We start from the raw sequence: 144,179 nt of genomic DNA on the forward strand, positions 1-144,179 counted from the left end.
CTGGCCAGGGACCTTCACCCCTTCTCAGCCCCTGGACACTGGGGCTAAATATGAGGAAAGTTCTTCAGCTCCCCATGATTCCCCTCTTTGGGAGTGTCTCGCCCCTGCCTGTGTGTCCAGAATGTTCCAGTGTCTGTGGAACAGCAGGCCACCGCACACAGCCCTGTCCCACCAGGTAACGTGGGGAGAGGAGGCTTCAAGTGGTCCAAGGCAGGGCCTTGGGAGCCACCTTGGGCTGGTGCATGTCACAGGCCCAGCCTGAGCCACTGGGAACAGCTGTGGGTTTGGGATTTGGGCTGCCTCCCTGCCACCAGACCCTTCCCACTGCCCACTGACAGCCCCAGTTCTGATGGATGCTGGGGGAGATCCTGAGGCTCTCACCTGCCAGGCAGAAATGGAGTCTGAAGGAGGAAAGGATATCTGATCCTCACGTGCACAAGCAGAGAGTGATATTTTCCTGGGTAAATATTGGCACTTAGTAACCCATGCCTTTTTAAAGCTCTGATCTCTGAAAAGAGGTGCTCAGCTGACCCACACATTCAGGTAACTTCTGCAAGGTGACAGGAGGGGCAGGTACTGACAGCAGTGTGTCTGTGGTCACAGGGAGAGCCAGCCATGGAAATCAGGGAGGAGGGAGTTGGAAGTGGGAGAGGAAGAAAACATGGGCCAGGGGATTCCAGGCAGGAAAAGCAGCAAGCTGCTGCAGACCAGAGGCAACAGGAAAAATGCTCTGCTCTAACATTTTACGTATAATATTAAGATTTATGTTTAATCTGCATAGCTGCTGAACTGCAATGGATTTAGTGGGTAATCTGGAAGTTATAGATGGACAAATATGATAACAGTGTGTGATCTACCTGTCCTTGTGCCCAATAGCAAGAACCTGGAAAAACTTTTGTTGTTGTGAAAACTGTCCCTCCCTCAGATGCTTTAGGCACTTACAAATTCAGTGTAAGAATTTTCCTATAACTTTGAGATTTCCTGTGATTCCTTATCAGACTATTTCTTGTCTTTTCTACCATGTTCTGGTACCAAAAGTTCATAGAGAACCCTACTCAGCTAACATACCCAGCTAATACCCATACTAATTTGCTGGGAACACACCCACTCACTGATAAAATCACCCATATTTGCCCCATCCTCACCTCCCCCCCAAAAAACAAATATTGTCAAGGTAAGGAATATTTTTTCCTTTTGTAGTCACACCCAGCATACTGTAACCATGACTCTGTGTTCATCCTATGTGGCAAAACTATCAGCCTCCTTTTGCAAGGGTTGGAATAAATAATCATATTTTTTCCAGCTGAAAGCATAACAACTATACATATTTCTTTCCAGAGGAAAACTGTATAAAAATAATTTGCCAAATATCCTACTCTTAAAAATTTCTGACTGTGACTAAAATGTGAAGCCAATCTCTACTCTTACTCGTAGCCATTTAAATATGGAATATATCCATTGACTTCAATAAAAAGATTCCAGATTTTTGGTTCTTTAGGCAGAACTTGGCTTGAGTCCTTATGGATGAATATTCTTCACAGGATTACAACTTTTAAAATTCATGTGACATCATAAATCCTGAAGCAAAACTTTTGCTTTTATTTTAAACTTTTCTAGAACAGCTATTACATATGCCAAAAGTACTATGAGACTATCAGGGGAATATAGGGCTATATTGCTTCTTTTATCTCCAAATCTCAAATAACTTTGAAATAATTCTCATTTATAGACTAGAAAACTATGACAGGTCACAGCTTTTTATTTGCCTCAGGGACAAAACCAAGGGATCTTCCTAATATACAGTTAGTATACAAAGCTATTCCTCTTAAAAAAGAAACCTTCTAAATATCAGATCTTGTCAATATTTAGACATGTGCTTAAACGTGTAGATAAGCAGCTTCAATTCAATGGAACCTGGTCATGTAATAATTGAAGTGCTTTGAGAATATAATATATATATATATATATATAATATATATATATGTATCCAAAGCCATTATTTGCATTCATTTTATTTGAGCACCCTTGTCATAAAGGTATGCTGATCTGTTGCTCATTTAGCCTTATGCATAATAATGATGTTAATGAAGAAAATACAGGAGCATGATCTAAACATCTACAGAATATGCAATGAGGCATAAACTGGTATGAAGTTAAAACATGGAGATGAACTTGCCAGGAAATATTTTGATATATACTACGAGGACAGAAAAGATTTCAAAAAAGAGATTAAAAAGCTATCAATTGTTATACAATTGCCTAGGTTAATTGATATAAGTAATTTTTCTTACAATTTGCAGTTCATTGTTACATAAGATTGAATTTCCTGTACATTTGATACATCAGAAGTAATTTACTGGATGTTGGAGTGGTCATGATCCTCCCAAAAAAGGTGACCATTGAAGTACCATTGGAGAAGAAATCTGTTGATCCCTGTTTATAATTTCTTGTTTATATGGGTTATAGAACTGACACCAACTAAATACAAACCAAATCAACGCATTTCTCTACTTTTCCTGAATATATTTTTTGAAACCTCAGTAAAGCCAATGTGGTGTTTGAGAGTTTTACCTCAAGGTAGACCTTCAGTTCACTTAAGTGGTTAAAAATATATTTATGTCTTGTGTTGTGATTTATGAAATTTGTGTCACTGAAGGAGAACTTTAGATGTACAAATAGTATGCTCTTATTCTATATGAATAATATGTGGAAATGGAGAGGAAATAGAACAATATGTAGGACAATAAAATAATGAGTATATTTATTATTTTAAATAGTTAACCTCAGATACAGATGCATGTTTCAATAAATATATAGCCCAACTATTCTTCTAACTTGTTTTTTATTTAGATTGTGTGTATATTTGTCTTTCAGTGTGTTTATTTAATTTTGTTATCTCCTATTAGTGTCTTAAAAGCAAATATTCTAGAAGCTCTGTTAATTCCTTAAAGTAACTGGACAGTCTCTTGCTTTAAAATAGAACTGTTTTGTTTAGTCTAAAACAGCTGCGACAGAATGAAAAAATGAAAACACAGCATAAATATTAGCATTCCACTCTGCCTCTTAGCTTACTAACAGAAAGTCATATGAATTTTTATGTCAGGAAGACTATCACATCTCATTTAAAATCCATATTATTTCTGTATATAATATATTTTAATGAAAATTCTAGCTAGTGCTACAATTTTGTCTGAGATGGAAAAATTAAACCTATTTCAGATGGGTGGACTCAGGTAAAATATACTACTTCATAAAGCACACAAATCACAAATTTTCTTTCAATGTTAGATAAAAAGGTGTTCTTTCGGCATGAAAAATTTCCAGATTTCAATAAGACCAAGGAAGCAGCTTGTTTCCTGAAATGGGAAACAGTGCTTATACCTCTTCTCTTCTTCCCTTTTCTTAAAGAAAGAAAAACATTAAAGGAATAAAGTACACCTATCTTCTTTCTCCCTAGTATGAGATCAATTACAAAGCAGCAATGTCAAATTTGTGTTTCCACAAAATAAACCCCAAATCATTGCAAACTAGAATACACAGCAAAGAAATCACATAGGATCATTAATTATGCTAATCTTATTTACACCACTGTCAGAAGAAATTGTGAAGAGAGGACATTACTAATTTATCACTTTTCTGATCCTGACAGTCATGCATAGGAGCTGCTCTTCATTGTAATATCACTTTATATGTTAGCCTTGGATGAGTCTTGCTGTGGATTGCTTTTGATTTACACATCCTGCTCTTTCAGCTGTCATGAGTTCCTCCTTAGTCTGTCCTCTGGATTTTGTAATTCACCTTCATGAGACTCATCATCACATTAGGATGTGATCCATTGGTTTCTATACTTTCTGATTTCTCTTCCTAACTGTTGCACCACCAGGCAGGCAGTGAGGACAAAAACAGGACATTTCAGACTCTGTGACCTAATGAGATTGTGGTTGACAATGGCTTATGTTGATATGTGAGACTCACAGGTTTGGAGCCTCACATAAGAGACCTCTTGCTAATAGAAGTTTTCTGATAATTATTTGTGACTAATTTGGAAAGTTAGTATCACAATACACTCCCTGCCATTTCCCATTAAAAATGCCTCAGACAAATAATGTCCTCATCATTAGGCCTGAGGCACACTTGTGATAATCTGCTGATAAAACCAGTGTAGGTTAGAGATTGCTAACACTTAACTCATCTGAGCTCAGTCTTTATCACCAGCTCAGTCTGGTTGTGAATACCTGCCCAAGACTGTCATGCAGGTCTTTGTATTGTATGGTCTAAACAATTTGACTGCTTCTTTTGGCATAGTACCTTCTTTGTATCCTTGAATATTCTACTGCAAATTTACTGAGACCTTGTGAATCACAGCAGTGTATGTTACATAGAAAAAGTCATTCTTCATGTCCTACTTGCGAATAGATTTTCAGAAAAACAGTACATAATTTCCAGTTATGCAGACCTCTCCAAAACCATCTGTATTGTGCATCCATCTCAAGAAGCATTGGATTTTCTCATCTGACCAGTTTTTGTTGAGTTATTATCATGATTTTAACATCCTGTACAGTACTCCTTTAGATGTGACTCATGGTAGTGTAACAACAAAACACCACCGTGTCTCACCTGTTCAGTATTCTGCTGTTGAAACTTAGTGTGCTGTAGTTCCTACTGGAAAATATGGCAGCCAGGTTTCCCTTCTCAGTTTCTATGAAATTTCATTCAGCTTCAATCAGAATTCACTTTACTCTTACTGTAGAAATTTCCAAGCTAACTTGCATACTGAAATGGTGTTTGGGTTAGAGAGATTAGTCTAGAAAGGTATAGAGTGCCTGAAAAGCAATGTGATGTTTGGAAACTCAGACAATAGGAGAGTTAAAACTGTGAATTTATGTCCATTTGTTGGACAGCAAGGACTCATATAATAGAACACTCTATCTAGTTGCTCTAGAGCTTCATCACATTTCTCCAGCCACTGCCAAGTTATCCTGTTTACTTCCCTTGGGTACCCTCTGTGGTTACTCTAATCATCTGCAGAATCTTTTGCACAGCTTCCTGTACTATAAAATTTTCATTTTTGCTTCTGCTGAAGTCTTCATCTTTTCTGTCATCTGTCTAAATTCCTTTTGTATTTACCATCTTTTAGTCTTCACTTGAATTAAATTAATATTTTCTACTTGGATCTTTGCCTTCCCTTTCATCTGTTTCTGATCATGTTCCACCTTGATTGACATTGTAATTATCATGTCCCAGCCATTACATGGATGTCTGTAATAACTCCATATGTTTCACTGTTGCTTTGTTGAAACAATTTCCTCATTGCCCTTGTTCCAAAAGCTAGATGTTATCTATCTTGTAGCTGCCTTAGGAGTTCCACAGTCTAGAGGATTCCTCCTTTAAACAGACTTGCCAATATTGGTCTTTTTTGTGTGTCAAGTAGAGTAAATATGTTTTCACCAAGTAGTCTATGCTGAACATCTGTTCATGAGCAAATGGAATGATGCCTAGCAAAGACCTGTTAAACTGTCTGGGATTAAGATAAATTATGACTTTTAGCTGTGACAAAATTATAAACCTTTTTTATTATGCTCATTTCAGCTTTGGCTGTAGTTTATGAGATACTTGGGTACAATTTTGAATCTGTCTCATGCAGAGAGTGATGATAGTGACTGACTGATATATGATAATGATAATAGTGACTGTCTGATATATGTACTCTGCTGGCAAATTTGCGCACCTACAAGGGCTTCAAAAGTTCAATTTGGGTTTGTTTGTGTGTGTATGTATATGTGCTGGATGCCTTAAATTTCAACATTCGTTTTAAGATAATGTGGTTTCTCAGTCGTAAGAGAGAAAGAGCTGAAGACTTGACCTTAAATGGTGTTCAGGTGACTCAGTTTGGAACTGCCATGTCCTACAGGTGTAACACCAAAGTAGATGGTATTTATTACCGCCAGGCATCCAATTCCAAAGTTGAACTGAGGAAAACTCAACTTCAGGCCAAGTATCACTCTTGATTACCAAAATATGGAAAACACATCTGCTGCACATACTCAGCTATTTTTCCTGCTCAGCATTAATCTGTTTTGGGTTTAAGCAGAGTAAATTCCATGCATACTTTTTAAGTATTACCATAAACTAAACTTAATTCCTGTCTGCACATGGAATCATAGCAATTCAATTTTATAAATTTTGCAACGTTCTACTCTGAAGGCTAAGCAGAATTTTGCTTGGGTGCTATAGCACACATGCATTATTTGTTCCACTGAGCTATTGATGTCTCTCTTTTTCTGGCTGTATCTGCCTTAGCTGGTAGCAATCTGTTGAGGACATCCATGCAATGCCTTTGCAGTGGTAGAGATCACTTCAGGCTAGCTCTTGGCTTACATGAAGGGAATGTCTGTTATCAGCTGAAGTGTGATGTGGAAGTGAGGTCCTGCACTGTGAAACAGTCTCACCCAAAAGTGCATCAATTCATGCACTCTGATTCTGCCCTGCAATGCAAACCAGTAGTGATTGGAGCCAACTGAGGGACTTCCTTCATGAAGCCGTTTCTGGTCTGAAATAAAAAGCTGCTTTGGAGGTAACTGCTGACTCTAAAATCTTGTGAAATTTTCTAAGATCCTTTGAAATGACAGAATTGTACAAATGGGACAAGATTTCTATTTCTGTGCCTATGTCTTGGAAGATACTGTCTTTTCTAAAGCCTCCTATTCCTTTATACAGCTCCACCCTGACTACATATCTTTTGGTATTTCCAAATACATAATTTCTTGCCTCTCACCTCAGCTATATTAAAAAAATCTTAGTGCTTTTTTTTTTTTTTTTGTATGTGTAAAAATTGATAGTCTGTAAGTACTTTTAGGACTTTATCAGAATTAAAGCATATTCATAACCATTACACACAATGAAAGGCTATTATGAACTTTGAGAATCCTTGCTTCTATGAATATTGAAGCAAAGCTTTTAAATCACTTAATACTATATTGTTTCCTGGAGCCTTGAACTGTTTGAAGAATGGTCCAAACATCTCTACTTCTCTGCAAAATTGCCAAGAAGAAGTTAGACTGAGAATCACCAACAGTTCTCTAGTGTGATTTATTAATATTGCTTTTAAGTTTGTTTATCTTTTGTTTTGTCTTGTGTCTTTAATTTTTGTTGGTCATCTATCTATCTATCTATCTATCTATCTATCTATCTATTTATCTATCTATCTATCTATCTATCTATCTATCTATCTATCTATCTATCTGTCTGTCTGTCTGTCTGTCTCTGTCTGTCTATCTATCTATCTGTCTAGTTTATGATAAACTGATCTCTTATTGCTTTAACCCAAATGGTGTCATTTTAATACAAGGTTCCCTTGCTGTTGGCTACTCAGAAATTTGGAATGAGCCAAAAGGATGATGAAAAATTCTCTTGCCAAACACCATGCTTTAGTTCTCCAGACTAAGTATCTGTTTGTATGAGAGCTACTTTCAATTTCTAACAGAATCTAAGCTATTAGGAATGAATCACTGTAATTCATCAGCACTACAGTATAGCATTTTGTGATGGCTTGGGAGCTGGGGGTTGCACTTATACCCCTCTATTTCACGTAGTTGTAAAAGAACCAGATAGCCTGTCCACACTAGAGCACAGGGCATTCTTCAAAAAGAGGTAGCACTTCATCCATTTAGATATCTTCATGCTGTTTAAAAGGTGACTCAAGTAGGCAAAATAGTTCAACATTTCATTTTTTAAGGGATCATAATCTTAATGTGGATTAAATTAATTGAGGGTAGAAACATGGGTAACTGCAATCCTTTGGGAAGGTTCAGTATAGCTTTACTAAAGGGAAGTCCTGCATTGTAAACCTCTTGAAGATTTTCAAAGGGCTCATCAGAGATGTGGCTAAAGGTAATCTGACTGCTAGCTTACCTCTCCAAAGACTTGTTGGGTATTTGTCCAAAGACTTTTAAGGGGACTATATTATGATGGAATTAGAGAGGAGGTCACGTTGATAAAACTCTGGTTAACAAAGATAACCAAACCAGAATTTATATGTTTTCATTACAAGAGAGAGAGAGGTTACCACTGTAGTTCCGCTGCATTCCACAGCACCTTGGATAAGAATCTTAGTTTATCAACATATTTCTGAATTATTAGAAAATTATATTCTCAGTGGGTGAAACAGTTTTCAGCTATTATTTATGAGAGCACTTAAAGACAGCTAAAGGACCTTAGAAATCAATGTGACTATGTAATGAAGGGGCAGCTAACATTCATTTTTGATATATACACCAAGATACACATGAGGAAAGAAAATCCTAGCTTTACATGAGACCTGGCTATCTGCAACTTTGCTCCTCATAAGTGAACCAGTGCAATGATAAATAGCTCTCTCAAAACACTGAATTAACTTTCAGCAGTGGACAAAAAGGAATGTTAAGAATTGTTACAGAAGGAAGCAAGAGCAAATGCCAAATAAATGTTTATGCCACTTTGTAAATACACACTTCATCTTATCCTAGACTTCTTGATTTTTTTCCTTATCTCACTTCAGCAGAATATAGGCCTACAGCAGAAATCAAAAAAGTTCAAGGAACAACAGGGATGATCAAAGACAAAAAACATCTTCAGAATGAATAATGATTAAAATGAAGGATGCTCAACTGAGAGATTACTGGGTAGGCATATGGTAAAGCTCTTCAGAATCATAACTATCTGGAGGTAGTTGAGTAGAAGCTACAGAGACCTCTTCACTGTCTTTTACAGGACAGGAACTGGGAGCTAATGAATGAAGAGTAGTTTAAAACAGAAAGAGGTGGTTGATCATACAGTGGCATTGTATATATTTTGAAGTTTTTGCTAAATAATATTTTATATTAAAAAATGAACACCTACTCAAGCAAATAACTGGAAAGAAACTTGGAAATGTGATGCAAGTACTTGGGAGGGGTTATTAAATAGATAAACTACATGAGGTTCAAGAAATTTGATAAACTGAAAACCACTGAGACCAGGAAAGTATTAGAGAAAATATAATCCGTGCTTGTCCTGCACTAACTTTTTCCTAGTCTTTTTCCTTTGTCTTTTAGAATCAGGATGCTGGGATACCAATTTTACTCAGAACCCATGGTCTCATAGTTTTATTTACTTCAGTTCTGGTTCATTATTTATTTACATTTTTTATTTATTACCTTTTTATATTTATTCTTGTATATTAAATCGGCATTAGTGAATTTCAGCAATCACTTCATTGAAACGGATTGATTTGCACTGATATTCTTAACAAATTTGTCCGAATTTGCTCCTCTGTTAAATACAAGCAGGCTGCCAGCCCCTGCAATAAACACATTCAAAGAATAAAACTGTCAAAGAAAGATATTCATGTGATTAATGAGGAGGGTGAACAAGAACATGTATGTATTTACTGGAAATTACTGGATGAACTTTGCCTTTTAACTAAGTTAATTAAATTTGTATTAACTCAATTTAATAATTATTGTATATGAGTTTCTAGGTGTAGTTTTTTCTTCCAGGTTTATACTGACGTTGCTTGCTCTGTTCAGGAGCCATGGTACAGGATAAAGTGCAGAGTTTCCTTTAAACTTTTCCTCAGAATGTACCTAGAGATATTATTTTAGAAAAATTTTATCTGAGAGCGAGACAGGAATAAGCTTGGTTCCCTGTAGATTCTCTTGGAAGGGAAAAGTAAACTTCCTAATATTTAATAAACACTAGTAATTTCAGAGTACTACCAAGCAGGCATCAGGCTTCACACTCTGACCAACTGCATGCAACCAACCTTCCAAACCCCACAATTAAAAAACCTCACTCTGTCTTTGATTATTAAGCAAGCCTTTACCTCAGGGTAATTACTACAAGCAAAATGCATGCAGTGACAAGGAACCTCAGCTTTTCTACCAGGTAAATAAATATGAAACAAAAAGAGACACCTGAAGGCATACTGCTAACCCAATCTATTTTACCTAAAAGCAAAACTGAAGAACCTTGGCTCTACTAAGCTTTTTATTCAGCATAGGTCTGCAACTGAATGTAAAAATGAAGCAAAGCAAAACAACAATAAAAAACAAGTCCTCTCAAATTACCATTTTCTAAAGCAATAAAGCAGGTAATTATCTCCACTAAAAAACCCCAAAGCATAACAAACAAGATTCTAGAAACATTACATGTGTATGTTTCATTTGGAAAATCAGGCAAACCACCAGAACCCTGGCTTTTAAAAGAATGTTAACCTTATGATTGCTTGCCAAGAAAAAAAAAATATTTTATTTAAAACCTTCTAAATGGTTGAGTCTAATTAGCAAATTTTGCCAAGAAGGCCCTTAACAAGGGACCAATATCTGTCCCAACACATAGTCAACTCCCCTCCTCCCTGTAGTCCTTATGAGTTATTTTGCATCCTAATAGTTGAAGAAACTTCCTTCTTTTGTAACACCAAGATGATAAAGATCACCAGACTATTCTCAGTGTATTCATTAGACTTTGTTTTCAGATGAGTTGTAATTTAGATCTCAAGTAAACAGATGAATTTTCACACGTTTTGTTTTCTCCAAAAAATCATTACTCAGTTTAGCTAGCACATGATAAATAAGATTATTAGTATGAGGTAAAGTCTTTATGAAGACAAATCTGCTCAGAATTTCTACATGAATTTAGAGATCAAGCTGGACATTTGCTGCAGCAGAGTCTGCTGTGGTGAATTGCTACTCTATGAAAGCCACACATTGCCTGTATTCATTAGGAATTTATTAAGCACTTGTTACCTTAGGTGACAGCACACCTGGTTTCCTACTGGAGACACATCTCCATGAGGATGGCTTCCATGCTTGGAAAAGATTTTGCTAGCTGCAGGCAGGTAAGTAAGTAAACAAGCAGACACAGGCACACAGAGCTTACAGTCATTTGGAATACTTGTCTGCTTCAAATTAAGCAGCAGTTAAATGTTTTGTGGCTCATAGCCTAAATTTTGGAATTTGAGGCCCTTCCCATTCCCCCATCGGTTTGAGAGAGCCTGCTGTCAAGACCTTTGAAGACAGTCTTATGCAGGCTTTTAAAGTTTTTGCTTTGAGAACTCTGTAGGGTAAGGTTTTGTTAAATGTTTTTCTTTTCAGCAAGAAGTTTCTTATTTTTGTTTGTTTCAGTGTTTTTTCCTTTTTTTGTGTATGTTTGTTTACTTGAGAATGCATTCATGTTGAGGTAGGAAGGTTGTGGATCCTAAATAAAAAATACTGATGATGCTATATGGATAAATAGCAGCTAAGATAGATGAGAAAAATGATAGTAACAAGTATCTAAACAAAACGAGTGGACTTCTACTTTCTTGTTTCCAAGAAAGTTAACAGAAAATAAATTTGGCAAATGGCAAGACTCCAAAAGCTGTAGCTAGAACATGCCATAATTAATTTCACATTTTTTTTCTGATGCATGTCAGATAATGATTCATTTTGCAATAACTGTTTAATACAATGCATGACTTCTCTCTCTTTGTTTTTGTTATGGAGGACTGAAAACAAAACAAAGTAGGAAAACATTGTCTCTCTATGCCAGTTATGGCTACAAGAAGGCAGGGGATGCAGGAATGGACTGATGATGTAGAGAGGTTCTTTTGCAGAGAGTCTTACTGAAATTCTTCTTTCAAGTGAACCTTTTGTGTATCAGTCATATACTGGTAATTTGCCCATAGCACCACATATGTTTCCAGTCTCCTATTAATACAGAGTAAAATTCTTGGCTTCCTGCTAAGTAATTGCTGTCTTCTGCAGGCTTGCAGGAGTAACAAATATTTCAAGTAGCTAATATACAAAGTACTGTTCACATACATTATATAGGCACACATATATAAACTTACATGCACATAGGTGTATGTAAGCAATACAATTCAAAATAATCAGGTGATATTCAGCCATGCCACATGCTCCTACCTATTTTCACCTAAGTGATCTACCTACTGGGCCTAGTGGAAAATAAATGACACGCTTGTGAGTGAAAGCTCCTACAGTAAATGTCAGAGACAGTTTTGCTGTGATACCTGTACATCTGGTGACACAGGACTTTTGCAGGAAAATGATGAGTACATCCAAAATCAGAGTACTGTAAATTGAGCTGATCTTGTATCTGGCTCAAAGATTTTATTGTCTTACATACCTCTCTTTAGGCAAGACACACTTGGTTATGCATATCAGTAATTCATCAGTTTCATGTGTGTTTTAACTAGAACACACTGAATTGAAACACATGGTCACTATCATTGTGTGTACGTAAAGCCTGTTCAGGGAAGGCTTCTCTCCTCAATTTTTTTTCCAGAGGAAACAAAATTATCAACAAGCATTTTAATATCCTCTTTTCCAAGGCAACAGCTTGACATTTTTATAAGTCAACTGGAAACACTCTTGGCAGGTTTGCTGAGCACAAATTTAACATGTAACAGTGAACTTCTTGTTTTTCATAATGTCTGCAAGAATATGTACACAACGGAGAGTTCTAAATTTAGGAGATTGCTTTAGGCTTAAAAGATGTTTATTTTAACTGAGCAGAAGACCACAAGAAACAAGTCTATTTTGTACAACATAGATTGTACAACATTTTCCTCCTCCATCACCTCATCAGGTGGATTTTCAGGGTGAAAGAATTCTCCATCTTCTTTTTCCTAGACTATGTGAAATGAGCTATTGACAGGTACAAAACCCCTCAGTGGCACCAAACCCTTTCTTTTATGTATTTTTTTAGTTAACGGGATCAAGTGAGAGACAGTACTACATCAACATTCTCATTACAAGCTGACATTCAAATGAGTGGATGAAACTGGTGAGAAAATGATAAAACAGAAGGAAACCATTCAGGATAAGTGATCTCACTCTGGTTTGATTTCATTATTCTTAAATGCACAACAACCATCCCCCACCCTCCTCTGAAGACATAAAGTCAAATTCTTTTACACTAACTTCCTGGACTATGTATTGCCTTAAAAAATGCTCATCAAGGAAAATCATTCAGACTTTTTCAGGGAAAAATGAAAAGCAAGCAACACAAAAAAGGGAAACAACAAATGAATGAAATCTTTCTCAATTTTCAAGAATAAATTCTGAATTACTCAACAAGAATAGCTTATTTCAGGTTTCAAAAACCTCTGCATTGAGAGGGCATTTAGCCATAAGTTGGGTGTCCAATTTTTCTCACCTTTCACAGCAGTCCCCTCTCCAATACTATTTTTTCTTAGGAGCAATTGTCATGATTGTGCAAAAGCAAGGTTTAAAGTTCTGTGTCATACAAAACCTGGCTTTCTAAAACTGTGCAGGAACTTTCATTCAGCCTTTTTTTGTGAAGTGAATTTCATCATATTCTTTTTGTCATAAAACACTCCAAAACATCTCCTATCATGCAGATATGAAAAGGGATGGTATTCTTGGGACAAATTCACATTTGAGTGTAGAAGTTTGAGGAAGTTGCATCAAGTGGAGGGTGAAAATAAAGATACCAGAAGAGAAAGAAGAGCACATGTCAGTGGCTTTAATTACAGTGACAGTGAAGCTCTTGTCCATAATGATTTTTGGACTTTGTGTGGTGTGAGATAAAGCTTTTAGAAGTTTCATGAAGACATGAAACTTACCACTGACACTGTGGGAAAGAGGAACCCAAAGAAAGCATTCTGACTAAGCATCATAATTTTTACAGAGAAATTAGTTCCCAGATTTTTCTATAAAATCTCTAAGGGTTAAAAATCATAGATTCGTAGTTTAGAGTAGATTCAACAAAGAAAAGAGAATATTTATTACTTTCAATTGGATGATGGAAGACTTTCAGTCCAGATGTTATATACTCTATAAAAGCAGATGTATATCTGTGATTTTGATTATTTTTCAGCCAGTGTTTCTTAAGACCAACTAATAGGTTTTGACTCCATCCAGTCTGACTCACAACAAAGCAAAACAATATTTCCTCAGTACAACTGCAGCACTTGTGCTTTTCATGCAATTCCCTTCACAATGGGGAACCTTTTAACAAAAATAACTAGGGAATTGAAAAAGAGTTTAAGGGAAATGGAAAGGTATGATACTTATAAAAATTTGATTGCAATCTGTTTTCTGCTGAGGCACAAACCCATAGCTTAATCTGTAATCTGTGGGTCTGATGGTAACTAGCTATTTTAGCATTTCAGTGAAAGAAAGCATTTTTTTTTTTGACAAAGAACTCTTACTAATGCAAGAAATACAAAGGGACTAAAAAGGAAAGCAGAAGAAAGAAACCATTGGAATTGCTTTTGCATAAAATCTTTCAGAGCTATATATGCATAAGGTGTTGTGTTCTATCAGTTAGACAGAAAAAAACTGCAAATAAATCAGCACAACCTTACCACGTTTTATTGAAAAACAATGTTATTCAAATGCACAGTTAGTGGATGCTGAGTCTTTAGGAAGAGAAAGAAAGGTTGTCCCAACTGCCTCAGTAGTGTCTGGGTTTTTCTGTTGGGAGTGGCTGAGAGCATGCTGCACTGCTTCTGCTAATAACACTGAGCATAAAAAAGATGGATGAAGGCAGTAAAATAAAAATATTAAGTGTATCTGATATTTCTTTTGTTAAAGTTACTTCACTAAAGAACTTAAGGACAGGACATGATGCTGCTGTTGGCTTAGTATTAAGTAATTTGGTGAATTGCTTTTGTTTAAATTTAAATTTTAAAAATAATTTCTCATGGTATTTATTCATAATTTCTGTATTCATATATAGAAAAAAAAAAAAAATTTTCCACCCAAAGAGGAAGTGTAAAAATACAAATGGAGCTGTTAGATAACATGGTGATCAGTATTGTAGAAAAGACACTGTATCTGTAAAAGAATAAGATACAATTAAAAATGGTGGAATTTAGTGCAGAAAAACTTTAGCTTTTTCAGTGATGATTTCCAGATTCTGCCTTGCATTAGTAGTGATTAAATGGCTCAGGTTTAACAAGCTGGGTGTGCTGGAGATAGCAGGCCACGGGTCTTTTTTCCTGTGTCTCATGAGGGGCTTAAGGCATTGCTCTACAACATAAAAGGAGTAAGCTGGCTGGAATTGTTCCAAGCTGGAAGCATATTATGCAGTTTTGCCAAGGACCACAGTTCCATCAGCTCTGTTAGCTGAACTACTCATGTTTTAGTTCCTGGGGTCGTTTCAGTCACAGTGGGCCAGTCAAGCCCAGTTGCTCAAACTAATCCTGCTCAATGTGAGGACTGCTCAGGACTTCAGTAACTGAGCCCAGCAAGCCTGAGAAGGGCTTGGGTAGGGCCTTTGCCAGCTCGTTCAAGAAATACTACACTTTCTTTTCCTCCTTTAGAACTATCCAAGACACCCTCCAGTACTATGGAACAAATATTGTTGCTTCTTTAGACAGTTTGGGTTGCTATCCTGCAAAATATTCTAATCACCAATGCCACAGGTATTTTTGGCTATAAATGTTAATAATGAGTTTTTAAACATGATATGGGTAACTGACTTATTCTTTCTTTATATACATACAGTACACTCACAAATACATGCAAATTTTTACCCATCCAGAAGTAATTTAGAGTTGAAGATTAATGCTAAATGCAAATGACCATATTTTTTGGTGTATTTCTTGAAAAATTACTTCTCCTTCTGGTTCCTCAATGTTTTGGTAGAATGATTGCCAAGAAGGCATTTGTGGAAATGGCATTATTGGTCTTGAGAAATAGGTTTTTTCATCCCTTTTGTGAATGCAGTTTCACACAACCCAATCAACTGAAGAATATTTTATACCAAAAAGCACAGCCTTGTCTCCCACGATCCTGACTTAGAGCACCTAGAACTAACTCTCCCTTCCCTGTTGTTATAAATAAAAACATAATAAGTAGTGAGCTTAGTGACCTGGATTAGATTTCTGAAGGGCAGCCACAGAGCTGGTATGAGGAGAGGGCAGGGCTGTGTATCTGGGTATCAGGGAGGAGGCTGGGAGGGATGACATCACCTCTTTCACTGTCAGTGGGTTGCTGGACTGCCTTAATTTTTAATCACACCTTCTTGAAGACTGTGCTGCACTCAATACAGTGAGTGAGTTAGTACCAATTTCAGTAATTCCATCAACACTGTGGTTGAACTAACAATAGTAGAAATAGGCCCCACTTGGCTTTCTTCTGACTAATTGTAAGTCCATGATAGAGCAGGAATTGAACAATCCTCCAAAGCTGGTGCCCAAGTGAGTCACTCTTAAATTATACAGTGTTTTTTCAGGGTACACTAAGGTACACTCGATCCTAAATAGTTCCTGGAAAAATGTGTTTGTTCTTGCTTTGTAGTTGTGTTTATCTAAAATAAAAAATATTGTATAACAATTTAATGTCTAAAAACACTGACTCAGGGCTATACACCCAAAGTACATAGTTTGCTTTTCAGTGGCAAAAGGTTATGACATTTAATTCCTAGCCAGCCTTTCACATATCTCTATTTACTCTTCACATGCATACAGTCAGATCAAATACTGCCTTGGCTAAAAACATACTGCCATGGATAAAAACACACTGCCATGAGTAAAATGCACTGTACAATAACATATAGTTTCTACACACTGCAAATTTTATCTGCATACACATGGATGTGTATGTATGTGCACAAGCACATATTCACACAGTAATGGAAACAATGACCTAGAAGGAAATAAGTCAGGGAGAGAAATCCAATTCTTTTGTAGGAAAGCACATTATGTTCCTGCAAAGTTCTTTATTTGAAGGCTTTTACTTCTACTGATTTCACTAGAACTGTATTCCAAATACTGAAAGCTCTAAAGGTTAGGACTCTTCTATAAGAAAAATGTCTAAAATACTAATGACCTCTCTTTTTTCCCCCGGCATCCTTTCTTAGCTTAAAAGAGTTCTTTTTTTTGTTCTTGGTGTTTATCTCTCCTCAGCATTACAAGGATATGTTCACTTTCTGCAAATCAGTCTTATATGCTTGCTGTTTCTAATTCCAGATTAAGAAAATTAAGTTTATGTGAAAGATATTGAATATGAAATATGAAATTTCATATTCATTTTGTAATCTAAATAGTCCTCCTCTGGATCTGCCTTAGGTGTTTGAACATATTCATTCAGAACAGTTCCAGGATTGTTGAAAGGATCTGATTATGCTTCCTATGATTCCTTTTGCCTTTTTCTCTCCTGCAATGCATGACAGTTTAGTGCTATTCTGTAGTCATCTCTAAATCCTTTTCTCTGGACATTTCAAGCAGACCAGATTCTTGTTGACTGAATAATTTGAAGACTTTCTCTTTTATACTATTGAATGAAAGTTGGCTCCTCCTTTCTTCTCTAGCATCCAAGGTCATTGAGAAGTTTATGGAAACTGTTTTACTCATTTCCAAACAGTTGTGTTTGGAAGTTGTGAAACTGAATTTCAAGTCACACGTTGTTGGAGAGTTACAGAACTTGCTGTGATGATGGATCATGTGTGCTGTTAATGTTGATCTGGCATTGTACCCTGTGCTTCTAAATAGTCACAGGATTGACCAAGCAGCAGCTATTAAATGTAACTTAATCAACTGCATCTAGTTCTTGGAAGGAGTTTTTGTGACCATGAAAAATATATGCCTATGACTTCATGTTGGCCCAGGTGTGACAGGAGTGCAGAGCCACCCAGGGAATTTCCATGTTCAATGTCATGTGTTTTACTGAAGCTTCATACTTACATGGAAATGTTATTCAGTTTTCCGTTTTTCTCTTCCATCGTTGTATTTCTTTTATGGCTTTAAAAAAAAAAAAGTGAAGGGAGTGACTGTAAGGTTGCAATTAATTTTCAGTTAGCTATTTTGTTTCCTTAACTGTGGTCACAACCAGCTGTTCTTCTCTGTTAACCTGTATTTTTGTAGTAATTTACCCTGTTGCAAGCTTGGAAAAGAGCAAAGTCAAAGTTATAGAACATCCTGGATGAGCTATGAGTAAAAACAACAATTCTAGGGTCTTAGAGAAAGAAAGCAAAAAAATAAAAAAACGAGCAGAAAAATGGTATGGGAATTCTTCCTACCATGCTGCATAATGAATTCTGATTTCATTCCTGTTTCAACAGAACCCCTTTCTCTGCATCACAGATAGAGCACCACTGAAATAACATTCTGTCACTTATTTTAATATATTTAGTAAAGCATGACAGCCATTAAGTATGAACCACAAGATAAGGACCTTATTAGAAGAATAAATTAAGGTGAAGAAAAAAGGGACTCTTTTTGGAACATTGGAATTCTCAGTGTCTTATTACTCCTTGCTACTTGCTTTGGTTCCCAGGGGGCACATAAACTCATGCTCGCTTTCTCAAGAAGAGATTTAACTGATATGGAAGAGGGAAGCACAAGGACAGTTCACCATCCCCAATTAATGGGTATTGTCTTTTCTTCAGAAAGTGCTTAAGAGGACAAATATTCCACAGTGGATCTGACACACCTGATATAAAATCAGTTTACAGTTTACATCAAAAAGCTTACTTTTGATAGAGGAAATGCTTCACTGCCTTCCCTCTCAATTTTAAAATTAGTGTCTTCTTCTGTACATGTTTTGCACAGATAATAACTATATGAGACAAAATGTACTGAGAATTAGGTCTCTTTTCTTGTTTCTTTAGTAACTCAGGACAAATCCTTAACAGTGGGTTACTAATGTTTTTTCCGATGTTTGAAATTACATCAAGGGAAGCATTTGGATTTGCTGACATTTCTGGATTTTGGAAGAGGACCTAGGTCTTCTTTCCCCCATGTTCTATCTGAAATAACTGGCAGTCCCATTTAATAATCTTTGACATGCAGAAAAGTTTGGCCGGTTCAGAGAAAAATTAAAAATAAGTATTGATTCAAGACACATTGCCCTTAGCAACGGGAAGGAGGGAAGAGAGGTGTGGATGTATTCTTGGAAATACTGGAAACCTAAATGTATGAATATTTAACTGTTTTGCCATATCTTATTGCAATATAGATCATTGCAATTATGTAAAAACTCAAAATATAGAATTACATCCTCTCTAGGTGGGAAAGACAACTTTAAAAACAGTTTTCCATAGAGATATTACAGATTTCTGAATGCACCTTCTTCAAAGGCTTTTCTTCTCACTACATCCAGATATCTTTCTGTAAATGACACTGTGATGACCTAAATGTGTCAATCCTTTAATCAGCAATTTCAGATTTTTCTTTTCTCTCTCTAAAAAGGTACTATCATGCATCCAACAAACTTTGAGGAATTACACCTAAGATGTTGTTCTAACATTTATCACAAAAAATTTCCATTCAATGACACCTCTTTAGGTGCCAGCTGTATGCTGAGAACATTTTAATAGATCTCTAACACTGACAGAATCCTCCATAAGAAATTGCTTTGCGCCTGTGAGCATACATGTACGAAAAGGGAAGGATGGAAAATCTGGTTTTTATTTTCTGAAAGCAAGAAATGGCATGAGATGAATATTTGCTCAAAATTTCATGCTTTCTTCCTTAAAAGCACTCTTATTACAGCATGTGAATAATATGTATCTTGGCTATGATAGGGAAACTTTGTTATAATTGAGTGATGGGGACAGCTCCACCAACACAGTCTAAAAACCTTTGAAGACTTTTGAAGCTGGGGAAGGAATTTTAAAAGGAAGGCTCACAAGAAGTGAGAAAAATATTTTGCTCAAGTAAGTGAAGCAGGAGGCTTACCAGTATTTGTGCACAAAAGAAAACCAATGGATTAGTATGGCTCAGCATGAATCAGTAGAGGCATGCAGCTGTGAAAAGGGAAACGTATAAACAGAACTGTATAACCAAAGCAGGCAAAGCAATCCCTCTCCTCTGCACCTCACTAGCAAGGCTTTCATTAGAATACTTTGTTCAGTTCTGTTTTTCCCTCTCCAAAACAGGTGGAGGGTTGGCTGAAATGCATGTAGGAGAGAGAAGCAACAGTGATTTCAGCTCTGGAAACCACGTCCTGCGAGGAAAGAATAAGCGATTTTGATTTTTTTTTTCTCTTGAAAAACAAAAGAGAAGAATAAAGGAATATTGTGTGGAGAAGGAATGTAATAAATAAGCCATTAGCAAAGAGGAAGAGAGTAATGCTTTCCCTGTTTGTTGTAGATAAAATGAGAAATAATCCAAATTACAAAAAAGAAGGAGTTATGTAAGATATTTAGAAATAAACAGCTTTTAAGAGTAAGAATAATGAGCTGCTGAGAAGCTGGGAAGTTCTTTTAAAGCAGGTTTAACAAGTGTCTGTCCACACTTGTATCTGATTCTACATTAACTCAAAAATCTCTTTTACTTCTATGATTTTAGGTTCACTCACAACACACATTTTAGGTACACTGAACACATACACTTGCATCACATAACTGGAACTAGACCTTTTTTCCTTAACCAAAACATTTTGTTATGGAATATTTCAAGTGCATCCCTCAGTCTGGGGGGAGGGATTCATGTTGGAGAAGTTGATGGAGAACTGTCTCCCATGGGAGGGGCCCCACATGGGAGAAGATGAAGAGTTTAAGGAGTCTTCCTCCTGAGGAGGAAGGAGTGGCAGAGACAGTGTGAGATGAGCTGATTGCAACCCCCTGTTCCCCACCCTCTTGTTCCACTGAGAGGCAGGAGGCAGAGAAAATCAGAGTGAAGCTGAGCTTGGGGAGAAGGGAGGAGTAGTGGGGAGGTATTTTCAAGATCTGGGCTTGTTTTTCACTATCCTACTTTGGTTTGATTGGTAATAAATTCAGTTTATTTCTCCAAGTTAGCTCCAAGATTTGCCTGTTATGGTGACAGTGGAGTGACCTTTCTGTCCTTATATTGAACCATGAATCTTTCTTTATATTTTCTCTCCCCAGTCCAGCTGAGGAGAAAAGTGCCAGAGTGGCATTGGTGGGCATCTGGCATTCAGAATGGGCCAGCCCACTACAAAATATCTAAAAATAATTGTGTTATAATTTTGAATTTTACTCAATACATTTTATTTATCACCTACTTATGTCTCCAATAAAATTGCTGATTTCACATAAAAACGAAATTTACTTTGATTAAAAATAAACAAACATGGGGCTGGATTTTATTTCAAATTTTTATTTGTGCAGTAATAGGAAAACTATGATCTATTTAGACAGATCTATTTCATAAGGAATTTTTACTCTCTCCAATATCCAGGGATGATTCCTCTGCAGGTAAAATATTGGTAAAATCTGTTCCATCACCTGTGCATGACCCTGCTTCTGATAACCAAAGGGAAGTTCTTATCAGCACAGAAAGCCCAAGGAGGCAGTTCATATGTTGGGACTTTGAGCAGTGTCTAAAATATTTCTGTTCAATGGTGTATCTGTCTGGAGGGTACATGCAGAGTCTGAAGTCCACTTCCTTCCACAAAGGATTTGCTCTGTTTTAATAAGATTACTGTCTGGGGAAAGACAAGAGTTGTTATTGTTGAAGGGATTTAAAATGTTGATAAATAAGATTTCAATTTGGTTTTCAAGTGGGAAAGGAATAAAGCATGAATATTCTCTAAAATTTGAAATATAATGGGAAAAGCAATCTTTTTCTAAATCTGAACACAAATATGTTGTTTAGAGATGGATGATTTAAGTGTTTCTTTCCTTCTTTTGACCTCTGCCGACTATTTACTGTCTAGATATAAACAGCACAAACAAAAATATTTACTTTGTTTCCATAGGTTTTTATTTCTAGAATTAAAAAAAATAAACAGCAAACCAAACAATAACAACAAAAAATAGATTGGAGGATAAAAGAAGTGCCAAAAGTGGTATGATGAAAATAATTTTTTTGGTGGTGTTTCTGGATGTTGCATGATTATTATGTTACCATCTCTGACAATATTTTCCATGTTTATTTTACTAGTTAAAATATTATAGTATAATTGAAACCAGCCACTCTTGAGCTCTGTAGAAATATTTTTGCTTAAGGCAGAGCTAGAATTGATGGCAATAGAATTAAGAGAGGCATGATGGCAAGCATAATTTACAGATGTTCAACTTTGGTTCAGATGCTCGAGTTCAATTTAGATTCTGCTGCACTTCATTTTTATGGGGAGAATAAATAGCTCATTAACTTGGAGACACACAGCAATTAAGCACTGGAAAGAAGTCACAGTTTGCCTTACTCCCTGAGTTCAAAACATCTGTTTCGGGTCTGAAGTGAAGTTTTCAGAAAGATTATGTCAAAGATGGTGATTCAATTTCCTTTGAAAAAATGATGATTAAAATTCCAGCTCAATGAGATCTATAACCACTGCCTTTTGTAAGCAGGTAGACCATCCTGATCCAATTTCTCAGACATTTTTGCATTTGCCTCAGACCCACAAAGCAGAGCTATTGGTAACGTCCCACACAGGCTTGACAGTAAATTCCATTTCAAAATAGATTCACAGAAATTCCAGCCACTAAACTTCTGTCAAGGATATTAAGCTCAGAGAATTACAACCACAGAATTACCTGACTCACCCCCTGATTTAAAATATTGACTATGCAATTTGAATTCCCTTTTCAATGGAGGCTTGTATCAGGCAACAAGAATGGGTGTGCATAATTTGTAACATTCCCACAGAGGTGATATTATTTTTCCCCAGGTAGAGAGCTCAGAGTGGTCTGGTAGCCTGGTTAGATACTATGCAAAAAAATTTGTTTTGGGTGGTTTTGCACATGCCCCAAAAGGCTTGCAGGTTATGTTGCTCTTGTGCTTGCAAGTAAAATATTCTGCCTTAATTTGAAAAAAGTGAAGTAACCTTGCAAAATTCACAGATCAGCTAATGCTGGCTGTACCCTGAAATGACCCTATAGGCATCTCCTAAGTATTGGAGAGTGGGATGAGAGCTCGTACAGGCTCAGAAGAGATTATGAGGGTAGACAGGAAAAGTGTATGGGATTTTCTGTGTATTTACAGTAATTATCCTGTCCAAAGTCCCTTTGGGCACCCCAAAAGAATTGTGCCCCCGAGGTGAAAGCAAGGAAGGACAAAAAAATTATAAGTTATGATACAATTTAGACATAGGTTTGATACTTTGAAAATGCATAGTGAAAAAGATACTTACAGAAGACTTAAGACAACTTGAACTTGCTAATAGTGAAAAACTTTTCCAGGATTAGGTAGTAAATGAAGAGGTGAGGAAGGGATCTAAGTACCTAAATTTACTAGTAACACTTATGCCAAGAGAATGCTTGGGGTTTTCATGTTAATCTGAGTCCATACTTTCCCTTGCAGGGAGTGCCAGAGTAGGACCCTAAGCATGAGTATTATAGGTAAGAATAAAATATTAGAGGTTTAATAAACTGAAAGACAATGTAACAGTTCTACAAGTGGAGTAGCTGTGTGAAATATTGGTGCCAGTCTCAGGGCAGAAGTAATTAGAAGGTGAGCAGGGATAACAAAGCAGTTTAATACACTTGCCCTGTGTCACAGGGTGGTGTTGGAATGTACTGCCTTTTAAATGACAGCACTGTTCTGGAGGTGTCATTAAGAAATAAAAGAATTAACTCAGGGGTGAAGTGAGTATGTAAGAATGCCTCAGAAAGGGGCCTGTTTATATCAAGACTTTGCCTGAGTGCAGAACTGCTGCCTACAACCAGTAGTAACTTCTCCCTGCTCCCTCCTCTAGCAGCTGCTTTGATAATGCTTCAGAACTATTCAGAAATTTGCTTGGCCTCATATATTTGCAATAAAAAAATTCAAGGGGTTTTTTTTTTTGTACTTATAAACCTTAATTAAATCTGAGGCTACTGGAAAGGGGACAGATTATTTTTGAAAGTGCTTTTAAATTTATTTTCTCAAAATTGTGTGTAGTGTAAAATTGTTTCTGTATTATGTCTGACCACAGTCAAACACAATTCAAAAGCTTCCTATCAAAGTGAGTTATGCCCTTCTTGACTTATTTTTACTGATCTTCTTCTATTGTCAATGAAGTTAAATACAAAGTGTAAACTATTTCTGTTGAATGATCATTGAGGAGAGCCTGCAAAGCCTATGGGGAAAAGAAACAACCTCAATATTCATTGATTTTAAGTTGCAAATACTTCTGTGAACTTTAAACATAGAATTCATCAATTTTGGAGAGATATTTTATTGACTACTACTAAATTCAAAATTAGTAATGTTCATAGTGGTCCTATTTAATTACCTTCTAAATAATGAAAGAAGCTGTATGTTGTACTCCCTTGAGAAATGAAGGACAAACAATAAAAGGGTGTTAAAAGTACAGTTTGGTATCTATTCTGGTCTGCAACTATTCTGTATTACCTATCTATAATAACATTCTCAGTATCATTTTAGATCAAAGTTCAGGGTGTTCTTACAGCTCTCTCCATATTTGTTCAGTGAATGTGTGAAGTCTGCTAGGAAAGCAAGAGGGTGATGATACAGCAAGCTATTGCTAGACAAACTGAGTTACAGATTTACATCATTAATGTTGCCAAAATGCATGGGCTCTCCTCATCTTAGCTAGGAGATGATATGAAGTTATCTATTCCTCAACGAAACATATAAATCATAAAATCATAGAATAGCTTAGGTTGGAAGGGTCTTTAAAGATTGTCTAGTTCCAACCCCTCTGCTGTGGGCAGGGACCATTTCCAGTAGACCAGATTGCCCAGAGCTCCATCCAACTGCTCTTGAACACTTCCATGGGTGGGGCATCCACAGCTTCTTTGTGAAACCTGTTCCAGTGCCTCACCACCCTCACAGGGAAGAATTTCTTCCTAATATCTCATGGAGACCTAATGTCTTTTAGTTTCTAGTTTCTATCCACTTCCCCTTGACCTATGTAAAAAGTTTTCATACCCCTGCAAAAAGTCTCCATCTTTCTGGAAGGTTCCCTTCAGCTACTGGAAAGCCTCAATTAAGTCACCCTGGAACTTTCTTATACTTCCTTCTTTGTGTTTATGACAGCATGACCGCCCATGTGTTGGAATGAATGGAGTGGCTGTTTTGCATATCTAATTAGTGATGCATTTGTACTCGTAGCTGCACCTGTACTCTGAAGGCATCCTTACCCTGAGGAATGTTCTCCAAAGAACTTCAATGTTTAATTTAGTTTCTAAGACCACTGCCTCAAAATGTTTCTATCACTTTCAAAATGAATAATGATTTGCAGCATGAATAGTTATTATATTTTATAAATTTCTTTCTCAATAATGACTGTCGGGGGACGGAATTTCTTCGGGAAGAACGCATTTTGCTAAGACTGTTGTCCTTGAGCAAAAAGCGCGCTCCCAAAAGGCGCCGCAATCCGTCTGCGGAGCGCCATCTCGTGGTGTGATTTATACTGTCCTGAGAAACCGCCCTGCCTCGGCTGCCCTAAAACCAGGAATGGATGGGCAGGGACACCTGGCTCGTGGATGAGTAGCTGAGGCCCGTAAAAATGTCCGATAACCTATTTCAAACATGTTAAGCCGAACTCGAGTAACTTGTGGACTTATTCTGATCCCTACATGAGGTTTACTCTTCATACAGAATCAGACAATGGGTCAGGTTGGAAGGGACTACAGTGGCTCATCTGGTCTAATCCCTCTGCTTAAACAGGGTCATCCTAAAGAAATAGCACAGGATTGTGTCCAGGCAGCTCTTGAATATCTCTGGGAGAGAGATTCCACAGCCTCCCTAGAAAATCTGTTACTGTGCACACTCACCCACACAGTAAATTCTTCCTCATGTGCAGGTGGAAAACCAGCTCTATCCTGCACTTTTAAAAACAACTGGCTAATGTCTCCTGTAGCTGCTGAACATGCCTAATGAGGATAACCAAACACATCTGAAGTAACACTGAGAAGTTTTCAAGGCAGGTCAGTGTGTTGTTTGGCTTGTTATGAGAGGAGATAAAACATAAGGGGGTTTGAGGCTGAACTCAAAACCTCAGGAGAGGCTTTAAATGCAGATTACTGAAATGGGGACTAATACTACAAGAAAAGTATTTTTAGCCTTGTTAGGGAAAGTGCAAAGCCCTGTCCCCGGGCAGTGACAACCCCCAGGCCCCAGTGTGTGCTGAGGGATGGGCAGCTGGACAGGGGGTGCTCAGAACAGGACCATGAGCCAGAAACCTGTGACAAGGACTCCTAATGCCAGGCTTGGCTGCCCTAACAGTGTTGCCAGCAGCTTGAGGAAGGTGATTGCTCCCTTCTGCTCAGCACTGGTGGAGCCACACCTGCACTACAGTGTCCAGTTTTGGGGGATTCCATCAACTTGTGGAAAAATTTGTGTGCAGTATGTAAAGATGATGGAGTCAGGCTCTTTTAAACAGCGCTCAGTGGCAGGATCAGAGGCCATGAACACAACCCAAAACACAGGATGTTCCCTTTGAATATCAGAAAACACTTTTTACTCTGAGGGGGACGGAGCACTGGCACAGGTTGCCTGCAGAGGCCATGGAGTTGTCACTGTTGGAGACATTCAAAAGCCCTCTGAGCACGGCCCTGGGCAACTGGCTGTAAGTGGCCCTTCTTGAGCAGGGCTTTGCACAAGAGGCCCCCTACAACCTCAGCCAATCTGTGACTTTGTAACTCTGGAAAATAAATATCTAAATATTTCATTTTTGTTAATGAGAAAATATTAAATATGAAATATGTATTTCTTTACTAACATTTTCAAAATATTAATACAATTTCGAGAAAGTATGATTCATTTCCAAAAGGAAAATTGCTTTGTAATTCTAGGTCTGTGACTTTTGAGGATTGTTGTCCTGGGTTTTAAATTCACAAGCTGTGTCTTATTCAGAAAAAAAAAATAAATTAGGTTTTCAGATCTGATAATGTATAGATAATACAAAAAAATCCACTGTATGGATTATGTGAAATTAAAAATTTTTAAAATATTTTAAAATATCTAGGTATTTCTAAAATTAATAGGTCGCTATATATGCAATAGTGAAAAGAGAATATTTGATATGATTTTCCAGAACACTGTCTTGAAAGGGCCATATAGTTTATGCCATAAATCACATATTCTCTTTCAGATCCGTTACTTCTTTTTCCTATGATTCTCAGGTCACATTGCCTGGCTGTTACTTTCCTTTTTAATTGCTTGCTGCACACCTGCTATGGTGCATTTGCAGTTTTCATGCTCTGGGAAATGCGTACCTCAGTATGGAAACGTTTGCTTCTGCAGCAGTTTCATGACACTGTTGCTTGTGAAAATATCTGAACAAGGGCAGAGGTACCAGCTGTGCTTTGCTTTAGGGAAGACAAGATGGTGTAGATCTGCTGGAGCAGCAGCTGTCACAAATAGCAAAGATCTGAGAGTGCTGCAGGTTCTGTGAAGGCTTGCTCAAGATTTCTGCTTCTCTGGTGCTCTTGTTTCTTTGACTGCTCCTTTGAGAAATTTCCATTTTATAAAGCTCCAAGCTACAGGTGTGCTGCACTGAACCACTTGCAACTGATAATGGAAGCACTTCATTTGTGAGTATGTCAGAGTTGCTGTTTTGTGTCCCATGGACAAGATAAGTAAATTGGGAGGTGTGAGCTGATGTCGCCTTTTGTGGGCAGGGAGTGACAAACAGCTGGGTTGTCTCCTGAAGACAGGGCTGTTACTGACTGTGCTCTTTATAAGAGCATTAACTGTTGTAATCAGATTAGAAGAACTCAGACTGTTCTCAAATAACTTCTTATCTGCTAACTTCAAGTTTTCTATCAAGGAGTACACAGGAGGTGCTCAGACACCTATAAAATTTTCATAAGGCTATTTTGCTGCAAGTGAAACTCTTTGCCTTTTTGGTAATAAGTTCAGCAAGACTATTTTGGAGTGGCTGTACTTATTTCAATAGGCATTTATCAAGATAACATTCCCTGAGTTTCAGAACAAGGGGTTTTTTCAGAGCTAGAGCCCATATAACAATCAAAGGCACTCTACTCAAAGGCACCCTACTCAAAGGCACTCTACTCCTCTCTCTTGCTTTCATTCCTGAAATACTGAATGGTAGTGCACAGCAACTACTGCTTTGGGTTTAATCCTTTTTTCCAGTGGTGTTGTCTGTTCCTCTTTTGGCTTTAAATTAATTTAAATTCAAAAAATATATTAAAAATTACTTCATGGTTTCTGAAAAAAGATAAATTTATTTTCTTTTTTGAACAAAATATCTACAATGACATGGGTGACACCATAAATTTCACATTTTTAACACTTCTGACTGCAGAGAATGTCAGTTTAAGTGCAGTATGATACTGTAATACAATAAAAAGGAATCTAATAAAATCCATGCACAACACATTTATAGATTTTTACCAAAAAAGGAACTACTTTGAGATGAAATTGCTGTCAGAGAGAACTCACAGGAGAATATTTTGAAAACTCACAGACAAGTTATTAATACACTATCATACAAATTTTTATTTTTTTCTTGCTGTAGCCTTTAAAAAGCCAAGATCACTAACACACAAAATACCATATATTATGTTAAACCTTTATGTCAAAATCTTATGGCACAATTTCTTTTTATACAGCTCACAATTCCACATTCAAGAACATCAGCAGCTACTTGAGTCCATTTCATCTGTTAATATCACTCTGACGTACATTAAAATACAAACATAAGAAATGTTTCTTGCATATTTCACAAAGATGAAAGTGAAGAAGTGCAGTAATATTTGAGAATGTCAAGAAGACAGGATGAGCCAACACTTTTTCTGGCATTAATCTACTGCTTCTAGCAATCTAACCTGCTTCCACAAGCCTTCCAAACTGATAGTACTTCAGTAATTACTGTAGGTTATTGTTGCCTGAAGACACCTTTTCTGTAACCACTCCAAACCAGAACACCCATTCTATTACTAACAGGTAGTCTGGTTTGAGATTTATGTTCCTCTTCTTAGTTGTCTCAAAAAGGAAAAAAGCTGTGAAATCTGATATTGTACTCATCTGAATAACCACATGATTGTGCAGTAAGATGTGGATAAAGTTGTTTTACTATCTCACAGGGGTACTGTATGCATTACTAGCTCATTCAGCAGTTTCACATTTTAAGGCCAAATTCACTTCTGTTGCATTAGTTTAATTTCTATGATAGCTCAGATGAGAGCAGAAGCTGGACAAAAAGTGTATCTTTTGCAACCAATCATGTCAGCTTGGGCTGGGAATGGTATAAATAAATTCATTTCTTTCTACTATAAAATTATTGCTGAAAATAATACTTTTTCTTTTTCTAAGGTTAAGGAAGACTTTTTATCTTTCCCTACTGTTAAAAATATAAGGTTTTGTACAGTTTATTATAGTCTATCTTTATCTACATTATCAGTCTACAGATTATACACAAAGTGGAAGCAATATCTCACCCTTTAAATGTAAAGTGCACATTTAATCACCTAAAGATTTCTGTCTAGTGAGTAAACAGAATCATCTCTCACACATCACAAATGATTCTTTATAAAGCAGATTTTGGGATGAACGATAAGAAAAGGAATCCAAAGAAACCTAATGTATGAGTGAGCTGAAAAAATAATCAAATCTTAAGTAAATGCTCTATTCCTCCTGAATTACACTTACCTGTTTAAACAATACTGCTTGCTCTCAAAAGTCCTTCAAAGTAAAACGTTCTTTATTTTGGTGTTAGAATAGCTGAGTTCTAAGTAGCACAGTATTAGTATTCCTTATTCCCTTATATCTTCACATAGTTTATCAGCATTATAGAGAAAAAAGCCATCCCTCTAACCATGCAAGCCTATTGTGTTGATATCTGAATCTAGTTTTAAAAATAAAATGCATGTTGCTGTTTGGAATTTAAGTAGAATTTTGGCACAGTGATAGTTGAATATTTCTGCTGCATCTCTAAAGGGGCTTTTCTTCTCCTCTCTTAAGGTACTGAAGTTTTTTGCCTTATGAGGGGTGACACGGATTCAGCCACATGTCTCTTTAGAGAAGAGTGAAAAGAGTCATGTAAGGCTCTGCTTTGGGCTTTCTCACTCCCTGTGCCTCCTGTTCTGCTATGCACAGCCCAAACTTTTCATCCTGTACCTTCCTATTTTGCTTCTCTTTCTATCAAGAAAGAGGATGGTGTGGAAGTCAATCTGCACAGGGAGAAACCACTGTCACAAAAGAATATAAACTTTGCAGCAGATGATGTAAATTGTTTCCCCCTGTAGTTACTGCTTCCACTTGAGCAAGTGTACCTCAAGAGACACAGCAGGACTGGGTAAAATACTGAGGGTGCTTGATCCTTTTTTTCCCTTCATGGTGACTGTGTTGGCTCCTCAGCAGCTCTGTTACTGGGGTATTCCTCCAGATCCTACAGTGTCTCTGTTCTCATTGTCTTACAGTGTCCTTCTAGTAGCAGTATTTGATTTTTGAAGCATAGGGCTGGTCCACAAAAACACGACCTGAGAAGTCCAGGGTCTGCACCTGTGTTGAATGACAACTTGGGACAAAGCTGCACTATCCTGTCACACAGGGATTGTGCTTATGAGAAGCTTTTTGTGTGGCTTTGCCAAGGACTTGTTCTCTGCAGAGCCCAGCTCCAGTGATAGTTAAGTGAGGTAGCTATTACTTCTTCCTAATGAATGGGGTCTTTTTTATATGTAGGAGGAACCCTGCTAGGTACCATTTGCCTCAAGCATTATCTCCCTGATGAAATTTCTCTGCATTTTCACTGTCTCTTTGACAGGAGTGCAACAAAAATACTGCAGTCTGGTAAGTACTGCAGAGTACCTTTCAATTCTTGCATCTTAACATCATTTCCTGCTGCAAAAATATCATCTCTTAGAGTAATCTTAGCTGATGTCAGTAGCTGTTGATTCCAGCTTTGCACAGAGGGCTGGCATGCCTGCTGGCAGTTTTGGACTGTTCCTGTTGTCAGTGGTGAATAGCAGGCATTTGTGCCTTGAAGGTTCTCATCATCTTAAATGACATTTCTCTTTCTCTACCATGTGAATTTATGCAAAGCAATTTAGGAATAATCTAAATGAAGCTTGACCTTAAAGTTGTTATTTCTTCTGAAAAACACATTAGTGGACTACAGAGGCTTATGTTACCTTAGTGAATGTTATGGTTCCATTAAAAAAGTCCACAAAACCATCAGCTCCAGAGAGATCTCGGTTCCATTGTATCATAGTAGGATCACCAAATGTTATGTGCATTTGAAAACAGCCTTAAACAAAATACAGTTTATTTTGCTGATAACAGAAACATGTTAACAACCTTTCCATACAATTTAACTAACCCTAACTTTGAGAGAGGCGAATATCAGCTATAAATTCGTGATACGCCCTCACACCTTCATAAGTGAATGAGATTTTTTGGAACATGCACATAAAGAAATCAATAAAAAAGCAGACAAAAAACAGCAGGAAAAAAAAAGCAAAAGTGGATTGAATTAATTTTAGATTATAAATTAAGCAAAACTATAAAATAATAATGCTTTTAAAATAAAGGTGGATTATACATGTTCTTTCTGACACAATTTAACAAAATGCGTGAGCTACTATTATAGAATCTCTCTGAAGTAATCCTGGGAGGAAAACAATAACAAACCAAACCAAACCGAAGGTTGCTATGTTACAAGCCCCAGAACAGAGTTGCATTGCTTCTGTTACTTCACATGCACCATGCCTTTGGCGGTGCACCAGATGTTTGCCTCCAGCCCATTTGATGATCAGAATGTGTATGCAAAAGCCCCCTCCAGCTTTTGCATACACATTCTGATCATCAACAAAGCACAGATTTTAAACATGTCCAAAATAAAAATATTTTGCAATGAAAAGCAGCCTCACTGACTGGACTTAGAGTATCTAATAACTCAATATTATATTTCTACATCATAGCATGATTTTTTTTTTGCCAATGGATTGACAAAAATAAATACTCTTTCCTGGACTCTGTGCCATAAAAGTGTTCCATGGTGTTACAATTCAAAGAAGCAACTAATATGGCTTATTTAAACCTAAACAGGAAAGATCTAAGAGTTTTTTTAGTTGTTCTCTTATTTATTAATGTGAAATCCAGAAAAGTAAAAGACATTCCAGGTCTTTTTTTGGTTTGTTTTAGAAGAGCTGCGTGCTTTTCCAAAGTTGTGAAGTGCTTCTTAACCAGTATCTAAGTCACATTAACAAACTTCAAGGAATGAGTCAGAAAATTGGACACATTCATAAATTAAACTTCCTGGAATTATGCAATGTATAGGAGATGAATGTGCATAAGCATAACTGTATTCATCCTCCAAAAGCTTCAGTGAAACAGTTGACTCTTTGCTTTCAATTTTGGTCCAAGATCTCTTTGCATTGAATCAAAATGAAGCATTGCAACATTTTGATGTAATTTGTCTATTTCACAAGCTGTATGAGTTTTATGAATTGAGAAAAAAAAACCCCTTAAAATATAAAAAGGTTAAAGAACATGCTTCAATTAACAAAGTACAGGTAATTTAAAGAAAAAAAAATCCTTTGCAGGAATCAATACTTTAGAAATCTTAGTTTATTTCTCACATGAAATGTAGATTGTTAGGCTGTATACCTTGTGCTGAGATTATTTCAATGTACAACTTCCAGGGGAACAGTAATATGAAGCACATTGAATAAATTAAATTACTTAAAACTGTTAAATATGTTCACTGTAAAACCACCAGTACTGTCCTTAAGACTAGATCAAGTCCTTCAAGCTGTCTTCTCCAATCAGTAATTTGTCATTATATTGTAAAATTGAACAAAAACTTACAAGCACTAGTCTATTCTGTAATACTGTGGGATTCACCTAGGGTATTCTGGAAACATTTTCAAAATTAAAAATACACCAGAATTAAAAAAATTTAAGGACCATCAAAGAGTACTGTACAATTATACCACTATGTAACAGTATGTATAAATACTTGGCAGTAAAGCTTCAGTAGAGAGTGATTTTCAATGAAAATTTGTTAATTTCTTTGACAAGGAAAGTTTGCAATAGCAGATGTATCTTCTCTGGGTTTCATTCTTCCATCCCACTACAGCTGGTCATGGCAGGCCATGCAGGATCCTTTTTCTCCCCCTCATTGTTTTTAACTCTTCCAGTCACTCCTCTGATGTGCATTCCTAACAAAAAGCCTCCTGCTGAGTGTGACAGCCCGATTTTTACGTACTGCAAGCCTGAATCTTGTTACTGGTGAATGTCTTCATGCCTGATGATTTTGTAGATTACCCAATAAAAAATGTTGAAAATCAGAAAGGCTAATGGGAAACAAGCTCTGGATATTGTGTCTATCTTCTTGGCCCGGTCAATGAATACCTTTCTCATCTCATCAGGGCTTTTTGGTGCAGGTTGAACAGGATTATTTGGCCCCTTTTGCGTTATTCCGTCCTTTGCTTGCACACACGGGCCCACTCCGTATGCTGTAATGCTAAACTGACTGTCACGTGTGTCATCATCCTGTTGGGAAAAAATAACAGAAGAAAGAAAAAGAGCAAGAAGTGTTGCTAGTTTTTTTTTTTTTTAATTATTGTTTACAGAAATCTTACCTGTTGCTAAATACCAGTTGGACCATTACCTCATTGACTTCCTGAATCCACACCTTATCTAAACTGGTTGAAATTTCATCCCTAGCAGTCTGCCAAAAAATATTGCTGGATTGTTAACAAGCACAGAATTTTCCTATTTGTTTATAGATTCTGTAATCAATTTAGAGAAATGAGAAAGCCTGGTAAACTAGTGGCAGCTGGGCACACAACTTGTGATTTGGTTTAAGTTTCCCCATTTACAGTAAATATGTGCTGTCTTCAAAAGGACAAATTTCACCCTGCTCTTTTAGAAAACAGCTGTGAAGTCTGTACATTGCCTTACAGCCCAGGATCCTGGCCTCTAGAGATGCTCATCATGAAATCACTAATGATATGCACTTTCATATATTAGTGAGAATGCTGCCTATTTGGCCACTGTATATTTAATTAATCTTATCTGTATGGCTAATTTCTGCCGTTCCCTGTGAATGCATCAGATAAAAATAATAGTAGGCAAAGTGTCTCAGTTGAAAATAAAGGAAATGGAAGCTAAAGGCCAGATTTTTCTTCTGACTCATTCTTTTGTCAATTCAGGGGAAAACTGGCAAAGACATTCAGGATTAAGGAACTATAAAAGAAAGTCATTCTTAATCACACGGCACAGAAAAGGTAGATGTTTTAAAGATACACATATTTTCATAGCACACAATTTAAAAATGTAGCTCTTGTCTGGAGACATCTTTTTACTTCTCTTTACCTAGGTATCCTCAAGAAATAAAAAAGGCACATATGCAGACAAATAAATGATGCATAATCTGTGAAGTCTGGGCTAGATTTGGTTCTGAAATATATTCCAGCGTGATCCTTTTTTTCATAGACTACTCAAGAATAATTATGTAATTTTTATGGCATTCACCATTTTTCAATACTAATTTTAAATTCAGGAATGTAAATTTTTCATGTCTTATATAGCCTAGTTGCTTTAGGATTTTACACTTTTGTGAAATACAGGATTTATGACATTAATTCTTGAATAAATATTGTAAAAACTGATTTTTATGGGTATTATAAAAACAGTTGAGCAGATGTCAATTTTTCTTTTGTAGGAGAATTTTTGATATTTTAAAGCTCTTCCTAGCTGAAATTAAAATAAGTCTAAAAAATATTTATTTGCCAAAGCAAGTCAAATAATTACTATTTCAATTCAATAGTTAGAAGCATTTTTTGTTGTACTTTACCCTCTTTATAAGAATGCAATTTCTCGATGAGCACAAATTAAATCCAGAGTTGCAAATTTTTCATTTTTAAAATATCTGACATTTTGAAAATCTGAAACCACTTTTCAATGAAGAGTAATTTAAAAAATTTAAAACTTTCATCAAATAATTGTTAATTACTTTCTTTTAAAAAGTCTCAGTTTTATTATCAATATTAATTGACTATGTTAGCTACAAAAGAATGCAGATAAATTACTATATTTAAAATGAACTATTTGGTCATCAGCATGAGAATCCAGTAGAGCTGTAAATATCAACCTACTGAAAAACTTCTTCATATATGTAAATTGAATAAATAGTGAGACTGATAAAGTTCACTGAAACTGCTATATCTAAAATCTACATTAGAATTTGCCTTTAAAAACAAAATAAAGAAAAATTAACATGAAAGTAAAGGAGGTGGAAAAATCACTGACTGACTTTACTATGGAAATGAAAAACAGAAATACAAAATGATAGGATCATTGTTTGATGACGTGATAAAACAGGGATTTAATTACTGCAATAGTGTTCCTCTCCTGTCAGCTAAGACTGGAAAATAACATATTTAATATAGTAGTATTCTAGAATAGTTGTAGTCTTGTGTTGCAGATAAGAGAAATATTAAGTTAGAAATGCATGTACTGTGAGAATTTACTATAAACTTGCCATTTAAATACCTTCATATGTACTGCACAGGCAGAGTAAGATAATAAAATTATTATTTTGAGTAGCAGATTTCAGCTGTGCATGTTTTCAGGATCAGGCACTATATAATAAGACTTTACTGTCTTTGTTTCAAGTTTCCCTGAATGGAATGATCCCCTAGAATGTTTTAAAGGCCAAGTCTCTCCTTATTTTTGTGCTCACAGACCTCCTGTATTTCATCTGCAAGCAGAGTCCTTGGAAATGCTCTCTGTATTGAACTGATGTGAAGCTCCTTGTAGGAGTCCAGCATTTCTGCCCAGTGTCTGTTGGATGGTGTCTCCACGAGGGCAGGCAGGATGGCTGGAGCCAGCCAAGTGACACCCAAGTGCTAGGGCTGATGGATATGCAGGAAAGGACCTTCTGGAGGATAGCAAGAGCCACCAGAATTCCTTTCGGGGGCAGCAGCTTGAATATTCAAAATAGGGTTCTGCAAGTTTTCCAGCAGATTCATAATGCAGAAAGATCACTAGGTTGGCTTCAGATTCATATCTGAGGGTGCTTGTGCACAGGAGGAAAGATGCAGTCACTGTTGTTATCAATACTAGCTTTGAGCGCCTTTTTGAAGGCATTTCTGTCAGTGACTGACTGGCTAAAATCCCTCTTTTTGACTAGAAATATGTCTCAGAATGCATGTGCCTGAGTCTACAGATGTAGAAATCATCTGAAGGACAATACCCTATATGACCCAGTTGAGAGCCTTTACAGTGAATCTTCCTGAAAAAGTCCTGCATATTGGCTGAATGAATAGAATTATTTTTTTAAGTGATAAGGAAGCTTTTGTTTCTTTTGTGACCTTTTTCGTGCATTATCACTACAGAAAGCTATTTATTACAGATTTTTGATAAAACTTTAAAAATCTTATGAATGAACTTTAGTAAGAGTTTGATTTGAATACATTTTTTACCCATTCAGGTTTAGAATTAACAACTTGAAAGTTGTTCTGCATGCAGTTACATTTAAATATTTTATCATTTCTATTAAAATGCATGCAATTAAGGAATGGAAAAAATTTAGATAAGAAGTTTTATTTGGAAAGTTAGAATTCTTTGGTGGTCCGACGAAAATAATTTCAATTCATTTACTTCTGTATCAGTCTTGTTGTACAAAATACTTAGCTATAAATGAATAGAAAACTGTGAGTTTGGTGACTATGGTGTTTTCAGTTAGTGTGCTTAGTAACAAATTTATCTTGAGAAATAACACGTACCTAAGGGCTGAAAAGAACTCCACAGCCATTTGATTGTAAGGGGTTGTAACAACTTGAAAACTTATTTGAAGCCTTGACTTTGGTAATTTGAACACTCTCTTTTTTGTTGCTCAGTTTTGAGAAGGAAAGTAGTATTGAGTACTTTTGCACTACAAACAGTGCAGAATTTTAGTAGTGTGTTTTAATCCAGATTTAGACAGATCGAAATGGATTATGAAATTGACAAGACAGTACCTTTAATAACATTTCACGTCATCACATACAGGTAGCAATGAAGGTATATGAAGTTCACATGGGAAGATGTTATTGTAGACAGAAGGACAGGGCCTCTGTAAATGATTGGATAGCACATTATGACAAATGGGACATCTTCTCAATAGTTTACCCTTAAATTTGTACTGTAGATTTGAGGCAAAGTCCCGTCTATACGTCCTGCACATCTCAAGCCATTGCTATGCTGTAATGATTCACTGATTTCATTTCCATCAAGAACTCCCTCAAAATACTTTCATCAAAATGGATGGTTGACCAAAAAGAAAACAAAAGAAAAAAGGTGCGATTACCATTAAAGACAATTTAGTTTTCATGTCTATTTTCCTCTCTAAAGATATGGTGATCTTTAGATATTGAAAATAGAACTAATAGACTGAATATTCCCAAAACCTAAATATTTTAACAGCTAACCTAAAATGAAATTGTTATTATTCAGTATATGTACACAGTTAATATTTTTCCCATAGAATGTAAGTGCAACTAAGAAAAAAACAAAGATCATAGGTATGTTTCAGTATCCCTGTATGACTTCTTTTTCTGCCTTTTTTTGTTTTGTTTTGTCTTTTAGGAAGGAAATGAATAATTCACATTCATTCTGAAGGAATGGTAACATAATATTTCTGAATTGCTCTTTTCACTGGCCAGTTTTCTTTTTTTGTCAAAGAACTGTGGCTCATATACTAAGTATCAAATAAAGTCTCAAATTGGGAACAAAATTCTCCCATTCTCAGGATTGGTTATGCCATTTGTGTAATCATATTAGACCCTTTAAAAAAAATCTCCTATACCTACTGTGATGCTTATTGGAAAAAAACATTGAGTAGGTTGCACATTATGTTGCAACAAAAGCTTTCATTTGTAAATGAATTTATAAGACAATCGCAGATACTTCCAAATTTTTGCTTCCTCTTTGCAAACTGGGTTGGGCCTCTGAAAAGAAATTTGCCTTTAAGTAATTTGGAATCACTGAGTGAAGTCCATACTTACAATCATAAAAATGGTAGCCAGAGGGTGCAGTGGTACCTAAGAATTGCCTTTGATGCTGATGTTGTTGTCTGGGAAGGGAGGCCACAAATGAACCAGATGGTGTGTAAAAAAGGCAGTGACTATAAGTGGAAAAAGCATAAGGAAAATGGCAAAGATAGATGAACTCTGGATGCCAAAATGTCTTATTGCAGTTCTGTACAGAACTGTAATTTGTATAACAATAGAAATTACTGCAGGGGGTCTTATCCGAGTTCAAACATATGGTTCTTAAAAGAGAGATTCCAGTTCCTCTGTGTTTTCAGAAGGATATAAGCCATAGTTTACATTAATTTTTAAAATATTCAAAACTATGAAAACCTGAAAATTTGTTTGAAGATATGTTTAGAAATAAAATTGAATTCAATGATTTGAACAAAGCATCTGAAAAATACAGGAGAATCAATAAATATGACATTTAGCCAGAAATAATCATCTTTTTATTAGATGGAAAGCCATTGTCACTGCAGGGTGTTTCTCTGGAAAAAGACCCAAAAGATATGGAAGATCACAATCATGGTATGGGTCAGTAACATGATGTTGTTTAAAAGGCAAATGGTAAACTGGTTCAGATAAACAGCTGTATTACTTGCATCACTTGGTCCTTTGGCTGCTTTCAACTGTTACTGTATAGGTTTCATGTTGTTCATGTTGCAAACATAGTTTTGAGGAATTATATGGACTTATTAGGAGAATTTCCAGGGAAGGTGAATGAGAAAAACACCAAAACAAAACAAAAACCCCCAAACCCAAAGCAAACCAAACCAAAAATTTTGTCCACTGGGAATATTTATAGAAAAGACTGAATGGAAATGTGCAAATGGTGACATGAAGGAATGAAGCAATCTGGTTTCTGTGTCTTTTCTAGACAAGCTATGACAGGTAAAAAAACCACATCAATAAAAAAAACCTTTTTAAACAATTGGAATAGATTTCAGGGGACCTTCAGGAATTTTTTTTGGCTGGGATGAATTAGGTATGAATGACCTTTACTTAAGTCAGGAAAATGGATCCACTTACCTCCCAAAGACACTGAAATTCAATCATAGGACTATTGCCTTTGTTACTTGGTAAAAGTAAATATTTCTTGCAACAAGCATATCTTACTAATTACAAAGAAAATAGACTTTGGAAATTCTTCAGCTGCCCTAAGCATACCTGAAATGAAACATCTCCAAACTGAAACTGATCTATTTTTTGCATGTTTGCAACATGTCTAATCATTAGAAGTTTTCCTGTAACCTTGTAGATAAAATGTTAGTGCCAAAAAAATCTGTATTCAACACTTAGACTTCACCTGGTAAAAAAAGACTGATCTTAGGAAAATGTTCCAAGATGGTAAGCATACAGAATGAAAAAGTCTAATAATGTATCATATCTGCTTATTTCTCTAATAGTTTTGTACATAATACTGAATAGAATATTGTTTTTCTCTTTGGAAAGGAAGAAGATGTAATGTCCAAGGAAGCCCCTGAAGTTTACTTTAAATGCAGCCTTTTTACATAAACTCTTTTCACCTCTTGACTTTATGGTCAAATGAACATTTCTTAATACATGGCAGTTTTCAAAGTCAATAAAATCTAATCCCTGAGAGCCAGTGGCTGTTTGATCTAGTCCAAAGGAATAACAAACATGCAAAATTTTATAAGTTTGAGCTCTAGTAACTGACTTTGAAAAAGACAAAAGAAGAAGGAAAACCAAGTTAATCTGAGTTATGATCCTAGGCCTGCATTTCCTGTTATAAATTGTGGTGATAACATTTGTGGTAAGGAAGGCAAGTTATTAACTGCAGTTTTTAATCTCTAAGACTCATGTATTATTCATATAATAGAGGGTTTAAGATATGATCCAAATTTCTTTCTGAGAGATAGAATCTCAATGCTGTAATGTTTCAAGTCCTGTATACTTGTTGGGCAATGAAAGGTTTCATAAAACATTGAGAAAGAGAGAAACAATTAGCTGAGGTGTCTGTAGAGTTTGAGAAGCTGCATTCTCAATGGTTAACTCTGTCCAGGAGCTCTAACTCTACATGGAATTAGAGTGAGTTAAAAAACCTTTAATCATTTAAATTGATATTTTCTGAAAAAATTACTATTTTCCTAAAATGATAAACTTGTAGAGGAACAAAGAATTTTGTAGTAAATTTAGACTGAGAAGCTTGTCTCAAGGTGAAACATATAGGTACAGGGAGAAGGGAAAGCCCTATACCCCTGAATAGATTTAATACCCTCACCTGAAGTACATTATGAAGAAAAGCATTGCAGATCTCCATCCTTCAGAATCAAAGCAAAGTACTTCAAAAGTGCTTTTTAAAAGTGCACTCTAAAGTCTCTAACTCTAACTCTGTAATTTTATGAGAATTTAGCAGGCAATCTACTTGAAGCCAAAGACTGTCTAACAAAGTGTAAAATTAGAATAAAGACTTTTAAGTGTGAATTCAAAAATACCATAATCCAGAAAAACACTAAAGTCAAAGTGGTTATTCATGCACAAACCTTTTTTCTGTAAAAGTTCTTTTATTCTTAGAAGTCCTTTTTATATTGTGGTTCCTCTCTCACATACCTCTAGGCTGAAATTTAATTGACTGCAATTGCTGAACAAGTGTCTTTGGTGAATTTGAAGTCTTGCTAAGAGGGAGCTGAAAAGAAATTTAGTTTGATTCTGAGGAAGGAAGATACTTTCTGCCACTTCCTAATCCTGTGGTCATAATAATTGACCTGCATTTAAAAGTGATATCACTAAAGTTGAATCTGGTAAATTTGCTTGAGATCCAGAAGAAACAATAATACATGGTGAGAAAGATGAATGGACTAAATATATTACTTACCATGGCTGTTTGTTACACAATTCACTTGTTGTGACTTACCTAGACCCTATCCAGTAATTCCTGTCTGCCCCACCCCATTCTTCCCATTCCAAACATTAGGACAGCTTTCAGAGAGCTGCCATATTCCAAGAACTAACACCTTGTAACAAAAGTGCTGTTTTTTCTGCTACTGTCAGCAGGAAGAAAGAAGATTTTTCACAGGGTCAAACATTGAACACAGGTACTTGCAGTCAGACTCATCCTCTAGTCTACAGTATGTGAGTTTCTCTGAGCAGCAGAAAAAGTCCGGGAATCACCACACAGACAGGCAAATGTATGAAAATGTCATTTTCACCTGGCTGGCTGGCCTGCCTTTTAACACTAACAGAGACTGCTTAGGTAGGCTTTACAGCAGTGCAGATCTTCTAAGTAAGAGGAAAACTTGTAAAATATCTTCTTCTGCTGATGTATGCAGCAGACTAAGTCTTCAGCAATGAAAGATGGTTGAACTGAATCATTTAGCTATGGTCAGACTTGCATCCACTAGTAATATTCTAGATAGTGACTGATAGTGACAGGCTCTGCATTATATTGGTGGCTGGGGGGTTGCTCATTTAATAAGTAGACTGGAGAACTACTTACGATTTGTAAAATCTGAAGTAGGAGTTACACATTGTAAGAAATGTTCCTTATTGCTCGACTTAACTACAGTTTTCAAAATTCAAACTTGTAACCTTAGCTATTTGGCTTTGCACACTGGTAGTGAGTTATCTTACTGGTAGTCTCTATAGCTCCAGCTCTCATATAAATACTAATAACCATTACTATAATTAAGTTTCTTACCAATAATATGAGCACCTAAACAAAATTGTTGGACAGAAGAAGAAAACCCCAAACTTACCGGCATTTTAAAGTAAAATGTTTGTTCTTCTACCAATAACGTTATTTGAATAAGCACCTTGTGTATTAAAAAATATTTACATGAAACATGGCTGTTAAGGCTTTGAACTGAGTATTAGAATAAAATGGGGAAACAACATGTGTTGAATCTCACAGTAGTAAAAACTGCCTTAAATGCCAGTAACATTCATTCACGGAAGTATAATCTAACTCTTCCAACAGAGTGAAATTCATGGTGTGCAGATAGCTTCTGCATGGCCCATGCCTCATTTAAATCCCTCTTAATCCCTCTTTCAAGAATTCAAGTTGGATTCATGCAATTCATAGTCCTTGTAGTGACCCTCTGCCTAGAGTGAATTTGATGCTGTGCTGCCATTTTATTTCTATTGCCACTTCAAGCCACAGTGTGTTGACTAAATTAACTCTGTATCCCGGCACAACTCTGTCAGACCCTTCAAAAGCTGGGAACACCGTTACTTTTACCTTGCTCTTCTTCCTCTTGCGTCGGAAACGCAGGAGCTCTTTATGCTGCCTCGACACAAAGTTTACAGCTGCATACTCCAGAAGGGCAGAAAACACAAAGAGCAGACACACCGCCATCCAGATGTCAATGGCTTTGACGTATGACACCTAGGAGAGGAGGCAGAAGCAGCCTGAGTGTGTTAAAATGTTCCACAGATGTGAAGTTTAGTACTTCATGGCAGGAGGAAGTGCATTAATATTTCCATATCCCAACAATACTTTCATCAAAAAAAAACTTGCATGAAAGTTAGACAATAATAGGTAGAACAACTCAATTCATAAATGTAGAGTTTTTGTTAAAAAAATGTATTTTACAAAATGTGTTTAAATCATTAACAGATCCTTATAGTGTATTACATCACAAACAAAATAATCCTCAAAAAACACATGCTCTTTCTTCATTTGTCCCATTGAGATCTGTAAATGACACTAAGGAAGTGAAAAATAGCTTGTAGTGGGACCAGTTAGAACTCCTGTATTAAAGTGGATGTGGCTGAAAGTTTCTGGAATAAAAATTAAGTAGAAGAAATGAGATAGGTAAAGGAGATTGGCCTGATAGGTTCATTCTTTGCTAATATAGGCACAGGAAATCTAATGTATAATTTCAAATTAGTCGTGTAGTTTTGTCACAGTGAAAGTATTAAAAATCAGAAACAGGACAGAGCTCATTGCAATCCTGTTTTGCCAAGACCAGATATAGGACATGATCTGAACCTACTCTGTCTTTGCAGAGTTACAAGAGCTTTTCTGTACAAGCAAACATAGCTAACTTCAGGCCTCAAAATGTGACAAAATAATCTGCAGTTCACTGTTAGCCTCTTACATTGTTGTTTTTTTGAGGTTTTAGAACATTCCATTTTATCTGTTGATGCTAATTTCAAATACATTCAGTTCCATATATTTGGGACACAAAGCATGCTCAAATCTGTTAGGGCTATCTGTTTTACTTAAAAAAGAAGTTAATTAGATAAAAATATCATGTTAAAACTAATACAGAATTGAAATTTGTTTATTTTATTGTATACATTTTATTTCTATTAGCTGCAATGGCACATGAAGATGGTCAAAGAGTAAGCCTTAAAATGAAACGGAAAATGAAATTATTAATAGAATTAATCTTTAAGTGATTTTCACTGTGTTTAGAATAATTTTGTGCAATTGTTTGGATTTGTTAAGGTTCACATTTTTCTACATCTTAATGTAAATGTGTTTGTAACTAGTGAGCTAATTCACAATTTAGGCAGTTTTAGAAAGGAATACAATTGAGAATCTATGGTAAGAATCTATGGCCTTTAGAATTTCAGTCATACCTACTAGCATGTCACCAGATACTGGGATGTGAAAAAGGATGAGTCTGACACTTGATAAACAGGGTTTCTATAAAACTGAATAATGTTGTTTTCACTACTTGTTAAGGTTTATGGAATTAACTAGATACGTGGCTGGCTATATAGCAGAGACAGTTGAGAAATAGAATATTTTTGATTGGAGGATCCAAAAACCCCTAAATATTTCAAAATTATTTATCTGGTTCAGGAAATGATTGGATGCTAATAATTAAAACACATAAGGTTGACTGAAAGTGTTTGCCACATAGCATTATGATTAATATAGTACAAAAAAAAGAAATTTAGCCTACCTTTGGAAGAGACGCTCGTGAACCTGAGCTTTGTGTTGTCATGGTCAGTACAGTAGTTATGCCTAAAGCCACTCTGGCTGGAGCTGCATCCATATTGATCCAAAATGACACCCAGGAGAGAATCACGATCAAGAGGCTCGGTATGTACATCTGGATGAGATAGTAACCCATCTGCCTCTCCAGGTGGAATCGGACTTCAATACACGTAAACTTTCCTTTTTGCAACAAAGAAGAAATATTCAAGAGAAATAGAATGCTTTTACTGCTAACATCTAGTGCACACTCTTAAAGAATATATGCCATGTCAAATATATTTGTTCTCAAGAAAAAGATTTATGTTTTGAATTCTCCACAGTGACTTGTAATAAAGACAGCCCCCATTATAACAGGAGTATCTATTGGAAAGAAAAGGGGCAGAATATCTGAAAAATTAAGAATTTGATAAAATTTCAAATTCTTATTTTCTTATTAAAAAAACCCCACAATTCATTACAACAATAGGAAATTTCCTCTGTGAGATCACACTTTTTTTGCGACTTATGAGTTGGAAATCATTCTGCGTACAAGGAAAATGCTTGCTTCCCCATTGTAAAACATCTTTTTATTTGGTTCAATTTTAAACTTGATTTTATTTTTATTAAAAATTGGGAAAATATAGTGATATCAGCATGGGCATTAGGTTATCAATAGGAGAATCTGCTAAATCTTTCCCTGTGTCCCCATTTAAATGGTTTCAGCTCATAAGAGAAATGATCAAGATTCAAACACTGTCTGAAGACTAGAAAGGCCAGAGAAACTTTAGGAAGGACATTAAATGACCTAGTTTTTTCCAGGTACTAAACATTAGGCAACTTCTACTGACTTATTCAAACTAGAAAAAGAAAATCTACTGGTAGCTCACAAAAATTTCATAAACCCATATTTTTAGATTAACCAGATTGTTGTGAGGTTAGGTATTTTTTTCCCACCCTGCAAACTGTAGATTACTTCACAGATCTTGACCCGGCCTCATTAGATTTTCTAATTCTGCCCAATGGCCATATCAGTCACAGATGGATGGTGCTGAAGGCAATGCTGTTACTGCAAGTGGTGTATACATAAAACAGTTTCTCACAGCAACAAATACCCATAACTCAGTTTTCTTCCTTATTTTGAGTGAAATTTTTTCCTAATTCTGAATTTAACAAGGAAGGCTATATTCTTATATATTTCTTAAGTGGTATGAAGTTTTTCTGTTATATTTTCCACTCATTTTTGATAGATGTTCTCCTAATCAATTTCTAGTCGCCAAAATGCCATTTTATAAAACGTTTTTCCACGTTAATATAGGTTTGATACTTATCAGATTAAAAAATTATGTAATGGATTTTTAAGCTTATACTATACTAATATATTGTGTTTTATGCTGTGAAAATAGTGTTAGGCATACAGAAATGAACTTCAGATAAAGTCAAACAAATATTTTTTATTCTGGGAATAATGAGTGCTTCTGAACTTTATTATTTTCACAACAGTTCTTTTAATTTTTCTATGATGCCATAATAAATGTAATTTAACGGCAATTTTATTCTGCTGAGCCACTAAAAAAAATAGAAAGACATTAGTTATGATGTTTGATTTTAAGGTTACATTCTGTATCTCAGGAGTTTTATATCTGCAAGCTCAATTATTAGTCCATTCCTAATTGCCAGTTTTTTCTGAATCCTATCTATACTCCCGAAATCTGTGTCCCAGATCCTGGCTCAACCATCTGCTACCACAGCTTCAAGACTAATTTCTGCCCCAGTCACGGGATGAAATCCTGGTTTAAAAAAGTGAATGGGATTTTGGTGGTTAGTTGAGGAAAGGCCAGGATATTCCCCTATGTTCCTCTTCCATTGTGCTCAAAAGTACACCTATGCAATCTAGTGTTTCACTTGGCAGTTCAGTACATCCCACATACCAGAAGTTCTGCACTAACTGGCCTTTGTTGGAAACATTTTCTTACTACAAACTGGTTCTTACCCTGAGGATTTGTTTTTTTGTAACATTCTTTGTGTTAATTCAGCAGCCTTGGACAGCAGCAGTCTGTGTCTCATACATCACAGTAAATTGTGGTGGTAAGGAGTGACAGAAATGCACCAGCCCAATCTAGGTCTAAGCAAAGCCTTTTTATTTGGCATCATATCAGCAAGAGTGGCTCAGAATATAACATTTTCTTCTTATAGGGTCCTATATTCTCCTTTTAAACCAAATTAGGAAGGAAAACTAAGGAGCATCAGACTGCATAATATAAGCACATGCATGCATGAAGTTTCAATAAACATTAGCTATTTTTTGCATGTCGTTTTTTTTCCATCCCGAGAAATGTGGGATGAGAGATCTGACTTTCTTTCCTGAGGATTCCAGTGAACTTGGACTATTACAGACCACTCAGGACAAAACAGTGGTCCTAAACAGTGAACAGTAAATAATATAGTAGCTATGGATTATTTTATGTGGTTGCAAATTTGACAGATCCCATTGAACTAAGGAGGAAGACAAGAATAATTGTAAGCAACAGAATCCTAAAAAAATTAAAGAGATTCTAAATGAAAGAAGTGTGAATGGAATACATTGTAACCCCACGGAAGGAGAGAAAAAAGCAGGGATAATGAAGAGGCCAGAACAAGGACTGATTGATGTGTCAGAGGAGTTATACAAAAGCGTTTTTTGCTTGGTTTAGTATTTTTGTAAACATCATTGGCCAAGAGAAAAAAAACCCTCTAAACCTATAACACCATGACCAAACAAAAAATTGAAAAAAAAAAAAGAGAAAGTGGAATCTGTCTCAAAGTAGAAAAATACCTTTGTTTAGCTCCACAACATGTGTGACCTAGAGTCCTGCCTTTGTCCTAGACCCAGAGAGTTTATGGACTTGCCAGGCATACTTCCAGTGCTTCCTAGTCAAGACTACTGTGTTCCTCTCTTCCAGGGCAGCACTGAAAAATTAATATATAGCATCTCCTCAGGAAGACTGGTGGCTACCCAGCTACCCCTCTCTGCTGCTCCACCACTGAGTGTTGGAGAAAGGCTGCAAATGGCAGTCAGTCTCAGCACTGCACTTGAAGCAGTTTCTGGTCTAAATGTGAAAGAGTTGATGTTAGCTTTTACCCTTCCTGACTGAAATCAGAACCACCTGCATAAACTTGGCTAATGAAGCTGAGTGGAAAAATAAAAGCCTTGCACTAGCAGATGTGAGCTCCAGCCAGCAGGGGCTGTGCTGTTTTTTCCCACCTGAGGCAGCAGCCAGCTGTGGGCCTCCTTTCTCTTCCTGTATTCCATTTCAAACTCAAAGCCAGGTTAGCTGTGGTTTGATCTATTGGACTGGATGCTTGAATGGATCAGAAGAGAGATGCCCATAAAGAGACATACCCATAAAGTCATCTCAGCTGGGGAATGAGATAGAAAAGCAACTAAGAGCATTGCTCTAGTAATTCATTTCCAGTACATGAAGGGTAAGATCCAGTTAATTTTGATATGCACTGTGAATGTCCCAGAGAGTGCCTAGCAGGAGGACAGGAATCCCTTCTGGTATTGTAGCTTTGCTGAGGCTGAGCAACAAATTAAGACCTGATGGTAGTTTCAGACTAAGGCTAAATATAAGTGTGCACACAATCCATAAAATGGATTTTTGTTACGTAAAGGAAAGAAAAACTGTGTAGGACTTCCCAAAATAAATATTTTTTCTTGAACTGAGATTACAGTTTTTATGTTTGTGAGTCTAGCCCAACCAGGGATTTAAGTGCATTAAAGGCCCCAAAAGTGCTGACTTGATGAGCATCACACCTGTGCATGTGAAGTGAATATACTGGTGTATATGCATGTGATGGTGCATTTTTATCTCTTACCCATATTCTATGGTAACAACAATGTTAGAGCTGCTGAACTGGCAAGATTTCCAAGCAATGTCCATACTGAAACCATTAGTGTAGTGGAAAAATAAAATTGTAGTCAGTCTATATGACTTTTCCTCAGAAAGCATAAATTGCTTTTCTTTGGAGTCAGTGTCTAGATCACATACTATTTTTGTTGTTTCTTCCATGGCCAACCCAAGAAGAGCATTTTTCTACTTGAGGTCATCTTCACGCTACACAGCCTCCTCTGACAGGGGCATGTACTGTTTAAAAAATGGGCTATGCAGGCAGCAGTATGCTTGTGTCATTAAAAGGTATTGTCAACAGTGTGGGATGTGCAAGAAAAAGCAAGCATAAGTTGTAAATTCAAGCCATAAAGACTCCTCTCTTATAGTTTCATCTGTCTCAAATTGTCCCAGAGGTAAGAGTTGGTAGGAGTTTAAAGTATTTTTCTCCTTTTGGCAGCCCTTAAGGTGTCTTTTGGGGAAAGGTTTTCTTACTGTACCCCTACAATGTCAAAAACATGTTATGATTCCCAGGAAGGCTGAGTAGCTGTTTCTGAAGCTATACAGAAAGTTTTAATAAGGGAGAATTACTTCAGGATTCTGAGTCAAGGAAATAGTGTGACTTAGAAATAATTAAGAAAGGAGTAACAGTTATTAAACTACTATAAAATTTAAAATTAATAGCATAATAAAATATGAAATTAATAAGTATGAACAAATGAGAAAAAAACTAAGCATGCAGAGTTAAACTGTTAATCTATGCAGAATGGAGATTTATCTGCTGAAGATTCTTGATACTACTTTAGATAGTAGTAAATGGTAGTCTGACTTTGTAAGCCATTGATAATGCTAATAAATTTTTTTGTAAGCCATTGATAATGCTAATAAATTATCTACTGTGAACTATACTATGGATATAGAGAGGACTGTGGCTAAAAGACTATACAGCTTAATGAAATTACATTAGTCTATTCACTTAAAAGAAGAAACTTATGCTTGGTGAATAGAGATGATTTAAAGCTTAGCAAAATTGAACAGAGTTAGGCAAATCTTAATAAGTCTTTACAGTGCTCTGCAGAATATGTGTCTTGGATATGGAGAGTAAATATTTCATATTCTGATTCCAACACATCTGTCAGTATGGATGTAGGCTACACAATTCTGATTTTACCAGTGACTGATAGCCAACAAGCAGCCAGTCTGGCAATCAAAATATTGCTAGTTATGGAGATTTGCTAACAGAATCCTGGGGCAATTGAACTGTGATGATGTTCTGTCCTGGTTCTGTTCCTTTGCAACAACACTTCATTTTTCCTCTTGAGAAAACAGCTAGTGACAAAGGCTTAGATGAAATTAGAGAAAAAAACTGAGAGATAGCAAGAAAGGAGAAAGGGAGAGTGAGACTACTTCAGTAGTCTAGGATATGCTCAACCTAAATGGCTGACTTAGATTTACATCTCTTAATGCAATAGAGAGCTTCTCCCACTTGTCTGTCTTCTGGAAAACCATTTCTTAAGCACCTCAATTCCTCTACTCCCTATATCCTGACAGAGATCCTAAATTCAAAATGAGCTGGAAAATTGCATTAGACAGAGGATTTCCTTCTTGGTGTTATTCTAGACCTCTGCTGTATTTAACATTTTTAGACATGTAAAAACCAGATTTTGTCATTTTATGGGGAAAAAACAACATATTGTAGAAGCCAGCTGACACACTTCTCTCTATAGAGATAAAAGTAATGACAGTTCTTTCTTCTCAAGACAAAAGTTAGATTCTTCCTCCAAAAGAAAACAATAGGTGGACTCAAGAAACAGATTTTGTATAGGTTGATGTAATATGTGTACTGTATCTCATGTCTTTGACTGCTTTCTAAAGTTTAATACCTTGGATTCACAGGTTTTTTCTAAATGGTTGTCACCACCATGCTTTGAGTATTCCTATCTACTCCCTGCGCAAGGACAAATATTTACTCAAAACAAGTATCTGTTGCAGGACAACCCACACTGAGGATAGTTCATGACATATAATACAAATTGCAAATATGATCTTACTGCAAGCCATCACAGACTTTGACTTTGCTCTATTTTTCCAGCCCTTCCTTAATGCTGATTCTGGCACTTGTCTCCTCCTGAGCTGGTAGGGTGTGCTAGCAGTGGAAAGCTAGTCCTTTCAATAGCTGTGTGTTAAAGGTCCAGACGGATGAGCCTTGATCAGTACTGTCCTGAGACAAAGCCATTCATAAGGTAATTAATCAACGCTTTTATTAAAGGCCCTGCATTTACAAACCCTAATGCTTTATCTAGGACACAGGATGGAATCACCCTGGCAAAGGTCACTGCCTTTTGGAGCCAAGAGAGTGTGGCTCTTGGCTCCAGCTGTCTTCAGACAAAACGGATTGGTGAAAAAAAAAGATTTGTTTGAAGTTGTCAATGTTGAAATTCTGAGGACAATTTTATCTTCTATGTTGCCATAAGAGGGATCACATAGACCACCAGCACTTTCCTTTTGCCTCTTGTTGAGTGCTTTTTTTTTTCCCTGCATCTGCTAAAATTAAGATTGCAATTAACATCTCTTGGCAACAGCATGTTATACATAACTGAGTCAGAATAGTGGATGATTTTCATAGAGGGGATGGGGGAGAATGAAATATATAAACTGACTTTTCCATGAGGCAATTCTGTCCCCTTTACTTTCTCTCCTGTTTGAGTTATTATCAGGATCACCACAAGAAAAGCAGTCCACTCGATTTTACCTTTTTCAGTAAAGACATTTCCTTTTCCAGTAAAGACATTTCCTTTTTTATTCTTCCAAGAATGTGACACTTATGTTTGAGAGCAACTCTGTTTTATTATTACTGAAATACAGCCAAAAGCTTTCTGTTCCTCTGCCTTCTAGTGATGAAATTTTTTAAGCAAAAAATAAAATTCATAAATTATGTGTATGCAAAGCTCATTATTTCAAGAGATTTTACTTATAAAACGATTGCATATAAGTAAACTTAGCTGAAATAATTTTCATACCTTTCTAAGAAGAAGTCAGGATAATAAAAAAAGCATTTGTTAAGTGCAGTCTCTAGAAACTTTCCAATTTGCACTTTAATATACATTGCAATTTGAGTGTACTTTGCGGATAAAAGCTGCTTATAAAAGTCCTCATGTTTTCCTCATAATAAAATGTATAAAACACCATATCTGTCTTCATACAGCCTGGATAGAAATTATGAATTTCCAATGTCTAACACATAGCACTACACAAATTTTCATTTACATGGCATTTGTCTATGAATCTAAAGCAAAGATTATCTAAATGACACTAGGAATGCACTACCATTCAGTCTTTCTTTCAAGTCTCAATCTGAGGATATCAGCAGTTTATTGAGGGAAATCAGTGCTGAGGCTATCACCTGACTTAGGCTACATAGATTACTGGATAGGAAAGAAGTGTCTTTACATAGCCCTTTTTGGAAGAAAATACTGAGGCAGGTGATAAACTTGACATTGGTGTAAGACTGATAATGACTGCAGTAAAAGGCAGTTGAAAGTAAATGTGGAAAAGAGAAACTATTTCTTTCTCATCTTGATAAATTTGCATTTGTAGTTCTCATGTCCTTCAGAAAGGAGAACCGAGCTGCCTTGAGCAGGACCTTCGTAGGCTGGAGAAGCCAGCACAACATCATGGCAAAGACAAATGCACAGATGGGTGATAAGGACAGGGTAAACCCCTGCCCTGATACAAGCTGGGGGTGGACTGGGTAGGCAGCAGGTCTCCCAGGCTTGGGAGCCTGAGAGATATCAAGATGAACAGAAGTCTTGTGATGTGAAAGACTTGTCATGTGCTGCACTACATTAGCTGGGTCAGAGAGGGGAGAAGTATAAGCTAAAGAGACATCCAGATGTAATGTTTCCACTTCAGGACAGATGATGAGTTTTTATTCAATGAATCTTTAAAGTAGAATGCTCAAATTTTGATCAGTGCAGGGCTGACAATTGTAACCTCTCTGCCCTTGAGAAAAATGCCTTGTTGGAGTCAGGCAGTGCCATTTTGTGTGCCTAGGGATGGTCACATCCTCAGCCTGCCATAGGCTCTGTTTTTCAAAGTGTTTGTAATTTCTGCTTTTTCAGTGAAGGAATGAGCAGCTTTAGAGATTCCACACCCATAGACTACCTCCTGGGTAAAAAGTACAAGCCTCCTTTTTGGAGTAATGCTCTAGGAAAAGAAACCTGAGGAAGTTAAAAAGTCATGTCTTAAAAAGCACTCCTACAGTCTCAGAAAGAGTGTTTTAGGTGTTTGTCCACACAAGCAAGGCTTTGAGTTGTTGTCAGAGTAAGACATCAAAGTTATGTCCCCTTTAATCACTGTCATCAAGCTGGCAGCAAGATGGCTGAATAAAAGGCACTAGGTTGGTTGAAGGTGAGACTTAGAAGGGCCACAATCTACAGGTGTTAAGCACCTTTTTTGACGATGGGGGAACAAATGGGATCATGAGAAAAAAATGTGTTTGGGATGTGCATATTAGGAAGTCAGATGGGAAGCGAGGAGCTAAGGAAACATGCTGCTCATCAAGACTGCAATTATCAGACAAGGTTACTCACAGAATCTATCAGTTCTGCTGGTGAGTGCAGCAATCACAGCTCCGCTGTTTCCAGGACCACTACATCCAATTCTTTGATGCAAAAGGCATTATTAGACCCAAGACAGTTCTGAGCAGCATCACTCAAGTGTGGATGTAAAGCATTATCCATGATGCAGGAGTAAAGCCAAGACTCATTTATGCCTGTTAGCCAATGCCATTATGTATCAATTCATGCTAATGTATAATGGGCTTTTTGCAGCTGTGTTTGAAATAACATTTAGGTGTTGCATAACAGCCCAGGGAAGAAATTAATGTCACATAATGTGACAAAGCAAGACCATCCTTGTAATGTAAATGGTTTATGAGTGATTTTTCTAGTTGTTATGATTCTACTTCACTTTCCAAATTGGTCACTGTGGATATGCCTGTAGATGCAAAACATGAAAATTATCAGAAATGTTTCTGTGTCACTGCAGAACACAAGATTTGATGAGCCATTTTGCTGTACTGTTGCTGAAACTGGTATGTCTCTATATTTAGACATATATTTACTTTATTTTTTGAGCTCTGGTTACAGTGAACCATTTTCAATTGGGCATGAAACACTGATGGGACATGCACTGATGAGTTTCTACATACTGTCCTGAAGCTTCATGCTAATTTACTTCACAGGGAGAATTTTGGGATGTTTTTTCTGTTTTACAGGATGTCTCAGAAGAGATTTCCACCCTGTATTGTTACTTAATTTAATTTGAAAACTCTTCCTTGGTCGCTTACTGCATACCAGCTGCAGTTGCTTAACATTATTTTAAGAATTCATTTTACCTAATCTGTCATAGGCTAGAGAAACAGACTTGATATCATGTTTTAAAAATTGCTTTTTGTAAATTTTGGTTCTTGTGGAGTATCCTAAAGGCAAGTCTGCCTGCAGTATCTCCTTGCAGAACCCTTAAGAAGATATAGTACTGGTCACATATCCAAGTGACATAATGGAAATAGTTGTTGTTATCTTTTAATATAATGTTTGTGGGGTTTTAGCCTACAAATGGTAGTTAATAATATTGGTTGTAACAGAGAAATAAAAGGAATTCTTACTCTCCTAGAAACCAAACCCCTCTAATTTGATTAAATTTGCTTCATACTGAAGATTTGAATTAAAAAAATAATACTTTGGACAAAATACTGTTCTCTTGAAGAGGAGACTGTCACAATAAATGTAGTCCTTCTTGGGTAAAACCACCTTGTCTTTCTGATGTGCCCTGACAAAGTTCTGCACCTGTAATTTTGGTGCTGTAACTCAGAGCAGGCCACTCAGCTGCTTCCTCTGGTGAGGACATACCTTTCCACCTGCTGCTCAGCATCAGCATCATATTTCTTCCCCCTGCCCACCACAGGCAGGTCCCACAGCTGTGCAATTGCTTTATCTTTTGCTGACATCTTTTAACATTCCCATCCTCTAACTGCATCCAGGCTTCCAAGGTTTCTGTGTTATCAAATGCCTTGATTTTTTTGTGGACAAGTTAAATGGTCCAATTACTTTCTCAGTACAGTCATGAGCTTCATCTTTCCAGGGCTGTGGGTTGCACTCACATCTCAGAGTATGTTTGGCCACAGAAATGCAGTTTGGCCAAAGCAAAACAGAATACAGCAGGCTGCTGGTTGGCCACACTGTCCTCTAGAGCTATTGCATAAACCCCTCCTTGCACCAAATGTGACAGAACTGCAGACACAAGCACACTTGTAGCCACATCTTGAGAACCATGCAGTTAATAACACCTGGTGCTCCTGCTTCTGCACTCAGCTTAGGGCAACAGTGAAAAAACAGCACATTTGAGTTGAATCCACGTAACCTAACATAATGTGCCTAGGCATAGCATATTTTCCTATTTTTCCTTAGATAAAAATTGCTACCAAGTTAAATAGGCTTGAAACAGAGTTGGTGCCATCAAAATATTGAAAAAATGAAGTTTTAGTCCAAATCACAAGGTTTGAACTCAGACGATTAGAATGTAAGTTCTCAGACAAATGAGTAAGAGTACAACTCAGCTTGGGATGGAGAGTTTGGAAATCACTGGAAATTCTGAGATTTCAAACCAGGTTTCCATTCAGTATGAGGTTAAGCATCACAGTAATGCCTTAATTTCTCGGAGATTTTTGATGCATCATGTTATGCAAATGAACTTTAGAAAAAAGAGAAGACTACTCCACACCATGATTTCTCATTAGTTAATATCATATACAGGGTATAGAATGCAATTACAAACACTCATTAAAATGGAACAAAAGCAGAACTCTATAAAGAAAGGCTATGTTTTGTGTATATCTCAAAGGAGACTGGAAAATAATGAAAATAAAACTCTTATTTGCCATAAGGATTATGGTAGAAAGGAAAAATAGAAATTTCTATCTCACCATTAACAAAGAAATGTCTGAGTGAAAAAATTACTCTGCTATAGGATAAGTATCACAAATTTCAGAAGATTTTCAAGGATCATCCAGATATTAATATTTGTACAATAAAAGTGCATGTTAAGTATTTACAATTTATTTTAGAGAACACTTCAAAATATTTCTATCAGCATCTTCCTCCTCTAAATGGCAATTGAGAGAACCTTCCTTTCTCTTAGGGCAGCACTGCAGTTGTGATAAAATTCAGTGCTGGAAACCATTCCTCCTTAATTTTGATTGTAGCAGGACATTCCTTATAAACACAACTTATTCAATTTTTCTCTCCCTGAAATTTCAGCAGAATCTAAATGAATCATTATAATCTTAAATTTTAAGACATGTTTAATCATACTGGAAAGCAAAAATTAAAAGATATATGGATTAGAATGGAAGAGGCTTTGCTTCTTTTTTTCTTAAGAGAATATATAAACTATGCATTCTTAGGCTTTGATTTTCAGGATTATTGTGCTTGTGATTGTTCAGTTATCAAAATAATTTTTCACAATTAAAAATAAAAACATAATAACTATATTATTTATGTTAATCCCCTCCTTTTTCAAATAATCCCAGAGATGAGCTAAATATCTCAGTTCAACAAAGGCCTCAATTCAGGATCATGGAATTAGAGAATTATAGAATGGCTTGAGTTGAGACACCCTAAAGATTACCTAGCTCCAACTCCCCTGCCATGGGCAGGCACACTTTTCACTAGATCAGGTTGCTCAGAGCCCCATCCAGCCCGACCTTGAACACATTCAGGAATGGGGCAGCCACAACTTCTCTGGGCACCTTGTTCCAGTGCCTCACCACCCTCACAGGAAAGAATTGCTTCCTGATATCAACACCTACTCTCTTTCAGTGTGAATCCATTCACCCTTGTCCTGTCACTGCATACTCGTGGATAGTTTGTACAGCTGGCCATTGCACACCAAGAATCCTTTCAGTTCACTCCCTTACTGCATGAACTAGGGCAGGGATAACTTGGCTTGGCAGCCCTGTGTCCCTTTTTCCTGACTGATCCAGGCTATGATTAGTACACTGCATGTAGACCTTTGGATTTCAGTAGTTCTTCAGATCCCACATTGTAAATGTGGTCACAGCACCTACTGAAAAAGTAAAGCCCCTGACTGAACAGTTTCTGAATTACTTCAACTCTATTTTGTTAAGGTACCTAAAATTAAAGTTTGTTCAGTCTTCAGGTAGTTTTAGTTTCTTTGCCAGTAATTAAAACTGCATTACCTTTAACAAAGCACCTGTATGTTTTAACCCTCTTCTGAATTCTGTGAGAACATTTAATATATACCCCAATTGTGACATTTATTATAACAATAAATGTTAAATATCTTTTCAGTTGTAATCACTTTCCTACCTGTATTGTAATGCTTGGTGCAGTAACATAAATCCTTTTCTTCTTTCAGCAGAAACTGTGGCAGAGTGAGACCTTCTGCTACTTGAACCGCTCCCTTTTCTTGCCACTCAAAAATGAGATCATTCATTGTGTATCCAACTAAAACAAAGAAAAACCCAAATGAACTCTAAGTCTGCTGTAAACTTTGAAAAGCAGTACCATATCAAATGAAAACATTTTAAGTAAATGTTATACCAAGGAGGTAATACAGATGGTCTGCTTGTTCCTCTTAATCACAAATTTTTATCTGTCATTTTATACCACATTGAATTGGAAGAGACAAAACAGCTGTCTTATGAAACTCTTTTAAATCCTTATAATTAGATGGTCTATTGATGGATTCAACAAAAGCATTTAAATTAGCTAAACATCCAAATCTCTTCAGTGCTTGGGAACATCTTTTTCTCCTCAACACAGGAAGGATAAAATAGGTCCTTTACACTCAGATCTCCTCCTCCTCCTTTTGCTTGAGGTGAAATGTAGATTGTCAAAGTTATGCTTATGGATTGATGTCAATTTGAATGGTTAAGTGCAAATTGTTCAAAGGCAACAATGAATTCAAAATTCTGCAGTAGTATTAGTTGAATTGAAAAACTGCTTTTCTCTCAAACTGGAACAAGACATGGGAAAGGAATTGTTTTTAATCTTCTCACATTAACTGACTGTGACATGTAATGATATTAAGCACTCAGCTTTAATATTCAGACTCCTGCACTTATCCATACCTCATGCATGTGTATAAGATTAGCTATAACAGCAAAAGACATACTAATCAATGCTGAGACTTTGCAACAGTCAAGTACTTTTCCATTCTATTTCCCTCTCTCAGATAAATATTTGTCATTGGGGAAAATATCCCTGTTTCTTCTGAGTATATGATTTGTTAACTTTCCCAGGCATTTCATTCTAATTTTCTTTCTAAATAAATTTTATCTGATTAGTAAAACTGGGAAAAAAAAAGCTTCATATTTTCATTCAAGTTTAAGCCACATTCACTAGAAGGAACAAGAAGGTAAAAGGAAAATTTTTCTCATCTGATTTATATAGCTTTCAGCTTCATTGCAATATTTCCTTTCTGCTTTAATCCAATACTAATAAGCTGTTGAAAGTTATTCACAGGAACTCAGGCTGACTGTTGCTTTAATTGGCACTTTTTTTTGAAGCTGGATAAATATGATAAAAAAATGAGAGCACCAAATCCTTTTAAATAAGTAAATAGAGCTCAAGCCACTACAAGCGTATATCAATAGAACACTTGCTTTTCTTATAAATTGCATTATATTCCATAAACACAGTTAAAATTCACTATTAAATGCCATAAACTGTGAAAAATCAGAAGGATATATCTTATCAAATTTGCATGAATTCAGACAAAAAGCAGTTGCGTGTAAAGCAGATTACCACTTGAAGCACAAAGATTATGGCCAGAAGTGATATTCCCTGAGTAAAACTCATTGAACTGGCAAGAGTGTCAAAATGTATTTCACTAAATCAGGTTCATCTCTAATGCATGCTTTTAATTTTGATTTTCTACTCTGCCCACTAATTCTTTTATAATGCAATATAGTACAAATAATAGCAGCATATTCAAAATGCTGCTGTAGTAATCAGTTTTTGTCATGTTTACATTTTAAATGTTCAAGTATAGCATTCAAAAGTGTAACTTCAGTTTTCTAACTCAAGGTCACAGGCATAAATTAAAAGTGTCTTGAAATACAGAGAACTTAATGGAGATGTGAGTTTCTGTTATACCAAATAAATTTAAAGTAGTATAATGTTTCCACTAGTATGTTAAATTAAACCAGCTTGAATGAAATCAAAAGAAAATGTGTATTTCAATTCATTTTATGAAGAGGACCTGCTGAATAGCACACTGCTTAGCATTCAGAATCCTCATGGTACTGTGTATTTCATGCATAAGGGGAAAAAGACATTTTTATAGAAATCACTCCTTAAAACAACCAGTGGTTACCATAGTGTAGTATTTATGCTATTTGAGTTTAGATATGTGGTGCTATGTATGCAATGAGCCTAAAATACTGTCCCCTGGCACACTGTTTTTGGACTTCTGCTGAATAATCGTAATAACTGTCCCTGTCCTGTTCTAGAAATACTAAACCTGAAGTCCACCTGAGCTTTTGATTCTTGCCTACTTGATACCTGATTACCAAATGTGCATTATCTTTAAAACAATTTTAAAAAGCATCATTCAGTAACATAAATTTAACTAAAAGTCTAAATGCCTGTTTCTGATACTGGTCTGCTTTTGAAGATTAGAAATACACTGTGTGTATTTTCCAAATGGCCTATGAGATAAAAGATATGACAAGTTGTGTTCCATTCCATGGTGATCACTGTGCAAATGGAGCAGTAAAGCGTGTCTTGAAATGTGAAGGCTTTATTGTGAATGGATGTGTGACTACCCATACAAATTTGTGCTATATGTTTCAGTTATAGTGTTAGACATATTATCAACTTGTAGGAACTGCACTGAAATATGCAGCAGTTATAAAGAACAAGAGATTTCTCTTTAAGGCCTATAAGGGATTAACTGCAACCCAGTATGATATTTAGCCTCTCGTTGAAACAGAAGCTTTTCTTTTTTGACTATGAGGTGGTGGTGATGACTATTATAAATTGCTACCAGATATTTTTATTCCCAGTGGCAGTGAAGTACAATGTTATGTAGGGAATTCCCAGTGGATAAATTTTATTGTTGAAAAAAGGACAGTCAGTGACTAGCCTAGGTAGAATATGAGGGCGCAGCTCACTGGTGCAAAAAGTGAAACTTTTAGTTGCCATGAATAGATGAAAGTGATGGAGGCTGTAATCCAACATGGTCTTCAGGACCTGCCCAACCTAAACTAAATCAAGTGGACTAGTAAAGGTTTCTGTCACTGAAATGCAGTGCACTAGGGTTCACGTTTGCAGGGCATGAAAGAATGAAGACTGGGAAGGGAAGTAGAGATGTTAAATTGTGTTTTATGGGACAAACACCAGCTTCTCTGGCTGAAGAAGAGGGCAGTTAGCAATGTACTTTGTTTTGTCTGGCTACTGTGCAGCACTTGCTCTTACTTTATTTTATAAAGGTATTACTAATTATACAAAAATCTAAGTAGTATCATCATTGAACTATAAAGAAAGGATAGAAAAAACAACCTTGTTATGTTTGAACAGTGGTGCTCAGGAGTTATAGGGCTGGTTAGGTTACATTAATACTCTATTAACCCAAAGTCTGAGGTCTTGAACATTTAAAATGCAAAAGCAAGCAGTAAATTGTTGGTAATTGTATGAAAAAGACATCATCCCAGGAGGAGAATGTTTCCAGGGGGAATATTTCTCAGGAAAAATCAAGAACTGTGTGAATGCATGGCACTGTAGCCTCTGTGCAAACAGTTCTCTTAAAGAGACAAGTAATTTTCAGGAGCCTGAAGTCATTCCAGGTAATTAGCTAATGCACATATAATGGCAGACTGAGAGCTCTGCCTGAGATGAACTTGACGATCTAGGGAACATTTATAATTTACTAGAAGGGAAGAAGGCCTGAAACAATTGGTAACTTGGACTTGGTCTGCAGAAATATTATTTTAGAAAACAATGTTTTCTGAAACAGAGTGGGTGATAAGTGTGACAAAATAAAACTCTGTCACACTAACAGAGGGAGAAGGGATAAGGCACAGATGAGAAGTAGCTCTCAGGACTTGTGTCTGGAATAGTTGATGAAACATTTTGAATAACTGGACATCAAATAAAATTGCATTTAAGTGGTATTTTATTTAGTTGATGTAATCTGTAAAAAAACTGGCAGATGGTTGACAAGACATACATAATAACTTTAGCCTTTAGACAGCACAAAAAATTGTTTAGCTAAAGTGAAAATTTTCAGCATTTTCCATTACAGGTTCCAGAAAAATTTCAGGAAAAAACAATGTGATCCCGCTGAAATATTTTTAAGGGCATCTACTGTGTCTTGAAAGAAAAACCATATTTTTCTCTTGGTCTGACTCATCTTTCCCAGAAAAAAATATCTTTTCAAAAACAGTGTTGACAAATTGTTTTCAACACTCATATGAGATTCCTGAAAGAAAGAGTTAGACTGTATCTTTGTATTTTTGTGCACTACCATTAATAACAAATATCGACTTTCATTCATCCAATTTTGAAAGTATAGGAATAAAGCCTGCCTTAAATAAATAGTGTCCCATTCATCCCACATCAGTCCACATTACTCTATAGAATTTACTGGAACCAAGATATTTATATCGGTTGCATGCTAAAAGTAGGAAGATTTTATTTTAGCTAACTCAGTATCAGTGGTAGGTGTTAAAAGCCCATTATCTCATTGACAAAACAGTGAACAGCCAACAAATTTGTTTTGAAGAATTGTTGAAGTGTCCAACATCTCTTCTCCTGCTCCTCCAAGGACTACACCACTACAGAAACGTTATTCAGGGCAGCTGCCCTGTACCTTTAGAGACTCTACACCTTTGAACTGTCATTGTCCTGGCAATTCCAACTTATTCCTTTATCATATCTGCTGACACAGTTTTATTTGCTTTGTCCGTCCATCTTTAGCACACCTTTCCAAGCCATGAGCAAACTTGTGATCCAGCTGAATATCAATATATCCTATAAATTTTCTACTCATTTTTTTCATTACAGGAAGGCTGTGCTTCCCTTGTGTCATTTCAAAATACCTACAGGTATATTAAAACCCAGCTCTTTTCCTCATGTTCAATAAACAGACATGCTCAGCTTGAAACAACAGAGTATTTTTTTTGTAAAATAGTTTAGTTTAACTGCAGCATTTATTTTTTAAGGCCAGTGATTTATCTAAATTCCATTTTCATTTCTTTAATTTTTAGTAAGGTACAGGTACAAACCCATCAGTTCTTCAGGTCTCCAATTGAAGCAAGAACTACAGTCATGTTGACTAGGGTTATTCCACTACTCTTCTGTTGGACATCCCATCAATTTGCCTCCAGGACAGGCTGCCTGCACATTACTGTTCCTAAGAGCATGACAGACATTTGAATTGTGCCCTAAATTCCCAGCAACATAGCAGGGGGAAGATATGACAGAGCTAAGGAATCTGCCTTTGGCTTGAGGTTAGAACAAATTCTCCTACATTATGCACTAAATACATTAGTTTCAGAAATAAGCTGTGATTCATTTCAAGGCTAAATTTGTGTTGGAGATCCAAGAAGGCAGGATTTTATTCAATGTACTTCTGAGCTGCTTTTCAAAGTGTCTGCCCCTTGCACTGCCCTCTAAGTCATTCTGAAGGAATCTCTCCCTGGGGAGTGATAGGTTTATTCTTCTTAGCCAGAATTTTGGAAAAGAATAACATTTCAGCTCAGCACTCTACCACATCTCTCAAATCTGTTCTTGCTGAAGCCTATAGGTGTTCAGCTATCACTTTTATCCTAGTTTTTGTATGCCAGCAGCAGTTGTGCAGTTCCTACTGTCCTTTCATCCTGCATTGGTCAGGAGCTGATGACTATGGGTGTGCTGATCTTTGTAGCCGTGTGTCATGTCTCACTTCAGATAGACACAATGGTTTGAGTTACCCATCGGCTGAATAAAAACCACAGCCTGAGCAGCTGATAATTTTTGTGCTGCTGAAATGGAAAGGAGAGAAGCAGTATGGTTCTACATCTTCTGGCTCAGACAGGCATTGACCTAGTGTGTCCATAATTTCTGTCATTCAGGTAGACCCTGAGAATTCCCCGGCAGATGAGAAATACACTCCAGTTATTTCATCTCTTTTACATTATCTTTTTGCTGTTGTGGGAAAGGAAAAATGTGCACCTACTTTTATGTATTGCATGAACTTGTACTGCTGCAGCCTGTATACCCATCTTTCCACTTGTATAAACTCCAAATTAGAGACTGGGGGGAAAGAAATTGTGCAAATAATCATGTACTACAGAGGCAATTTTCTTTTATAATCCAAAAGACAGAAGTATGATTGCTTAGAAAGACTAAAAAGCCTCCATAAATCAAAAGGGAAAAAAAAAGGCCACTGTTAAATTTAAAAATCAACATCAAATTAAAATTATGAGGTAAGAAAGTGTTTTATACCTTACCTATGCTGCTTTTCATAGTATTTTTTCTTTTGTAACAGTCTTTTCAATATTCTTTGAAAATTCAGGGATATTAAATGTCACATAAAGTTATAATTGTAATTTATAGGCAAAGGAATGCTGTGAGGTAAAAGAGAAACTTATAAAAGAAAGACAACAAGCTCTAGCATTTGAAAGAAAAACATTTCAGGGAGACAGGCCACAGAAATAAATACATATCTAGCTGACATTTCTTTGTATCTTATTCAAGCAGAATAAAACTAAAATTATCCCACATGCCTATAGGCTGCCCTGGTGTAAGGCATAGAGCTGTAGAAGGGATTATTTCATATGTGCATTTTCATTTGTTCCCTTTCTAAGATAAAAAGGCAGCTATTCTAGCTGCTGAGAAATCATTTGGTAAAATAAATCCTTTAAAAATAGAAGACATTTCTACTGAAATATTTTTCAGACACTTCATGATCTAATGAAGTACTTTTACCAGGGGCAAATCCAGCTGCTCAGAGTGACCTTGGAGAAAACATTACATGAGAGAGCTAAAAATAAAGATATCATTTGGGAATAAAAGCTATACATTATTTTTTTCTCTTAGAATTTTCTATGATGGAGCAACATCATCAATACTGAAAGTATCCAGTACTAAAAGAAATTACTACTTAAAGAGGAACAAACCCCATGATCTGTCTGTTATAACTGTCAGTCTTTGCAACCTGGTGGTAAGATGAGTGAAAAAAAAGATGAGTGATTTATTCTAATTTTCTTAGTTACACAGTCTGGAACAAGGCTTGCAAGATCTGACAGAGTTTACAGAAACTGTGAGACAAATGGGCCTTGGAAATTCTTAATGTACAATGCCCTACACAACTTGGAAAAAACAGCAATGATCATCACTTCAAAAAGAAACATCTGGAAGCTTGGCTACTGCTGTTTTGCTCCTGCAAACTCTTTGGTTTCTTATAATGTAGCCTGGTGGTCAGATCATTCACTCAGGACAAGAGAGGGCTGTGTTTTCTGTTTTGAACCCAAATGTCTTCCACCTCCCCAGACAAGGCATTAACCACTAGGGTTCCTGCTTTGATCCTTCTGTTTACATTGTCTCACTGTGCACCAAAAAATGCAAGGCAGACAGAGCAGAGAATGACACTGTGGCCTAGAAATTAGAGATGCTTGGATGGAATCAGGCTCTCAGGGTTATGTCAGTTCTTACCTCGGGAGATTTGATGTGAAGCCTGGGAAAATGCCAAATGCACCATCCTCCTTTTTTCTTCTATAATTTTAAATAGAACTAGATGCCTTTTCTTAGCCAGAGAGTCTGGAATTTGAAAGTTTCTGCTCATCCTTTCCTAAGTTTTGGAAATTGGTCAGAGTTCACTTTCATATAAACTACTTTTTTTTTCTTTTTTTACCTGGTTACTCTTCTTCCTGGCATGTAGATATTTTTTGTAAAACTTCTAAGTTGTTTATTTCCTGTCCTTGCTGTACAGAGAAACTGGCTATGGACAGGTGAATTCCCACTCTCAAAGGTCTAGGATCTTGGAACTAAGGTCACTGTACATATCTGTTTTGGATCTGTCCCAAAATAATCTTAGGGAACTGCTGCCTTGCTCTTGCAAACCTAACTGGTTATTCAGCTGTCAGACATGCGAGCATATCCAGAGCTCCCACATGCTGCAAAATTTTCTGCTTCAGGCCATCATCTTTTCCCATAGTCTGTTTTTTGATGTCTGAAGTTACAGGTAAAATAGACTTAGACAAGGCAATATGGGAAGAGCTTTATTACTTGCAACTTCCTTATGAAATCAAATTTGCTCTTTCTCTGTGAATAAAGAATTTGAAGCAGTCATCTGTATTTTCTTCAGCTCTTCTTTTGTGAGAACCTCTCTTTACAATGTGAATGTGCAGCTGGGAATTTACTCCCACCGAACTCAATGATTAAAAACAAGTCTTCAGTGAAAAATGTTCTGCTGGAAAATACAGTAGAACATCAACAGTGCTATTCAGCTAATAAATGTTGTTCCCTGTGGTGTAGTTTGTGGGAACTGTGGGCTCCTGCAAGGTTTCTCTAAAGCAAACCAGATGCCTGTTTGTTCAAGTATGCTCAGTTGTTGTCTGACCTGTCCTCACAACAGCTGAAACAGAGGAAAAATGCAGCTGAGTTTTATGAAGCTGTTAAAGCAAAAACTTCACAGCTTTTCAAAGCATTTTTTACTGATACATTTTGCTTGCTCAGTCAAACTCTATGATACTTCCTCTTTGAAGCATAATTGTATTTCATGAGGATACCTGCCATCTGCGTGCAACTGCCTCCTGTTCACCTTTTGTTTAGTCACATTCATTATACAGGTGACATAGGTTATCAGTAGGACTGTCTGCTCAGGTTCATTGTGGAGTTTTGCTCAAATCCTGTATATATAATATTGTCCTAAATTCCTTGACATTTGCAGCAAATAATGATCTCTCCATTTTAGTCAAGAAAATTTCTGCTGTCAGATTCAGCTGTTGCCTTCATATTGAAAGGCTGCTTCATAATGCTACCATCTGTCCATTGTAATAAAAGATAGATCTGGCTTTTATACTCACCCTGCAATAGTCTATAAATAGTACACCATACAACAAACAGTTCTGACATACTGACTGATAGATAATTACCTTACCTTCCTCTAGGTGCTGCTTTGTTCCAGTAAAAGAAGAAAAAATCCTCCAAAAATCTTATTAAAATTATGTGTGTTGTGTTTCTGATCTATGATATATTTCAAACAATCCAATATGTTCATTCTATATGCATAATTCTTTTATTTTTGAAATATTTTACTTATTGGCCCTAAATCTAGATCTAAATCTAGATCTTTTAGATGAATCCATCTCAATCTGTCTTACTCCTGTCATTTATTTTCACTAACTTCAGATTGCTGGGAGCTTTCAAAGAATGCTTTACTTTATTTTTGTTCTTTGCATCATTAGGAGGGTTTTTCTGCTACAGCTCTCTTTCAAAGTCCTCTCAATTTAAGAGAAACAGCAATTCCCAAATACTTCATATCACAAGGAAAATGAGAATATAATGCATCAGACAGAATAGTTGATTTCTCCTTTTGTATGTTCATGCCTTGAAATGGCATAGCTGCTTTACACTTTCCATCTTCTTTTAAATAACAAGATATCAAGGTAGATGATAAGTAAAATGTATGGTAAGTTAGAATATAATAATTTTATTTCAGATAAAGTTCCATCAATCACTTCTCTAAGTTATTCCTGTGTTTCCTTTATGCTCTCCCTATTATTTACCTCCTGCATGTATGAACACAGAAAGACTTATGGTGACACCCTTTATGCAGAAATTCTGTATAAACTGTCACTGAGTTTAATGGCAACTTCAGATTTACAAAAAAATGGTTTTTCAGTTCAAATAGGTATGAAAGAACCCGTTCCTCTTAAAACCATGAATATTTCATAGATTCTATTGATAAAAAAGAAGATTAATTTTGAAAATTTGTTCTTGTACCACTACAAGGGGTTTTCCTACCTCCTGTATAGCTGTTGTAATCTCTGCAAAAGATTGTATAGGATAATACATTACGCAAACTTACAGCTTTCCAGCTGCATTATACATGTTTGCACATCCATTGGAAAATTTTTGAGATCCATCGGACAGGAAAGTATTAAAGTCAATCTGAAAGAACACAAAAAACCCATTAAAAACATAACCCCCAAAAAAGCCATAGAACTGGGCAGGAAGAAGGCATGAATACAATGGAAGCAATTAGAAATAGAATACATGTTTCAGTAGAAAGCTCTCTTAAAAGGTCTCTATTAGCTGAACCCATCTAACTCAGCCTAGTATGAAAAAAAGCATGGAGATGAAGATTGATTATGTTCCCACAGTGGTAGGCTAACCTCCTTTTGAATATGAAATCCTCATAAGAATTTTAACCCAACCCTTTCTCCTTTTGTAAGCTTGGAGAAGTGCTGCCTAATGGCACTGGAAGGAGGGGAGGAGGAAGGAGACTCTTGCCACTGACACATACACGCAAGTCATAAAGTTTTCTTTTTCTCCAGAACACTAAGTGTTTAGAGATTCCTGATGTCTCTTCAAAGAGTCTAATTTCACATTAATTCAGTGTCATAAAAACATGCAAAGCAAAACACCGAGTGAACAATAGTATATTTATTTTGAAAAGAGTAACATTTTGCACAAGTGAGTCACTGCTTCAACACCAAATCTAGTGGGGCATTAGCGTACTTATATCTAATGTGTTTCTCATTAGATTGGGTTTTTGATGACAGTGGTAAAATGCCTACTGATGTCTGTATTAAATGGAAAGTGGTGGGAAGAGAAGTGAGATAATTAGATTTTGTCAATACTTATGATTACTGCTTTCAGCTTCTTAAAATCTTTTCAAAAATTTACTTTTGAGTTTTCTCTCCATCTTGAGAGATGACTAAATGACTACTCTTTAAATGTCATACTTTCTCAAACAGGCCATATTTTCAGGTTGAAGTGCAACTGCAATATCCATAAAGGGGGAAAAGAAGTAAAATTGGATTGTCTGGACATTGGAGGACACAGACTGTGAAACTTGTATATAGGCCAACTCAGATTATAATACTCAGATTATAATACAACGATTTTTTGTTCTGTGCAGTGTCCTAGTTCCTCTAGGCTCAGTATCAGTACTTTAAAATGGGAAAGAAATTTTTCTTATTACTTTTACTATGTGCATGCCTAATGAGTGATCATTTTCTATTTTAATATAAACAATGAACGCTGACAAAATTCTGCATTCAAAACTCTCAAATAATAGTTCTGCACAACTAGCAATGGAATATATGTTTTAGAAAATCCTAATTATACTTTTGAGCTTCTATCTGAAAAAAAAAACTCATTAGATTAGAGGCTCACCTGATGGAATAAAGCACATTTCCATTCTTGAAGATCCGCAACAACTTATTATCTGTTGTAACTTCATGAAAGTTGGCACCTTTTTCATTAGCAAAGAACAAATCAGGTTTCCAAATGGAATCCAGCATAGATGGGTCTAAATCTAAAGAGTCATCTGGATATTCACTGTATGCGAGGCGTGGATCATTCCAGTTCTGACGGAGAAAGATGTTCACTCGGTAATCCTGAATAAAAGAGAAAACAGGCAAAGCTTTATCAAGCATAGGGATTTAGCTTTTATTTCATTTCTTAGCCATGTAATCCCCTGTCTATCTGTGGATGACAAAAGAAATACTTAGCTGAATGCCAGAATGATACCTATTTATGTTAGTGGGGACACAATGGATAAGAATAAAGATGCATTTCAGGGCAATTGAAAAACATCCTAAAATAAGGAAATCCAACGTCCATGTGCAGTTCATATAATTCTATACAACTCTATACCCTATCTATCTACTTACTCTATCACAAATTTGTCTTGAATTTGAAATGAGAAGCATAAAAAGAGTTTTATGGTGTTACCTTTTTCTGCTCAAACCCTGGTTGGGGTATTCCCACTTCCCACTGTCAGTGAGAATCTGTCCCACTTTAAGGGAAGTTAAATTACTTTTTTTTCTCTCTCTCTAATCCTTACTTGTTTTAGACCCATCACATAGGCTTTCTGTGCCTCAGTTTCCTATGGAACATTGTGTGAGCAGTATCTTGCCACAGAGCAGTCTGAGGAGGGCACATGTTCCTCCCCTCTTCAAATTGGGTAGAGACTCTATAAGCCTTTTTGATAAATTAGATTAGCTACTGGTGTAGTCACCTGAATTTCTACAGAAAGTCCTGTCTTAATCAAGAGGGCTTTTATAGAAAAGATAAGTGAGTGCTTCAAACTTCTGGAAATCATTTTGAAGCTGCACATACATTCTGTCAGAAATGTATTTATGGCTCCACTTTCTTACAACTTTACCACTGTGAAAATGCTTGGTTTTAAATAAAGGTGAATAATAGCTTCTTGTTGCATTTAGAACTGAGACTGAACATAGGAGCAGAGGAACTAACTTTTATTGCTCATAATAAGATTTTCCTCATTATTTGAACTGCATTAATGAAAAAGATCAAAATAAAATAGAGAAAAAGATAGGTTAGCTGCAGGGAGAAAATGGCAACTGGATGTCAGACCTTACATGACACTTCTAAATATAACAGAAGTAAAAATAAATCACTTTTTTATGGTTAAAAAAGATTATTAAAATTAATTTTAACAAGAAAACTTCTTGAGTCAGAATGGGAAATGAAGTGTACAGGGTTGAGAAATAAAATTTAGCCAAAAACTATGGATACTAGATTTTATAGGTTAGACTAACTCGTTAAAACCCCATTGGTGTGGAAATTGTTGGTTAAAAATCTAGTATTTTATTGATATTTCTCTTAGGAAACTTGGAACATGCAGCCATGTAGTGGGAAGAATCATGGCAACAGACATAACAAAGGACAACAGGAACCTCAATATGCAAAATTTATCCATGAGAAACAGTTTTTCATATCTTCAGCATCCTGCTGCTTTGCTCAATTTAATTACTCAGCTTGACTGAGTAAGTAATGTAGCCAAATATGCTAAAAACACGCTTACTAAGTATTGCAAATATATTTGCAAATATTGGCAAGTATTGCCAATACTCTCCAATATTTGCAAATCATATGAAGTCCCAGTAAAGAATTTTATGTTCACATAATTGTAACAATTTTTAGCACAAAGAAGGTAAGTAGAAAACTACACCTGAAAAATGAAATTAATTCAGATTACTGTTTCCAGCAGAGGAAAAAGGCTCTCTGACCAAATGAAAGCATGCAACATTAAATGCATTGGAATTGTTAATCAACTGCTTTATTTAAAGAAATAAACTCTTAATTAATTTGTTAAAAACACACACAAAAGCACACCCCAACCCCTTTCAGGAAAGGACTGAAAGACATTCTCTTTTTCATCATGGGTAAGGACAGCCTCAAAAATCATAAAAAGTTCCTACGAGAACCTGCTGGTATTTTTCATAATTAGTACCACGATGTGGTAAAACCAGAGCCAGGGATTTGTACTTTACAGATGCAGAAACAAAACTGTATTTTCTGTGTGTGTCCAAAGTAAGACTAAATTCTTAGACAAGCTTGTGCCTCAGTACTCACAAAACTATATTTTTGGTGTCTTCTAATAAGGGAATAATAACCCCTGAATATCCTTATTTCTTTGCATGACATCCCAAACATCAGGTAGTACCAGTTTCCATTCCAGACTGCTGTATAAAATCAAAAGGACAGGAGGAAGAAGGATGTGGGACCAATGAGGGCTCCACTGCCTTTCCCAGCGTGTGTGATCCTTGCACTGAAGGAAACAGCTCTAAACCTGGGGCACTGGGGTGGGAGCACTGCACCTCTCAGGACTTTGTATTTCTGCCCAACCCAAGCTTTAGATTTTAAATTATATAACCTGAGGTATGTTTATTTACTTTACTTTTCTCAGTAGAATATGAAGACTTTATGGACAGGATTAGTTTCAGAGTAAAGGTCTTCTCACATTTGTCAGACAGAATAGTTGAAAAATGCATAGCGTGAAGGCCAAATAAAAAAGGAAAATGGAGAATGACAAACTATGTAATAGTTTCAAAATTATATTAAGTTATTCTGTATGTCAGTATGAGTAAAGTCTATTGGTTTAAATTGTTTCCAGCTTTTAAGATGAAAAAAGTCCTGGTCAAACTTCTCACTGAAGCAACTGGAGATATTTTTCATTGTTATCTCCCTTGAAAACTCTGCCATTGGCACTCATTATTCACTTTAAAAATATCCTAATCTACCAAAAGGAAAGAGACTTCTATTTGCTATTATATGAAGGCCAAGTATTCATCATCTCAGTTTATAATTACACATTATGAGCACAAGGCCTAACTACTTTAAACAAGTATGGTTGTTTGATGCAAACACAGACACCAGAATCAAACTGCCTGAATTGATTTGTTATCCCACAAGAGGCTCTGTATTCTCATGTGCTATTTGCCTGAAAGGATGATCTTAATTCAAATAACTGTGGCAGAAAAGTCCCTTGAGGGCAGGAAGAAATCATTATTTCAGTTGTGGTGACTTTCACAGCCTCATGTGTAACCTCAAGGCTGCCATTGTGGGAACAGCTGCTGTTCCCTGGCTCTACAGAATGAGAGTGAGACGTGGGTCTGCATTTATTTTGCCATACTTCAAAACCTTAGCACAAGGTGAACCTTCTTAGAGGCTCAGGATGCTGTTCATCTGCTTCATAAGGCTCAATAAAATAAAAATTGGAGATCAGGTAATTGCTCTTTGCTCTACATGCCAAGGCTCAGGCCACTACGGACCTTGGTACTAACATTTTGATTAATAATGTCCACCACACAGAAAAATCTTAAACACTTACAGGATATTTTGATTTCTACTTCATTATACTTCTACAGATAGAGATAAATTACCACAACATACAGACTGTGGCTTTATGGAGATTTTTGCACAAATCTTCAAGATACTGATTTCCTAATTCTCACTATTTCTTTAAAGTATTTTTCATATGCACTTCATGGGGAATCCTTCCAGATCTGAGACATTTGAAAATATGCCCCTCATTTGAACATTGAATATCACCTGTTTCTCATAAATATTGTATGCTGTTATTAGAACCAAGTCCCCAGAATTTCATGCATAAATTACAGAACTCTCTCTGTGCCATTCCAAATATAATAATTTTGCCTAATATATACTTATAAGTGAAGTCTAGACTTGTCTTTTGTATGCAGTCAACTGATTCTTCCGTCACTTGTTTTAACTCACTGTAAAATTATAATATTAAAAAGTCCTTACAAACTTTGGAAGAACACTGTTAAGAGTAAACATAAGACACTATAACAAATATTGTTCTTGTAGAAAATTTTTTCTTCATGAGTAAACTGTGACACTTGTAATGACTCATTTTCACTGCTGTAGAAGAAAAGTTTGTATGTTGCAGAACAAATTGATAATTTTAATTTTTACTACTGAGAGTTTCCAAAATAACTGTCTTGGTGTCTGAAAAACATGAAACTTGACATGCTTTTTATTGCTGCCTTGATTGGTATAATTAGACAGGTTGGCCTTATTTGTGGCAATAACATCTTTCCATTTCAAATTTATTTGCTGTTCTTAAGTACTGTGGCCGCACATCAGGTAATCAATTACTTTGTCCAAATAGATGGAATTTTCTAGTTTTCCTTTACATAGCTGAAAATTTCAGACTGGACCAAAACTTTTTCAGCTAACAATTTCAATATGCCTTTGTCAAAACATTTCTAGTACAGAAACTCGAATATTTAAAATTGAAGCTAGCCACTCAAATTGTCAGGTCATTTTCCATGCAGGTAACCAATGCCATTGCAAAACCAAAGTAGGAGAAGAACCGTGAAATTCACACTCACATTTGAGAAATGCAAATATAGTTTTTGTATTCTGAAGGATTGCCTTGTATTTCCTCATGCTTAATCGTTGGAGTTGCATCATTACTGAGATTACTTACGGTGCAGACAGCCTTCTCTGTTCAAGAGGATGTGTAAAAGAAGTGCGGGGAAGGATGATACAGGACTGGACAGGGCAGTCAGTTCTATGAGAGTAGACATGAAAAGTTGGATTTCTTTAAACTGATAATGCAAAGGACTTGCATTATGACTTAATAATTACTTGGTTTCTTTCTGTTACTATATCAAAGGGGAGGGAGAAAACATTTTAAATCTAAAGACAACAATATCCTTTCTTAACTTTCAATAAATTTATACTGAACTGAAATGGTTCATTTTCTTATGCTAACAAACAGTGGTGATATTTTCATTGGTCTTATTTATTATAGTAAATAAGGGGATTTTTTTTATTTATTACATCTTTGCAATATTACTGGGTTACTGTTTAGAGTCCCTGTGTTCCCATCCTAAGAAGGAACTGTTTGAGCAAGTCCAGAGGAGAGCCACAAAGTTGATAAGAGGACAGGAAAACCTGTGCTACAAAGACAGGGTGAGAAAGTTGGAGCTGTTCACCTGCAGAAGAGACAGCTGAATGAAGAAATTTTTTACTGTGAGAATGGTGAGGCATTGCAACAGGGAGGTTCTGTATGTTGCAATCCTGGCAGCATTCAAGGGCAGGCTGGATAAGGCTTTCAGCACCCTGGTCTAGTGGGGGGTGTCCCTGCCCATGGTCTTTAGGGTCCATTCCAACTCCTTAACATTCTATTGTTCCAGGGTTGAACTGCAGTAAGGATAGTGCCTATATCTAATCTCTTTGGCATTTCAATTAATGAGTGAAAACCAATTGCAACAAGCTTATTGCTCCACCATTAACTGTAACTCATTAATCTGTCAAAGATTTACCATAGCAGCTACAGAGAAATTAACTATGATTTAAATCAATTGGTTAGTACTTAGCTTTAATTGACACATTAAATCTGTGTCAGAGTACCAATATTTGACTATTGCCAAACATCCTTGAGAACATGCTGTTTTGTCCTGAAGAGCTGTAGGGCATTCATTACAAGAAACAATGCAGATATACTGTTAATTTTGATAAAGTACTTGTCCATGGCACAGAGAATATTTCTTGGTGATCTGTTGCTGGATATTTCCACAGGTGGGATCTCTCTTTCAAAAACTAATTTTGGCAGTGGGTAAAACTAAGGATGTCCTTTTTGTTCAGACTCTGGAATTACAGAACCCATGGAGAGGCTGAGAGCAACTGCGGTACTGTACCCCTTCTTTAGTACGAAGCAACTTTGTGAATTTTCTAGAACCACATGATTCCTCCCTCAGACAGCAATGTCTTCATGGATGTGCCTTAGGAAAATGACTTCTTGCAATTTTTGTTTCTAATCTTCCTGAGATTCTTCTGTATAAGGAAAAAGATTCAGATCCCCATGCAAACACATGGAAAATTTTCCTGTCTGGTCCTGCTTGAAGTTAGTTGGCTAAACACACTGTGGGTGATTAGGATGTCTAGATTTCAGCCCTTGAAGGCAGAGGATGAGCAATAAGGCCTGCTCAGTTCCTGGATAAAAGCTCTAATCCCAGTCTATAATGAAAATTGTGGGTGCTCCTGCTCCCTCCATTTAGTAGGATGGCCCAGATGGATGGGAGGTTTAGGTGACAACTAACTTGCCTCTGATCTCAGGAAGATTTAAAAATTATTTGAGCTATTCAGAAAATACTGTTGATAGATTTGAATGAACAGCTTCTCTGAGCAATAGATTTTAAGGTGTGTATCAATGTTTTTAATATTTCTAGGATTGTGGGGGTTTTTTTGGTAAGTTGATTTTTGGGGTTTTAATTTGGTTTTGTTTGTTTCTCATACATTTCAGAACTAGCAGATATCCCAGTGGGGGTCCTGTGAATGGTTTGGCTAAAACTTTATTTCAATTTTACCTAATTCCTTTCAGAGTTTGACTCCAATAACCATCCATCAATACTAATATTGAAGTCAATAGAACTAGAAGTCACTTGGCAAAGAGCTGGCTAAAACTAGTACTTCAACATTGTTACCTGCAATATCAGACCTCTCAGCCTTCCTTACAAACTTAGAGTTCAGCAAATAAACTTACACACCACTTCTGCACCTAGTACTCTCCCTAGGTGTGCCACCTGCTTTCATACCCTTGGATTCTGAAGTGGTATGGCTTCTGTTAGCATTCTGGCTGGCACAGATGACCATTCCTTGCTTTATTTTCTTCTGGGATAAGTAATACTTCATTTGCCACTTCTACAAATGATGGAGGATGAGAACCTACTGCAACTACTACAGTTCTGTCTTTGCCTTAGAGAAAGTATTGGGTCATTTATAGGATGCTTATTAGCACAGAGCTATCAGACTTTATCATTCAATCCACAGCTAAAAAAAAGAATATAGTCAGAGGCTTCTGAGAGAGCGCCTTAATTTTTGCCTTACTTACTCCCTTGTCTTTTTCACAAAACATTCAAAATCAGTTGAATTCAAGAATGTGCTACAGTATCTGCTTATTTTCCATACCTTTTAGGGATAAAACATTGCAAATGGATGGGTTTGGTTTATTTTAGCATTGAGGTATTTTGTTGAGTTTATTATCAGTAGCAATACTGAATTTTAGTTTCTGTGCTCACATATATAGTCATCAGAAGTCAAAGGTAGTTAATATCTAGGGTGCTTATTCTTAAAAAGACTAATTATAGTACTGACACACTGTATAATAATGTTTGTCATAGCTCCCACTGCATGTCCCAGAGTATTTATTAATTAAAGATTCAATATACAACTCCCATATTTAATGGAAGCTGTGTGTTCCCAAGTCCTAATGCATTACACTAAAATCACATTTTGAGACTTGTTCAGCGTAATTGCTTTTTTAAGCTTTAGCTCAGGGGCTTTTAAAATGTTTGCACTTTCAAGCCGCAGTATAAGGGATTAGATGATAAAGGACATGACAATTACATGAACAAACAACATACACTAAGCCTCTGCCTTCATTTGGTCCTTGCCATGTTCTCAGTTGACAAAAGAGTCTAGGTTTTTTTCTGCAGGCAAATGATGTGTCCCTGAAGAAGTTTTTGCTCTAACAGCAGAAGGTACTTCTTGCTAAGTGAAAAGTTAAGTTTTTCTGAGATTTTTCATTTATTCACATGAATTTTTGCTGCTATATATTCCATTTTGTTATAAATGAATTTTATGTTAGCCCTTTAAATATGACTGGTTTCAATGAGTGACTGAATGGGCTAATTTTATAATTCTTTACTGAAAATATATATTTGAAATCACCCTCTGTTTCATCTCCTCGGAGAAATATAATGAATTAGATCAAAAACAATTTTGGTAATTCAATGTTAAATTTCTCTGATGCCTTTCTTACATTGGTAGACAAGCATGACATTGTCTAGAATGGGGTAAATAAGGCAAAATGAAAAGTAAAGCTAAACTAGGTCAAGCCCAGAAGCAGGGCCTGCTAACTCCTATAGTCTAAATACCTGCTGAAGTGGCCTATGAGAAGGAATATATTTATAATTTAAACAAACTTGGTCAGATATGAGTTGACCTTAAATTTACTGATATGCATGAAATGCACCAAGAGGTCTGTTAGGAAAATCATGTTGACTTAGTGGTTTTACAATGATACCATGGCAACATGTAAAATTTTATGTATATTTGAACTGTACCAATACTGAGGAGAAAGAGAATGATTTATTTGTCTACTGAAAGACATCATATGGTGGCATCATTTGAAAAGCCCTAAGATATTTTGCCTTTTGGCAACTGGTTCAAAAAGATGCAGGTCTCCTGCAATCCTGTGATATGTCTACCTTCCCAGATAACTCAGGGAGTCTTAGGCGTTATTAAGGCCACACTAAATACACGTGGGCAATTAAATAAAACTCTTCAACAGACACAAACTCCATTCAGTATTGATTTGCAAACCTGTTCCTTTCATGAAGAAATTAACTTTGTGAACAAGTACATGTGGGTCTAGATGAGTACTAAGGGAGAAAGAAGAAATATAAATTTTATGGCCTTCCACTAGGTCCATGATGAAAGGGGTAGAAGTAAAGGTAACTTATTGAAAAGTGAATCCTTATTTTAAAAGATCTCAGCTATGTGATTTGTAATACTACAGTAATAATAGAACAGTAGTCACAGGCACAAATCAAAAACATTTTCCCTACATTTTGCTAAGCTGGAAATAGTCTTGTTACCTTGTAAGGTCTAGTATAAATATTTAGGAGTTGAAGTAAAACTATCCAAAATTAATGAAAAAAACAACCAGTGTAAAATATCAAGATATGTAATGAAAACTGTTGTTGTATTTGTATTTAGTACATATTTAATATACATATATGATATACAAAGATATATATATATATATATAAAGATATATATATATATAAACAAGACAAGATATATATATATAAACAAGACATGTATTTAATATAGCCAGTTTTCTGAAACTGTAGAGCAGCCACATTCACAAAAATAAGGAAAAATATATTGCAAACAAGGGACCTAATAATGGCTGACTAGAAACATCAAATTTCAGTATTCTATCCCTTCAATCCTACCAGGAGTTAAGTAGCTAAACCCTCATTCAATTTAAATCTTTTAAAAGAAGATAGAGGAACTAAAAAGAAGATTGATAGAGATCCGGCATATTGTAGCTTACAATGTTTGTAGATGGAAATCAGACTAGAAATCTCCTTTAACTAATCCTGTTATGCCAATAAATTAGCTTAAATGTTCCTATACATTTACGTTTTGAAAATCCATTAACTGGAAAAGAAACCTAGTGTCTTAAAGATTATGCACTGTAAAGACTGGGTATTTTTTTAAAGCAGGAAAATAAATTCAGATTCTCCAAGAGTGCTTTTGAAGATTATTGTTTTATCATTGAAAACAGGTAAACAAGAAATAATGAATACCTACTTTTTCTCAGTTATGTGTGTTCAATATATTTGTTTATAATTCGCCTTCAATATCTTAATGGTTGTAATAAAGTTTTAGGTTAGCATTTAATCACACTGCCTCAGTTTCCATTGAAAAGTGCTTTGAGGAGGTGGCTGCCTGTTTCTTTTTTTTTTTTTAATGGGAAAGAAAGATATGGGACTAAATTTGCTCCTAGGCAAAATTAAATTTTAAGCCTAGAGGCTTGCAAGTTGGGATCTTTCTGAACTCTGGAGAAGGCTGCACCTTGTTTGAGCTGAGGTAAAGTTAATTTACTTCACAGCCGCTGTTACAGGGCTATGTTTTGATTTGCTGAGCACAAGGCTGATGACATAGATGTCTTCTGTTATTGCTGAGCAATGCTTTAACAGAGCCAAAGAATTTTGTTTTGTTTTTCCAACTGCTGTGCTGGTGGAGAGACTGGGGGTGTGTGGGAAATAGGGAAGAGGCAGAGTTGGCATGGCTAACACCACTGACCAAGGCAATACACCCAGTAGGACCATACGGTGTCATGCTCAGTATATATCGGGGGGGAGAAAGGGGTATGGGGGCAAGAAGGAGGAGGGGCCTATTTGGAGTGATGGTGTTTGTATTGCCAAGCAACTTTTACCTGTGATGGAGTCCTGCTTCCCAGGGAATAGCTGAACACCTGCCTGCCCACGGGAAGCAGTGAATTCATTCCTTGTTTTGCTTTGCTTCTGTGCGCAGCTTTTGCTTGCCCTATTAAAGTCACAAGTCCTCTGACTTTTACACTTCCAATTAATTCTCTCCCTGATCCCACTGGTGTAGGAATAAGAGAGAGGCTGTGTGGTACCCGTTTGCTGGGATTAAATCATGATGAGGGATTTTTGTTGGCTTTGCAGTACTTTTCAGCCTGGATGAAATTGCTGAGCATTGCAAAGCCTCATTAAACTAGAGGCATAGGAGCAGAGAAGCCTGTGTGTTGGGATTGCCTGCAATTTGGAGAGAGGGAGGAAAGTGTCAATCTGCAGATCTCTGTCTAGAGACACCTGTCTGATCAATCGAAACAGCAGAGTAGCTGTTCCTGGGTAAGACGGTTATTGGATAAAGGGTCAAATGGAAGTGCTTAGGAGTGAGAGAAGCAGAACCCAGTTTCTGTGCTGAAGGAGAAGGCTGCTGCTGCTGAGGCCCACATAGTATGTCTGAGATGCTGAAGTCATAAGGGTTATTTTGTGCAAAAAGAAATCAAACTATCTGAGAGATTATGAGTTTTTTTAATTTTTAAAATTGATATTAGGATCTGAAAGGATTTTGGGGAGGAAGAGGTCTAACACTACTGATGTAATGGCAGTAATGACATAGGGAGTGGCGTGTCAGTGGAAAATGCATATCAGACCACACCTTGCTGTGGTCATATTGACTTGTAAAGAAAATTAATGTCTGATTCACAGACTTATAATACTTCTTGTTCTGCAAGCTTTTAATGGCCATAATTGTTAGCATGCTGTGTATCATCTATGGAAAAAAAAAAGAATCTGGTATGTAAAAAACAGATTCTTACAAGCACTTTTGATGAATTGTATAATTTTAATGTTTAAAGTATTATAAAATGGTTTCAACTTATATTTGAAGCTAAGTTTACATTAATGTAAACAAGAATTAAAAAACATGTGACCCAGCACACAAGCAGCAAGGCTACTACTGCTACCATTTCCCTAGACCTAAGAAAAAAATCTCTGACTAATGGGTTTTGTTTTCAGAACTTGTTTATACCTGAAGTTGGTGTAGATAGTTGTATACCTGATCTGACATTTCTTCCAGGACCAGGAAGTCAAAGCAGAAGATACTGTAGTAGTAGCATTTGGTAGTAATAGAGAGATTTTCTGGGTATATCAGCAAATCAGATACTTGACTCTCATGTTGCTATGCACAGCTTCAAATTGAACTCATTCTTAAGGAGCACTTCTAAAAACATGTCCTCAACACCTGTTAGTGATGTGCAATACAACACATTACCCTTGATCCACTGTTCAATGCAACGAAAAATAGAGGGGTCTATATAATCTGATGTCCAATGCAATGCCACGTCACACCTTGCAACTTGGTCAGCCATCTGGAACATGGCTGTGCTACCTTTGCCTCATATTTTCTTGTCCCTCTCCACTTTCTTATGCTGTTGTAAAGCCAGCCAGTGTTTTACGTGATATCTTCCACCCAATTTCCAGGAAATTTCAAGATTTACTTCTAAAAAGTTATCCTAAACTAAAAGTTCCAGAGCAAAAAAGTGTACATAAAAACGCTTTCCATTTCTGCTTGGAAAACCAATGGGTATAGGAATTCCTTTTTAAATTTGGAAAAAAAAAAAAAAAGCTATTTGTTTGCTAATTTATATCTTGTATACATACTGAAGTGTTTTTCCAAACAAATTTGGCTGCATCCTATAGAGTTTCCGTATAATATGGAATAGATGCTGTATGTCAGGAGGGTGATATGATCTCTCTGCTTAAAATGCAGGTTCAGCAACAGGATTTGCCTGGATTACTTCTGACATGTAACAAACTGGACAGCTGTAGACCCACTAGAATTTGTAAAACATCTGTCTACTCCTGACTCTGTAACCCAGGATCAGGGTGGCAGAGGCCAGTGTATGAAAAATAGAGGGGTCTATATAATCTGATGTCCAAATTTGCATGAGAACAATCAATTTTTCTGTGCCTTGGTAGAAGGGAGTTTATTGTCAGCTATGGATTTTTTTTTTTAAATTCTGAAACTGTAAAGTGGCCATTATTAGGAAGCCTTGCTTTCACTCATCTGAGATACAAAGCATAGGTGTTTGTTCCTCACACTTCAGTATTAACACATTGCTATATATACTGGACAGATTTTTCAGTGTATTTTCAGTAAAGAAAGACATCTATTTCCTACTATTTGAGATATCAGCCTAAATGATTAATTTGAGGAAAAATGCTTGATGAAACTTTTTAGCAGTGAGGTTTGTAATGTGTACAAGGGGACACTGCTTCCAAGCAATCTACTGAAAGACAACCTAGAATAGGTACAATAAAAAAAATCAGAAATGCTTATTGAAAAAAGATAAAGCCTAAGAAATTAAGAGCTGTGGTTCATGACAGGACTGTAATTATGGTGGCTTAAAAATGGGCGGGTGTGGTTTAAAAGCAAATTTTATTTGCAAATGCAAGATAATCTCATTAATGGGGAGAGTACAGAAAGATCTGTAACGTGCTTCCTATCAACATTCAATTCTTTTCATACTGAATCAAGAAATACCCCTGAGCAAAAACACGGTAAGGCCAAATAAGAGACATATGATTTTCAGTTGTTAATTGGGATTAATTAAGAGTGTTAAATTAAAATTAAATTAATTAATTCAGTGTTAATTGTCGTCATTGTTGTTATTTGCCATCACATCTCTCTGTGAGTGTCCCCTTCACTGCATTATGAGCACATGCATTATGCTAAGCGTATTAACACACACTGACTAAAAATTGCTGTAAATCTGCATTAAGGTCAGTGTTGTACCTGACCTTTAAAACTCAGAAAACCTTGAGCAAGTTTATCAGTCACATTTCCTAGAATAAAAGCAGATATTTTGGTATGGCCTACTAGGTACCCGACAGAATAATTGTTTTGTGTATTCAATATTCTGACTCCGAACATTTGCAGCTGAAAATGTTGGCACTGATATTATTCTGACCTTGTGTGACTGAATAATCTCTTCTCTTATTTTTTGGTGATTACCAACAATATATATGACACTGCTCTTAATGATCACAAAATCTTTTAGCTTTAGAAGATACAGTACGAATACAAGCTGAGTGCAGCTTGAACTCTCTAAGGAACTTTTTAGTGTGTTGTGATAAAAGCTGAAATTTAAATTCCACTGCACCAGTAAGAAAAGAATTTTCTTTCCTTTTCTTCACATATTGCCAATATATATTTAATTTATGTGACCAAGCAATCCAACTTATTATCAGATCTTTAATGTTATGTGTGCTTAGGTTTTACTATTTATCTCAAATGAAAAACTTCACATGTTAATTTGTATTAAATATTTATGTTAATTTCATTGTAATAAAATAGTAATTTTATCCTGTGTTTTCACAATTTTTTAATCTTTTATTCTTCCATGTTTCTAAATTCTTCTGTGTAAAATGCCCAGAATAACAGCAACATGTAAAATATGAAACACTGGTCCTAAGTTTTCCTTTATATGTGTGAAACAATAAGAGTTTTTCTTGTCTAGAGGATGAGTGTGAAATTCTTACTTAGTAAATATCATTGAGACATGCAGAGACAGATCTAATGCAACCATTGAGCTTGATAACACAGAAAAATTGGTGAGGCTGGATCCTAAGTGGTGCCAATGAGAAAAGTTTGTTTAAGGGTGTTTTCAATTATGTAATTTACTTTTTTTGTCTGCCTCCTCAGAGCATACATAACACAAATGAAACTGCTCATATGATCACCTAAAATCACTGAGGTTCAAATCAGCTTCCTAGAAAGTGGTGGCATTCTTTTCCCTGCTGTGAACCATCTGACTTGTATTTTGAGAAAAAGAAATAGAATATGAAATAACTAGAACCAAAGGAAGGAAGGAAGGAAGGAAGGAAGGAAGGAAGGAAGGAAGGAAGGAAGGAAGGAAGGAAGGAAGGAAGGAAGGAAGGAAGGAAGGAAGGAAGGAGTAAGGAAGGACAGTAAGGAAGGAAGGACCGAAGGCAAGGAATGCAAGGAAAGAACGAACGAAGAAGAACGGCAACGAAAGACAGTAACTCAGAACAGAACGAAAGACAGAAAGAACGAAAGCAAGACAGAAAGAAAGAACGAACGACATCACGAAAGAACGAAATGACACCGAAAGAAAGCAATACAAGAACGAACAGAAACGCACGCACAGAACGAAAGAAGAACAGAAAGGAAAGACCAAGAAAGAAAAGAGAACCAGTTTACAGAGTTGACAAGCTGTAAGCCAAATGATGCTACTTTTTCAGTTTGTCTGCCTCTCCTGAGCTGTTAGAGCAGGTGCAGATGAGTTACAAGGAATGTGCTTGCCCGAGAGCCACACACTGCCCTTCCCATTGCACACTGCCACACCCTGGCCCTTACTGAGAGCTATTCAGCCCAGCAGTGTGAAATTGGCACCGGGCTACTTTGCAAGCGAGCAGGCTTTTTTAACCCCTTGTTTCTCTGCCTGTTTCCTCTGTTATGCACAGCCAAGGCAGAAGAGGGAGCTCAAAGATTTTGGACATCAACAAGAGACCCTGGGAGGCCCGCACAGGGAAGGACACATCCAGGGGCAATTGCAACGACAGAAGAGGACAGGGCTGATGTGTTTGGACTCCTTTAAAGCTGGTATGCAGTTTATGTATCCCATTATCAGCTGATAGTTTTAAATGCAAGGTATCAGTGGCCAGATTTTATTTTGTACTTGTTGCTTCCTTAACCGGTTCTGTTTACAGTTGGGAAAGAAAGGTATTTATCAAGAATTTAAAAGTCCTTTTTGAGTCTAAGCATTTGTTCTAATGAGTTAAGACCTGAGTTTTAAGAGATACAACAAATTCAACTGATAAAATAGTGAAAATTGAAGACATACTGACCTGCAGTGAATTAACTATAATTAAAAATTCAGTTTGCGCCATGCAAGATTGTTTTGATTGTCATGTAAAGGTAGAAAGATTTTCATGTTTTTCAGAAGTTCACCATCAGTATTTGGGAGAAGAAAAGCTAATAAACCACACAATTGAAAGTCCTATCTAGACAAGAGCATTTGTTCTGCAAAGCAAGATTTGAGTCTCTGAGAGGTCATCAGTGGCTGACAATAAGTAGAAGTCTGTTTTGAGCCATGTCAGTGAATACATTATTAACAGAACACAAGCATCTTGAAGGTAAAGGTTGTACTTAAATGTCCAGTTTCTGAATGCATGAAAATAGGAGAATGAAAAACCTTGTGGTTCTGACCAGGTTTGGCATTTTCTGTAACATATTAAATTACCTGGAACTATTTGTTACAGACCAGGCCTTTGGCTACCTTGACTGTTTCAATTTGCTTTCAAGCTACCACAGAGCAGAATGTAGTTTGATTATAAAATAGAAATATTGTACTAACTTAACTAACTTGCACTGAAAGGAAATGTTTATAACTCAGGTTTTGGAAAGAAAATCCAATTGAGATGTGAACTTGGTCATCCTCTCCCCAAACTCAGAACAATTTTTGTGTTAAGGACTCCAGCTTTGTATATATCCTTTATATAGCAATCGAGTGGCTAGGTCTTTGAACTTTACTGACCTTGTGATCTGTCTCCTCTTTTGGACCAGATTCATTCATCCAGACATTAGGAAGTAGCTGTGGAACACTATTGTAATCATGTGGGTATTGCTTAATCCTCTGATTGAACCTGAATAAATCTCTCTAGATGCCCTGTCAATCTGTTTGGGATTTGCAATCTGGAAAGGCCACCAAATACAAATTAAAGTAATTTTCTATCTGAAAAAAAAAAAAATCTACCTCTCTCAATAACGTCTACTACTATGTTCCAAGGAAAGTGAAGAACAGACAGTTGCTAATACCACTTGGAGACAGGGGGCATAAACATTTGACTATATGAATTTTTCTTTTAGTTTTCCTAACAGGCCCTTGGTGACATTAGGGCTTTTTTGTAGGTTTTTGTTTGTTTGGGTTGTTTTTTCTTATCTTTTTTCGCTATATCAGTTCAGTTCTGTCCTTCCAAGTACATATCCTGACTCCTGAAATTGTTGGGATTTCAGAGTATTTTATATATTTGGATCTTACAAACTCCCACAGTTTTTCTGTCATCTCTCAGTGTTTTAGCACACTCTGCCCCAAAATTACTATGTAACTGTTTTTAAAGAGGTGCCTCTAACTTTCTTCAAACAAATGAGAAACACTTGTAGAGAGAAGGAATGCCAGTATCTCCCCACACTAAATTTTAGTGATTATATCTGTACTCCAAGTTACTAGCATGTTTCTCACCTTTTAGTGAGATTACCCTGGGGGTTCTTGTCAATTCACAGTTCAATATCTAGTTTTTCTACCTTTACACTCTGACCTCTTTTCCTTATTTTGTGAAAATCTCATCTTTTTGTACTGTATCATCTGTCTTTCTTTAGTGGACAAATTTTAAATGTATGTACAAAAGCATGCAACCAACTTCTTTTTATTCCAAATTTTATATACCAGTTAAAAGTTTTAGTAATTTCTATTATTTCAGTGCAATAAATCTATGGAAGAAGGACTTTTGAAAGAAAGTATGCATCTCAATACACACTGTGTATAATGAAATTAAAAAAATATTATTAACAAAGTTGCTTAATGAATTAGCACTTTTTGAGGTTAGGAAGGTGGAACATTATTGAAACTAATATCTATCTAATAATTAGTTTATTTCAACTGTCAAATAAAACTTAGGTAGAAATAATTAAAAAAAAACAACTTCTAGACTTGACATTACTTTTACTTGGGTGTGATGGTATAATGATGAAATTTTTGTTAGGAAAAAAAAATCAATTGCCAAATTAGGAATCCTCACTTTCCATTCTCAGAAGTGGATTTCCTTCTTCGCTGAGTTCCAGCTGAAGAGAAGCCCTAGCTAGCTGTAGAGCTCATGAAACATATTTCACTTGAACTTCAAACATTGACTGAGTTAAAATATCTTACCATAGTTGTCTCTGCAATGGATCCAAAGCTGTTTATAAATATGTTGCATGTGACATTAACTGGAGGACCTGCAAAAGAGAAAAAAAAACCCACCAGTCCCTGTTCCAGAATTATTGCTTATTGATTGATTATTCAATATAAACCATTATAAACAATATTTAATGACTTTGGAAGAAATAATGCTACATTCACAACTAATTTATTGCACAATTAAATTGAGTGGTTTCTAATAATTTTCTTTTGATTCTTCTCAAAGGTACACTACTTATCTGACTAGGTTTAGCAATTAAAAAACCCACAGAAACAGAGCTCACTATAAACCTGCACTCATGCTTCTATAAGAAAAATGAAAAAGACCATCCCATTTGAAATATATAGTAAAAATATTTTATGTGTATTTCAGTGAGAATGCATGTCACTTCTCACAACACTTAGAGGGGAAAGTGACTTTCTTCACTCAAGGCAGCTTCTACCTTCAATGTTATCTGTCATCACTGGGAAAAGAAATGCATTATTGCTTCTCTTATCTCTACTGGTTACAGCAAAGTCATTTAGATTCTATTCCCATTTCCCTTAAATTCACAAAATGTTTGAGTCCATTTATAACGGCATTCTTTGTTACCATGGGCCCTCATTCAACTGTTGTTTTGTCTTATCTTGCATTTTGAAGAATCAATAGTGGCAGAGCAGTCATTATGAAAACTGAACAAGGAATTGCCTCCATGGAAAAGGGTTTAAATTATTTTCCAGAAGTCACTTTAAAAATGCCACTGTGGAAAAGCATGCTAATTTTTCCATTATTCCTTTTCAATTTCAGTCCATGTCCAATAGAAACAAGGTTTTTACATCTTCAGTTTTTTTTTTCCTACAATCAATATTCTTATATCAATAAACCACTTCAGCATTGGAGAACCTGGATTCTTTTTGTAGTTGTAAGCAGTCTAACAATGAGAGATCTGTATCTGGAATATGAAGCCTGGTCTTATAAACCTTTATGTAATATCTCTTTTTAGTATCACTGAAGAAAAATCCTTGGCTGCTACTGGTGGATTCCAACTAGCAAAATCTAACATGACCAATAAATTTCACATTAAATGCTTGAAGAATCAGAATGTCCATTAAAAATTCTCCCAATAGGACAGAACTTGGAACATTTCTGAGAGCAAAAATTGTTTTGAAGTCCTGTACAACAATTCTAACAAAACACTTCTACACATACTTCAGTCTTTGCAATACACAAGACTACACGTATGGAGCAGAATTCTCAGGTAAGGAGGTAGCACTTGCAGTCACTTTGGTACACAGTTAATTATTTAGAGTTGTTGACTATATCCAGTACTTCTGAGAAATCAGTAAAAGCTTTACATGCTCGACTCCTGAAAAGAATGAAGGGGAAAAGGAAAAGCAGGGACCATGAATGAAGGCAGTCACTAAAGCCTGTCAGGGAGAAAATTGTACAACTTGCCCATATTAGTCATTTGTTTGCAAGTCAGCTTTTCTTTCAAGCACTTCCATGTTGTAGTACCTGCCATCCTTTCAAATTTCTTGTGATGCTACCTTGTTTAAAATAGTACTATTCTTTAAAATATGTTTGCTTAATCATCATAGTTGCTTTTATTAAGAAAAAGCTCTAAATCACTACAGTGCTGATGCCTAATTTCAAGTTACAATAAAATAGCTAATAGCGAGTTAAAAGGGGCACAAAAGTAGAAGCTAAAAGTAGCCTCCAAATGCTTTAGAGTTAACTCAAAGACACTGTGCTGAGAGTAAAAATGAACTTCCCAGAATATGGTCACAAAGAATCACGAATGAGAAGCTGTAAAAGCTGGAAGTCATCTTCCAACACAGGAATTCAGGCAAGTTGAACATAGATTAAAGAGAGGCAGGAAAGAAATAGAGCTAAAACTCACTAGAGACAGAAAACCTAACAATGATTGCTATCTACAAGGCATTAAAAATAGAATCCTGCCTGGATCTGAAAGCTGAAAGAAGATGATTAAGGTATAAGGGTATCCATGGAAGTGAAGAAGGTCAGAGCAGAAAAGCCAAATGAAGTCTTTGTGGCAGCTTTTGTCTCCATTTGCTGGCTGTGTCAAACACTAGAGCCATTCTGCTGGAATTCTGTATGAAGACTGTAGAAGACATTTCAGACCAAGTGAACAAGCTGAGGTGATATAAATCCAGACATTACAAAATCTTCGAAGAATCATGGAAATACAATTCACTGTGAGTCAGCTGTCACCTGTGTCAATTTTGTAATCAGTGGAAATGTGTACCATGCTCTGCAAGTATAACTTGAACCAAAACCCCCCCCCCCCCAGATTTCAGGTATGATGGTGGGGGACATGAACATGAACTTTATCTCTGCAAACCTTACCTCTGTACCAGCCAAACTGGTAGAAATAACAAGAACTTTTCAAAATAAGAGATACAGATTAATATTATATATAAATACATCGCATGAATTAATATATTAGGGAGAAAGATGTCAAAATGTCAAAAAGGATCAAAAATTCTATGAAAAGCTGCCACAATTCTATGAAAACCAGCCTAAGTAGAAAACTCTAGAAAAGGTATACAGTAGGCAGTAATCTGCAAATACACAATTTTGTAAACATCAAAAGGAGGTAATACTTCTCCATGTCTTACTATGTCACATGGCAATAAAATCAGTATACTAATCAGCAAATTAAAACCAAACAAAAAATATCTTTTTAACATTCCAAAAAACAAAGGTTTTATCACCAGAAAATAATGAAAAGGCCAAAAATAGAAAGAGTTTTCAGAAGGGATCAGGAGAGCGTATGTAACTAAATTAAATTTTTTTTAAATTAAGTCCTGTTTTTCAAAGCTTCTAAACTAATGATTGCTGCAAAATTTGTGCCAATATCAGGGCAAGTAATACTTTGCATTTGCCTATATAAATGCCCAAATTTTTACTTTAATATTTAAATTTTTTACATCTGGGTTACATAATTGTGTTCAAATTTAAAAGGCAATGAAGTATTTTCCATACTTGCAGGAATGGATATCATCTGCAATGAGGAAACTGAGTAATAGAAGCATTTTACAATAAGTTTGATGTAACATTAAAAAAAAATGTAACTGAAAAAAAGCTTTTACAATGATTCTCAATTTCCTGATGTATTCTATAGCTGAATAAATACCATGTCTTCTCTATTATATTTTTGAACAAGAACTCATATGCAGTATTTTATATCCAAAAGCAGAGAACATAGACAAAATTTTGTCTCCTTGACCAAGATTAATTATGAATAAAATTGGTAATTAAAAATCTTGTCAGCATAGGAATTTTCCTGGAACAAAAAATAATTTAAAATAATGTCTGACTTCTCTTATTAGTTCTTACCCTCTTTCATTAAAACTGTAGCCAGTTTAAAACCTCAAAAAGGCATTAAGCCCCAGCACTTGTGGTAGGAGAAATAAAACCAACCAAAAAGTGGCAAAGTCACTTAAGGAGATACTTATTCTTAGTGGTAGGTCTGAATCATTCTGGACAGATCTGTTCAAAGTGCATAACTGTCAAGAAGATTTAAAATACACACTTTTTGAAAAGGAACAACGTCAAATTAGGTTTTGTCTCTTTAAGTTTCAATAGTTACAAAACAAAGCTCTAAATCCTTTGAATTATACTTTCAAGAAGTACTGCATTTAATTTCATAATCTCTAAACCATCTGCCTATTCTTCACTGCTGCCCCACCAGAAGACTGTGATTGGATGCTGTTCATGACCAACTATAAAATTCAATCCCCAAATCATATAGAGATGTGTTCGAAATTCCAGTGCACGTTTATAATTTCCTGAGAAATATCAGCACCACCAACTTAAAAAAGAGCAAAGCATTTCCAGCTGCAGTAAATCCTGGGTAACAAGTTTATATATACACAACCAACTGTTTATGGTTTGCTGATGAGGAAGTAATCTGACAAATCTCTTACATGGTCCTTATGAATCAGACTGAGCAAATTCTGGTAAAACCAGCACATGGCAGTGGCTTTAGAGTCAAAACCACTTAAGTTTCTGGAACTTGGACATGTCAAAAAATTATAACATTTCGTGCTGAGTAAGAATTAAGATGGAAAGGCAGTGACAGATGACTTAGAGGAGAAAGCTCTGCCAGCTTGAAGGAAAATTTTTGTAGTAAACATGGAGTAAAGCCTTATATGGGGCTTACGTGAAATGTTAGAGCTAAGAGAATCCTTTGGACTCAAGAAGACACACATAGGACAAAGCAACTAAGGCAAAGTAAGAATAATATAATTTTTAATCAAAATAGGTTTGTTCTTTCAAAACTTTATTTATATTCTAGGTAATTTAAATACTGATACCTTGTTTAAAATTTCAGTAATAGAGTTAAATATGGTTCCACTATAACATTGGATCTCCTTGTTTTCAAAAAGAAGAGTAGTCAAATTTACCCAGACTTCCCAGGCTAGAATGGATGGCCTTTGTACGTATGATACTTTGCGTATTCATATAAAAATATGGTTTGTGTAATCCTTCATTAAATACTCTAATGTGCCTGAGTCTGGATAATATGCTAAGACCCTCAGGAGATGTAGTCATTCCATTTACACACTGTTTCAGCCTTTGAATCTGCTTTATTTTAATTGAATCTCCTTTGTGATAAGTGCATTAAAGGCATATGCCAAGACAAAATTCTATGTATTGAAAACTTACAATTTCAGTGGAGAACTGGGAACAGGGAAAATAACAAGAGGAAAGATGGTCCTTTTGGCATTTCAAGGCACAAATGGGGCCCAGGAAAGAGGAATATAATTCGGTGGTAGAATTGGCAACTAAGATAAGCTGTCTTGAGTTTGATGGTCAACATCATTAACACACTCTTTAGAACCAGACAAATATGAAGATTGGCCAGTCTTTCACAGAGCTTGCTTTCTATAGTGTTTCATGCTATGGCAATCCAAGATGGGAATCTGAATCCATCAGTAAGCATTTCAGAAAATGAAAGAAACTAACAAAACATATCAGTCAACTGAAATCTAAGGATAAGGTATATTTACTAAAGGCCTGCAATTGGGCAGCTGTGAAAGTGGCAGGTTTAGAGTTTATTGCTACTGAAATGAGCTGCCACACATACAAAAGAAAGGCCCTTTTCTTCTTTTTTTTTCAGTGAATGTACTTATTAGTTCTCATATTTGTTTCAGAAATTGCATTTTTGTGAGCAGTAATACAGACATACTGAAAACCTGAAAGTTTAGTTGTGAAATTACCTTTGAAATTTGGTCTGATCCTGGCATCATAGCCTGACATCCTACCCATTAGCTTATCCAGGAAATCGGATGGCGACATTGGCATGCTACGAGATCTTGCACTGTCTGTTTCCTTTGTGGCTACCAAGCTAACAGCAAGGAAAAACAAACAAAAAAAAAATTGTTAGAAGTTTTGTTAGCAAAACTTTGATTTTATTTAGTCAGTCATAGCTCATTTTTGTAGGAACAGGAAAACAGGAAAGCTAAGACGGCTTTTCAAGCTAGTTAATGCTTCAAAAACAGTAGTAGTAAAGAAATTGAAACAGCAAGTTCTTTCTATATCTGTCACTTAATACATACATTGTATTCTGCTATGTTGCACAATTATAGGTTACTTCTTCCTCAGAACTTCTGAAGATTAATAACATTTTCAGTCAGCAATAATCAATATCATTATCACAGAGTTAAATAATGTCATCTCCTGGAGTAGCTGTCTATGTCCTGTTTTGGACTCTATTCTGAGATTGATCTATTTTTACTGGGAGTGCTGTAATAAAAGCCTGGATCAGAAGCCAAAAAAAAAAAGTACCAAGGACTTGATTAGAACAGTTCTGCTATCACCAATTTCTGTTTTATGTTGATAGGTAACCATAATAAAACAGATCAGTCTCTTGGCAGGTGGTATGTAACATTGTCTTCGAGTTTCATTTCCTGTTAAAAGTGACTGCTACAGTGGGTAAAAAAGAATCAACAAAAATCCAAAACAAAACCCTTACGACTTACTGAAGAAACTATTCTAGGGCAAACTTTTCTTCTCAGGGCCACATGTCAAATGCCATCTCCTACAGCCTCCTCTCCATAGGCATGCACAACTCCCACTGACATTCTAAAGTGTGTTCTGCACATGCTAAGAGAGCAGAGTAGTGGCGCTGTGATCAGCCATGAGACCCAAAGGAAAAGTTTTTGTTTTGTGGAACAACTCTTGAATACTGTCTAACACACTGGAAAAATAACAGTCAGAAAATACATTAATTTTGATTAATTTTGTGATACACGGTGCAGTTGAAACCATTTGTGGCTTTTAGACTCTCAAAAGAGATCAAGAGCTTTGCACGTTTGTGCTAAATTCAAGTAAAAAATCCATTACAGAAGGACTTCAACCTCTTTTACTTACCCAATTCATTATCTCCATGTCAATTCACTCTTTTAGAACCACTTAAATATGTTTTTGTTTAGATGTAAACTCAGAGAATATGTAAAGCCTTTAGGAATTTTCTGACTCATAAAATACCCGTGCTAAACTGTGCTTCTTAACAATGGATGGAATATCAAAATGGAAAAATTCCATACAAGTATGTATGTGTGCAGAAGCCATGTGGAGCACAGACTGAGAATGTAATTTCTTTCTTTCCAAGACTCTTTTACCAAGGGTGTTAAAAGTTACAGTTTTACAGAAACTTCCACTTAGAAGGTCTGCTAAAATTTTTGTCTTCAAGTTTGAAATTTGGATTTATTATCTTAAATTAAAAAAAGATTTCATGTTAGTCCTTGATAGTTACAAATTTGGGCACACATAGAATATGAACACAGAAGAATATAGAATTTTATGGTTTGCTCATATTTTAATTAAAAATGGAAATTAAGTCTTTTAGTTGTAATATTAAACCAGAAAGTTTAACTTTTATCCTTGAGTTAATTGCTTAGCAAGTGTTTATTCTATTCTGTGTGTAAGTTGATTTGTATATTCTTAAATTGTTCACAAATTGTTTAATTGTTGGATATTTATAAATTGTTTTCAATATTTTGGTATCTTTTTCAATAAAAAATGTTTCTTTACTCTCTTTCAATATCTAACCTAGGTCTTTATTTCTTCGCATAGCTGCAGAATGTATTTCAATTTCTGAGAAAGTAAGTATTCAACATATTCTTTTTATAGCTCAGTTTGGAATTATCCTAGTGCCATAATTTTCATTATCAATCATTCTGAATGGATCTGATTCCTCATGTTATTACAACTTGTAGTGATTACTGTTTCTGTAAAACATCACTAATGTCTATAAAGCAAATAAAATACAAGAGTCAGATTACCCTTTGTTGGGTATTATCTTCTTGGAAGGCAGGAGAGGCAAGTTATTGTGTGTATACACTTAGTATATACTCTTAAACACTTAGATTTCTTTCTAGTAGTCTTCTGTAAGGAATTCATATTTCTATTCTTTAGGTATATGAAGTTTCTGGACTACGGGATATACAATCCTATATTTTTATTCTTAATATCCATAAATTATCCAGAACTCAAATACAGAAAGGCCCATTGTTTGCTTGAATATCACTTGCTGGAAAGGAAGAATTTGTTTCTTTGCTCTTTTTTTACTTCACTGGAATTTTTGTATATCTTTCTTTGTTGTACTTGTAGCTCTTGCTTTGCCATGGAATAAAGTAATTTGAAATTAGGGTAACTAATGCTAACTGGGAAAAATAGTAATTGCTGTGGCTGTGGATTTTCTTAAAGTGACATTTACCTCTTCGTATGATAGCATAATTAATATTTGCTTTCATTAGTCAATTTTAAGTCTCAGAGTATCTTGAATAATTTAATGCCTGCTTATGAAAAGAATACATTCAGCATAGTTAATACCTTTTGTATAAACAAGTTTTATCTCAAAAGTCAGTTGTAATTTGTAACTAAATATTTCTTCAAGGAATGTTTTCCTTTTTACTAAGCTTGGGGTGTAATGAGAAAAAGCTGTGTGAGTTCTGCAGAGTTCTGTCCTTTTGATTTAGCTTTTATTGAAAATATGTATTTAAAGAACAATGTTGAACAAATAAAACTTTCATCAGTCAAAGCTGACATGTGGAATACTCATCTAGTTGAAGAGGAGCTAGACTTGATAATGTAGTAAAACCCAAGTAAAGCACTGGATTTTAAGAAGGGATTTTCTGTTTCCAGATAAATATAAAAATTTACTCTGCATGGTAAGGGCTTTTCAGTTTTATTGCACACTGTCTCTGAAAGCTAGAGCTCTGGCTAAGGGGTTAGAGGAGGGTTTACTCCTTTCATGAGCCAAGAATTGAGCTCCTTTTAGTGTGAATAATGCACATAGCTTTGTCCTTGACACACTACTATTGCATAAGTCCGGGAATTGCTTTGCGTGCCTTCAGAGAGAATTCATTCTGACCTGTCACAGTTCTTTAAAGAACTTGTACATGCATTTTCTAACAGGCAGAATTATAGGAGTTTAATATCAGGAAGAATTTTAATATCAGCAAGGTACAATGGACTTGTGTTTAACATAAAGTCATAATGAGACTTTAAATTACTGAGAAAGAAGGCTGTACATTTTTCAGAGATAGAAGCTTCCCATTGCTGAAGTCTTTTATTTGAGAGAGATTATAACCTGACAGTCTTCTTGTCTGTTCATATTTATGAGGAAAAGTTACCAACCAGAATGCTCTCCCTGGTACTGATTCTGAGTTGTTCCTGTGAGCTATTCACAAATATTACTATCAGTTATAAGGATTTAAACTATTTTCCAATTTCAGACTTAGAACAGTACTGGACTTCAATTTCCTGGATGTATCCCAAACATCTTTGAAATGTAAATTAAGCCTTCAAAAACAATAGAAAAGAAATTTGATAACTGAAGTTGTGGACAAGAAACAAGAAAAAAATTGAAAATGTCAAAAGATACATTCAAAAATTATTTGTGAGCAGATCAATTTACACCATCAAAAAGTAGGGTAAGAATTTTTGTTTCAAATAAGCTGTCACACAGCACCAGACAAGATCAGAAAATTAGAAACACAAGGACTATAATTACTCCTGTCTCTGGTCTATTCTGTCCATTAACTTACTTTTTCACCTAAAATCTAAGGACAGATGAGCTTTGCATCAATGTCTTGAAGCCTGTCAAGTTGGAATTTCAATCACTGAGATAGGAAACTCTTCTAAATCACAGGTACTTTACCTACAAGAGTCATATTTGAATCAGAAACTGTTAGGTCAAGCTGAAGATATTTCAAGTGGGATATGAATGTTAGAGACTAAGAAGCAGCATGATACAGACAAGATGGAGGTTCTCTAGATTAGCTACCACATCCTAAATTTGAGAAAGCAAGCTACTTGTAAGAGTAGTGTTCAGCAATGCCATCTACAATCTGGAAAGAAAATGCAAAGTAGTTGATGGTTTAAAACTAAGAAATGCAAAAAGGATTGACAGAGACATAAATTCTGATGATGTGAAGAAAACAACCTCTTTCCTGAAGCCAGCCCATTTAAGTAGGAGAGTTTAAAACAAGTAGAGGAAGGATATTAAGAGATCTATGAATTGTGAACATGGGCAGACTTGGAGAAAGCAGTGAAGAAGGACTCAGAATTCCTCAAACAACTCTGCAGTGTTGTGGTGAAGTTCTCACTGCACTACTGTGTTATCCAGTGGTGCAGAAAGATTGAAAGAATGAGTAGAAGCATGAAGGACACTTATTATTTTATATGATATTAATGAGACCAGTTCTGGGATGTTGCATCAAATTCCATGTCCGAGTTTTAAAAGGACATTAAAGCATTTGGAAAGGTACAGAAAAAGGCCACCAAACCATGACCTGAGAGTTAGGGAAATTTGCTTCAAGAGACTTTAGGAGCCTAATCTTCTAAGTTTATCAAAAAAGAAGAGTGAAAAAAAAAAGCTTGATTGAAGTGTATAAATGCCTCCAGGCAGCAGAAAATGCTGGACATTTATCTAAAGAATAAAGGCCGAAGAAAAACCAAAGAGAGTTGGAAAAATTCAAATGGGAATTTGGATACACAATTTAATAACTTAACAGAAGATCAGACTGTACTAACTAAGGCAATACAGCTTTCTAGAAGGAACAATGTAATAAAATATAAGGTATTGTTCTTCATATATGGCTAACTTGGTGAAAAGGAATGAGTTCTGATACACAGAAATTCAAATTAAACATTACAAATCTCATGCAGAAATTTTCATACTGTCAAAAGGCACTTGATTGATTTGGGAGCTTAAGGAAGGTAAGCAATTGGCATAGTTCCAAGCGTGAAATGATGTCTTCTCAGAGTCCTTCTGCACATGGGTTGGGTTGCAGGCTTGCAGTTGCTGTAATGAGGTTTGAAAGTTACAGCTGTAATGTTGGCTCATCTTGCTCAATTCCTTTCACAGCTGGGTATTTGACTTACTAAGCAGTTGTATGAGCATCAGCTCCTTGCACAGTAGGAACTTGAGCTCTGGAATGGAAAGTGCACTTGAGCTGCCCATAAACAAGAAGCAGCTTAAAGAATCAGTGGTTGACCACATCTAGGGAAAAAAGAGGCAAATATTCTGTCTATGGCATGCACCTGCAAAGAATAAAGAATTGTAAGCTAAAAGATAACGTTGTCATGAAAACAAATGGAAGTGAAGTTGCCAGGAATAAATTTAGATCAAAATTAAACACTGAAACACTTTAGTTATGGAATAGTTTAACACTCTGAGCAGAGACAGATAGCCCTGTGTGTTTCAAGATGGAGCTAGGCCTTAGGATACTGTGACATGTATGACTGTGATTGCAGGTGATGGGATGCAGCTATTTTTTAATCCTCTCCTGAGAATATGTTTACATTATTATTGATTCGTTTATATTTTTAAAATATTTGCTGCTACAGAAGTCTGAAAAAATATGGTTAACACAGCTATACAGGCAGAGCACCAAAATTTACAGAATTTAAATGGGAGGTCTCATCTATCAGCTGGCAATTTAGCTACCAAGATAAAGCATAGGTCATGAATCTGTGCTATTGAAATGTCTATCTCTCCTCTCGCTCTCCTCTCGCTCATCCTCTCCTCTCCTCTCCGATCCTCTCCTCTCCTCTCCTCGCTCCGCTACTCGCCTCTCCTCTCCTCTCCTCTCCTCTCCGCTCCTCTCCTCTCCTCTCCTCTCCTCTCCTCTCCTCTCCTCTCCTCTCCTCTCCTCCTCCTCTCCTCTCCTCTCCTCTCCTCTCCTCTCCTCTCCTCTCCTCTCCTCTCCTCTCCCTCCAAAAGAAAATAATTGGAAAAAAACTCTTCAAAGGGCATTTGCAATCCCTACAAATGTTTCCTTCCCTAAAACATTTAAGGCTGAAAAAATTTGATTGCTTTCCCATGTCTTTTTTTTTTCTTTTTCCTGAAGAACTACTGTGTTCTACCTGTAAATTGTGCCTATCTATCTGGACCTTCTGCACATTTTTACCAAAGCACAAACAGGGGAAAGAAACTTTATATATAAAAGTGCTTTATACAAGCTTTATTTTAAAAGGCATATTTTCAAATGTAATTTTCAGGCCTACTACCTTGGAGACTTATCATTCTTGTACTGCAGAAAGTGCTGCTTTTTGCTGATTTCCCTCATTTAAACATTCATCTTCAAGGTGCGGTATTAAAAAAATTCGTTTTCAGTATGTGGTTTCAGCCTTAAAAATATATATATATTTGTTTGAAAATATTGAAGAAAAAAGGTGATGAAGTACCATCAGCATTTCTATAAAAATGATTGTGTCACTCCAGAGGGGCTTAATAAGAACAGTATAGATAAAAGGGAAGGAAGAAATTACGTCTTAAACCATTTGCTGAATCTTCTCATTTTGCTGCTACAAGGAGGTGGCAGAGATAAAGAAAGAATATGGTGTGCTATAATTATACCTTCCACTGGAAGCTTCCTAGAGAGATGTTTCCAAGTCCATTGTAGGACAATCTGCTCATTTATTCCAATTAGCCTGAGAATAGTCTCCAGAGTCTAACAGACTTACTTTTGAACACCACTGATACAAATTATCTTTGAATCATATGGTAAGTTCATTTTCTCCCTTCCACAGGTAAACTACTGATGCATTTTTTCTTGAAAAAATGTTTTGTCACATTAATACCAAGTTACTGTCCCATTTGTCCTGGGAATTCTTTTCATCTGATCATTTGGTATATTTGGTAGGATTAATGGGGAAAGCAAGCTTTTAATTTGATGAGGTCAGAAGCATTTTTGTAATGGTACAAAAATGGGGTTTTTTGGTAATGGTAAGGTCTCTAACTATCTGACCTACTAATTAAGCAGGTAAAGGACTAACAAAATCAGAGTTTATAGTAAGCAGAATTTGTACATATTAGTCAAGAGGTACATAAACCTGAACAAAACCAACTTATGTTCCAGCATGTGACAGCTTAAAAAAAAAAAAAAACAACAAAAAAACCCAGGAATGATTACTGAAGGCCTCAAGCTGATCCAAATTAGTGTTTTCCTTGTTTTTACAGAAATAAGTCCTGCTCTTTTTAGAAAGACAAAAACTGCTTTCAATTTTACACCAAATAATGTAATACATAAATGTAAAGCATAAACAATACTAATTTGTTTGATTTTTGGGGAAAAGTTGAAGGTTTTTCCAAATTTTTGCACAGTTTATCACTAAAATTCATTTGTTCAGTTAAGTGGCATGACACTGCTATTCTTTTGAGGTGTGATGTTTTTAAACTGACTAAGATAGCTGTGTCAGGAGAGAAGTACAAGTCTCCATGTTTTAATGCAACAAAGAATTTTAAATTTGGAAACCTTAAAGATTAGCAAATATTGTGAAATGGAGGTTAAAAACTTTTTAAGCAATTATTTTTTAAATTTCAATAAAATTTAAACCCAACCTGTTTACTGAAAATTAAAATGTTTCATAGAAAATAAAAGACAAGCAGACTTTTCTGATTGGAGGCCATTCATCAGCAATATTTATTTATGAAAACCCAGGGCCAATCTGGGAAGCCAGGAGCTATGTCAGGGGGTCACAGCTGCATGGATCCAGTACTGAAAGTGACATATTAAATAATCTGTCACTGCTGCTCCATTCTGGCTCACAAAGAGATACTTTCTTCAGGGAAACAAAACAAAATACAAAATTCATCTCCTTCTCTGAATTATCCTTGGAAGACAAGCTCCTTACATTATCTGTATTGTGAACTCTGGGTAACTGAACTCCTAGTTTAGATGCCTGAATTAGACAATGTTACCTTCTACCATTCAAGGTTAATATAAGGAGATAATTTTCTTCCAACTCTTTGTATTCCATTATGAAAATAACTCTATTTGAATAATGATTTATTGGTGAATAAATTAATTTCATTCTGAGGGACAAAAAGAAGTTTCCTGTGGTGAAAGAATAGTGGAAGAGGGTGGCATATAATAAAGCAAAAGACAGTAAATGGCAGAGAAAGAAGTAAATTTGCAATGTGTTAACAAAAACTGAGATTGCAAGTGCACTTCATTGTATTTCTGCTAAAACTGACAACAATGTGTTTCTTGCTAATTAAAGATGCAATCTCTTTTACTTGTCACGGGTCATAAAATTGACAAAAAATCTGCATTGACAAAATTGACAAAAAAATTGACAAAACTGACAAAATCTGCATTTTCTTTCCTTGTGCAAAGAAAATGCAGATTTTCATATCCTGCAATGTTTTAGATAATAATAATTTTATCAGAACAAACACTGAATTCTTAACTCATGTTTGCCAGAGTGTCATATCAACTAAGAGGAGCAGAAGCATTGTATCATCAAGACTTCAAAAATGTACTTTCTAAGAAAAACCCTCAAGAAAATTTGAAATATTTTGTGTAAAATTTAGATTTTCTACTGATTTTTCACAGCTGTGGAAATTATGGACTATAGTTTTGAAAAACTTTGTACTGCTGTGGAATGTTTCAGCTCAACAGAGAGAAAAAAGTACCAGAATAATGTGATTTGAAGTCTTCTGATAAAGTAGCTCTGTCATGGTCACCATTCTAGTACATTATAGTCTAGATAATGTTAGATTTATGTACTTCTTTTTTTTGTTTGTGACTTAGTACATACATATAAGCACAATGCTTTACACCTTCCTTAGGAAAAAAATCTCATAGGTTAAAAGAAGAAAACTAATTTGCCAGCATTCTTCATAATCCCATGGGCAAGGCTTTCTATCTTCATTAAGATATGGATTAAAGAAACTGCAGGTTGTGTCTGTAATTTTGCCTTGTTGTATAAAACAAGTTTATTGTTGCCAGTTTCCGCAATGCAACATGTGAATTAATATATTTTATAAATTAGGACTCTGTTCTGAATATTTTTCATTGTTTTCCCAGAAGCACCTACTTAATATTCTTTTAGCCTGTTTTATAGACTGTTTTTATAAATTATCTAAACTCAGGTCGTAGTTTCTTGCCATTTTCTAATTTATTCAGCCTATTTTTGGGGTGGGAAAAAGCTAACTCAAAGAGGAGCAGAGAATATTTCAAATATTCAAATTCTGACAAATCTCTCACTTTTCCAAGGACCTAATGAATGGGTTTAGGTTTTGACAACTTTATTTTTTAATTAAAAATAGTTTAATATTATAGAATCTGTAAACCACTTATTTCTAGTAGTCTGAACTTGCATTATTATCTCACTATAAAGAGCAATTTGTGTATTCACTAAATAATGCAGAAAAGTTATAGGCATAATGGAAAGATTGCAAAATGACCAAGTAAAATAATTTCTGGAATATTCTATGTTATTACATCAGATATTCTTCTATAAAAGCTCTCAGGGTTGAATAATTACATTTATTGTCATGGTTAATGCTGGTTCCCCTAACCAAGTGACCCTGCACAGGACCTGACTGGTGTCTTTCACCACCATGAGGATGCTAATGCAGCTGATGACAATGAGGCAACACAAGACTGAAAGGCAAATTAATGCAAATGAGACTTTTGACTGTAAACTGCTGCTTCTCAAGGCAATTCTTCCTAGGTCTAGGAAACATCCTTTAAATTGTAGAGATGCTTATCATTGAGTTTTTTAGTTCTAATGGATTTTTACTATTATGGGAGTGTCCCATCAGCTTTGCATTTATTAGGTTGCTGTACTCTCAACAGTATAACCAGAACAGTGTTCACTGAAGTGTACATCTGTAGAAGAGACGTCTTCCTGGTAATCATAATTAATGGCCAATTAGAATGTCATATGAATTCTGTTCTTTTTTTATCTTGTTTTGGTTTTAAAATTGACTGTAATGGGTTGTAAACACTAAACAAAGCTGAAAATGGGTTTCTTGCTTTGCTTCTTCTTAATTTTTACTATGCATAAAAATTTTTTCAGAAAATCTTACATTAGAATAAAATGATTGAGGTTTATCAAAACTAGATAAAATATTTATTTTGAATTAAAACTCCAGATTTGTAAAGATTGAACCACAATTCAATGAAACACTATTCTGCTTGCCTTAGGGAAGCTCTGGTTATATCAGTCCTGTATCTTGAGTGAACATGTGAGATGGCTGTTTAGAAGATTTTATTTTTTATCTAAAATAAATTTGACAAAAGTTCAGTTAGAGAAGAGCTGAATATAGCCTGAAAAGTCACTATTTAAAGTATTTTTTTCCCCAAATGCTTCTTCTGAAATTGTTTATTCTGACTAGCCAGCTAATTATAGTGCAGATCTGGGTTCTTACTAATAATTTAGAGTTTTCAAATAAGACAAAATATTTCTAGTTTAAAAAATACTGTTTTCATGAAATGGAGTTTTAAGGAAACATGTTTCAATGTAGCTTTATGAAATGTTGAAAGGCTTGGGTGGACTATTGTTCAGTGTCCTTTCTATTTTGTCAGTAACAATCAGTTTTCCAATGTCAATGGAAACTGGAGTCTCAGGTTCTAATTTTCAAAGACTCTGAACATCTTCCTCACAGAATTAGGAGATTTTTCCTACTTTCTGCAACTTAAACTTCTTTTAGTGCATTGAAAAGTGAGAAAATCCTTTCAGAGCTTTGGAATTTTTTGCGAGACAGGAATGGTGATGTTTAACCAACCATGTTAATTTACATGAGATATGTGGATTAAGTAATTTTTTCTTTTCTATTGACTCTATCCAGGATCAACACTGTAATAAATCAGTATAAGACTTTCTTTAACAAGAACAGAGTTGAGCTTCGGGGTGATGATGAGAGTGACAGAATTCATGCCACATAATGACAGAACCCGGTATTCCTAATGCATGCACTGAAGCATATTCCTTACGGAATAAGTCAGAAAATAATGTGAAGGTTAAAAAAAAAGTGCTGCTAGCTTTTCGTGCTTCCTCCAAAATTATCCTGGTCCACTGCACTCATTCTCTTTCACACACACAGAAAGTGGTGTTTAAACTTCCCCTCAGATAAATATTTAGTCTTTGCTTTTCTAGTCTTCATTATGGCAGCATCCCCTTAAATTATCATCCCAGTATTAGGAACTTTGTGTAAAGAATTCCAAACAGGCTGAGGGAAGGAAGGGTCATGACCCAAGCTGATCCCACACTGCCCTCACAAATCCTCCACCAGATGAGCAAGGGGTCCAGACAGAGCACCCTCTCCCTTTCCCTGGATCATCATGAAAGCATTGAGGACACTGCCCCCTTCCCAAACAGTGTTAAAGGCTTTATTATGTGCAAGACCCATTTTTCTCCTGAAGTAGCCATCCCTGTTGAAAAGGAGGAAAAAGAGCATTCTATTAACCATTATTTAGGGAATCTGAACAAGTGCCTTTGTGCTCACGTCTTAATCACTGATGAAAATTTGAGCACTCTTGGATCCAAAGATATGTGTAGAGAAACAACAGAAATAGGTAAAGAGAGGGGGACATTCTGAGAGCTCATTTGCATAGTGTTAGAATTTGGGGATAAGTTTTGAAGAGAAAAGGTAAAATTTTAACACATATATGGAGAAACTTCCAAATAGTATTTTTGATTCCAATTCCCTAATTTATTGTACTTTTTGTAATAACAGATTACTGTCTCAAGTGGAGACATTTCATATTCACTTTGTGTGGTAAATCTTGCAATACTATGGTTCAAAACAATTGACTATCAATTTTTAGTGCACAAGAACTGAGGGAAATGACAAGATATTTTATTCTACTTTAACTCTTGCAAATTAAGAATTCTTAAAAATGAAGAATTCTTTGCAAACAAAGAATTCTCCTAGTGAAATAAAGCACTAAAGAATTCTCCTAGTGAAATAAAGCACTAAATTTTCGGAATAAATCTACTATTGATTTTAAAAAAGTCTTTTAGGGGATGTATTCCAGATATGATGCTGAAATCTGCCTGCTTTGAATTTAGTTCTAATATTGCTGAGTCAGAGGTAATGCACCTGACCCAAGAGCATCAGGGAAAACATCCCACAGATGCACATCCCTTCACAGAAATTCTGTGTATGTGCTAAGGCACAGAATGGACATTTACCCTCAAACACAGGAGTTAGGCACAACTTTGCTGTGTGAAGTCAGTGCTTTAGTCATGATTGATTTCAAGTATTTATTTTATTTTTGCCCGCAATTTACCACTTTGGGACATTTATTTTATCTAGTAGGGCACTCTTAGTCAGCACATATATTGCTCACAAACCTGGAAGTTCAGTTGGTCCCTGAAGATGCCTTAGCCCACCTAGCCCAGAGAATTTACTCTCCTGTGCATTACTGAATCTCATAAAGGACAGTGGAGTTTTGAGCCATTTATGAAACTACAAGACTTAGCAGGACAAAAACTCAAGATCCTTTTAGAAATTGAGTCCCACTCTATGCCAGAACATTCTAAACCAACTTTTCACAAAATAGTCCCTAAGCTCAGTCCCAAAATAGTCCCTAAGTGTAGTCTCCCACTAAGATGTAAAGTCATATTAGTTTTAAAGATATACAAAAGAAAAGAAAAGAAACCTATGAGAACCATGCTGGTATAATTGTATTAGCCAGATATTTCTGCTGAGTGGTTACTTGTGAAATTAAAATTAATTAAAGTTAAGTGTTGGTAAAAATCATACAAAATTGTTAACAGCCAATTTTGTAGAAGGTCATCTGTGAATTTGCATCGTCTGGTACTTTTGGATCATAAGAGATGCTAGGATTACATTAGGTTCACATTTTACCTTACAAAATTCAGAAAGGGAGAATGTATTTGGAATGTTTTTTGTAGGAAGGAACTGGAACTCTAGACATAGTGGAATCTTAACGTAAACTGTACATAGTATATGAAGCCTTGAGCAATGCTGTGATGGGCCACATAAGCCAATACAGTTTTAGATTAAATGTGTTTCTATCTATCTATCTTTTATCAAAGAGGGAATGCAACAAAGAGCAAAATATTAAGACAGTGATGTAGTTGTAACTACAGCTTGAATTTTATTAGAGGAAGAAACTGAGTTTGCTTTTTTAAATTTCATAGCTGTTTTGATTTTGCTTCTGATAGTTTTTCTAAATTAGTTGTAACTGTAAGAATCCCATGCAGGTTAATAGCAATTAACTCAACCTAAGGAACTATTTGAGAAAATTTAGTATTCCTGTGTTCTACTGTATTGTTTCACCAGAAGAGCCTTGGGATAACCTGCTGCCTTGCTTTTTGCTCTAACCATTGATTTGTAACAGTCAGTAGCCCCACTACTTGTACAGCTCCACTATTTCAACAGCTCCATCAATGACCATGATCATGTCAGACCAGAGTGTTCTTGAAATTTTCTACCTTTTCTGTGGTCTTAAACTCTTCCCTTGAAAACTGCATTTTGCTAGTATTTCATGCCACCAGAAAGAAACTTTAGTAATAATGATATTGAAAAGGACTGATCTTCCTTAAGGAAGCTCCTACCTAGAAATAGCCCTGACTCTCCCTGCTGTCCCCACTCATTTTGTACATCAGAGGTAAGCCCAGAGAAGTTACAGGGTGGTATGTGGAATGGAAAAATTGTATAAAAATTTGGAGAGTGGAGTCACTGTTTCTGCAGATGTTTATTGAAAGACTGGATGTGGAACTTAGTGCCATGTTGTAGTTGACATGGTGTTCATTCTAAGATTGGACTTGATGATCTTAGAGGTCTTTTCCAGCCTAATTGATGCTGTGATTCTGTTCATTATGTGGAAAGTCCAGTTAAGTGTAGATTGGGTGTTATTACCCTTTTTGATGTTGTATTCAAGAATGTGTATTGGAGCAGTTCATTAGACATCTGACTGGAAATGTAATAATGAAATGCATTCTTTTGTACTTATATAAATATATACCATCTATATTTTTTTCTCATTCTTTCGTTTTATTGTCACTTCTTACACTTCCAATGCTACACCATCTAAAGGGAGAAAGGAAAGCCAGAAATGATAATATTGCCTCAGAAGCTATAAAAAATAATAGATTATGCAAGGAAAAAAGTACAGTCCTTAAGATTCTCACCATTTTTTTTTGACTTTACAGTGCAAACTATCCTGCTTTCTGATGCTCTTCTCGTTCTTCTGTTTTGGTCCTGTACTCTTGTTAAACACAGTTTTTTACAGTGTATTTTCCTGCTCTCTGAGATGTTCCCTTTTTGCTGGTAGTTGATATCCTCAAAAAGGTGCCTTTTACATGACCTATTCATGATGCCGATTTATCAGTGAAAGTGATACCTATCTTCCTTTACTGATTCTTTCACTAAACATCATGAACTTTAGTAGGAAAAGCAGTAAAGAGGACAAGAAGCAACACCACACAAAAGGGCTCTTCACCATTCATTACTTGAGAAAAGCTGATTTGCAGGAATAATTCCCTATAGGTATTATTACATAATACTCAGTAAGGTCATTTGAAGCCTGTATTCTGAATCTGTTAAAATAAGAAGCTCTAATCTTGTAATTTTTTTTTCTCTGAGTGTCATGATTTCTAGGATGCCTGGACAAAACTATAGCTCCTCTATAATATAATAGAGGAGCTATTACATTTATCATCATACAGAAGCATAGCACTTATCTCACAATATTACTTGCTTTCAGTTGTTGTTACCATCAGTTGGCTAGCAATGAATTAAAAGAAGTTGAAAGTAAGAAAATGTCACTAGCACTGTAAGAATTGAAACAGTCATGGTTTTAATTGAAATTTCTGTGTTATATAATTTTACTAAAGGTTATAGTACTATAAACACAAAAATAAATACATAATATATAAATATATAATCCTTTCCTGAATTATAAAGATGATAATCACTTAGAAAAATCACCAAGTTTTTATAGAAATTAAGAATGGATAGCTAAAGCACTAATAAAATTTTTACTCATGAAAAGTAAAAATTGTATCTATTTGGTACAAAAGGATTTCATTGTCTTTAGTGGTATAGTTGAAATACAAGAGAAATCAGCAGAGCTGAAATACAAGAGAATTTGAATTACATATTCGAAGAAGGGTCACAAAACCCCTTTTTGTCTGAGTTTTGGAAAACACAATGCTTCCCTAAAGGTACTGATGCTCTCTTCCTAGACTTTTTGAAGGACCCTCCATCACAGGTGTTTGAGTGACTGAGCTCAGTGTGAGCTTTGAAACAGAGATGTTTGTTTTGTAGAACCCTCAGCAGGGGTTTACCTCGCTTCTCTGAGGACTTGTGTTTGTTATTCCTTTTTTTTCACCCTCAGAAGTGCTGGGGAGATTCTCGTGCTCTCTGCATGAGCCAGTGTGCAAGCCTACTTCCACCCAGTCTTGTACCTTCATCATTTTGATCATGAGCCTGACCTGCTGACCTGACCCTTTGGCTTTGACCTTGGGCATACCTCTTCATTGCCACCTTTGCCCATCAATTTGGACTTTTGAACTGTTTTCCTCCTGCACAAGTGCTGTGGGACTGCAAACTTTTCTGGCAGAATTTCCTGCCTTGCTGTAAGTCTGAGCTCCCAGCTCGCCTACCCTTCCTTTGCTACTCCCTGAGATGTGCTAAGTGCTTTTCATGGGACCTGGAGTCTGCCAACTGATTTATTGCCCAGAAACTATCTTTCATATTAAGTCTGGGCTGCTGAAGAAAGGTATTGTGCCTCAGTGCTGTCATCTTGCTTTAGCAGATTTTCTTTTACACACTTTAATTCACATCTTGATTTGGACACTTTTACTTCTTGAGTAGCATTGTAGGTCTATTTATTAACATATTAATAAGCTACTGAAGCTTCATTAGAACACCTGAAAATCTTTATCTTCAAAGATGTTTGTGATGCTAAGTCAGAATTATTAGTTTTTAGCTGTTGTATTTTTTCTCTTTCTTAATTTGAAGGAACTAATATTGGCCTAAAGGATAATAACTTCTGCCTCTCATAGCTATTCACCTGAAATCAATTTGCAATGAAATGCAGGAAAAATTTCAAAATCAGTTAACCTTAAACACAGATATGCCCCAAAGTTAGTTTGCATGGAGGTTTTTCCCACAAAAATCTGGTTTTTAAGAGCAATTATCTGTGCCTGGGATACTGTTTTCTTCAATGTAAGTTCAATGGAGTAGTGAAAAGAGCAAAGAAAAAGGCAAGAGTCTAATTGTAGCATGATTCTTAGTCTATGTTAATATGGTTAGATAAAGAAATACCACATAGGGAGAATCTATTTTGCATTTCCCCAGTGCAACCTTTTCATCCTGTTCTTTCACCATGCACAGGTCTACATATAAAATAGATACATTACACCCTCCAAGGAAAAAGCAAATCCCTCCAAGTCCCTGACAGCATAGTTCTAACAGATCAGTGCTGGTATCTGTGAAAGTTCCTGAGCTGTTATGAAACTGTTTTTGACTCACAAATCTGAACTTCGCATTTACTCTACAAATATGATCTTGCTTTCATCACGACCTTTTGGAATTCAGGCAAATCCAGAGGATTTTTTTGTTAATGCTATTACTTTATTGAAAACTCAGGAGAATACTCAGTCTTAGACATTATTGTAACTTTAAACTATATCTCAGAATTTTTCTTTCTTTGGTAGTAAATTACAGTTATTTCAAGGCTACATTACATTATTTTCCCTAGATTTTGCCTCTTTTTTGCACCTGGACCTTCTTAGTATCACACTCAGGCTCAGACTGGCAGTAATATTAATGAGTAATAGGGTTTTTTTATTTTGGGTCTGATAATAGATTTTCTCTCTATCCTCAACAATATTGCATAAACCAGAGTGTTTTGTGCTTTAACCATTGTTTTTCATGTTTAAAATCTATTAATACATTATCAATATGTGTGTTTGTCTATGACATAACAGTACAAACATGCACAATATTATGAAAGACTGTGGATAATCACAAAATCATTAAGGCTGGAAAAGACCTCAAGATCACAAAGTACAACCTTTGACTGAACACCACCTTCTCAACTTAACCATGGCCCCCAGTGCCATGTCCAGTCATTTCTTGAACACCTCCAGGGATAGTGACTCCACCACCCCCCTGGGCAGCCCATTCCAATGCTTGACCTCTCTTTCCATGAACAAATTCTTCCTGATATCCAATGTGAATCTTCGCTGGCACAGCTTGAGGCCATTTCCCCTTGTCCTATCACTTGTTGCCTGGGAGAACAGGTTGATCCCCACCTGGCTACATCCTCCTTTCAGGGAGTTGTGGAGATCAATAAGGTCTCCCCTGAGCCTCCTTTTCTTGAGATTACACAATCCCATCTCCTTCAGACTCTCCTAACAAGACTTTCTCTCTAGACCCTTTCCCAGCTTCATTGCTCTTCTAATTTTTTTCCCTACATCTTTCAGAGACCAAATAATATGATCCCATAACGACCAATATACATCTCGTTTCAGTCATTGCAATTTGAAGGATCTTTTGATGTGGAATGAAGAATGAGCTATTTAAAAACAAAATAAATCTGATGAAGTTTCTTCTTGCTAAGCATGCATCTCGAGACTTTTCTCATTAAAAGAGCCAGTGCAAATTTACACTGAAAACCATCTTTTCTCCTAACTTCACAGGCATATAATTTAAACATTAATTTTAAATAGCCTCAGGGCTGTTGGACAAGTAATGAAGGCTTTTCTTGTTAGTTTCATTCAGTTTTTTCTTAAACTCCAGCCTTTAGTTGCTTAATGAAGAGCAGAAAAGTTTCAAAGTTGCAGAATGTAAGAGAAGATAACATCATTTCTTCCAAAATGTGTGAGCAAGTAAAACCACTTTGACTGTTCTGACCACTTCTCATCAAATATTATACAGGTGCTAAGGCTGGAGTCTGTGTCTAACAGAGAGTGGAAGCAGCATTCTACTATTCCCTGCTCCCTTTGCTCCAAAGGAAATCATTTCACAAGGTTTAAGTTGGAAAAAAATAGAATTAATGGCTTTAGGAAAGTTGAGAATTTTACAGGTTTTCATATTTTGCATTTTTTTTTTCACTTTTATTTTCATTTTTCAAGGGTGGAGAAGATTCCTATGTGTTTTGAACTGGCTCAGGTTTCTAATGTATTATTTCTAGACCAAAAATCATAAGCATTCTCTATCCTGAGATTCACATGGAAGATAAACATGGATTCTGAGCAGCTTTCTGAACTCTTTCTCCAACTATATAATCCATGGGCACAGTAACCACGGTCATTATCATAAAGTGACTATTTATGAGCAAAATGTTATTCCAATACCACAGTTATCTGAATGTTGAAGAGAATAGTTTGAATTTATGCTACATAAGATAGCTACGTAATATAATCTGCATAAGTTTGGAAACAATTCAGTATTAGTGCAGATTAATGTGATGAAAAATACCTGTATGACTTTCATAACTGACTTTATGGCTTTTTTCACCCTTGGAATAAATGCTTTTACATCTTTAAAATAAAAGATGAACAATTCAACAGTAGGATGGCATTTGCATGGAATAATATGCAGATGAGTAATAAGTTCCATAAGTACACTGAAATACAATAATAATAGCATAGTACTGCTTGTATTGCCTACGCTACAAAAGTGTTTGGTCACCTACACTGAACATTAAATACTCACTGCAAAATTTAAAGTGTGATACACATGCATTGACTCTTTCCTCAGTGTCAATCTCATACCAAGTTTCTTAAAATCTCTTTCTTTTGGCACAATTACAATAAAATAGCATTATAAAATATTTATGTTACATATGTTGATACATCATTAAATTAACTTCAAAATGGAAAGATTTGCTCTAAACCTGTGACCACTTGTGAAGTGTGCCATCATTGTGGGGCAATACATGCTGCTGGCTCAATCTCATGGCTATAAATTCCTTACACATATAATCCCCAAACTCTCTTTTCAAATTTAAGTTTCATTTTTTGTCTGTTAAATAACAGTGTGATTCTTAAAACAGTCTGGCACTGTGCTGTTATATGCCATAGTTTGTTTATTGTGATACAGAGCTAGAATGTTTGTTGATAACAAGCATGGCTAGCTGCATTAGCAGTGAATATATGACACTGAAGTCTCTTTCTTTACATGTGCGATTTTTCTTTTAAAGTTTTCCCTTATGGAGGACTCAAGTTCATTTTAGTCTGGTATCACCACACTTCCAGAGCTTTGTGTTAAAAGAACACTTACATTGATATAATAACATCACTTTACCTGCTAGGCTGAGAAAGCCGTATGAACCTCGGTCTTCGACTCAGGTCATAATTTATGGATATGTTGCCATCTTTCATAATACAAATCCTAGACTGTCAGTACCATAGTAAATGCTTTCCCTCTTAAGGGAACTTCTGTGGATCATATCCTCTCAGAAACACTCAGCTAGTGTTTCTCTGCCTCTGCACAAGATTTCTGACCTAACACAATCTGTGATTTTCCTTTTGCTGAAAAGAACTGACGGTAATAAAGAAGTCTATATATTCCCAACTCAGATCATCTTCCATAACTTTTACATATAGACACTTTGCACCTTAAGAATTTTCAATATCACTGATGTTACAATTCCTGCTAAAAGCAATGATAAAATTCACAGATCTTACAGGTAAACTCTATCTGCGAGCAAGTGAAGGAAGCACACAACATCCTGCTTGTAAAATGCAAAATAGGATTCGGGACAGAGCGATGTTAGGAAGCCGTTCAGGAAGTGTGGAGCTCAGGCATTTAGTTTCTGTGCCCACTGCCTGGCTGCCGAGGCTAGCCGGGCGTTCGTGGTGAGGAAAGGCGGTGACAGCGGCGGCTGTCCGCATTCGTCCCGGGCACTTCAGCTGCCCGACACCCGGGAAGGGGGACACCTCTAGTTCCCCAAAGAAAGCAACTCACCTGAGCAGTACCGCAGCTTCCCACAGATAAAACCCCGAGACAGCCGCGCGGAGGTACCTAATCCGGGCCATGCTGCTCGGAGACGCGGCGGAGCCCGGGAGCGGCGGTGTCGGAGGCATCGGAGGGGCTGCGCGGCGCGGCTCCCGCGGGCGGGCAGGGGAGCGGGCGGGCAGCAGCCCAGCACCCTGGAGAGCTCCGGCGGCTCCTCGCCCGCCGCCCGCCTCAGCGCCTGGCGGCGCCCCTCGCCCTCCCTCTGGGCCCCACCGCGCCCGCCCCGCCGCTTCGCATCGCAGCCGAGCGGGAGCCTAATCCCAGCTGCGGCGGCGGCGCCGAGCCGCGGCGGCGGCGGCAGCCCCCCTGCCCGCCCGGCTGCCCCCGGCTCCTGGCAGCAGCCGGCGCTCGGCCGCCGGACGCATGCCGGGCACGGGGCGCGCCGCGGACGGCGGCGGGGCGGGCGGGAGGCTGGGCCGGGCCCGGCTGCGGCCGCCCCCCGGAGAGCGCGGCCGCCGCGGGGGGCGCGGGGCGGGACCGGGCACGGCGGCGGCGGCGGCGGCGAGGGGGCGCCCTGGAGGGGCCACCCCGGGCGCGGGGGATGCTCCGCTGGGGATGGCTGTGCTCAGCACGGCTCCTGCCCGAGCGCCTTCCCTGCCGCGGGCACTGGGGCGGCCGAGTCGATGCCTACAAGGGGTAGCGACCGTCAGAGAAGTTGGGTGAACTCGGAAAAGACAGGGCAAAGAGGGGCGCTTCTGCTTTGCCTGTTGGTCTGGCGGTAGGCTTTTTCTTAGGAATTGGTGAGGGGGTTGAGATACCCATATCTGTATTTCAGCCTCTTCTTTTAAAATACAGTGCTGATTAACATAGAAAAAGTATTCTAATACTGTTCTAATTGACTTTTTCAGTAAAAAAATATGATCTAGAGCCATGGAGAAACCCAAAAAGTCTGAAAGTTAACTGGGAAGGAGAGTGGAAGGGATTATGGGAAGGAATGAAGGAATAAATATCTTAAGAGGGAAACCAGAAAGTTATTCATGAGAATGGGGGGGGGGGGCGACGGGGGGAAAGAGAATTAGGTTAAAAGTACAGGTGGCAGTAGGAAAGTGACATGATTACATTTATTGTCAGAGAAACCAAACATTTCAGGCAAACCAGGTGCTGCTTTCCTTAGCAAGGGTAAGGCTTTATGAGTTGATATTGAGAAATATTGTTTGAGAAATTCTTGCGGGAATCTGTATGGCTTGTGCACAAAGTAAAATGAGGGATTTGTCAGGAAGGGCTACACCTGGAGAAGGCAGAAGGGGAAAATATCTGTGGGATTGTAAAGTAGGGCTGCTCTGTGAACCTAAAAGACAATGGCCTTTGAACAGCAGTATCATGTCAGGGAGAGCCAGTGGAAGGAGAAATCTGGGAGGACCAGTTCAGGACACAGATCTGCATTTGTGAACAACATCTCCCTGGGCCCATCTCCCTCTCCTTGACTGCTTCAGTATGATCTGCCTGCTTTTTTTTTTTTTCCCCTGTAGCCACAAACAGGAAACACTAACAATTAGATGGCAGCCCCAATACCTGTGCAGCTCCAATAGCTGCAGAGCCCACAGGATTATCTCATGCCAGACTCTTATTAAAAGGCCATAGAAAACTTGAATGTCAAAGATGGAAACAGATGTGGAAAAAGGCAAAGGTTCATCAGTTCATCAAGATAAAACGCATGAAGCAAAGAAAAAGAAACTGAAATTTGAGGGAAGTATAATAAATTCATTACAGTAAAAGGAAGAAGGAAAGAGAGAGTGAAATAGAGAAAATCTTTTAACACAGAAAAAAAACCAATTAAAAGGTCATCAAGTAGAGGAGATGCAGGAAAGAAATAAGAAACAGGGATTTTATGCACTCCTTATATCTAATGATAAGTGTGAGTTAGAAAGAAGGCATTTCATGAGAAACCTTGACACTAATCACATGTTCCACCTGCAGGTATATTGTCTTTTTTTTTTTTTTCTCTTTTAATTTCAAAAAATACCCCACATGTGACTTTCACCACAGTTCTTAATTTACATTGTCCATTTTTACAATATTGCTTTTTTTTTTTTAGCTCTTCTTCAAGGTCGTTCCAAGCAGGTATCACTAAATATTAATGCCTACCACACATTTTAGAGCCAGCTGGGATTTCTTTCTTGATACCTATCAAGTGTATGGCAAAGAATGCACCAGAACATCACTAACAAATTTTCCTCATTCTCTGAACATTTTAATTAGTAGTGTTTACATAAATGAAGGGATGCTCCAGGTTTCTAGGTCCAGTTTGCACAAAGTTAATCCTTTTAGTTTTTTTTTTCCCTCTCTGTAGCCCTAAATGTCAACAATGATAATGAAAGAAACTTGTTTAAACCTTCAACTGAAAACACAGTAGCAAACAAACTGACAAATCCCTCTGCTCAGGGACAGTCTGTCAATGCAGGTGCTCTGCAGAATCAGTGGAGTACTTTCTTCCTGTATTTAGAAGAGTTGATTCCTCTCTTTATTCTTAAAATGAGTGTGCAGTGAGGCTGCTTCTCCAGGAGCTATTTATCTTTGTGCATTATGTACTTCAACAGTGAATTGTTCTAATTTAATTTATTTGCACTGAGGCATAGGCAATTTTTTTAAGGTGCTATTAGTTGAAACTACCATCAGGAACTCTCCATGTCTCCAATAGGAACAGTTCTATTAATTATAAATGCAGGCTACACTTTAGATATGCAGAGCTCAAGCTTCTGAAAATCCTTGTGGGAAATATATATGCTTGCTTGTGCTTTAGGTGGCCAGTTTACCATTGCAATATTTTATTCTGCTAAATGAGGCTGTTTTCAAACTTCTGAAACTTTTCTGCTGGTGGTGTTGAATATTAAAATATTTTCTTCTGAGGGAATTAAAACAACACACCTTGATATATAAAAAGTTTGAATTCAACAAAACACTACTGTTGACTTCCAACTTTGATAAAATATTTCCTACTTGTTTTAATTCACTATAATGTTTTAATTACCATCCTTTTATTCTTTCCATATCATTACTGGTGGACTTATCTGCTTATTATATAAAGCTAAACTAATGGCTATGTCCCATCTTTAGAAGATCTTTATGGCATCTTTTGATACTTCTGGCAGTTACAGTAGATTGAGAGATGAAATTTTTTTGAACATCTGTTTTAAAACCAGAATCCAGAAACCAGAGCTGCTGTCTTAAATAATAATGTTGTTTATTTATATAAAAATCAAATAATTTTGCTCTCAAAACATAGTAGCTGGTGTGTGCCACATGCATAAAAAATACAGCTGCCTCATTTCTTTTCAGTAGTATTAGAGGTGAATTGAAGTACATTCTTAACAAATGGAAAACAGTTTGTTGAAAAAAATTTTTCACCTAAATATTCTAAAGTCAATCTCTAATTCTCCTTATAACCAGTAGGATGGATAGCTACTATATGTCTGGTTCAGCCATGATTTAGGTATATATGAAAGTAAATCACTTGTGTTTATGAGCTTGAGAAGTGTTCACCAGGACCCACCTGTGAGGCAAAAATGGTTTAAGGCTACTGAAAGAAGATGCTTCTAATGAGAATCATAATTTTTTTTTTTTTTGTTCTAAAAATGGAGATACTTGAAAAACTTTGTTTATTAGGACAACAAGAAATATGATAGGTCAATATTATAGTCTACCTCAGTTTTATGAACACAGAATTTATACAACCGAATGCAAGATAATGTAGCTACTTCAACGTTTTCACACAGAGAAACCAAAGTGGATATATGGGTAGAAGGATTAATTAATGTGCTTTTAGGTGTGATAGCATTATTCTGGAAAATTAAGACAAACTAATCATAGTTGTAGTCATGAGAAGTTATTATTATCATTTTAGTATGCCCAATCATAAACACATTATGGTTCAGTATGTTTAATCATCCTGTAAAAAGGCAGCTGACAAATTTCCAAGGTTTCTGAAAAGAACTACAAGAATGCTACAGTTTGGAATACTTTTTTTAATATAAGATTAAACTTTATCTTGTGAAAAAACTGTGAGGTCTTTAGACACCTGCATGAAATAAAATAAATTGTGAAGTCAAGGTAAAAATTTTAAAGTTTGAAGTAATTAGAGGTAGTAAATTGGCAAGACTGGAACCTGATAAAAGATTAATTCAGAATAGAAAAAGAATAATCTTAATTTTGAAGCAATTAAATTTTTGAAATACCTAAAAAGGGAGCAAAACTGATCACCTTTCTTTAAAGGTTGTATATTCTGGGTTTGCTCCAGAAGCCACTGGGTAAAGTCTGATGACCTTTGAGATTCAGTTCAAGTCAGCCATGGCTCCAATGCTTAAACATGTGAATCTATAAACCCCAAATGCTTTATAATGATACCTTCAGCTACAGAGATATAATTACTTTCTTATAAGATGGGCTTCCAAAGTTACAGCTGAAAACCCCACATATCATAATGGTAAGGAATAAAGACCTCATTCATGTAGTCCTTACCACACTTGCATTGCCAGTTTGTACATTCCAGCATTTAAAGAGGGTGTTGTGATGGGATATGACATCACTGTAGTTTTAGATACTGGTTTTACTGAGACATGTTTGATTATGTTAATTAGTCTGGCTTTCTCAGTACACAGGATTCCCCAGGATGTAATTCATTCGAGTGTGAAACCCCAGAGGCTTTGACCTATTACTAAACACAAAACTACAAATAGAATATATTAGCTTTTCAATGAATACAGTCCTAAAATAGAAAGGCCTTTTTTAAAATATGAGAGTAACTTCACTAAAAAGAAAAATGTAGTTGTTCAATGTAGCTCAACCAGCAAGAAAAGGCTTAGAAATATATTTCAGTCTCTAAAAAGAAAGTAGAGTTTGTATGGAATAATTTGCCAGATGGTTTTCTCTAAATAATGAAATGTGTGTTGCTCACCACAAGGCTGAAACATAGCATTCTGAAAATGTATTGCCTCAAAAGCAAGACTTGGGATAACTAAAATAAATAAGCTTTTTAGCCATTGCATTTAATTTTGGGGTCCATACAAAAAAATTGTTTCTAATTCTTGGTTGAATAAACTTTCAGTCTTTTATCAAACTGCAAAACACCAGATTTCATGATTTTTTCTTCAGATATTTTTTCTTCTCAAACACATTCTACCTTTGACCTTAATTCTCATAAGTCAGATGGAGTTCCTGAGTTCCAGTGGCAGCAGTTTTATCTGTCATGATCTTTAGATCTGTGCTAATCTATATGAGACACCAATATCTGCAGAGGTGGCTGACAGTAGTAACAGAAATTAAAATGCAGATAACTGGTCTACATTTTCTTCTTAGTGTAAGATCCCAGTCAATGTTAAGAGTTATTTCAGTGTAATATGTAAATTTTATTTCAGAGTAATAATATGTCACAGGAAAACACTTCCCATCCTGTAAATAACAGTTCTATACATAAAAATACCACCAAGTTTTCTGATATTGAAATATGAAATCATTGTTAAATATTAGTCATTTACAAAAACTTTAAAAAAGTGTCTGCATGTATTCCCTTTATAGGAAGACAGCTAAGAAAGTATATAAATGCAGTATAAGTTTGTACTCCAAAAGCAGTCATCACTGAAAAGAAGTTCTGAGGTGTAGCTGATCTGTTGTCTGTGGTGAATTGACTGTCTTGGAGCAAGATATGATCTTCTCTTTATGTGCTTGTAATTTCTGTTAGAAAATAAGAATCAACGGGAACTTAGTATTTTCTCTCAGATATCAGAACAGTCTGTAAAGAGGGTTGAGATGCCTATGAACCATTGAGTGCACGGTTCAATCAAAAGCAGAAAGATTTCCAAGTTAATTTCATACTTTGTATGAAATGCTCCATTAATTAATCAAGGGTTCAATCCATTTAACTCTGCTTAGCTCAAAGCAATTGAGCTGTTCTGCTGGAGTCAGCTGCCCTGTGAGTGTTTTGCTGGCTCAAGCCTCAAGGGAGACCATTCCTGCTAGTAAGTGAGTGCTCCTTTTTTCTAAAATTTAATTACTCCATGTAATCATATTAGAACAATTCTTAAATATCCAGAGCCTGCCATTTTCCCAGTGTGAACCTTTCAGTTTCTTCTGTTTGTTTGAGTGGGCTTTTTTTAATTCACCCATGGGATAATTTTGCATGCAAAAAAACCCCAAAAAAACAGAGAAGCATATTGTACCTGTGCAAATTAACTCCCATGGATTTTGATGCTAGAAATATGATTGCTTGCATGTGTAAAACATAGTAGGGGCTGAGACTATTTTTTAATATAGTTGAAAATCTGTGGGTCTTGTAGTGAGTAGACTTATAATGAGGATGTCTCAATGCTTTATATTTTAGGTTGTGTTGATTTTTGTGCTTAAAGAAGAGGTTTAGATAGATATTTTTGAAATCTCTTTGGGCTAGACTACCTTTGTTTCTACTGAAGTATTATAAATTAAAATGTAATAGACCCACACCAAAACCCGAAACAAATTGCTTTCTAAAAGCACTTCTCAGTGGCCATGAAGAGATGCAGCAAATTCATAGTGACAGCAGGTATACATAAAAAGAGAGGAATGATAGCTGGACATCCAGATTTTCTTATCCTGCCCTATTTTACAGCATTTTCCTTGTTCATCTTGAGAGTATACAGGTTTTGCAGTATGTCCTGTAAGTGAGAAACACAAGTATGAATTTAGGCAGAGAGTAAGTACTAAAGACATAGAACAATGGAAAATCTCCCAGTGATTGTTCTCTCCCCCTTGCTGTGGTTTGTGCTCAGCTCCTTTCTACTGACTGTACAGAATTCATGCATCATAAGGATAAAGAAAGGACATAAATCTAGTAAGGATATTATGAGCTGTGTAAACAGTCAATAACCTTTGGATTCCTGTATGACATAAATAGGTTGCAGAAGATCCTTTTTTCCAGGAGATCTGGAAAGTGATTCCAAAATGTAAGACTGGGCAAACTTAGTTTAGTAGCTGGCTGTTTCTTAATAAACAGTGTTCCTCAAAACTGATTCTCAGAGTTGGGAATGCAAACCAAACTATTTTTTTCCACTTTTTCATTAGTAACTTTTCTTAAACAATTTTTTACACCTGTTTCACCTCTTATTGACCTGTTTCAGCTAATTAATTTACTGTAAAATGTATTGGTTTTGTGATAATCAATTACATTACATTGGGTTTACATTCGTTACTTTTAATATAGAATGAGTGCTTGAAAAAATATTTTTATTTGCTTATAAGGGCTTGAATGACTGGACCATTTGCATTGAGGTGTAATAATGCCTACTACTAGGGAAAAGGCAGAGATGTTTATTGGACTTCTCATGTTGCTATTTTTTTCCCATTTGTTTCAATTCTATTAATTCTCAAATCAATCTGCTTGCTAACATAAGCTTTTAGTGTCTTGCTCCTTATTTCATGTTTGTAGTATCTGTCACACCTCTGAAAAGGATCATGTTTAATTATTTGGTTTTTTTTTTCCCCTGAAACAAACTGATAGTCTTTGGTTTTGTTCTTATCTAATGTTATCTAATGCTTCTTCTAATGCTCTAGCTAGTGCTGTTCATCACTGAAACACAGATGTGAGAGGAAGCACATATGAGAAGGGCTTGTAACATGACTTTCAGTTGGTGTTAGTATAGCATTTCCTAAGTCAGTATTGGGTTTGTGCCTATATTTTGGAATTATTTCTAGGAGCTGTTTGGCATTGTCTTTCTTTCTGATTTTGCTCTAAGTGAAAACTATTTTGATAAGTCTAGTTTTAAGCCAAGTGCAAAAACTTCTCCATGAGCACTCTTAATGTCCTCTGAAATTTGACTGTTCAACTTAAGCTATAGACTGTGTAGAGATGTGCTCTAATTTTTTGCCTAACAGTAGCTTGACAGTGGGAGAAGATGGTTTCAATAATTGACCACTGTTTTTTTGGGTTTTTTTTAAGGTGTGCTACTCTTGACTCCCTGTCCAGCTTTTATCTGTGTGTGGCAAATTGCTTAAATGGGGAGGGGTCTAGGAAAGATTTGAGAGATGTAATTCTAAACAGTTACTCCTGTTTTGTTGATTCACTTAATGCAACTATTTGCCCATCCTTTTAATGAAGTTTTTTCTTAGCCTCATTCTTCTGGAAAGGTGGAAGGGTTGAGTCTATCACTCTTAAAGAGATATAGTTTGAAAATATCATGTAAGGCTTGAAAGCATAAACTTTCAGTAATGATAAAGCTGCGCCAGGCACTTTGCACCCAGAGAGTTCTTCAATATTAGAAAATGGAACTATCTAAAGTAATTTAATTTTCCAGGTACTCTGTTTAACTTGAGTTTTAGGACAAGTCTGTCTGTCTTTTGAGGCTCACTTATGTAGAAATGGCATGTACAGCTTGCAGGGTTGTTCTTCAGCATGTGTGCTTTAACGAGAAATGCATATGGAACATCATTTTGAGAATATTATACACTGGATTGCACTAGATAGTGTGGCCAGCAGGATCAGACAGTGATTGTCACCCTGCCCATGGCACTGGTGAGGCCACAGCTCGAATCCTGTGTTGAGTTCTGGGCTCCTCACTACTAGAAAGACTTATAGGTGCTGTCCACAAAAGAACAGCAAAGCTGGTGAAGGATGGGAGCACAGGTCTGATGAGGGCTGGCTGAAAGAGATGGGGGTATTTAGTCTGGGGAAAAGGAGATTCAGGAGGACCTTCTCTCTCTCTCTCTCTCTCTCTCTAAGTATCCCTCTAGTGGCAAGGTGGAGGTCAGTCTCTTCACCCAAGTAAGAAGGGATAGGAATGGCTTCAAGTTGTGTTAGGGGAGTTTCAGCTTGGATATTGGGAAAAAATTAATCTCTGAAAGGGTTGTCAAGCATTGGACAGAATGCTCAGAGAAGTGGTGGAGACCCCATCCCTGCAGGTATTTAAAAGTTATATAGATGTGAAGTTGTGTACTTGGGGATGTGGTTTATGGGTGTCAGTACTGGCTTATGGTCAGATTCTTAAGGATGATGATGCTATTGCTCTAAATGATGCTATGAAATACTTAGAGTTTCAACTTGGTTGAGCATGTATTTTATAATAACTTATCAAAAATGTGGAGTTAAAGTTAAATTTGGTGTCCAAGTGATCATATACATGCACTTATTGAATTAAAAATCCTCTCATCTACTGACAAAAACTATATATCTGGAGATGATTCAAAGTCAACAGCTGTCTTTGTAGAGCTGTAAAGATCATTGTCCTGACCTGATCTGTGAATCCAATATCTGTGCCAATCTGTCTTCAAGTATCCATATCCCATAACTCATCTTTTGTTTCATCAGATGTACTCTTCATTGTAATCCTTTTAGAGGAAAGTCAGAGGAAAGCTATTGTACTGGTGCACTCAGCACATTACTGTTGAGTCTTGCAGATAACAACTTGTGTGTTTCTGAAGGCGGATTTTTTTTTAACACAGAATATGTTAGTGTCACAGTGAACAAGTTATTTCAGCAATAACTCTATCAGCTATTGACTGCAAAGTAGCACTTATTAAATACATGTGGTTTTGTCTCTTAACATGTGACTTCATCATATTCTTTCTTGTAGGAGTTTTAGCTGTTATGGGTTAGGTTATTAACAAATACACTATTAGATACTTTTTTTGCTTTTTATTTGTCTCTAAAAATCTCAGATTTAAATATTAACTGCATCTTCTGTAACTTGTATGTGCTGGAATATAAAGTGTTACAGAAAGTTTTTCCTCTCCAAACGTGCTGTAAACAAAGGGTTTCCCTCAAAGCTGCTAATCAAGTTTCCAGTGTATTCTTCATTTTTATGAAATAATTGTTAATCTATATCTAGTATTTTTTTAAATCCCTCTTCAATGCTCAGTGTTCTCTAAATGTATGTGCTGATCATTCTCATGATGCATCTCACCTTTAAAGTGTCTATAACAAACTGAATCTCATTGAACTGACTTGTAAAATTATTTAAGTGAATAACAAAAATCTGAAACAGCAAGCTTCTTTTTATTTCAGCTTATTTTTGCCAGCTTTCTGGTTCAGCATGGTAATTATTTTGTTCCTGGATGATCCAATTACGGAAATTCATAACACTGCACTCCTAGATGCTTCAACAGTGGGAGGTTAGAGTGATGGCCAGACACTTAAAGGAGGCTGGAGTGACTATCTTGCTCTGGTTATTGTCAAGTTGTAGGTAGGGGACAGATGTGACAGACAGCTTGTACTACTTAGCTGTATATAGTGCTTCGGTTTTTTTCTGTTTTATTAACTACTACATGGCCTGAATCAGATGTGTATTTGTGACTTGTGTGCACGTGCTTAAATACAGTACAGCATATGCTTAAATCTGACACAGCTCTAGGTTTTGTCTTCAATATGGTTCAAAAGAAATATTGAAGCCTTATCTTGAATTAATGATTGGCAATGTTTATACCTTAGTTTCAAATATTTATTTTTTATTATCTCTGCCCTGTTATCATTGAGTGGAGATAATGTTAGAATTTTTAAGTTCCTTCTTTGACATAACTACAACATAGTAGTAGTTACAAACTAACATAACTACAAACTGAAGACTCTTCAGAAGTATAAAGTGATAATGAATCATAAAAACATTCAATTTTAGTCATTTATATGTTTCACATATTAAATGTAATCTCCTCGGCTGCATTTTTAGTTCAATATAAGATGAATTTTACTTTAGGGGTGACCATAAAGTTGATATGGAACTTAAGGCATTATTTTATCTGTTAATAAAGAAAACATATGAACTAAGGTAAAGAATTTCAGAAAAGAGCAGGCACTGCATGCAAAATTTATAGAAGTGGATTTCTTTCCTCACTTGTAGAAAAGTCATTAAGCAATATAAAATTGCAGCAGAATTGAGATTTTTATTTCAAGGCTTAATTTAAACAAATGCTTTCTTAATGTGAAGAAAGACATTGCCCTTGTACAAGTTTTGCATTAGTAGATAAAACTATTTTGGGGACTTAATGTAAGGACTTGAAGAGGATAGCTGCTGGGAAATGGCAGAGGTACTCTACTCAGAGACTCCCACTCACTTAGAACATGCATCTGTTGTGCACTCAGAAATTATCTGCTTTGCCTTTAAGTGGGTGCTTGCAAAGCACAGGCACATGAGGGACCCTGTGGTCCTGCCCCTGGAGAAAAAAATATGTCCTACTCTGTAAGCAGACAGGTGTTTGTTCTTTCTGAGTCGTATCTCAGGGGATACATTTACAAGGCACAGTTACAACAGTGGGACTCCATAGGTTACATTTCACTGTAGCTTTAATGATTTAGCTAATGGATTGAAAGCTAGCAGTTTCTAAACATTTATGATTTTGGTAAATTTCAGAATGACAATATCCTTGAGGATGCTTTGAGACATGAAGATAAGGGGATCAAAGGAAGTGGAAATCTGTAACTCTACATGCTCATGTTGCAATACTTGTACTGTCAAAAAGCCTAGTTAAAACACCTTCCTAGGAACAATCCTTTCTCCTACAAAACAATACCAGTGGAGTTCTGTGTTTGTTGGCAGGTTCCCATGCATTTCACAGCTTTGGCCTTATTGAAGACTGGCAATCACAAAATTGTAGAATATTCTGTGTGGAGGGACCCATCAGGATCATCGACTCCAACTCCTGGCCCTGCACAGGACACCTCAAGAGTCACACCCTCCTGGCTGCCAGGGCACTGCTGGTTCAGGTTCAACTTTCTGTCAACCCAGACTCCCATGTCCCTTCCCATGGCACTGCTTTCCAGCCTCTCATTCTCCTGTCCGTCTGTACATCCAGGGCTGCCCCAACCCGGGTGCACATTTCCTTGTTAAACATATGACTGGTGAGTGCTCAGCCCTCTAATTTGTTGGGGTCCCTCTGCAGGGCCTCTCTGCCTTCAATGGAGTTGACAACTCCTCCCAGTTCAGTATCATCAGCAAACTTGCTTTGTGCTCCTTTGAGTCATTAATGAAGGCAAGTTTTTTTCTGAATTAAGAAGCTTCTGTCATTGAAAGATACCTTGGTTCTGCTTATGTGTTGTAATGCAATCAGACTTGGAGTATCAAGTTTCTTCATTCTGAATGATGTTTCTTGTGTATTTTTACACTTTAGTTTTTTCTTGAGGAGAGGCAGATCTTGAAGCAAGTCTATTTCAGTCAGAGATGTAGACAAATTCAGATTCCACTAAAATCATAAAACTGTGGTGAAAGTGCCATGTACTCTCTGTATGTATTTAATACTGAAGTTTCAGTTTGAACACTGAACAACTCCAGAAATACTGGAAGAATAAACAAGATCAATTTATCATCACTGTTTCAATTGTATATAATGATATTTTTCATTCTTAATTCTCAGTAAGGGTGCTTCTTGCTGGAACTGTTATCAAACCATGTTTTGGATTTTTTAAAAGAAATCATCCTGTATGTCAGCTAAGGAGATGAGACATAGAAGACAAATATGCCAGTTATATTGAGTGTGAAATTTTTGAACAGGTGAGGGCCTGGTGGATCAAATTCAAATTAATTCATATTTCCTGATAGAGAGCTGTGGTCTACATGCAGAAATGATGTAGAAGAGTGATTCATACTTTCAATCTGGAGACACAAATGTGCAGAACTCAAATAGTCTCTGGCTGATGAGTAATCCTATAGTGGATTTTTGTGACCTCTTCCTTGGAAGAAAGGAAGTTGGATGAAAAACTGCAATACAAATGTAAATAGCCTTGCATTACAAATGCAGTGTGTCAGTTCAGCAATTAGGATATCTAACAATATGAGGCCTATTACCAAGGGAGTGGGAATGCAGTAATGGCAAAAAGCAAATTAAGCTGGTGTGCATTTTCTGGGCCTCAGTAGGGTTAGGATGCAGTCTTCAGGAGTACAGAGAGAAACTGATGCTGTCAACAGTTCTGTTCTTGTCTCTGTGCCACTGCCTTATACCACTTTAAGGGAAGCAGAACTGTGTTTTTAATTCTCTGACAAACTGAAGAGTCTCCAAATGCTTTGGAGATTGTAATGTTGTCTGACCCTGAGAATGTGTATAGTTATTTTCAAAATCTGTTCCATAGTATTGCTATTTCTATTTTCTGTCCAAACTCTAAAATGTGACCAAAAATTATTTCTTGTCTGCTTCTTGGCATAGCTGAATGTGGATGTGAGATCCATCCAGCTCATTGAGTGATGATGGGGGCAAAGAAGAAATCCCATGTCTGAGACATTAAAAAATCCTAATATATAGGATTTTCAAACAGACCTGATCTGCTGGAAATATTACTAATTTTTTCATTAGTATCAAGATACTTCTGCCAGAAGAAAGTTCAAAATATTTTTACTGTATAAAAAATGTCTTCACAAAAATATCTCATTCATCAAAAGCATTTAATAAAGGTAGAAGAGTTGAAGCTTTTATGACATCTTTGTCAGCAGATAAGGCAAGTCAAAACACATTGAGGAAAAAGATGACTGTTAGCTCCACTTAGTTTGAATGGGATTCAGCAGCAATAGTAACAGACAAATTTAGTTCAGAAGCTCTGTTTGCACAAAAGATCCAAGCTATGTCCCGCATTCAAGAAAAAAGAGGTAATACAAAATCTGTATAAAGCAAACACAAGCTAATTCATATTGATTCTTGAAAGCATCTCAATTCTTTATTTGCTCAGCCAATAGTAATTGTCTGCTTGTTTCACAATCTGTTTCTGTATCTCACAAAGATTAGCAATGAATGGAGTGAACCCTGATGTCAGTGAAAAATAAGAGAACATAGTGTTTCAAATATCTGAACAGTGTTTATTAAGAGTCCAGACTTCAGCTATGGTGTTTATTTTTCTTTCAATATTAAAATGAGACAGACTATTTTCATTATAATGATGTAGTCCATGCAGCATGAGGAGGAAGCATTTAGGAATGTATTTAGACTTATCTTGGCAGTTATGTTTCATTTAAATGGTTGCAGTTAAAACGGAGATTAAGGAGTATGATTTGAAAAAAACTTCAATATAACCAGCATGACCCTTCTTTCACAGTGCTCTTTCTTAAAGGTAGTATATTATGGACTATTACTTCAGAAAAATGGTTTTTCATTATTATGAATGCCTGGATACCAGTGGGAATCACTTTGAATAAGTGAAGGCCATTAGGTGAAACAAATGTAAAATGGAAAAACTGTTGTGTTGCCAGAGCCAATAACAAAGCTATTTCATCTGATTTGGCAGTAAGTAATGAGACATAATATCCTTTATTGTAAGGTTGCACATATAAATGAGTTTCTGAAGTTAAATACAGTGCAGGCATCTTGCAAAGCCAGTGGGCAGGAAACACCTGGGCAACCATGAGACATTTGGAGCCTGGCATTACAGTGAACCAGAATTTCTTTCCAGCTACAAGAAAAGCAAATTTCAGTTCTTTGAAACATTTTCTCCAAAAATGAGTTATGTGCAAGGAGCTTATCTTAATAGACATTAGAATGCAGTAAGGAAGATGGCTTAGTGTACCCCAGTTTTCCCCTTTCAGCATAGCATTAAGAAAAATTTTTAAGGTGCAACAATTTTGTCTAAACGTGTTACAAAATGAGATTTTTAAAAAAAATCTATTTCTTATTGAATGAAGGCAAAAGGGAGGAGTTTCAGAATGCTATAAATGTCTCATAAAATGCTAGGATACTCAGGGCAGCCTCCTCAGGGGTGTGATCATCATCTGTCCTTGTAACTGAAGATTTTCAGGATGTAATTGACATTGCTAAATAATCTCATCTAGGCTTCCTTTACCAAGGAAGGCTGGACCAGATGATCTATCAGGGTCCCTTCCAACCTGGGCTGTTTTTATTCCCATGTCTATGGAATAGACAGCTTTTACAAGATTTGTGTTGGACTGGGTTTCAGGCTGATCATTTTCAGGTGCAGATGCTTGTCTGAGGCTTCTGAAGGGTTTGTGTTTACTGCTAGGGGGAAGGAATTTTTCTTTCTTCTTTTTCATTTTGAAATATGACTTTTTTTTCTGACAGCTTGTCAAAGTCAACAGTAATTTATGACCAGTAGTGATTGATATGCCTTATCTGAGATAATTTCCTTTTCATATACTGAAACAAATAACAAACTACCCATTGTCAGTTGGATCTATTTGTTTATTGAAAAGCTTGTACTGTTACCCTTAACTGGTTAGCTCAAAGACAGGGCCATTCTGCCAACATAATGTTGTCTAGCCCTTGCCAGGTCATAAAAATAACTGAGATTTTAACAAACTTTTTGTGATTTGAAGTGCCTACAGAAAAAGCCTTAAAGTGGCATACAAAAACAGCCTGTGAAATTAAGAAAACACTTAAGCGTGGATCAGTTTAGCCTTCAGTACCAGATTTTTTTTTCCAGATATTTTTCCAGATATCTTTCACCAAACTCCGAAGGACACTAAATAGACACATAACAGTTGCCACTGCATTTGCCAAGGTGAACTGACTAGGAAAATATTTTGGTTTTCTGTAGTTTTTCCTCTTCTAAGATGATTTTCTCCAGTAGAAACCAGAAGTTGGATATGTAATGACTTAATGACTTTTCACTTTCCTATTTTAAGAGGTGGATATATATATATATATTTCTGTTAAACATGAATATAGTATCACCTAGTCTATTGAACAAACATAACTATTTGTGAATGTTTCTAATAAAAATTTTGAAAGAAGAGTGAAAGAAGAGATATATAAATGTAGGCCAGGTCCCTTCTTAACTCTGCCTAGCATCCAGTTAAATAATAGAAAAGAGTCTAAGGGAAAAGCTGAAGAGCAACTGTAAGCTGTTGAATGTTCTTTATTTAATCTGGGAAAATGCTTTTTAATGGACTAAGTTCTTTTCTCTGTTGATACCCTCTCACTACTGAAATTTGTCAACATAATAAAAAATCTACCTGATTCACCCAATGGTCTTACCATTGAAGTGGAAACAATGCTGCAATTTTTCATGACTTATAGGATCTTATGAAGAGAGTTCCCAGCTACATTGGGTTTTAGTGGGGGAATTGGGGATGGAAATGCAAGCAACACTGAATGCTCTTACTTTTTTTTTTCCCCATGAATACTATAAAGAGTTTTAATGTGTTATTTCACCAAAGCTGTGTAGAGTCTTCTTCACAGCCCGTAAAAAATCATGTGTACTGACACTCCTTGTGTGCTCAGGAGCCTGTGCGCGTTGGAGATTGTGTTTATCTGTTGTTACTGTTAATTCTAACAGATCTGACATATGGTGTTGCACTTGAGATTACTGAGACTGTGTTGCCTAGCTGCCAATTTCCAAGTAGTATGAAACAGGGAAAGCTGTTAATGTGCTGTGAATTTGTAAAATCCTTTTAAAAAGATCGGGTGTTAAGTGACTTCTCTGATGTGTTTAACAGGATGCCTGGTCAAGGGTGTTGGTTGAGCAGAATCTAAGCTGTCCGAGTAAAAACAGAAGCTTTGTAGCATTAATATCTGGATGAAATCATAGCTTATTACTGACAACAAATGGTGTCAGACTTAAAAAAATCACCAAGAGCAGCAGATCTTCACCTGCTGCAGGTGGTTCTGCAGTGCCCAGTCCTGAGACTGTAACAATCCCAAAGCAAAATCTCATCTGGGTGCCTGAAATCTCTGCCTTCCTGCTTCCAGAATAGAAGCACTGCTCTGCAGCCTCAGCAAAACACAACTAATTCCCAGGGCTGTGAGGCTTATTGAAAATAAGTTAGTGGGATTCAGCATTATTTGATTTAATTGTAACAATAAACTGTACAGTAAAATATTGGTCTAATTTGTAGCAGTGTCGTTTGGTTTCCTGTGTTTATGCTTCCCATAAGAAGAAATTTCTTTGCACTTTTTCATATAATACACAAAAGTAGGTTTTAATAGAAGCTGGCTGACCACTACTTCAAGAATTAATACCAAGATGTTGGTAACACAATTCAGAGAGTCATAGAATGGTTTGGGTTGAAAAGGACCCTAAAGATCATCTAGGTCCAGCTGACTTGCCCTTAGGCAGGAGCACTGCTACACATGTAGAAACAAATGCCTTTTAGTCACTCCTGGGCAGAACAGGTGCTGAAAGGCACACAGCTCCACGTAGAGATGACTTCTGTGGGTTGCACAGAAAAACATTTTATTGAAGGTTCTACTTGCCCAGTAACAACTTTGATTAGAACTGAGAGAAGTCAGGAGGTTTTGTTTCTCCAGTGCTCTTTACAGAATATCCGAGCAATGAAACAAAAGAGGGAAAGCTGTGTCTCCAAAATGTAAACTGCCACAATTTACATTTGATTTAAAAAAAAGAGTTTGATGTAGAATACATTATTTTTTAATTTTTAAGAAATATTGTCTGGTGTTTTCGTGTACAGAATCTCAATGTAATCCATTTATACATGATGAGATGACTGCTATAGATATCAGACTGCTTTTCAGCCTTATTTATGCCTCCTCCCAAAGCAAATAAAAATATATGGTAAAAACAGATATATCAAAAACTACTAAAAAAATACTATCAAACAATACTAAGGACTGAAATGTTTACTTAGAAGACTGTCCAAAGAGGAGAACTGTATCCAAGAGATAATGAAAATGTATTCTTTTTCCTGAAATTGCCAAGAGAATGCTTTTTTTAAAATTAATGAATTTTTCTGTTGTAATGAGCAGATTTCCAAACACACATATTTAGCAAAAAGTTGCTTGCTAACCTTTAAACTTTATTCTATCCCCTCACACTTTTTTTCTTCTTAAATTCCTTTTTTCTCTTAAAGAATTCTTCTGGAAAACTGGGTTTGTATATAGAACAACAAAGATATACTTGCTGATATTTTCTTTGTATTTATATTTTTTTAATATGCAGTGAGTGTTTTGTTGTTTTCATATTTTTTACTGTCTTGCACATTCAGTAGAGTGACATGAATCTTAAATGTGTGATACTAAGATATTCTGTAATAAAAATCTCTAATGTTGCTCTCTGAGCAACATTCTCTGCCTTCTTGTGTTACCTTGTGTTTTAATAGAGTGAACAATACATCATTTTTCCAAGTGTCGTTCCAATGCCAATAGAGTTTCCCCAAAGCTTGACCAGATCTTACAGATCTAAGCATAGTAACTTTAATTTTAGAGCAAAATTATTGACTTGATAACCATACCTATACATTAGAAAAATGTGTGGCTCTGGGGTATTAAAACCTCAGCTGTGAATGCTTGACATCCTGTGGAAGTGGACAGACTGTTGACTACAATGTGCCTGATGACCTTAGAGATCTTTTCTAATCCAAAAAATGCTAAGATTTGATATGGTGAGGTTTTGGGGGCAGATACATTTGTAGAATTTTCTTCTGACTCCCCATTCTGGTTGAAGTTAATTTGAGGTACAGATGGCTTTGTTGACTTTTGTAGCTTCATGGCTAGGAGAATGCTGTTGGAGGCAAAGTTTAAAAAAAAAATGAGGGATATATAATGATTGCTTTCAGACACAGGAGGTCTCAAATACAGCCACAGCCATTTTTGAGTTTACTCTGTAAGGGTTATCAAGCATCTCAACAGTATTGCACTTTATACTCATCTGGGAACAATTCAGTTAGGAAAAGTGAGTGTGAATTTTCTGTCTAAAATGATTGCTTATATTCTATTAATAGTTTATTAATATCTAAATAGCACCAAATATAAGGAGGAGGGAGTTGGATTGATGTTTATGGGTCCCTCCCAACTCGATATATTCTATAAATTTATGGACAGAAGATCTAACTTCTGATCAGGCAATGAGAAGTCTCAAATTTGGAGATTTATAATTCTAGTCTTGTATGAAAAGCAAGAGAAAAATGTAGGTATGTATTCCCAAATTTAACAGTGTTCTGAAAGTCCCTCTAATGCAATAGATATTTGGTTTTTTAATTTTATTTTTATTTAAGCATAAACAGGATAGCTTCTTTAGTGTTTGTAATATCTTAAGAAAATATTAAATACTTGAATATTCCTATACTGCTTTGTTTTGTGCTTTGTTCTTGACTATTTTTCTTTAGTCTCTTTAGTGTGCTGGCATTTTCCTTGCAACCTTCTGTCTACCCTACAGCACTTCTAGCAGCAGATCTGTTTTCATAAATCACTTTGAGAGAAGCCAACACTCATAAAGAAAATATATGTTGATTTTTGCACAGTCCTGACATCTAACGGAAAGTTAAAATAAAGGCCACAATAAAATTCCACTGCAATTCATACCATGCTTGGTTTGTATTCTGTGGATATGCAGTTTTTCCTTTAAATTAGAATATCATTCTGATCTTAATGGGGTTTTTGTTTGTGAAATAAGATGGTAATGAAATGAAACACAACTAGGTTCCAGTCCTGAAATCCGTTCTTGCTTGTTCATAAAGGCAAAGCTTTCAGTGATGTCAATGACAGTTTTGCCTGATTCAGAATTGCAGGATTGGGCTGATAGTGTCTGACTTAATGAATTTCAAAGAGGAAATTTCATTCCATGACCAGACAGATCATTTTGGAGTGTCTTTCACAGCCAGTGAAAATGCATCTTGTGACTATGTTTTTGTTTTCCCTTTGTTTTCAAGCTTTAATGCTTTTTTTTTCCCTGAGAGATGCTAGTCTAAATACTAAACAGAGTGTTTTACTTGCAAGGACAGTAATGAAATTAATGGAAGAGCATTTTAGAATCTTCCTAAAGGAAATTCCATGGGATTTTTTTTATTATTTTTGGTCTTTTTGGAAGTAGGACTGAAAAAGGTTTTGCTGCAACATTATTTTCTTTTTCTGTAGAAGTTTTCTTTGCTGCTTGGCAACTGCAGGGCTTTTTTAATTAAAAAAGACAAACTCCCACACACATTTGAGTCATCTTAAGGTTGGTTAACAATCACAGATATTTAACAAGGAGTGGGCTCAGAAAAAAGAAGTCCATAGTAAACAAGGGAAGAAATGTGTATGGAAGAGGGGGTTGGTGTTGGGTTTTTTCTTTCCCATTTACTTTGATAACAGAATCTGTACCTGTTCTGCCTAATATGCACTACCTTGCAACTGATGGCATTTTTGGAGTAATAAATCCAACCAGTTCTAACCCAAAACAAGGCCTGTGGGGATTGATAAAGGGAAATCACTTATTTTTAGTTCATCTGCTATGTAGAACTTATGATACTGTGTATAGTTTAGGGATTTGTTTGGGTTTTTTAAGCCACAGACAATCTTTGTTTTCAAAGCTCTCTACCAAGCTTTGCAAGTGACCTTAAACTGAGGTTTCCTATTACTGAAGAGAGGTAACTCAGCCACAGGCAGGTTCCTAGATGAAACTGCCTACTGGTATGCAATTTATTGCCGATTTTAGACTTGAACTGTAATGACTAGAACTCCCTCTTGGCCACACACAAAATTATATTAACAGCACAATGAAAAACAGATTTTTAGCCTTTTTTTGAACAGATATAAATACTCATTTTTTTTCTCCCTCTCACACGCTTCCTTACCATGTGAATATTTTAAATGGTGCTGGATCAGAACTGTGATATCTTGCCTTTGTAAACATTTATGAGAAAACATGCATTAATAGTAATTTCTCAGAAGGATGTTGTGAGGTGTTTAAGTTGCTCTGTTTTACAAACCATGTAAAGGGAGAGGTTTATAACAGCAAACCTGCTGAACTGAATTCTGTCTTGTGTCAGACTTCTCACTTTTCCCTGCTATTTGAAACTTGTGACAAAAAGGCAGGGTACTAAGGAGCTGAAACTACATTTTCAAAAAGGTTGAGAAATAGGTAATATAGGAAAACTGGATTGGGATTGTGGAAAATATGCCTCAGGATGGTCTGGTCTGTATTAAGGAAAATAGCCTAAATATATGTGAGTTTTAACTACAGCATGGATCTTTTTTTCCCTATGGGAGTCAGCGCAGTAGTGTTGCTTCCTGTGCCTCTTTGCTGTGAAGGGGAATTATTTTTGATATGCTGTTATAATTTTAGCAATGCTTTTCTCTGTTGTAGCTGCAGCATAGGAAGAGGAACATGAGATGTCCTCTTCAGCATAGCCTACTCTATGGCTAGGTGGGAGTGGTGTCCCTTTGGTCTGGAAAGGGGAGACAATAGTACCCACACCATCTGCATTAGATCAGACTTTGGGAAGACTTGCTCTTCTTTATGAAGACACCTTTGTCTTGAATACTGACCTAACTATTTAAAAATAAAAATAAAATAAAAATATCTCAAACCATTGGGACAACAAATCTCAGGAAAAAAGAATAAAACAGCAACCCATAGAGCTAGACGAACTGTCTCACCTCCTGGCCTCCTTTTATCTCTTTTGATATTGTATAAAGGAGGTGATATCTAAAATATTTAGTCTGCTAAAATGCAGCAGACTGGAGCAATGCTAACACACTTTTCCTGCAGCAAGAGAAGAGATGTAATCTGAACACTAATATTATGTGTAGTCCGGGACCATGTGCTTCAGATAAGAGTAATCAAGTAGTAGGGCATGAAATTGAAACCAATTAATTTCATGTTTTAGAGGACAGAGCCAACAAGAGATGCCCAGAGCTTGTTGAGGTTGCACAGATCATTAGGACCACACCAAGGAATTCTGGTCACTTCAGCTTCTTTAGGTATACCAGCAATAAGGGAAATACTAGGGAAAATAAAAATTCTCTCAGGAAGGACACAGAGGTCATGGTCACAAGGACATGGAGGAGGTCAAGGAGGTGAATTAGTTTTTTGCCTTGGTCTCCACCAGCAAGTGCTCAAGCCACAGCACCCAAGCTGCAGAAGGTGAAAGCAGGGATTGGGAGAATGAAGCACTGCTCACTGAGACCACCTGAGGAACCTGAAGGTGCATATATCCATGGGACTACATGAATTACATCCATAGGTTCTGGGAGTACTGGCAGTGTAAGCAGCTTAACCATTATCCATAATATTTGAGAAGTCATGGCAGTCTGGTAAAATTCTCAATAACTGGAAAAGGGAAAGCATAAATCTCATTTTTAGAAAGAGGAATAGGGAAGGCCCAGAAAAATAACAGCCCTCACCTCAGTGTTTGGCAAGATCATGAGGGGGATCCTCCTCAAAAGTATTCTAGGACATGGTCAGAAATAAGGAGGTGATTGGTAAGAGCCCACAGGGCTTCTCTAAGGGCAAATCACTCCTGACGAATTTGGTGGCCTTCTATCATGAAATTATAGCAGTAGTGGATAATAGAAGGGCAACAGATGTCATATATCTAAACTTGTGCAAGCATTTGACACTGTCCCACATGCCATCCTTGTCTCTAAACTGGGGAGACATGGATTTGAAGGACAGACCACTCAATGGATAAGGAATCTCTTGGAGGGTTGTACTCAGACTTGTGGTCAACGGCTCTATGTCCAAGTGAAAAGCAGTGACAAGTGGCATTCCTCGGAGATACTGTGTGGATCAACACAGGCAGGCAGCCAGAGAAACCCCAAAGCCACAGCCAAAATGCCAGGAGTAAATTTATTTCATTACCTCACTACCCAGAGGATCCCAGAGCAACCCCCAGGCAGAGGCGCACAGGCAGGAACAGAGACCCTGTCAGGCTCAGTCCATCCCAGAACACATCCCAGGTGGGGCTGCTGTCTGCACCCATTTATCAAGGGTCCACACACACCTGGTCTACCACCAGGCTGTGATCTCACTGTGCTTTTTAGGAGCCCTGAGCTTTGGTCTCTCTCCCAAGGCAGGGAGCTCAAGGAGATCTGTGAGAGCACATCCAAGTCTGTTCAGGCACCCATGTTATCTCCAGACAGAGATTCCACTTCTCAAAACACACAGATAACAAGCAGTGGGCATAGTATATGGTTTATACATGAGGTTCCCACACTTATTCTCCAGGCCTCAACATTCCCAGCTGTGAGGTCACTTGAGCGAATCTACCATCCTCCTCTCCACTCTTCCAGTTTTAACCCTTTCCTACCACTGTTTAGCATCTTGGTGACATGGACAGTGGGACTGAGTGCATCCTCAGCATATTTGCTGAAGACGCACAGCTCTGTGGTGCCATCAACATGTTGGAAGAAAGGGATGGCACCCAGAGGGACCTGGACAGACTTGAGAGGTGAGTCTGTGTAGACCTCATGAAGTTCAACAAGGCCAAGTGTAAGATCCTGCATCTGGGTCAGGGCAATCCCAAGCACAAGTACAGGCTGGGCAGAGAATGGATCAAGACTAGCCCTGGGAAGAAAGACTTGGTGGGGGTGTGTTTTTTTAAATGAAAAATTCAATATTACTAGGCAATGTGCACTCACAGCCTAGAAGGCCAACCACATCCTGGGTGTCACAACAAAGAGTCGTGTTCAAGGAAGGTGATTCTCCCCCTCTGTTCTTTTGGGCATCTGAATTTACTTATTTTTCATAAAGTACTGGTATTGTGACCACGGTTATCTGTGCACACAAAGAGAAATATGCAAAACCCACTTTTTTCTTGTAGGCACATTAAACATAAAAGGCTGATATTAAGTGAAATAACATTCCAGGCTTCAAATATCAGTGGAATTTGTGTTGGCTTAGCTGGAAGAAATAGTCCAATAAACTTTGTCAGGGACTATTAATATTTTCCTGGTTTAATTCAGGCATAAAGCTCTGACGTAGTATATTTGTGAGTGAATCCTAGTACCAGCTATTATGGCTCAAGGCCCCTTTGTATAAGGAATGACTGGGGAGGAGGGGAGGTGAGAGAGCTGGGAATGCACTTTAAGAAAAAAAATCAGAGTGATGGAAAATGTACCTGTAAAAATAATATGATTCCAGAACACCCAGAGTTTTCAGAAATCCATGAGTTCAATACAATCTCTGTTCAGTCTGGTGGAGCTTACATATAATGCATGTTCTGCTCCTTGATGGAAAACTGAATCCCTTCTGTGGTGACAGCAGTGAAATATTTCATGTCATTAGTGGTTTTGCTTTGCAACACATTTCTAGGTAGCTGGAATAGTTTGTATTTCTACTGTTAAACTGTTCCAAGCTCTTGAGAATTGTTAAGTGCACAGTGACAAATAACTTACCGACTCAAATATGTTAAGAACTTACTGATTTTTTAAATTTTTATGCAACTATCTGTTTGAATTATGTTTTTATTACTCTGTAAGGGGTCTCTGGAAAATCCTTTTATATTGAATTTGGTATTCAGTTAATGTTTCTCAGCAAATATTCACCTTATTCTGAGTGTTTCATATTGGAGTAATTTTTCATTTGCATGTCAATTTGCACACACATAAGTGGTCTTTGATAGCTTTATTTGTCAATGTGTGGATATTTCTACTGCTGCTAGGTGTGAACATTTGGTTTTGGTAGGAAAAGTTGCTGAATCAACAATTGGATAATGAAAAAAATATAACAACCAAGGATTTTAAAACCTAACTTTGCCACACAAAAAAGTAGGTGGTGTTAATTTTTCAATCAAAATCTAGTTTATATACTTTGATAACAGGTCTAGACAGAGATAAGATTTAGATGATCTGATTGCTTTTAGAATCTTTAAATGTTTTAATCAATCAATCTGTTTCTACAAATAAACATCCAGGCTGTTATAAATGATACGAGTATCTTTGGATTTTTGAAGAACTAAGTGGTTGTGTCATAGCGAATATGCTTCTACAGTTTGTCCCTATATTGATGACAATTCTTGCCTCAAACAAAGTGCTAGAAATAATTGGAAGGGGTGCAATGACAAGGGTGAAATCTTTCTTTTCTTCTCCTCCTTTTATATTCCTAGAGGAAAGTCAGCTTCATTGTCACTGTCTTTTTATGGCCTTGAGTTGTCTGGCTAAAATATAAAAGTTTTCTTTAGAAGAAGATTTGAAATAGGAGAAAGCTGCATGTAGTGATTTCCTTAAACTGCTTCTCATGACAGACTTCCACATAGATTCTATTCTATTTGTATTTTTGTATAAATGTGAAGTTAGTATACTGAGTACTTCTCTGCTATCTTCTTTTCTCAAGATAATTCTAGTTAAATATAATTAAATGCTTTGCCAAGACAAATTTCCAAAAGCGAATCCAGACATTTCAAAATAAATGTATCAGTATTGCTGAATGAAACAGAAATATTTCCACTTTCAGAGTAATTTAAATACACACTTTGGGAAACAGTGATTTTTTTTGTCAATCAGAGGAGGATGAGTTATTGTGACCAAGAAATTTGGACACTGGTGGGATTGGTGCTTATGCAGAATGGAACATGCATGGGTATATGCAATCACACAGTTTTTTTTTTTTAGACAAAAAAAACCTCCACAACAACTGAATAGATGAGATCAATATCTTAGTGTAAATGAGGTGTTTGTTTATGCCACTAACTTGGTAGAGAATTCTGTCAGCTGTACATTGAAATGCTCACTGCCAAGACACATGTAATCCACTTCCACTTAGAATTAAATGCCTTTAATTAAAAAAAAATATATAAAAGATTATTTAAACAGTTCTTGCTTTTTTTGAATCATGTTAAATTTAAATAGAGATTTTACTTGTGACTTCATGGGTTTATGAAGTGATAATGTGTGCTGTCCCCATGGGATCAAGATCTAAACAAGGGTGGTGTCACAGCTGAGTCAATGAGATGTCCCAAAGAGAGCCAAAGCATAAGATACTATGATTGCAGCCAAGAAGAGAGTCATAAAATGAGCCTGCAGATAGAAAAGTTTGTAGAACATTTAAACTTTCATGGTCTTTTAACGTAATGAATGGAACTAAAAAGAGCTGAAAAGAGAATAATATCTATTTTGTAACCTGAATAGAAGATCTATTACTTTGAATTAAAAAGACTATATTTCTAAACAAATTAATAAGGAAGTTAAGGGATATTTATTCCTGAAACCAAAGTTTTCTCTGCCAGTGGAGATGTATAGGCAACTTTATTCATGCTGAAAATCTTCAGGCTGTCGTTGCCTGCAGCAGTGATCATGCAAGACTAACTCTTGTGGCTACCATATTCAATGCTAGCAAGGTTGAGAGAACTTTGTCTTGCCAACTGCAATCTGACCTTTTGATGAACACTTTTTAGTTTTGTTCGTTTGTTCTGGGTGCTTTGTTTGGGTTTCTTCTCTCAAGTAAATGGTATTTATTGCAATGCAATGGTAGGTCTTGAACTGTGTCAGGAAAATAAAATACAGAAATACAATTAATCACATATTTTCTCCTATTATATGTTAATAGAGCATTAAAAGTACTTATTATTAAGTGTTTGTATCAACAGAACCTTCAGGTGTACTATTTAAGAACTGAAAATACTATAAAAACAATTGGAAGATTTTTTTTTTCCTCACTGTTACATGGTTTCAGGATAACAGTTAACTCTGTGTGGGAACAAGTATTTGCCTAGAAACCTCACCATGCATTATCAATTGCTAGCCCTGAAACTACTCATAAAATAAGAAAGATATGCCTTACAGTAAAGGGGAGAACTATATTTGTATTGAATTGTATACTATATTGTATTATTTGTATTTAATTTTATTTATATTTGTCAAAATAACCTAAAGTGGCTAAGAGCAGCCCAATGAACTTCTGTGGTATGGATTATTAAGTGAAATATGCATGCCAGTCTGACATTGTCATTGTGACTTGATCTGTTACAAGGATAGTCCAAATCTCTTGCTGAGAGATAAACTTCTACAAAATCATTTGTGTTTTCCACAAAAAAACCCCAGAAGATTCTATTTTTTCCCTACTCTGTTATACCTCAGGAAACTACATGTGGTCTCTAAACTACACGCCCTGAAGAGGAATTCTAGAGCTTGATCTTGCTCCTGACAAAGTTTTGGTATGATTACATTTTAAGACAGATACATCACACCGAGGTGTTTCTGGGTTCATGGCCTGAATATTAACATTATGTGGGCAGTTCTACAGCACTGTAAGGCTCTGTGCTGAGCAGCAGTGTCCTGCAAGTAATTAGGATTTTAAACTTCTGTTTCCAAAAGGCATTTTTGTGCAGAATTTTTGAAGTGTTTTGGATTCAAGGAAGAATTAAACATTCTGGCCAATAATTTGGCTTATATTTGATTTTATTTTCATTTATCATGTATCATCTAATACATTTTGGAATAAATGTGTGATTAGGTGAATTTTTATTTCGCCAGTTTTGGTCCTGTGTCCTGGATGTTGCAGTGTAGAAGTATACAAGATGCTGAAAACAATTGATTGCTTTTCAATTTTCTGCTTTCAGTAGAGTCCACTAGTCTAAAAGCTAGACTCAACAATAAATATATGCATGGATCAGACACATCTATTGTTATGAGCAGTCATTGTTTACCCACATCTTAATGGCTGATGTTAAATTTGTTGACACTTAGTGCTCTCAAATTTCAAAACCTTATTATGAAAAATAATAAAAATCTATACTAAAATGAGATTTTAATGCGCTTTTTCACTTGCTCCATCAATCCTTGCTCAGTCCTCTCAATATTCAGTGACTGGTGAAGCATTTGAGAAGCTATCAGTTGGAAATGTGAGCTTTTAAGGCAGATGACTCATGAGTGGCTTAATAATAGATAGGACAAAAAATTTCTGTGCATGGACTTTATGAACAGGGATAAAATAGTCTCCAGGCTAGTACTTCTACAAATGTTATTATATAGGAATTATGGCTCATTAAAAATGGCTCAAATTAAGCCTTGAAACAGACAAGGAAAACCTTCTTTTGCCCAAGCAGTCAAAGAAAAATTACTTACAATGTTACTTAATGCTGGGTACGGTGGTAAGAATTGATGATAACATGGATAGATGAATATTTGGCTTTCTTTGGTGTTGAAGACTGGAATGAATATGAGAGCAATCAATCACATCCTTTGACTTACATACCTGGTTCACAGATGTTCTCTCCCCTTCCTTAAGTGAGACTTCTTTCTTCCCACTGTGAGATTCTGACCCCAGACCTTAAGGAACTGATGAGAAAGGGAGAACACAGCATTTCTGGAAATATTTTTCCAGGTTCTTTTCAGTATCCAGGTAACTTTTATAAAAATTCATAGGTTCAGATGTATAGAGTTTCAATAATTCCGTATACTCTGCCTTTGTTCTTAGTGATAATAAAATCTTTCACTGTTTTCCAGTTAATCTCACCTAGCATTGTAAAAAATGGTAAATCATAAGCCACTCTTTTTGGTTTACTAGAATTTAAAAACTGAAATTTACATTTACAGATATCTGCAAACTGTGTATAGCTTCTACTGAAATATAAAAATCTTGCATTTATCTGTGCTTGAAAGATTTTAATGCAATCACTTCAGAGCTTTGACTTGCAGTATTACATAAAATATAACAGCCTTTTACAATGCAGTTGCAGAATCTGTCATATTTTATAGCTTCTTGTGCTACAATAATTCAGAATGATTTAGGCTTATTCACTCTTCTCCTGAGTGATATTAGATGTAATTGAAATTAATATGATACTCTGAATTGTTTGTGAATCCATCACTGTGTTTCTAAATGACAATGTTGAAACTCTTTATAAGCCTTTTGCTGTTTTTCACCAAACACAATAATCTTAATTAGAGGGTTTAATAGTAAACACCAAAACTCTGTTGGGGTTGAGGGGAAGGAATCTAGAAGGGTAAAGAGAAGGTGTATTTTTGATCTTGCCAATCCTGTTACCTGGCAATAATTCCTGTAAGTTTTCTGAAATTTTTTCTCACTGACAGTTTGGGATTGCACAGCAGGGTGATGTGTGTTTTCTCAGGTATGGGTTTATGGTGTTTCTTTCTGCTATGTCATTTCTCAATCCACCTTTTCTGCTATGGAGTGAACCCTTTTGTGCTTATGCACTGTGAGAGGGATTATTTTAGGATGAAATGACTACGTGTGACAGCAATATGAAGAACCTGAAATAACACTTATGACAGGTTCTGCATCCTGGTAGCTTGTGGAGGCTGATAATATTATTATCAATATTAAGGGCTGGGTGCTCCAATGCTTGCAGACAGTGCTACAGAGTTAGAGCTCTGTACCTTTGCTCACAGGTAATACCAAATCCCACAATTTGACTCTAGCTTAACTGAATTCCCTGGATTTAAGTTGTTGCTCTTGTTATTTTCAAATACCTCCATGTGTGTACTTGGAAACCTGATCTGATTTCCAGTTACTTGAGCTCAGAATCTTTTGAACTGAGGGTGAAATCACAAGGTTAGTGTCAGTGTGCACTAGCTAAGATTCTTCTAGAAGGCTTTGAATGATCTGACCTCTCAAGATTAATGTTTCCACTATCCAGTTTCTGTGAAGATTTATCTTTTTTTTTCTCCAGACCTTCTTTAACAATGATCTTCAGGTCTATATGTTTGTAAATGGAAGAATGTCTTAAATATTTTTTTAACCCATCATCTTTTACTTTAAGTGCCTGTGCTGAAAGTGATAGCAGAACTGAAAAAATAACTGCATAGACCTCAGAAAGACATTATGAACTTTGCCACTATATATACTGTTTGTTCAAGAAGGGAAAAGTTCGCTTCCTTCCCCATCTTGGGCTTTTATCTGGCTCACTCTGGGCCTTCAGTTGGCTCACTTCAGGTATGATATTCTCTGGATGGTCACACTTGTTCTTTGTTTTTCCTCCTCACTGGTTTGAAGCTTCAGTAGGCATAGTCTCTCTCAGTAAAACATGAGACAAAATATTTTATTATACTGAAGTATAAGTAAAAGCAAAGTACAAGTTTTAAAGACTTCAGTTATACATCTGATACAATGAAAATCCATAGTCTTTATTAAAAAATATATGACAGTACTCTGACTTTTGGATTTTTACTTCTAAACCAACCTTTTTTTTCATAAATCCTGTCTACACAAATCCTAAATGAAAATTAAAGAATCATTTAAAGATATATGATGCTCCCTTCCTAGTCTAATTTATTTTTGTGGTTTTGAAGGCAAAGGAGCTGTGGATTTTACGCAAGCAACACTGCCTTGCCCTATCTGGAACATGCCTAGAGCAAAGAGAGCCCAGCATTCCTTGCCTTGCTGTTACCTAGTCTGGCTGTGAGTACATCTGTGTCTGGGTCCCACAGTGCAAAGCTAAAAGCAAAGTCCTTTTTTCCTTGTCTCTCTGAAATAATTGAGAACATAAATTCTGATGAATTTTGTTGACACAGATATTATTTGCAGATACTATTATGCTACATTGTTTTTTGTAACAGGTCCTTAAATCCTCTTATGCACTTGTAAATAGATTTTCTTCAATATACTTTCGGAAATTTTGGACATAAAATATATATTCTAGAAAGTAGACAAGCATTCTATCACATTATTTTCTAACAGGAAAAATACCCATGCTGGTATGACTGTTTACAAAAATGTGAAATTAACCAATGGCTTTTTTTGTTTTCTGCAACACTTTGACAATAGGGCACTGACACACCAACATAACTGCAAAGTGTGATCAGAATTATTGAGTATACAAGGGAGTATACCCCATTGAACATCCATCTCATAAAGCCAAACTGCTGGCTCTTATACTCCTAAAGATGAGTTTCAATCCAAGCTCACTCAAATATGCAGATTTGTCAAAGGCAAATACTGTCTTCTTTTAGTTGTAACATCAGACAAATGCAGACAGATCTCCTCCTCCTTTTCTCCTAAAAGTTTTTGATTTGTTTTTATTTCATAACTTTTTTTTTTCATTATCAGTGTTTTAGTTAAAAAAAATTCGGGAAGAGAATGTTTGAATATAAAAATTCCTGTTGATACCACACTTGCATAAAATGAGAGTTTGCCTAAGGTGTTTCTCTTTCATTGTCAGTAACAGGATAAATACTTCAAAAACTTTAATGCCTAGTGTAATCTTATGTTCTGCAAAGTAAATGTGCAATTATTCTTAATTCCTGGGGTATTCAGACATGAATTTTCATGCCACGAAATGGAGGCAAATATTGTTATAGTGCATTTGTTATTGTTATAGTGCATATTGTTTTTGCATGTTACTTTAGTAGAAGTGCCACACTTAGTTGCTAGTTCACATTTCTGCCTTAGCCATTAGTGTTGAAAAATTATATTCTCAGGAGAAAGAGAACTAATTTACATCTCAGGTTGTTTAGCCACAGTTATCTAGATCTGAAAATGCAAACCTGATTAGCTGTGGCTTGCTTTTTAAATTTTTAAATATTTTTTAAACAAAAAATCAAGGAGTGGTGAACATATTTCAGAAATCAAAACATTGTGATTCAGTGGAAATCAATTATCTCTAATTCTGAAACACTTCATAGTGGAAAAAATCTGTGACTTTTTGGTGATATTTCTACTTTTTAAAATAAATTAGTGTTCAAGTTAGAACAGCTGCTTTCATGCGCTTCAAATGGTTTTAGTCATCTTTTGTAAGTACTTTAGAAGTAAATTTATATTGCTAGGTAAATTTAAATATTTTATTATGGCCTTTGATAATCTATTTATTTATACCTCAGAATTCCTATGGGTTTCAGCTGACCTGCATTCAAATACAGTCTTAAACTGAATCCATGGTATATGCAAATAAAGAAGACTTGAGCAGGATGATAGCTGTTACCCCAGCATCCATGTCCAATATCTTAATATTTTTGTCCATAAAATAATTGCCTTCCTTCCAACAGGGGCGAGGTGACCCTTTGACCTATGATAAATTAGCATATCTGAATTTTAGGTGTAAGCAGTGTAGTGTGTTTAATGAAATTTTGGTTCTGCTTTGGATAATTGAAGGTAAGTAACAGCATATATTTGACGTGGAAGTCCTATGCTTGCATGTCCTCATCTCTATTTCTTGCTTATTTTAAGATTAAGTACATGAGCTGGAAAAGATTCCTGGTTTCCACCAGTGGGCAGTGGTGAACTTCTGTTGCTTTGATTTTTTGGTGCATTCCTGGGTTCTTGGACAGGAAACCACTGGGTGGCTAATAATGGAAACCTGTTCATTTAATCAAAAGTTTGTTAAAATCAAATTTTCATATTTCAGAAAGTTAATATTTTAGAGAATTCTTAAGCAAGAACTTTCCAATTGACTTCTACTCTGATATTTAAATTAATGGACATTGCCAAAACAAAATTTCAGTTTATATAAATAAAAAGATGAAATGCTACCAAACACAATATAAGCTTTATTTCTTTTATTAAAGGAACAGTCACAAATGAAGAGATTACACCCAAATACACACAGCTGAAACTGGTTCTCCCAAAGAACAGGAATTTTAGACATTGATCTGATTTGTAAACCAAATTAAAAGTAGACAAATTTATGGATAATCTTAAAAAAAAATTCTCTATGTCCGTCAATGATTTGGTTGTATTACTAGTATTGTTGGCTTGGAGTGAAAATTGCTGATATTTTTATTGGGAATGAAATAATTCCATATTTTCTGAGGAATTTTAATTTATTTAATGTATGCTGAAAGTCACATTTCACAGCTGTATATGGATTTAAAAGTCTGGAATGGAGGATCTCTTACAGCAGTACAAAATTGTTCACGTGCATGTTAGAGTCAAGATGAATAATTGCATTATTTTCACTGATAATGTATTTCATAGGGGCTGGAGGGTGAGACATTGATACAAATATTCTTCTGTTTTCTATGTCTTTTTTTTTTAATTTTATTTTTTTTGAGATAAGTTTCTGTGATTTAGCATCTTTCACTCATGCTCTTCCATTTGGTAGCAGTCTCACACAACAGATTTTCTATAAAGTTTTATTTCATGAAGACTTTTGTTTTTACTCAGGATTTACTGAGCTTTACCCTTTCTAAAGAATTTACTATTTCTACACCTTTCTTCTCTCTGCCTCCCTGTCTCCTTCTACCTCAAACCCAGTATTTTTAGCCCTTTACTTGCATTTACTCTTTCTCCTAGACTGCAGCAGCTCCTGGGCTTTTGAAAGAAATTAGCTCACAGCTCTTGTTCATATGATGTGGTTGCAAAGATGTATTGCTCTGAAGTGTCATACATTTATCTTCCTATTACTGGGAGATAATACATTTGTATCACCTTAGGCTAGTATAGTCTTTCTCAACAGCATTTCAAGTGGAAATAATGCCTTAAAAGAGGTGGATGGGATAAAAAGGGCATTCTCTATCATATGACAGCAGCTAATAAAAGAACATGTTGTTACCTAACACATATGCCACTGAATCTTTTGATGAAATAGGGCAGCCGAGCACCAACAAGATACTGCTCTGACAATCCCACAAAGACTTTGGTCAAGGTGACATGGCCGCCAAATTAATAGTCCTAAATTGATGTCTCTCCCTTGTGTTCAGAAGAGGTCAGATTAAAAGCTCTGTCTCATATAGGTTGCCCTTTACAAAGTAAGAACTGCTAATTTTTAGTGCCCATTACAATGGAAAGTTTAGGATTTTAAGTGTTAACAAAGGGTGCTCTATCATAGTATCAGTTAGAAGGAATTCAGTTTGGTTTCTCTTTTAATAATCTGGAAATGAAATTCAAAAGAAGAGCTTTTTTGCATCATGGTTTGGACCACTGGCAAGGGGTTAAATAAAAAGGCTAATGATGGATTGTAGATACAGACAGAAAAATCACAGTCTAACACATAGTCAAGGTGAGCTCTGGTGTGTTTTGACTCATGTGTTTGCAATTGCTAGTGTGTGTTTGCAATTCTTAGTGCATGGATGAACAACACCTTACAGGGACAAGAGTCCAATAAATATTACAGTGTTTGAAGGAGAGAATCCCTTTTCCCCCCACAATTCCTGGTCCATAGGGCCCCATTCCCAGACAGGTGTGTGACTCGGGTGGGAATGGGGTATGCAGTGGGTTTTTGTATGGTGCAAAACTGGTAAGGCTGCAGTTTACAAAGAAACAGACTACTATCTGGGGATGCTTGTGCCTTGCTGGTCAATTTTCAGATAGTTGCCACCTCCTGTCTGGGTAGATTAGATTTTGATGGGGTTTTTTTTCTAATCAGAAAAAAAAAGTAGTCAAAAGTAGTCTCTATATTTGGGCAAAGATTAAAATCATACCTTTAGTCATACTGGTGTCTACAGCTGAAAACATTTGTGGTAAAATGTTAAAATCTCTGTAATTTGTCACTAGGGAGGAGAATAGCTTTGACAGATAAGAGCTGTGGCATTCAGTTTGGTGGGAAGGAAGCTGTGTTTTGTTTCGTTTTTTTAATGAAAGTTTACCATCTGTAAACATGCTTTCCATCATGCAAAAAAGATTGATCCCCTTATCAAAATAGGTGTGTAGCACACCTAGCAATACTAATCAGTTTACCCTTTCTTAAAAACCTACAAAGGAATGCTGTTAATGATTGGTCTTTTCACTCTTGTATCTCTCCTTTAGGTAGTCCATAAATCCACAGTATTTATTTTTAAAGGGTTATTAGCAGAAAAGCTAGTATCATTAAAATGACTTTTTTGCAATATTTTTATTTTTGCAAAAAAAAAGTGCTCAGCAATTCTGCAGAATCCAATTGCTGCTAGCTTAAATGAAATCTAATATCATTTATTTTCCTGGGAAAGTATTGCTTTTCAATGTTGTCACAGGAACTGTGGCTTCCTTTCACACTTAGCTACTTTGTATTGTCCTACTGATAAAGCTTTATAAAAAATTTTTGAAACTAAGAAGATAAAAAGTCCAATTTATTGCTTCAATTGTTAATTTCACAGTTCAGTGATTATTCCAAAACATACACTGGTTGACTGAGCTACAGCTATGGCCAAATATTGATTTTTTGGGGGGAGGATTTATTGGGTTTTTTCATGCAAAAATTACTTCACCTAATTCTCTATGATTTTTTTCTTTATAATTAATAAAGCAGTAAAATTTTCTGCTCTGTCAGAAAGGTAACATGAAACTTTGATTTAAAGTTTTTTTAATGTTACTAAGGAGAC

General features: G+C 36.2%; 1 protein-coding gene across 1 annotated transcript; it reads right to left on the bottom strand.

Annotated features, from left to right (window-relative positions):
- Positions 1-33,034: 33,034 nt before the first annotated feature.
- Positions 33,035-89,497, bottom strand: GLRA3 (glycine receptor alpha 3). Its single transcript, XM_050973705.1, has 8 exons — positions 89,419-89,497; positions 84,163-84,230; positions 66,999-67,222; positions 65,686-65,768; positions 55,977-56,114; positions 43,707-43,921; positions 42,023-42,175; positions 33,035-33,304 (listed from the first exon to the last, which is right to left on the bottom strand). The coding sequence occupies exons 1-8, from the start codon at positions 89,495-89,497 to the stop codon at positions 33,035-33,037; spliced, it is 1,230 nt and encodes a 409-aa protein (XP_050829662.1).
- Between the last annotated feature and the right edge of the window lie 54,682 nt (positions 89,498-144,179).

The sequence above is a fragment of the Serinus canaria genome, chromosome 4 (assembly GCF_022539315.1).
Source record: "Serinus canaria isolate serCan28SL12 chromosome 4, serCan2020, whole genome shotgun sequence".
Taxonomy (NCBI): Eukaryota; Metazoa; Chordata; class Aves; order Passeriformes; family Fringillidae; genus Serinus; species Serinus canaria.

Bases quoted from the DNA above. Each gene is read 5' to 3' on its own strand.
- GLRA3 (XM_050973705.1), bottom strand. From the start codon at position 89,497: ATGTCGCCATCCGATTTCCTGGATAAGCTAATGGGTAGGATGTCAGGC. The intron at 65,769-66,998 runs GTGAGCCTCTAA...GTGTTCTTTCAG, and splicing joins AATGTGCTTTATTCCATCAG to ATTGACTTTAATACTTTCCT. The intron at 33,305-42,022 runs GTAACGGTGTTC...TTTTCCCAACAG, and splicing joins GGAAGAAGAGCAAGGTAAAA to GATGATGACACACGTGACAG.